At 32.5% G+C, this 144,179-nt stretch overlaps 2 protein-coding genes across 2 annotated transcripts; both read right to left on the bottom strand.

Annotated features, from left to right (window-relative positions):
* Positions 1 to 48,212: 48,212 nt before the first annotated feature.
* On the bottom strand, positions 48,213 to 87,960 carry LOC126885879 (procathepsin L-like). The gene is made up of 4 exons (XM_050652672.1): positions 87,665 to 87,960; positions 79,220 to 79,359; positions 68,980 to 69,199; positions 48,213 to 48,957 (listed from the first exon to the last, which is right to left on the bottom strand). The coding sequence occupies exons 1-4, from the start codon at positions 87,755 to 87,757 to the stop codon at positions 48,367 to 48,369; spliced, it is 1,044 nt and encodes a 347-aa protein (XP_050508629.1). The 5' UTR covers positions 87,758 to 87,960; the 3' UTR covers positions 48,213 to 48,366.
* Positions 87,961 to 113,852: 25,892 nt separating this feature from the next.
* Positions 113,853 to 142,798, bottom strand: LOC126885881 (uncharacterized). The gene is made up of 3 exons (XM_050652675.1): positions 142,444 to 142,798; positions 140,215 to 140,553; positions 113,853 to 114,432 (listed from the first exon to the last, which is right to left on the bottom strand). Exons 1-3 carry the CDS (start codon positions 142,531 to 142,533, stop codon positions 113,890 to 113,892), a joined length of 972 nt encoding a protein of 323 aa, XP_050508632.1. The 5' UTR covers positions 142,534 to 142,798; the 3' UTR covers positions 113,853 to 113,889.
* Between the last annotated feature and the right edge of the window lie 1,381 nt (positions 142,799 to 144,179).

The following is a 144,179-nucleotide window of genomic DNA, read 5'->3' as shown; positions in this document are numbered from 1 at the left end:
TACATTTCAGAATATAATGAACCTAAGATTAAAAAAAAATAATCATTTTCGATAAAAAGTCGACGACGATCAATGTGTTAGAATGTATGTGTAATGTATGTAATTTAAAATAACATTTTATTCCAACAAATAAGTTTTCTATTTTCAGTTTTTTGTTTTTGAAAAAAAAATTTAGGTTAACCTCCAAAAAAGTCTTAATAAAGAACACCAGATTGTAACCTCTTTGCAATAGCGACGGATATCCGGGGAGAGAAAAAGGGGACATTTGCCCCTAAAAAGGTTCAAAATTAAAGAAAAACAATGGTTGAAACATACAAATATATTATCTGACTGAAACTTAAACCACAGACAGACAAAGTCAACCCAATAAACACGCTAGTTAGAAAAATTGAGGGAACTTAATACATATAAGTTATTATTTATGTCTTTTATGTAGTTTGGGTTTATCTTTCTTATGTCTTTTGGTTGGTGTTTCATTGGAAGTCCCCCCTAAAGCAAATTTCCTCTCCCAAGGCAAATGTCTAGATCCGCAACTGCTTTGCATACAATACAGGTACCTATTTGTATTTTGAAAATATTTTCAAAATTTTATTTTGTATTTTGTATTTAAAATACATCGATCGGTATTTTGTATTTAAAATACAAGCGCAAGAGTATTTTTGTACTTCAAATACATACAGTATTTTGCCCAACTCTGTGCACTTTGCAAATTTCATTGTTTTGAAAACACCTGCCGCAACATCAAATAAATCAGTATATTTATTTTTCTTAATTAATTCTGCTTCGCCTAAAGATTTTTTTCTTTTATTTTTGCAGTGGGAATACCTTCAAAATCAGACTCAATTTGTTCTGGTACTTATTCTGTGCCGAAAAATATTCAGGTTTTCACAAACCACACACTTCAACACGAACGTAATAACCAAGCCAAGCATAGACTTCTTAATATGAACTACAAACTAATTTGCGGAGTAGCCGAAGCAGAGTACAGATTCAGACCTACCCAAATAAGTCAAAACAAAAGTCGGTACGCTCTTAATTAGAATTGGAAATATACACGTTGCGCAACGTAATATTCAAACTTCAAACTGTTTGAAGAAGTTTGATTTCAAGTCAAACCTAAAGATGTAAAATTCAAGTCAAGTCAAACTTTTTTGCAAAAAAAAGTTTGGTAGTCAAGTCAAGTCAAGTTTGTTGAGTAAAATCAAACTAGCTTGACTTGATACATCTCTAGTTCTTTCAGAAGACGCTGAAGCACAAGCCCAAATATGTGATGGAAAACGAGCAATGTCATCTATATAATTCTCTGTTAGATAATCCAAGAATGCTGTGAGTCGGTCATCTTCTAATTTCTCCTATAAGAAATCAAATACAAAACAATCTCCTACAGTGTGGGGGTCTAAAAATGTTTTGGTTAAACCAAAAAGCCATTTTAAAAAATGCCCTATATTGGAATTAGGGTCCCTATAGTATGACTTAAGACCTAACTTTTAAATTTTTTGAATCCACAATTGCGACAAGTGAAAACGGCAACCAACTAATGTTATATTTGGTCACATTTGCCTAATCGCAACATGAATTGCTTCTTCAAAGTCAACCACCATTTTGTCAGGTTGAAAAGTGAAATCCATCAATGTACATTTGTCCTTAATTAATTAAAATACTCTTATATAGCTACTTTTACATTTGTTTGGCAACAAACAGAAAACCAGAGGAATGTACTAATTATTTTTTTTAAACCATGTAAAGTAAACATTTGCAAAAAGTATTACTAGATGAGCCGAAATTCCAGTACCAAATAATGATCGTGCTAATAATGACTAAATTTAAACAATTTTGAAAAATTTAATTTCTGTTAGGTACTAATAAACACCCTACCTTTTACTCAACTTTTCTTCTTACTACCTATAATAATAAACAGACTTCCTTCTTTGCGCAATTTACATATTTTCCTAGATGAGGAGAAATTCCAGTAAGTAAATAATGATCGTGCTTTCGTCCCACACCCGGGGATTAAAACTGCCACCGGCGCACTCCTGCCTACAGCTTAAAGTACCATTAATCGAGACTGGATTATACCAGGTAAAATCGGCGCATCCATCCCATCCCCATGGTAAGTACGTTTATTGGGACCGTGCAAGTTCGGCAAAGCGACACCTATTTCTATGCTCTGCAACTTTATTCGCACTTTTAATTATATTGGCCAATTATATTAGTCCTGGTTACTGGATAATTGTCAAGGCCATAGTCCAAAAAAATAATAAGAAGAAAAAATAAGATTCAGGTTATGTTATTAAAACGTAAACAATTGTATGTAGTAAATAAAATTAGGTATTAAAATGCAGTACTGCAAGCAAAATACAATTATTAAATTTACCTTTATATAATAATTGCATAGCACATCAATATTGTGGAGCAACATATAATTTTTCTTCTTCAATGACAATAGATATGAAATGTACGTCAATTTGACAATTTTAACTGACAATATGAATTATTTAAGAAAGTTGCAATATTTTTCCGCTATTCGGACACGATCGTTTCACGTATCCCTTCCAAGTACTTGCACACCGCGAATAGAGACCTGGTAATAATATGTATGAAAATTTATTTATAAATTACGGTTTGAGGTATATTTTGACCCATATTAAAAAAAAGCCACATCTCGATAAAAGTGAAAAAATACTAAAAGGCAAAAAAGTTTTATAAATACCGTATTTAACTAATGGTACCACAATAGTAGTATAATTGGAACGTACACAAACATTTGGGGGTTTTAAAGGCACAAAACCCCCATACAATTTTTATGTAAACATATTAAAAAAGAAGCCGCATCTCGATTAAAACTGGTTTATCGAAAAAATACTAGGAGACAAAAGAGTTTTAAAATCCTTGTGTGTAACTAATGGTACCATAATAATAATTTAATTGGAACGTACATAAAACTTTGGGGGGGGGTGCAAGGGAACAAAACCCCCATACATTTTTTATGGGGTGCACAAATTTTACTGATTTTCTTTTTAAGATGTTCCTGCCATAAGAATGCTGTGGCATTCCATTTTCATTAAAAAATCTCTAATAGTTTTCGATACATTGGAAAAAATCGATTTTAATTTTGTAACTTCAAAGGGCTGTAACTTTTTTGTGTGCATATTTGTACTAAGGTAAGTTAAGTTCAATCGAACTATTATCCAGAATATGAGATTTTATCTATGACCGGTATTTTTGTTACACCCTGTATTAAGAACAGAAAAAGTCCTATTAAAATAGTCCTCCTCAAAAACAGAAATGTAAAAAAGATAATTCCTAAATCAACTATATAATTTATTTTAATTTTTATTTATACACTTTCTACAGAATTTAATAGTATCAATTGCAAGATGAATTTTTGATTCCAATCTTTGCTTTTTAGCAAATAACAGCTTCTTTCTGAGTTTTATTTGATTTGATACCTTCTTCGCATCTTCAAATATTTTTGACACTTCAGCTCCCTCCAGCTTCTTATTTACTGCCTTACCTTTTCCTTTATACTTTTTGTTGACAGCTTTTAATTTCTTGATTATATTTGCAGGTTCTAATTCCTTCGAATCAGTTTTTTTAGACAACTCAGTAAGTTCCTGAAGTTTGCTGTGTAACATTGTTCTGTCTTTTAATAGTTTCTTTACCTCATCTTCGATCAGTTCGCAATATAATTTTACCTCTGAAGGCGAATTTTTTAAATTAAATCTTATATCTGAGACTTCTGTATTTGAAAAATTGGTGGTTGATTTTGATTTAAGGTTCAATCTGCTGCATGATCGTGCTTTCATGCTCATTCTACTAAAGTTTTTCTTGAGTGAAACATCGCTGCTTCTTGAAAGGTTTCGATATATTGATTCTTTTTCTAAAGGTGGTAAAAGGTTTTTACTCTTTGCACTTCTTAACACACGCATTTTTACTGCGTAACAAATTTTGTAAAAATCGGCAAAAACTATAAAACTTTTATATAATTTATAAGTTTAACATCACAACTTTGATTGTCAGCTCATAATGACAAACGTCATTACGTCTAATAGAGAATTATCATTATATATTTGACAGACTTAAAAGTAAGTTAAAATCTACGTATAAAAATTAAATTTGCCTTGTAAAATTATTGATTTGTGAGATGATATTGTAAGATTATTAAAAATTATTCAGGCCCACCTTTGAATTAAGGGGTCTTGAGTTTGAATCTCAGCTGGGTGGGGAATTTTTCATTTTTTTTTTAAATTAATAAATGAAAATAGTTCCCATCCTTGTGGGATAGGTACACACTGGAGGGACCGCTGCCGTTAAGATACAATTAGCATCTCTTCGTAAAGAAATGAAGTCGACTTTCCAAAGTAACAAGATATTTACTCAACACAAACACTATACACTACACTAGGTGTCTGGTTGTAAAATTAAGTGTACTATGCCAATGGCTATTAGTTGTCGAGGCATTAAGCTAAATAAAAAAATATTCAGATATTTTTTTACACAGTATGTAGCTTTTTATTGAAGATTCCTTTAATTGGAGGTAATTGATAAGAATTCTTCTTCTTAAAGTGCCCCTTCCTCAATAGAGGTTGGCTACTCTTGACAGTTTTCTGACTTACAGCGTTGCAAAAAAAATTTATTTGGGATAAAAACCAAGCAAACATAAAAATAATTTGACCAGTATGATTTAAGCACTAGAAGTCTCAGCATTCCGTGTAATAAGAACGTTCTAAGTTAATTTTTACAGAAGTTATAAATATTTATAAAAACTCAAAATTTATGATTTATTTTGCAATTTTCTAAGCAACAAATAAGGATAGACATATTCAGCGAACGCCATATTTAAGATTTTTATACGATTTATGAGTTTCTTACTCCCAAATTTGTTTAAAATTCTTAACTTTTTGGTTATAGACGAAAAAAGCGAAAATTTACCTTTTTTGATCTTTATTTGTTTATAACTATGTATATCATCAAAATCGGCTGCAGGAAACATAATGGTTATAAATATAGATGTCCATACTAAAAAAATTTGGTTTGGGCCTGGAGGGGGATGTGTCACGAGAAAAACCTTATTTCTCTGTACTACAGGTGTATTGGTGCAGGACCAAGACTAAGACCCTCTAAGTCTCGTCTTGTTCTTGCAGTTGGGCAACTTGCGTCTGTTGGTAAATAAATTTAAATATATTTATCTCTAGATACATTAAAATTGTTGGAGACTGTAACACAAATGAAAAAGTTTCAGCGGGTAACAAGATGTGGGTTTGTACCGCAAAATACAAAAAATCCTATATCATGGAGAGTATACAAGATTATTTGAAAGTAAAGTTTCCTGGACATGAACGCTCATGCACATTAATATGAAAATAAAGTTATTGCAACCAACTCGTTTAGAATTACAGCTGATGCAGATCTTCAGGAACAACTATTCGTGCCCCAAACATGGCCTAAAATTATTGAAATCAGTGAGTCCTTTTTTCGTAGAAGGCGCAATTTCTACAAATCTTTTGAGTTTAATTGATCCACTTCACGAAGGCGACACAACTCTTATCGACAGAATTAACGATGTTGTATCCTACAAGTTCCTCGACACCTAATGGTAAAAGAGGCAACCGATTATGTATGTATCCTACAAGTTGTGCAATTTAAATGTACAAAGTTTAGCAAATAAGATACATTTTTTAAATATGTTTTTAGATAACAATTATTGTCCAAATATATTTTGTTGTTCTGAACACTGGGCATCTTCAGATAAATTAGAATCATTAAAGCTGGCAAACTAGCATCTTTTGGGAAGTTACTGCCGTCATCAGAAGTCTCAGAGGGTGTTGCGATATTTATCTGTAATGATTTGTACAGTGCTAGTCAAAAGTCCGTATCCCCCTCGTATCTTTTTGAACGGTTATACTTATAATAGTGAAATTTCATCATCATCATCACTGGCTCGACAGCCCTTTCTGGGTCTTGGCCTGTTCCAGGATTCTTCTCCACTCTGATCTGTTTCGTGCTTTTTTTCTCCAGTTTTTTATTTTTTAAGTTATTATATCATTTTCTATTTGTTCTAAATATCTCAGCTTCGGTCTTCCTCTTGTTCTTTTTCCTACTGGCATCTGTTTGAATATTTTGTTTGGTATTTCGCTTTCTTCCATTCTTTCTACACGTCCCATCCAACGCAGCCGTCCCATTTTAATGAATGTTATGATTTCCGGATCCTGGTATATTTCGTATAGTTCAAAGTTGTACCTTCTTCGCCAAATTCCGTTTTCTTTTGTGCCCTTATATATGTGTCGCAAGATTTTTCTTTCAAAGGTGGCTAGCAATGTTTCCTCTCTTTTAGTGAGTGTCCAGGTTTCTGAGCCGTATGTGAGTACCGGTCTTATTAAGGTTTTGTACATTTTGTTTTCCTTGCGACGTTATCTGATCTTAGTTGCCGAATTAAGCCATGGTAACTTTTATTGGCAATAAATATTCGCCTCTTTACTTCCTCTGCTACGTTATTATCAGATGTGACTAGGGATCCCAAGTATGTAAAGTTTTTTACCCCCTCAATGTTGTATTCTCCTATTGTTATATTTTGTGGCTGCCTTATTTTTGTGTGTTTACTTACCTGCATATATTTGGTTTTGTTCTGGTTGATTTTAAGGCCACTATTTTGTGCAGCTCTTTCTATTTGATTGAATGCCTCTATCATTTCTCTTCTTGATCTTGCGATTATGTCAACATCATCTGCAAATGCTAGTATTTTCACGCTTTTATTAATGATTGTTCCTCGAGTATTGACTGTTGTGTCCCTCATTATTTTCTCGAGTACGATGTTGAACAAGATGCATGATAGAGCGTCTCCCTGGCGTAGTCCCTTTTTCACATCTATTGTTTCCGTTAGTTCGTTTTGTATCCGGACTTTACTTTCTACTTTTAGAGATTCTTTTATCAGTTCTATTAATTGTGTTGCTATATTAAATTCTTTCATAGCTTTTATTAAGAACTCTCGGTTTATATTGTCATATGCGCTTTCGAAGTCTATAAAGAGATGATGTGTGTCGATGTTATGTTCACTTGTTTTTTCGAGGATCTGTCGCAGAACAAATATCTGATCTATTGTTGACTTCTGTCTACAGAAGCCACTTTGGTACCTGCCAACTATTTTTTCAGCGTGTGGTCTAAGTCTTTCATAAATGACGTTGGACATTATTTTGTATGCTGCATTCAGCAGCGTGATTCCACGGTAGTTTCCACATTCTAACTGATTTCCTTTTTTATGTAATGGTACAATAATACCACTATTCCACTCCGCTGGTAGCTGTTTATTTGACCATATCTTTGTTATCAATTCATGTATTGTTTTCTGTAGGGCGTCTCCTCCTTCCTTCAGTAATTACGATGCTACTTGATCCGATCCCGGTGATTTATTGTTCTTTAATTTGTCTAATGCTGTTCTAATCTCGGCTATTGTTGGTAGACTCTTTTCTCTGTTGTCTGCTTGGTCTAATAGTATATCAGGGTTCGTCTCACTCCCATCTCCTTCCAGCATTTCCGTAAAATGTTCTGTCCATCTTCTTAGTGTCTCTTGCTGTTCTGTCAATATATCTTATCTCTACACATCGTTGTTCTCGATTTGAAGTATTTTCTGATTTTGTTCAGTTTCTGATAACATTTTCTTGTCTCTGTCGATCTACTTAGTTCTTGCAGTTCTTGAAGATCTTTGTTCATATATTCTCTCTTTTTTCTTCGTGGGGTTTCTTTTCTTCTTTGCGTAGTTGTTTATATTCTTCCTCTGCATGTCGGGTTCTGTGTCCCTGTTGCATCAGTAAATATGCTCTGTTTTTTCTGTCTATTATAATCTGACATTCTTCGTCAAACCAGTCATTCGTTCTTGTTCTGATTTCTTTACCTTCTATGCCTAATACTTCTTTAGCTGTCTCTTTTTTGATTTCTCTGCACTCTTCCCACATTTGGATTTTCATGTTTTAGTCTGTTTTCTTGTTTGATGCTTATCTTTTTTTTATACTCTTTATTTTTGTTTGTTTCTTTGAGTCCTTCAACCTTGTATCGTTCATGTTTAGAGCCTCTTTCCTTTTTGATGTTTGAAATTCTAGCCCTTACTCTACTTTCGATCATGTAGTGATCAGAATCCGCATTTGCCCCTCTTCTGGTGCGGACGTTTATTATATTCGATTGGTGGAGATAGTGAAATATAGAGGGAGGAAATAAACGGACGTAGGCTTCTTAACTAGTCTTGACAGGTGACGTAGTAGTGACAGATGACGTTACAGAGCCAATATGAGCGATAATTTTAAATGGGACCTTATGGCAAGTGATACCTCGTTTGAAAGGTATTCAAAATACCTATTCAGTCATACTAATTTTTTCTAGTTTTAGTTGATTTTGATTTTGCTGAATAAATTAAATAAATATGTATAATATTGTAGTTTCGCATTTAATTAATAAAAATTCAAATGTCCGCCTATGGTTTTTTGTCAAAAAAGTTGACGTTTTTCAATTCACTATGATTTGACGCATCCATGTTGTCTTTTTTAAAATAGAAAGAATTTAGATGTGAATTTATTAATTATAAGGGGTTTTTATACCCGAGATCCGTGGCTTTGCCCAGTATCTATGTTTTTTAATGTGTTGTTTGGCAATTGCTCTTCTATGAAGGATTTATAATAGGACAAAACTCTGATGATGGCACGTAATGTGTTGAAAGAACTTAGCTGATTAATAAAAAAAATTTTTTACACACTATCAATTTTTTTGAGAATAAAGTTATAGCCACTGGGTGATCACTCTTAAAACATTTTGTTCAACAAAAATGCTTAGTGTTTGCGGTTTGAAAACAACAGATGGCGTTTAAAACAAAAAAAAATAAAGTTCTACCCTGGCCCTTATTTCTCTTGTTTGATCATTTTTTTTTCAGTAGCTACAGTGTCTATATAAATATCTATAAAAACTTACTATTTTAAAATAATTAAGATTTATATTTCCAATGTCATGATAAATTCTACAAAGAATTTATAAAACTGCTTTTTATATAGTAGCAACGTAAAATTGTTTGCAATTATTGATTCAATCCCTTTCATCGCTGCTGTTTATAAATATATCTGATTATTTATGCTCTTTTGTCAAATTTCAGACGAAAATAATAATAAGCGCTTCAGAAATCGTGTGAAACACCAGCTGCGGCTACGATTCCCTCAGATCAAGTCTATTAACGGAAAAATAATAATTCAAAACATGTCTATCATTGTCACAGAACTTTATGCTGACACAAAATATACAATAATTGTTTCCTTCGTATTATTTCCCTATTAACGGCAATGCCATGTCATGTCAATAAATTGATAATCGTCTGTTTTCTTTCTTTTTATTTATTTCCTGATGAGTTCGTTCTTATAATAATTGAAAAAACCGGCAGGAGTCTATTTTTACCATTTTTTATATAATTTGTAAGAGTTTCATGATAGGAATCCAATTGGTCATTTGACAGCGCACTTAAATTTGGATTATAAGTTTGTAGGACACAACAAAACCAAAAATAAAAAAATCTAAAACACTTTATTTTATTGCATGTTTATAGGAAATTGCTCATTAATATATTATGTTGCGTAAAGTTTTGCTAAATTTGGCATTGGAGGCTGAAGAGAAACTTCGTCAGGAAGGTAGACATAGAGTGGCTCATGAGTGTGATATCAAAAATAGATGCCTCAAAAATGAGTAAAGAAGATACGAACAGAGAAATCGAAGAGATAAAAGAAGACAGGATTAAATAAATTGAATTGAAATAATAAGAGGTCTAGTGGAGAAAATATATAAAGTAAGAAAAACTCTTTAAATATCCTCTTAGAAATTTAATACATTAAGTAACTGAGACTTGCATTCTCAGATTAAAAGTTATGTTTCTCCCTAATAATAAAGCCTCCTAAATTTAACGGCGTGACCTCCTAGCCAGTGTACAGGAGAAAATTTTAAGCCGCTGCACAAAATAGCCGATGCGCAAAAGAACAGAAGGCAACAGATCTCATATTAGCAATTCGAGGTAAAACAACTGTCGAAATCCTCCAAAATATCCAAGATGTCGCACAAATGAGCTATGAGATCATCGTGTCGGCTCTAAAGTGCATTTATATAGCAAATTCCCAACTATAGCTTTGATCGCGCAGTACGTCCTGGGTATACCCAGAGGGAGAATGCCTGCGCATTACAAAATTGGGCGTTCGCGGAGTCCAAATCTTTCCCTCTGAACACCCTCCGGATTTTTAATTCGTTGTTCGCGCAGTACAGAAAAAAGATCCTTAACATGTCCGGGACAAGGTCCCTATACCATAGGTTGTATGGTAACTTTGACATTGACAAATGAAATATTGTCATCGTGACGTCACCCAGACGATCAATTTTACGAATTGCTTGTAAACATAATAGGATACGTGGTTTGGAGGCTATATTTTGTTATTAAATATCGTTAGTGTTTTAATTTGTGTTTATATCTTGAGATATAATGTATCTATATATATATCATTAAGCGTTTTTAGTATAATAACTTAAACCCAAAACTCTTTTACAAGTGTTCAGATACATTTTAATGTGGTTGCGTTAAGTACCTACTTACTTACTGGATTGCAGCCATCTGAAGATCGTTTGAATAAACAATTATAAACTAAATGAATATATAAAATGGGGAAAATTCCCTTTATTGCACTGAAATTGTATTTTTTTTATAATTTATTGTTAACGTAAAACTTCACAGGTACCTATTGAATGAAATCATAATGTTTTCATAGTTTTAGGTATTGTAATCAAGTACCTAACGTAATTAGATGCTCTTAAGGGAAAAACTAATAATGTTGATACATAAATCTTTAGTTTAATCTCTTTTTCACCATGTTTTACATGTTAGGAGGAATCTATAATAATGTACTACATGCATTATCCCCAATTCAAAATTATTATATACCTACTCAAAATCATTTAAAAAAGTAAATTGTATTCAACCCATTATTAATATACCTAGGATATTTTAATGATTTAGTCCCATATATACACAAGAAAGAATCTACTTCTGCTTTAATTAAGTATGTAGTAATGCTATTCCACTGCATATATTTAATTGCAATTATATTCTATGATTTTTGTAACTCTACAGGCATCTACCGCATTTTTTAAAGAATATATGAAATAAATAGTCATTAAAAATCCAAACGTATTTTTTTTAATATACATATTTTCAATACATTCCTACTTTCCGAGTTCATTTCAATGAGTGAAGTGAATGAATTTGAATGCAGCATTCTGGGTGACGTCACTCCCGCCATTAGATTCTCGACGCTGATTGGTGGAAAGTTACCATACAACCTGTCTATTTATGAACCTTGTGTCCGGGATACGCTCTCGACGTTCGAGGATTTTGTTTCGGATTTTAAGTTCGCACAGGCGCACAAAATATTTGGGAAGAATTTCGTGACTATGGGTGCGTTCGGACGACCATAGCGGCTGGCTGCGAGCAGAAATCGGCTGAGTGGTTGCATCCAGCCGTGATAGGGAAAGCTTAGTAAATCTCTCAGCGGCTGGCTTCCAGCGGTGACGTCTGACAGCTACTGCTGGCTCAGCTGTCCAGCCGCTGTGGTCGTCCGAACGCACCCATTCTGTTCTTGTTCTTACTGACTCCAATTCTTAACCTAAAATATTGTTTTGTTAAACAACTTGTAGATGTAGATTCTGGTTTTTAAAGTTTTGAAATTATGTAAAGTGTTATATCATTTAAATATTCTTCAAACAAATTTTAATATTTTTATATTAAAGCTTTTTTACTTGTTTTTGTCAATGTTTTCCATTAATAGTATGTTTATAAATAAGTAGGTACCTTTTCTAGTATTATTATCTTATTACTTTTCATTCGATATTCGGTAATTATCTATTACGGTAGTATTACAATAAATTGTACTCTGTTTTTACTTTAGATGAGCTTATTATAAGTAAAAGTGCTTTTTTTAACCAAATATTCTCCTGGTTCATTTTTCAGTTTAATTTATGAGTTAAATTAGTCTCTTACTGAATATAATGAAACATAAACAACACATCAAACTTATTCGGAAACTATTTCTTGTGTCTTGTTATATTTCATTGTTTTTGTGGTGTAATAAACCACAACACAATGCCACAACCTATCAAATTCAATACATAATATATCAAAATTGGAAATGATTGCTTTACTAAATTATTCCTTCCTTCAGATTCAGATAATGTTCAGCCCCCAGGAAGTTAAAGGTAATTTTTATATCTAAATAACAAGCTGAAATTTCCAAGTAACAACAAAAATAGTAAAGACGCTAACAAAATTTCTAACTTCTAAGAAAGGCATTGAATATAAACTTAATCCTTTGCCTGTTGCTGTTATCCTCTTTCTCTTTGTTGACATACAAATTTGTTGCATTTATCTTTTTGTTGACATTGATTTCGAAAATAAGAAAGGGACAACAAAAGGCTTCCTTCTCTAACCTTAATGTATGCAACCCGTCATTACATTACGAATCCGAAAATTGTTCGCGGTGCGAAAAATCCTGAACATATCCAGGATAAGTTTACGTTGACGCCTGCGCCTTGGAAACTACTCCCGAACTTACTCTGGGTATACTCGGGTTGTACTGCGCGAACACTATGTACTTATAAACAAACGCACGTGTTACTATTCGCCCTCTCATTCGTCAAGAGGCTATTAAATGTAATTTATTGCCTTAAACGAGGCGGATTCTCATTTTACAGGTCCAAACTTGTCAGTCCGCAAATTCAAATTTTATGTAAGGTGTTGGTTTTTAAGATAATATTATTTTGTGTTATATGTATGTTACAGTAGTTATTGTTGAGTTATTAATTAATACTGGTCGTTTTTTATAATTTTTTTATAAATTTTATAGTGTTTAGTCTGTTTAATGAACTTTGAATATACATAAACAAGTATTTATTGTTCAAATGTAAAAATAGCTTGTGGTAATCACTTTTGTAAAGGTAAGAAAACCCAAAATTTTAATTTATTGATGTTTCAAAAAGTTTTATTTCCTTTTCTGGACATGAAAAAGTATACAGAATGCAGTTTCATAATAGTCCATTCACTCACGGCAAAATATTATATGATACACCTCAGTTCAGTACGACCCTGTTTAGCTTCCATGTGCGTTTGTTTACAGTTGGGAATCTGTAAAATGAATACAGTTTAGAATCAATATACGGTTAGGTAGGCAATATTTGAAACCAATCTATCAGAGTTCACTGAAAGTGCGTAGGTATTCAATGCTCCAACGGATCTGTACAAGAATACGCAGCACATGTAGAAAAGATGGCACGGCTCGCTTGGCCTGAAACCTCGGAGGAGTTTCGGCACCAATTCCTAGATCCTCAAATTTTTCTGAAATACAGCTTGATATTGTTTCTAAGATTGATCCTTTTCCCATCATTTCACTTGGTAAATTGCATAAAGTGGTAAGTAGTTAAAAAAATAAAGCAACTGGTGACGATATTCTGACAGTGTCACTGTTGAAAGGGATATTTTCAGTGGTTGGTTACCCATTGTTAAACATAGTTAATACCTGGCTGCAAGCAGGAGTTCTGCCGTCAGTATTAAAATGTAGTACCATAATACCTGTACCAAAAATAAGTAAACCACAGGCGTTTGAAGATTTTAAGCCGATTAATTTACTTCCGATAATCGAAAAAATCATTGAATTATTAGTTTATGATCACTTATTTAACTATTTAAATGAATATAATTTGCTGTTTGTAAATCAATCTGGTTTTAGATGTAGGCACTCTACTGAAACTGCATGCCAGTTAGTATGTAACACATGGAAGAAAGATATAGATGACGGTAAAATAGTAATTAGTGTCTTTGTAGATTTAAAAAGGGCTTTTGAAACAATAGACAGGCAGATGTTATTAACGAAATGCAAAAATTATGGAATAACTGGAGTTGTGTTCAAATGGCTAGAAAATTATCTAAACGGTAGATGTCAAAAAACTAAAGTAAGTAATAATATTTCAGACGAAATAGGTACTATATATGGAGTTCCCCAAGGAGGCGTTCTTGGACCATTATTATTTATTTTATATATAAATGATCTACATCTCTATCTTAAAAATTCATTTGTAAATCTGTTTGCAGATGATACATTAATTTCTGTCTCTGGACAAGATTTTATTAATTTAGTTCAAACAATAAATGATGAATTAGATATTCTTAATAATTGGTTGATGGCAAATAAATTGAAACTAAATGCTCAAAAAACTAAGTGTATGATTTTGGGCACTAAGATAAATTGTTCTAAATTTAATCAAGGAAATTTTAGTATTAAAATAGGTGAAGATATAATAAGTTATGTAGATGAAATTAAATATCTTGGAATTTTATTTGATCCACAGTTAAATTTTACCAAACATATAAATTTTTGGTGTAAAAAAATTGGTAAAAAAATCGGTTACTTCTCTAGAATATCTAAAGGGCTTTCCCGATGGTCTAGGAAGGTTGTGTATAATACAATAATATTTCCGCATTTTAATTATTGTGTGTCACTGTTTATTTCATGTTCAAATGAACAAGTATATCGTTTGCAGTTGCTTCAAAATAAAGCTATAAGAATTGTCCTTGGATGTAGCAAGTATACCTCTATAAACTTTATGCTGGAAACATTAAATTTTTTAGATGTTAATCAGCTTAATACTGAGTCATGTTTGGTGTTAATATTTAAAATTATTAACAAGCAAGCTCCTCAATACTTCAATAATTATGTCATTAAAAGATCACTTTTGTTAGGTCAGTATAATTTAAAATTTGATAATTATCATATTGAAAGGTTCAATACAAGTGCCATGGAAAAAACTCTTTTTGTTGAAGGACTAAGAATATTATAACAGTCTACCATCTAGCATAAAAGATTCACCAAATGTTAAAGTCTTCAAAAGTAGGTTAAAAAAATTGTATTTTAAGAATTAGTTGATTTTTCGTTTTTAAGTTATAGTTATTTAAATATATGTAAATGTTTATTTGTAATGTAATAGCTAAAAAGCTAAATAAATCCTATTATTATTAATTCACCATCCAATGTCACTTTGATGACCTGCGCAATGTAGACCTCTAGCAGACATTACGAATAGGGAGAGGATGCTACCAGATATTTAAAAAGTCCATTTTCGCATCCCAGGAGTATAAAGCCGTGAAGAGTGTATCCTACCATTAACGCAAAGTCCAGCAAGTAAGAGGTGTTGACAATGTAGAATACGCTCTAAATATTCTGCTTATCTTTGTGTTTTCCCCCTAATTTGAGAAATATTTCGGTCCAATAGATGGCCACCATGTCAATGGTGGCCAAAAGTGTTACAGTTGTGGATTGGTAGGCCACCAATACCAATACGATGGGGTCTGATCGGCCTATGGGGGAGCTGTACGGCAAGGGATAATCCCCCCCCCCCCCGAAACTCAGAAACCAAGAGCTTCTTCAAAATTTAAAAAATACGTCATATGCCAGTTTCGTTCGAACACACTGTATATAGATATATGTATATAGTGGGGCAAAAAGTAAGTGATAATTAAAGGTTTCCTGAACCAGTCAAACTGGGATATGTCGACATAGAAGTAGTGATCTCTATAACTGAAATGGTTTTTATTAGGATAATATGGAAGAGATACCTGGAAAATTTTCAGATTGCATCAAACACCTACCCAAAAATGTCTAATAGCTCTCCTACTGTATACCTAACTTACGAAATTAAATATTGAGGTGATCGATAGTAGTCGATAGTCAGGGCCCCCGTAAGGGCTACTGACGCCTGTGTGCAAAAATGATTTTGGCGCCCCAAGCCATTTTCGATCATGTTTTTTAAATTTATTTTATTGAAGGTAGTTAGGTAGGTGCTTGAAATAAAGCAAAAAACTGAACTTTAGAAGTAAAATATTAAAATGAAACATCCATAATAAAATCATAACAAAGTAAATTCAAATAAATTAGGTTTCACACAATTTTGAAGCATTTACTTAGCTAATGGGATAGAGACACGTGGTTTATAAAATACTAGAAAATAACCCAAAACTAAAAATAGACCAGTAAGGATCTGTTTTTAGGTGGATGTGAGAGGTGGCATTCAGATTTTTGCGGATAAAGTTAGGTGATAACTTCGTTAATAATAATTGACTTATGCTCCTTCTCAAATATGCCCGGAACATTAATAAAAACAATAAAATATTTAAAAATTTCGTTTTTTTTTCTACTTTTTTGCTTATAACTTAAAAACTATTCATTTTAGAAATTCCAATATAAAAAAAAAACAAAGATAATTAAATTTTCTATCAGATGCGATTGGTTAAAAATGTCTTAATTTATCACCCTTGCTTCAAAATAGCAATAAATATAAAATAAGGGGGCAAAACAAGCCTGTCCTTATTCAATGATTTTCCATCACTTAGGTTGCACTTGGTACATTCCTAATTCGCTTAGAAAATTTTTGTAATGTGCTAAAACCGTACACCAAATTTCATTAAAATTGACTTACTAGATTTTGCATAATAATTTTGCAATCTAAACTTTTTTTTTAAAAATTAAAAATTTTTAAAATCTTGCACAACAAAAACTAGAACATACAAAGATTTGTCAATTTTTTACATATAAAGAAGTACTCCGCCTATCTAATGCACTTTACAGAATTGAAATCGGATTATTTAAGCAGCCTCAGAAATGTTTTAAAGTTATAAACAATTTTTTGGTTTATAAACAAATTAGTGCTGTGACCAGGAGAGGGTGCTACGGGCTCCTTTATTTAGATGGACTTACCCAAGTTTTTATGTACTTTGACCCGTAGAACACGAATTCTTTGGGTAACAGTTGATCCGGATGTCGATAAGATTGTTATAAACAAAGAACTTGAAGAATTACATAAAATCAATTTTTCGCAAAATAAAAACATTTTTTTGTATTTATTGGGTAATTCACATTTGAATTTGAACAATTTGAAAACATTTGAAAGTTTAAGTCAAATTATACCGGTTTTAATTATTTGCATTGCTAAAAATTAATTTTTTTTATTATTAAACAAAGCTATCTGTTTATAAGCCAAAAAATTGTTTATAAATTTAAAACATTGCTGGGGCCCCTTAAATAATCCGATTTTAATTCTGTAAAGTGTATTAGATAGGTAGAGCACCTCTTTATATGTAAAAAAATTAGCCAAGTTCTAAATGGTCTACTTTTTGTTCAGAAAGATTTTAAAAAATTTGAACTTTTTTAAAAACATTTAGATTGCAAATTTATTATGCAAAATTTATTAGGTCGATTTTAATCAAATTTGGTACACGATTTAATTATGTTACAAAGAATTTCCTAAGCGAATTACTAAGGTTCTAAGTGCCACCAAAGTGGTTAAAAAATATTGAATAACAACAGACTTATTTTGCCCCCTTATTTTGTATTTATTGCTATATTGCAGAAAAGATCTATATATATATATATATATATATATATATATATATATATATATATATATATATATATATTACCTTAAGACATTTTTTGCCAGTCGTATATCATACAAAATTCAATTATCTTTATTTTATTTCTCTACGACTTTGTTCCAAAACAAATCGTTTTAAAGTTATAAGCAAAGAAAGCAGAAAAAAATTGATGTTTTTCGAAATTTTTAAATATTTTAATTTTTTTATTAATGTTCCGGGCATATTTGAGAAGGAGTATAAGTCAATTATTATTACTGAAGGTGTCACCTAACTTTATCTGCAAAAATCCGAATGCCACCTCTCACATCCAAAAATAGACGTTTTTTCGCAAATCCTTACTGGTCTAAAATGTCTACATACATAAATATAAGTAGGGGAGAGTTGGACAAAACGGGATACCATTCTTGTTTATTTTTATTACGGAAAAAATGTTAAAGAAATTATCATATTATTATTTTTTATAGGTATAACATTTATTTAAGCACACAAAAAACATATTTTTAGCTATTTGTAATAACTGGAAAATAGTAAAAAAAAATATTTATTAAAGTCCTGCACATCCCGTTTTAGCATACCACGGTTGGATAAAACGGGATAGGTTCACAATATTTAATTTTTTGCATAAAATTGTCTAAAAAGTATATTTAAGTAGATATAAGGCTGCAAAGCAAAATTTACCTTTGAAAAAACAATATTTTTAGTAGTCAGAAACTTAAAAATAGGCCTTTTTTATATTTTATTGCAAAATGGGAAATAAGACCTTTTATTTAGGACTAGGTACGTATATCAGAACAAAAGTCACATAAAAATATGTTGTACTATTCTGTAGTATGAGTACACGCTTTATCGCTATTTAAAAAAATTATAGACCAACAAATAATTAGGTGGATAAAACGGGACATAAAAAACTGTATCCCATTTTATCCAACTTATAAGTGTCCCGTTTTGTCCAACTCAGACATTTTTTAAAACAAAAATGGCTCCTGCCTAAACGTGAAAGTAAAATTAGATAGACTACACATGAGAATATTCGCTAATGAGTGCTTAATTAATTATAATAGTCACCGGAATTATACGTTTAGATATGTAGTCAATATAATGTAGAAAACAACGCACTTAAAAGTACAAAGTAAAAAAAATAGGGTCAAACAATTCTAAACATAACAACTTTTCATAAAATAGTGGCATCGAAGTAAAACAAACTGAGAATGTTTAAATGACGACTGAGAACAAGTTTTCGTCTTTGTCCGATGGATAGCAGCACTAGTTGGATCTCTAGGCCAGGTATCCCGTTTTATCCGACTATCCCGTTTTATCCAACTCTCCCCTACATACTACATGCTACTGATACTTAAATGTTTTAAAAAATATGCAGATACTTCTGATAAAAAATACCTACGTAACTTTGTTATAAAATCAACAGTGACAGCCAGGTACAATAGAAAAATAAAAAATATTATGTCAAAGTATTATTAAATGATTGTGAGTAAGTCTGTGTTTCATTACTATATTTAAAAAATAGCTGTTTAATTGTTGTAGCGATATTTTCCGAGATTATGCTGTTGCAAAGTCATTAATTACATCGCTAAAATTTATACCATCAAAAATTTCTTGTTCAATAATTGCTAATATTGCTATCCCAGACATTCTTTCTTGAAGCATTGTCGATATTAAATAATTTTTAACTTTGAAAAAGATCGCTCGCCAGAAGCTACAGATCCAGGCAATGCCAAAATAATTATTCTTAGTGAAATGCTTATGTTTGGAAGGGTGGAGGTTAAATTTTGTTTTCAAATATATATTGTAGATAAAATACTTAAGGGGTCAGTATCATCAGTTAATGAAAACAACTTATTGCTTTAATTTCATTAAAGAAATCGTTGGAGTATATATCCTTATTATCAATTTTACACAAAAAAATTCGCTAAAGAGTAAAGTACCTTTTTATTTCAGAATATCAAAAATTGTTATTAAGAAAAGTTGTTTGTAATTAAAAAATATGTTACAATATTCAATTACATCCTTATAATTGAAATATTATGAACTATAAACGTACTTAACTCTTAAGCAAAATTCATATTTTTTGATATACCTCGTAATAAATTAAAAAAAAATTGATATCTGATGGTATCGCAGATTTTAGACGAAGATCATTTTATGAAGAATAACTTTTTTTCGTAAAATTGATAATAAAAAAGTTATCATACTTATTATAAAATGATGTTGGGCATCCGTAATTCGAGAAAAATTTGCAGATTTTTCTGGATGTAATTGCATGTTAGATCATAGTTTTTTTAATAAAAATTTTTGATATTCTGAAATATAAAGGTACTTTGCTCTTGAACGAAATTTATATTTTTGACATACCTCGTATAAAATTGATAGAATTTGATATCTGATGGTTGAGTTTTAGATTTTAGACCACGCAGAGTATTTTATGAAGATAAACTTTTTTTCGTAAAATTTATAATAAAAAACTTTTCCATATGATTCCTAGTTACGCAGATATACTGTATAAGAGCTCAATTTTTTTTTAATTTCTCAAATTGAAATGTCAGATTTGGTATCAGCATAATCAAAAAGGAAATAGAAACATTTTTGATCAAAGTAAAATGATGATTTCAACGATATTTTCAAAATCATGTATACAAAACAATTGTTTTAAACAATTTTTAAACAACTTATAAACAATTGATAAACAATTAACTTCCAAATATGTGAGGAAAACTTTTTACGTTCAGGTGTCCACTTATATTTTCCCCCATTTTAACTGCCTATAACTTCTCAATGGCCCAAGAAAGAAATAATATATGGTTTTCGCTGAAATGTTTTATTTTAGTAAAAGTTTTGTTTGAATAGATTGAATTTTTTATATCGCTTTCAATTAAGAAAAAAAAATGGGGAATTTTTGAAAAAATCGTTGTTGACTTTTTTTTTAATGGAACACCCAGTATACTTTTTTGTAAATTGAAAGAACATTAATTCACCTACCCAGCGATACAGAGCTTTTTAAAATCGGTTGTCAAATGACTGAGTAATTAATTTTTAAAATATGAGAGATGCATTAATTATAAACACTATCCTATAAATAAAGGGTCGATGTTGACAGTATAAAGTACGAAACACTTACCATTTTATAAAACATCAAACCCATGAAATTGCAGTCAACAGGACTTGGTAGTCAGCAGTTAATTTTTTAGAAAAAAACGTAAACAAAATATACGACACAACACTTGACAAAATACAAATTACTTAAAACGTAGAAATTAATAGGATTACAGTAATAATACCTCGTTAGGTCACCCTGAGTTAAGTGAAACCTGCAGATATTTTTCAAATATTGTCGACTCGTTATTTGATAGGCGATTTGATTTACAAATCTTGTTGACTTGTCATTTTAGCCCAACACAATCCGAGGCAGTAGAATTACCACCCACACCCTTGCTCATCCAATGTATATTTGGAGTTTTTGCACGAAATCAGCATATCAGCACATAGCTACAATTTATTTTGTATTATTTATAACTACAGTTTTGTCTACGGTCAAGGAAGTGGGTGTTTGTTATTTTTATAGTGAGATTTTTTATTTTATACATATCTAACAAGAATTGAAAGACTAATAATGCCATCAAAAAAAAAAGTAAAACTGAACTATGTATTTAATTTCTCAACTTTTGTTTTAAAATTAATTTTTGGTTTTTGTTTTCCTTTTCAATTTTTTATCTTGGGATTTCGCGCCCCTAAAGGATGGCGCCCGTGTGCATTGCACACTTTGCACATATGGTAGCGGGGGCCCTGTCGATAGTCGACTAGAATAGATTGAATAGATAGAATGATGCTTAATTTTCTCAATATTAATTCCATTAAAAGTAGATACTGTATTGTAGGGAAAAGCTGCTTAATTTCATGATTTTGGTTTCTATAAGTAAAAACGTAATATAAAAAATATTTTGTGTGATATTCTTTTGCTTTTTTACCTTCAATCAAATTTTTATTAACTTTTATTTGTTTAATTTCTTCCAACATGATTCTAATGCATGTTGTATCTTGTTAGTAATTCCTTTCCAATTCTGTATTGCTGTGATTGCTAGGCCCTCCGCAAATAATATTCTAAAAATGAAATGTTCCGAACTTTCTTACATAGTTTCAAGTTTTTTAAATTGCATTTGCTGCCCTTTAGGCAATACAGTAAAATTACACGATTTTACGTTAACGTTTACATGAAACTAAGTAGTAGGGACGGCAGAGAATAATTTACCACTACCATATAAAACAGTATGTATGTACATTATGATCCATACATTTTAATCCTGGCAGATATCCAAGAAGTACAAGAAAAATACAATCTCTAGTTTCAGGCCCGTTATTTTGCACCATCTGCATTTCTTCTCTATCACACCATGAAGTAAAATTTGTTATAATTATATCCATACAAATCTTGGTCTTGGCTCTTATAAGTGGCTAAAGTTGCAAGTGCCGTATCGATAAGCAAATAAATATTGAATTTATGCCTTGAAAGATTTTATCTGATTATTTAAAATATAAAATCAAGATTTGTTTTTTTTTTCAAAAATAAAATATTCCTAATGTTTATCCAACACAATATTTTTAAAATTTTTTAATTTCAAATAGTCTAGTGATTCTCGAGGTACAAATCGGAACGTCAAAATAAAGTATGTTTAATTGTAAATACTATTCAGTGGCGCACCCAGAATATTCCTCTAGGGGTGGTTTGCTTGGGCGGGGTTCAGACAAATAATCCCCGAACAAATAATCCCGGACAAAAAATCCCCATAAATTATCCCTGGACAAAAATTCGCGAGACAAATATCCCCGGACAAATAATCCCCGGGCAAAAAATCCCTACAGAAAATTCCGGACAAATAATCCCCACAATTTTTTCGACAAAAAAATAACCCCCCAAAAAAATCCCCATGAATTATTTGCTACCGAATAGTTCTCTAAAAGTTTTCCCGTGAACGCAATTGACTCAAATGATTTTCAGCCTCAGTGCTTAAGAGTTATATCAATGGCCATGAAACCGCTTTTCGGCACGACAATAATGATTAGTAATTAGGATTAAGCATGAATTATTGTAATTTCGAATTCCAATTACCTGCCGAAAACTTCAAATTATTTTACATGACAAACGAGTAGCTTTTTCAAAAATCGTGGACTATATGGGGAATGAGCTAAGGCTGTGGGAATCACGTTGTAATTACTCGCTTAAATCTTTTGCTCACTCTGCCTTGAATAACTATGTTCAAAACATTGCCTATTATCTGTGCCTATTAAGAATGCTTAGCTTTGTTATGAAAACGCAGAACACAGGTTTTTGACATAGCATTTGAAAGCTTTTGCAGCAGGTTTCTGAAATTTTGCTTACAGTGAATTGAAACTTATGACCAAATATTTTTCTCTTAATTTTTGATCTTTTCGTTTTTCACTGCCACTTAAATGTTTGTAACTCATGATAATAACGAAACGATTACTTAGTAAAGAAAAATAAGTTTTTTAAGAAATTTAATAAAACAACTAAATGATTAATGGATAGATTAATTGAACTAACTTAAAAATCACGGGACTGAAAAATAACACGAGCAAGCAGTATTTTATAAAAATAAAATAAAATTTTTATTTTTAATTCAGTTGCAATGCGAAGGCAAAACAATCTTACTTTTCAATTAGAATATGGAGCGCAGTCCAGTCCCTTGAATCGCGATTTTCGGCTCTTATTGGAGCCTCATCGGAAAGAACGTAGGCTTGTTCTCCATATTCCAACTGATCCGCACTGAGAGGTTTTCCCACCCATTGCAACTGAAGTGAAAATATTAGGTGACTAGCGTCATCTGGAAATTAAAAGATGAATTTTCGATCCTAATAGCATTATTAATAATATTTAGAAAATATTAAAAATCGCGATTTAAGGGACTGGACTGCGCTCCGTATTCTAATTGAAAAGTAAGATTGTTTTGCCTTCGCATTGCAACTGAATTAAAAATAAAATTTTTATTTTATTTTTATATTGGTCTTTACTCCTTCGAGTAAATAGGTCCATTTTCTGTTGGAATTTACCAGCTGAACAGACGGGGTCGTGAATTGTAAGTTTTTTGAATTTCCTCTTGTCTTCTTCGCTTCAGCATCCATTTGGCTTGCAAATTTTAGAAGCCTTGGAGGTGTTACCAAGGAAATGGACCAATAAGTTTTCGATTTAAAAATCTTTTAGTAATATTTTAATATTTTCTAAATATTATTAATAATGCTATTAGGATCGAAAACTTCATCTTTTAATTGCCAGATGACGCTAGTCACTTAATATTTTCACTTCAGTTGCAATGGGTGGGAAAACCTCTCAGTGCGGATCAGTTGGGATATGGAGAACAAGCCTACGTTCTTTACGATGAGGCTCCAATAAGAGCCGAAAATCGCGATTCAAGGGACTGGACTGCGCTCCGTATTCTAATTGAAAAGTAAAATTGTTTTTCCTTCGCATTGCAACTGAACTAAGAATAAAATTTTTATTTTATTTTTATATTGGTCTTTATTCCTTAGAGTAACTAGGTCCATTTTCTGTTGGAATTTACCAGCTGAACAGACGGGGTCGTGAATTGTAAGTTTTTTGAATTCCCTCTTGTCTTCTTCGCTTCAGCATCCATTTGGCTTGCAAATTTTAGAAGCCTTGGAGGTGTTACCAAGGAAATGAACCAATAAGTTTTCGATTTAAAAATCTTTTAGTAATATTTTAATATTTTTTAAATATTATTAATAATGCTATTAGGATCGAAAACTTCATCTTTTAATATTTTATATTTGCAGAAAATGGCATCAAAATCTAACTATTATAAATATTAAATTTAAAAGTTCATTTTGAATCAATACTATGACAAATCGCGGCAATGCCTATTATTAATCTTACCTCTTGTTAATCCTTCGGAGTGGTGTCTAACAAATTTGCTTATTGCCGATATTGCCGACAAGGCAATCTACCTACCCTTATTGCAGTTTTATGATAAGAATGTTTTATGGTTTATGAATATAAGAATATAACTCTTATTGTTCATTTCATGTATATAATTTCCTTTCGTAAAATGAAATAATTTTAAAAATTTATTTTCTTTTTGCAATAAAAATTTTCTTTTGGTGATCTTTTCGGTCCCCATTAAAATGCGGGCCGGAGGAAGGGACCTCAAGGGCCTAGTGGTAAAATAGGCCCTGATTCTTCGTTTTAATTTATAAGTATTGTACCTACACAAAAATAAAAATTTATTAAGCAGTTACATTTTCTAGTGTATACTTGTGTAGGAGACAATTTATGGAGAGCTTATCTTTAAAAAGTTTATGGAGTTTTATTGTTTTTCAATAGTTAAAAATTACCGACTTACTTTTTTCGTCAAATACTGGAACTTATAGAACTCTTAAGTATGTTTAATCATTATGACTTTCTTTGCCTTTCGCCATAAGTCTGTTTCTTTCCAAGGCCAATAATTTCTTAAAAAAATCAGTATTTTCTTTTAAAAAAAGGCAACCTCTTACGGGACGGAATGCAGGGTCTTGAAGGAAGTTAAAAAACTCACTATAGAAGCGTTCGAAATGTTTTGGTGTCGAAGAATGTGGCGAATACCCTGGACCGAAAATAACCAACGAGTCTATGACGAATTTCTGAGAGACATCAAGAATAATGACGAATCTATAAAATTCACCATGGCACAGAGAAGCAAGACTCCACTTCCTTCTCTTGGCGTGCTACTTACAAGAGGATAAATAGGATATGCAATTAAAGTCTACAGAAAACCAACCCACAGTATCAGTTATTTAAATTACGACTCCAACCACAACATAAACATCAAGAAAGGAATTATCAAATCTCTGTATGATAGGGCCCGGATCAACTGCTCCAATGAAGATGCCTTTTAGGAAGAAAAGAAAACCTGCTAAAAAATGTTTGGGCTAAAAATGACTACCTGATTATTTATAAACAAGGAATTCCACACGATTAACGACACGAAACAACAAAACACCACAAGCATTCCAGAGACACTAACAAGAAGAGATTCAAAATTGACAACAATACCATATATATGGAGGACTTATCAGAAAAATTGAAAAGGATGGGAAACAAGTACAACCCCACATCATCATCATCAATGGTGCTACAACCCTATGATCGAGCCTCGACCTTCCCAAGTATATTACGCCAGTCAGTACTATCCATTGCCAACCGTTGCCAGTTTGCTGCACCTATTTTTCTCCTATCCTCATCTACACCATCCTTCCATCTGAGTTTTGGCCTACCCCTATTTCTACTTCCCACAGGTTGTGACATAAGCATTCTTCTAAAAAGGTTGTTCTACTGTGATCTTGCTAGATGTCCTGCCCATGTTAGTCTTCCTATTCTTATAAGAGATACCTACTACGTCTTTACCACCAAATATATGTTTAAATCTGTGCTATACCTATGTACCTCCTCTGCCAAACACCATTTTCACAGATGCCACCGAATATTCCTCTCAGGATCCTTCGTTCAAATATAAGCAGAAGGTTTTCATTTGCCTTGGAGATGGTCCATGTCTCCGATCCATATGTCAACACAGGTTGTATAAGGGTTTTGCATATGGTTATTTTAGTTGTTTGGCTTAAGTTTCTTCTTTTCATATGTCTACTCATTCCAAAATAACATTTGTTTGCTAGGATTATCCTTCGCTCGATTTCTTTCGTCATGACCTTCTGCTTGGTGATCAGGAAGCCTAAGTATGTGAATTTGAAAACCAAACCTAACACACAAGAACGATAGAAAAACGGCTTCTATAAAACATCCTCTAAATGTAACAAATTCTACGTGGTAGAAACTTCAAGATCACTAAGTGTCAGGATAAACGAGCATGAAACATAACTTACTGTGTGTATAACCAGGCCAAATATGTCAATTTTTGAAGAAAATACATACATCTTCTTCTCTTCTTCTTCTTATTACTCTTCAACCTTGGTTCGTCCACTGGTGGACACAGGTCTTTTCCATTTGCTTCCATCGATTTCTACTCTTGGCAATTTTCATTTAGTGCTTGCCTGCGACTTGTTTGATATCATCTGTCTACCTCTTTTGCGGTCTGTCTACTACTCGCCTGTTCTCTCTTGGTCTCCAGTTTGTTAATCTCGGTGTCCATTTTTCGTGATAATCTCGGGCGACATGTCCGACTCGTTGCCGCTTGAGCCTTGCTATATATTTTGCGACATCAGCAACCTTTGTTCTTTCACAAATGCCAATATTTCGAATTCTGTCTCTCAAACTAATCTCTAGCATGGCCCTCTCCATCGCTCGTTGGGTTGTACTGAGCTGCTCTAAGGTTTTCTTTGTAGAGGCCATGGTCTCCAGTCCATATGTGGTTACAGGCAACATACATTTGTCATAGACTCTACGTTTTAGACACTTTGGTATACCTCTATTCTTCAAAATAAAGCTTAACTTGCCAAAGGCTATCCCAGACAATTGTATACGTCTTTTTATTTCGGCTATTTGGTTTTATTTTCCGATTTTAATAGATAGTATGTCCAAGATATATATTTTAGTGGTCTACATTTTCAAGACTGACTAAACAACACTGTTGTCACTGTTGTCAACAACAAGATTAGTTTTTAAATTACTCATTTTTTTTCTGAATGTACATTTTGAGACCTATTTTATTTGACTGCTGGTGTAATTGCTTCAACGTTTGCTCTAGTTCCTAGATATCTGTCCTAAATAAAACTATGTCATTCGCAAACCTCAAATCACTCAATCGTACACCATCATTGTTTAAACCTTTCTCCTCCTAGTAGAGCTGTTTGAATACATTTTCCAATACCAAGGTAAAAAGCTTTGGTGAAATAGTATCTATCACCTTGTCTAATACCTTTATACCAAGGAGCATTTTTTCAGTTTTTTCATCTTCATTGATTTTAACGTGGACCGTGGCCTGTTCATAAATATTTTTAATGAGTGAATTGTACCATGAGTTCTTGTTCCCAGAATTTTTAGAATAATCTTTTTTGAGAAGTATTTACGGAATGAAAACGTCAAAGATTAGTTAATTAAAAATGTAATTTTTATTACGTGAATTAGATTTTAAAGGATCGAAATATTTTGTTTCATATTCTAACACTCTATTATTTTTGTTAATTTAGTTTAAAATTGTATTTTTGCTGTCATATTCAATTTTTTAAACAACTGCATAGGAAATATTTCTACGACAGCCGGAACAATAGTCACTTCCTTTAGTTTATGCTTTTATATCGGTTTAGACGCGCATAAAACATTATGGAAGTGTAAACGCACTATTTATGGAGGTTGTAGTTATTGTAGCCGAGAGCATTTTACAGTCTCAGAGTTATAATTTGATCAGTCGTGCTATGAGACAGGCTTAACCATTGATTAATAGCAATTAGACACCAGCTTGCATTCCATGAGCACACTGCTAAAATAAATTATGCTCTGCGAGGATATTTCTATACGGGGTGAATGAAGTAATGCACAGCAAAGATAATGCTATAAAAATTATTGTCTGGAGATTGTAGGCATTTCGTTATGGGCTGTGTCAGAGTCTTATACACCTTATGTACTTCACTTATATCTTTAACACGACTCAGAATTTTTAGTCGCTTGCATAGAACTTTTGATCAATTACATTAAATGGCATTGATTATAGAATATTTTTTGCAATACATAATATGTATATTATACCATATTTTATTTATACCATCGGAGATAAGGATAAACATAATAGCCACCAAAATAACAAATGAGGAAGTGTTTCTTCTTCTTCTTCTTGTGTGCTGTCTCCTTTAGTGGAGTTTAGCGATTAAACTGGAAAATCTCTCTCTATCCAATGCTCTAAACAAAGATGTTCGATCAAGGTCGGTCCACTTTCTGATGATTCTAAGCCCTGAATTCTGGCTCATAAAGACCTTGCTTTTCTTAGGTTTTTCCTAAGAGGAAAAAAAAATTGTGTACCAATATTTGGATGGTGAAATTGTTGTAAACAGTAATAGTTTTAAGAACCTAGGATCTCTATTAAATAGTATAGGGGAGTGCAATTAGAACGAAAATATGCATTGTTTCGGAAAAATTCAAACAAGCTTATATTTTTCTAAAACTTGTTTTGTTAGTTTATATACTTGTTAAAGTAAAAAGTTCTACTCGCAGATTTAGCCGCTAATTTTTTATTAATTGTTTAAACAATAACAATTTTTTTGTATAAATAATTTTAAAAATATCGTTAAATTCATCATTTAACTTTGATCAAATATGTTTCTATTTTGTTTGTGATTATGCTGAATCCGAATATGGCATTGCAATTTGAAAATTCTTATACATAAGCTCTTATACAGTATGTCTGCGTAGCTAGGAACCACATGGAAAACTTTTTTATTATCAATTTTACGAAAAAAAGTTATTCTCCATAAAATGCTCTGGATAGTCAAACATCTAAAACTCAAGCATCAGATATCAAATTTTATCAATTTTATACGAGTTATGTCAAAAATATGAATTTCGTTAAAGAGTAAAGTACCTTTATATCCCAGAATATCAAAAAATGATATTATGAAAAGTTGTTTGAAATTAAAAACTATGTTTAAATACACAATTACGTCATTCTAATCAAAAAAAAATTTCAATTTTTTCTCAAATTACGGATACTCATCATCATTTTGTTAAAATTATGAGAACTATTTTATAGTTCAGAGAAATAAGGAAAAAAATATCCTGTTGGTGACACAACCCCCTCCAGGCCGAAACCAAATTTTTTGAGTGGTATGGACATCTATTATAATAACCTATATGTTTCCTGCAGCCGATTTTGATGATAAACATAGTTATAAACAAATGAAGATCAAAAAACGGTAAATTTTCGCTTTTTTCGTATATTGCTAAAATATTAGGCATTTTAAACAAATTTGAGAGTAAGAAACTTAGTCGGAAAAATGAAAGAATACCCATGAACGAACATATAAAACACACTGTATTTTCCTGTCACCGTGTCACAAAGAAAATTGTTCAGTGCAAGTACAGTGAAACCCCGACAAGTCGGCCCCCGATAACCCGGAAGTCCGGCTAACCCGGACCGATTTTCATCAGATAAACATTTTGATTTTCAGTACATATTTTGTATTTTGACAATGACATCCGTTCTGGGCGTCAAAATGTTAATAAAATTGTTTTTTCAATTTAATTGTGGCTTATTTCCCATCAAAATAGTTAATTATCAGTAGTAATTGCACAAGAGCTCTAAAATTCTATATTAATTTTAGAGTTTGATTGCAATTTGTTGCGATTATTTCATGAAAAAAACTGTTCAAAACCAAAATTTTATTGTAATTTATTTATGTAAGTACAAATTAGTACAATTAAACACAAAGTTTTTATAAATATTTGACGATTGAAAGTCATCACTTTTATAATTTTTAAAACATTAATTGCCATTAATGTCACTGAATGTATTTTTTCGTAGCAACGAAGAGCATCTGACGTAATATATTTAACGACGGGCAATTATCAAAAATTATCAATTTAATTCAGATTTCTGTAGCTTTATATTGGTCAGAATCTCCTATGAATGAAATAATCAGATAAACATTTTAACAATAAAAATGTATGTATGTATGTATATATAATATTTGAGAGATAATATGTATTTGTGTAATTTGAACTATACGATAGTAAAAATGACTCATGGCATAAGCCGGCAGAAACAACAGGCACCTGTCTGTAGTATTCCTTTATTTTTTATTTCAAACTGTGTTAGCATTGTTTAAGAAAGACTATTTAAAAAATTCTTTTTTAATAAATGGTCTTAGTTTTCACTGTTCTTAATGCATAATAACAAAACATCGTTCCGATTGTGACTGTATGAATACAGTATTGTATTGTTCGCTTCCGTTTGCTTAGGTTTGTGTTTGCGTGTTTTTAGTAATTTAGATGTGTAGGTACTGTGCATATTTATATAGATATATTTCATGTTATTTCAATTCTAACGGAGTTTATCTGTAAGTATACCGTATTTTATTCATTTTTACCATATCCTCCGGCTAATCCGGATTTTCGATAACCCGGATCGGCCGCGGTCCCGATTAATCCGAGTTATCGAGGTTCCACTGTACATGTAACAATAATTATTACATGTATATGCGCTGGCAAATTTTTTGTGTGACACGGTGACAGGAAAATACATCGTGTTTTATATGTTCGTTCATGGGTATTCTTTCATTTTTCCTACTGTATAAACCGTGTAAAAAACTTCAATATGGCGTTCGCTGAATATGTCTATCCTTAGTGGTTCCTTAGAAAATTGCAAAATAAATCATAAATATTGAGTTTTTATAAATATTCTTGTCCTGCTGTGTAGGGATAATCAGATTCCAGATGTATTCCGTGATTGTATATATACTTAGCAGCATACTCTGGTACTCCTCCTTCGCAAGTATCGTTTGAGAAACAATCCACAATGTTTTGTTCACTGAAAGAAATCAACTTTCCTGTTTTTCTAAAATTGTAACTCTCCAAGGCACCCACCTAAAACATCATTCATTATGAAATACAGTGATTAAGGCACGGCTAAATAACTCAAAAGACAAAAGCAAAAAACATAAAGTAAGTTGTGAGATAGTACGAGATAAAGCTAGTTCTTATACGTGGTTAGTTGACTTCAGTCATATTTATACGTATTACGGCGAAAACACTTTATTTTAGTTTAGCAATTTAGAACAAACTGCCAAGAAACCCAAGAACAGCATAAGAAAGATCAACATACAAGATAGAATTACTTAAAGAAGAAAAAACGGCAAACAGATTTGTGGCAGAGATAAATAAAAGACTTAGTTACCCCACCGCAGAAGATATTGATGAAGAATGGAAGAATATACAGATAGCGATGACAGAAGCAACGAAACTATGTCTAGGAAAAGTACAAGCAGAGAAACAAAGAGACTGGTTTGACGAGGATTGTAAAATAGCATTGATACGTAGAAATAAAGCAAAAATAGAAAAAGACAAACATAATACACAGGATACTACAGAAAAATGTAAAATGGCAAGAAGAGAAGTAAAACAAATCTGCAAAAAAAGAAAAGAGAACATCTTAACAAACAGTTGAAAACAATAGAAAAATCATGCATAAACAAGGAAATAAGAAATTTCTAACAAGAAGAAAAAAATGACGAGGAATTGCAAACAGTAAAACAAGTTACTGTAGAGGTAAAGACGGTATGCTTTTAGGAGAAACAACAGAAAAATTGAACAGATGGGCGGAGTATTTTGAAGAACTATTAAATGCAAATAAACAAGCAGAATCCCAGGAAATAAAACAACATTAACAGGATAACACAGAACAACAACGTGAAGAAGAACCTACACTACAAGAAGTAAAAGAAGCAATATTGAAGCAAAAAAATAACAAAAGCGCAGGAGAAAGCGGAATTCCGGCAGAGATTTTTAAAGTAGGAGGAGAAAAGCTGCAAGAAAAAATTTTCCGACTAATATTAACAGTCTGGCAAAAAGAGGAAATGCCGCAACAATGGAACAATGCACTCATCTGTCCAATCTACAAAAAAGGTGATGAAACAAGTTGCGAAAATTATAGAGGAATATCGCTATTAGAAGTGGCCTATAAAATACTTGCAAAAATCATCCGAAATAGATTGCAAAAGGAGGTAAATAAGATCATTGGAGAATACCAAGGAGGTTTTAGACCAGGAAGATCAACAACAGATCAAATATGTTTATTAAAACTAATACAGAACAACAGCTACGAACAAAATTTGGGACTACACATGTTGTTCATTGACTTTAAACAGGCTTACGACTCAGTGGACCGAGATATGCTATATGAAGCAATGAGATCCTTGGGTATTTCAGGAAAGCTGGTTAAATTAGTGAGAATGACGCTCAACAATACAAAAAACAGGATAACACTGGAAGGAAATTTTTCAAAACAATTCACAGTGAATAAAGGACTGAAACAGGGTGACCCTCTATCTACAGACTTATTTAACTTGGTACTAGAACACATAGTAAGAAGGATAAAAATTAATACAAGCGGTACCATATTTAACAACAGACAGCAGTTTATAGCTTACGCTGATGATCTAGTCATCCTAACAAGAACAAAGGAACATCTCCAAAAAATATTCCAAAAGTTCGAAGCGGAAGCAAAAAGGTATGGATTAAGAATCAACCAAGGAAAAACACAATACATGGTAATGAAAGGAGATATAAATAAAGAGGATAACTATATAAAAATGAAAGGAGAAGGAGATGAATATAAATTTAAGGAAGTAGCAGAATTCGAATACCTGGGAGTGACTGTAACCAGTACTGGAAGGGAAGAAAAAGAAATAGATAAAAGATTATTGAAGGGAAGTCGAGTTGTGGGTGCCTTAAACACGATATTAAAAGCAAAAAATGTATCAATAAACGCGAAAATCAGAATGTATGAAACGATAATACGGCCCACAGTGTTGTATGCGAGCGAAACGTGGGTAATGAATCAACAAGAGGAGAAGAAGATACAGATATGGGAAAGGAAGATCCTGAGAAAAATTTTTGGAGGTATACAGATAGCGGAGAAAACCTGGAGGAGACGAACAAATGAAGAAGTAATGAGGATGTATGGGAGACCAAAAATAACGACAAAAATACGAGCCCAAAGAGTTAGATGGCTGGGACATATTACTCGAATGCCAGAAACTAGAAACGTCAAACGAATATTGAATGACAGAGCATTGGGAAAAAGGAGACGAGGTCGACCAAGGAAGAGATGGTTAGAGGCTGCAGAGAGGGATTTGGAAGAAATCGGGGTGAAGGACTGGAGAAAGAGTGCAGAGGACCGAACAGAATGGAGAAATATTATCCAGAATTTAGAAGCCGTAGGCCTATAAGGCCTGTTAGCGCTGTTATATATATATAAATATTCATAACTTATGTACAAATTAACTTAGAACCTTCTTAGTACACAAAATGCTGAGACTTATGGTGCTTAAATCATACCCTAAATTTCAAAGCAATTGGTCAAATGGTTTAAAAGTTATTTAATTTGTTTATCCCAAATTATTTTTTTTTTGCCACACTAAGTCAGAAGATGATGAAGTTACAGTAATACTTTAGATATTTTATGAAAGAATAAAATTTACAGTATTAATTTAATTTAAAAAAATGACAAAAATAATTATAAATATTGCAAAATTATTTTGCAAAAACATGTGAATTAAAAAAGTGGGGGGGCTAACTTTGTCCCTAATTGTCCTAGGACAGTTGTTTTTCTTTCAAAATGTGTATAAAAATTCAGTCTTTCTAAATATTAAAAAATAATTTTTCTATGGGTAATGGTTAAAAAGTTATTCTAATTGTTTCGAAGTAAACAAAAAATCGACATATTTTTTCAAAATAATTTTACACTGTTTAAAATTATTTTTTGTCATTTTTTTTAATTAGGGTAATAGCATAAATGTTCTTCTTTCATAAACTGTCCGAAGTATTATTGTAACCTCATAATTTTCTGACTTATAGTATTGCAAAAAAAATAAATTTGGGAAAAACAAATTAAATAACTTTTAAACTATTTGACCAATTGCTTTGAAATTTAAAATATAATTTAAGTACAAGAAGTCTCAGCATTCCGTGTAATAAGAAGGTTCTAAGTTATTTTTTACAGAAGTTATGAATATTTATAAAAACTCAAAATTTATGATTTATTTTGCAATTTTCTAAGCAACCAATAAGGATGGACATATTCAGCGAACGCCATATTGAAGTTTTTATACGATTTATGAGTTTCTTACTCTCAAATTTGTTTTAAGTGCTTAACTTTTTGGTAATAGACGAAAAATGCGAAAATTTACCGTTTTTTGATGTTCATTTGTTTATAACTATGTATATCATCAAAATCGGCTGCAGGAAACATATAGGTTAATAATATAGATGTCCATACTACTCAAAAAATTTGGTCTCGACCTGGACGGGGATGTGTCACGAGAAAAATCTTATTTCTCTAGACTATTTATTATTACTTTTGCGAAAAAAAAAAGTAATTCTTCATAAAGTGCTCTCCCTGGTCTAAAATACTAGATACAACCATCAGATATCAAAATTTTTTAATTTTATACGAGATATGTAAAAAATATGAAAAATGGAAAATAAGGTAATGAAAGAGACAATTAAAGTCCAAACAGAAAGAATAGAACTGCTAGAAAGAAACATCAGAAAGAAGAACGTAATAGTACACGGAATAGAAGAAGATCAAGGAGAAGATTATGCAGATCTTAAAAGCAAAATACAAAAATTAATACAAACACTAAAAATTGAGGTAGACCCTGAACAAGAAATAACGGATATAAAAAGAATAGGAAAGCAAGACGGCCAAAAAATAAAAACAGACCTATACTGATCAAAATGAGGAGCGAAACTAAGAGAACAGATGTACTGAAAGGGTCCAAGTATCTTAAAGGAACAAAAATATATTGTTATGCTCTACCTTTTCTATTTATTTAGATTAATTAGCAAAATCTTAATTTGATTGATTATCCAATTATTTTATTTATTGCCTATATAAAGACATAACTAAATTCCAATTAAATTTCCCAATCAATTTTATTATCAGGGCTAATTTTGTATTTGATACAATACCTGTAATCTGTGGCTTCTAGTATTTCTAGTTGCTTACTTCTTCCAGGGTTGAAACAGGGAAATTGACAACACTCAAATTCATATAAATGTAATCTATTGTTTTTATCAAATGCCGTGTACATATGATTCAAAAGTATTAAAATTTAACTTTGTTGCAACAATCTCTAACTTAATAAATTAAAACTCTAACTATGATATCTCCTTGTTTTGACAAAATTATTTATTTAATTAATTTCTTATTTACTCATACTAAATTGAATGAATTTTACTTTTCTTCTTTTGAATTGATTTCTCAAATTTGAAATGACTAACTGCGTTACAAAAAAATTGTTCAATAAACAATTAAACAAATATGGTCTTGATATGAATAACTTTTCTCCATTCAGACAAATGATTTGACTAACCTTTTATTCTTCACTCCCTCGTTTTCTGGATTGTGCTGTCCTTGATTCTCTCAACACGTACTCTCTGGTTGTTGCGAAAAAATCCTCCTCGTCAAAACTGCTTCCAAGAAAAGCACACAGGACTTGCTCGAATATATTGTGCACAAACGGATAATAATCAGCTACTCGTTCTAGACAAAACAAAGGAATCTCCCTCGGACCAGGAAAATTAACTCTTCAACCGGTCGACGATTTGGTTTCAACTTGACTCTGCTCACAAAGGCTGATCACACCAACTCTACACTGATTCTACACTTTTGAAAAACTCGGCTGCCTCCTCTCGATGTTCACTACACACTGACTTTTTTTCTCTCAAATCCATACTCTCACATCCATTATCCCTTCTCCCTATATTTTTCGTCCGCTAAACAACAACCTCTCTCAAACCATTTATTTCTTAAGAAACCCAATATTCTTCCACATAACTTTTTCCAATTTGTCAAATTTCAAGGAAAATCATAATTAGTTATTTTCTACTCTCTACTTTTACAACTAAAAATAATACAGTTTGTATAACACATTAAAATACCTTCCCGGAAGGATCTGAAAAACGTTATTGTCCCGTCAACGCTCTCTCCACTTTCTAATCACCGAAATGTTTTGTTAATGTCCCGTCCATTTCGTCGAATATTTATCACTAATCGTTTTAATTTTTCCGAAACACTTGTTTACTAGTAAAATTAAATTCAAACAAATTTGGCCATATACAGGGTGATGAAAAACTATCATTTCATGGTTGTTGATATAAATTTATTTTTTTTTTTGAATTTCCTTAAACAAAACAATTCCACAACAATATATAAGTGAAGACTTCCCAAAGCAAGTAATCGCCAAAAGAAAACAGCTCGCGGAGCATATGAAAAAAGCAAGGGAGGAAGGATACCTGGCACATTTAAGAACTTTAAGATTTAAGAGTTTTAAAAACAATTGAAGAAGACAGTAGAGCACTGGAAAACAAAAATAATGCTAGGAAATTTAGTCAAAGATCTCCCATGGGAAGCCCAAGCATAGAAGATAATATAGCAAAAATAACAAAGCTAAACAATACTCCAAAAAACTAGGGAATAATTCAGCAAATGATAGAAATCAGGAACGAAAATTGGCTATGAATAAGGAAACGGTTGTAAACAGTAAAATGAAAAACAAAAAACAAAAAAATAGAAGTAAAAGAAAAACTAACAGGATAAGAATAGGGACAGGGAACATTAGGACTTTATTAAGAGCAGGGAAAATGGAAGAGCTCGCGAATGAGATGGAAAAGTACAAGATCGAAATTTTAGCGTTACAAGAAATTCGATAGAAAGATCAAGGATCAATAGTAAAAAATAAATACACAATGTTCTATTCCGGAGACACCAAACAAGAACATAATGGTACAGCCTTCCTAATTAGCAGTAAATTAAGGGACAAGGTGATAGATTTCAAAGCAATATGTGGAAGATTATCTATGTCAGAATAAAGAACAAGAGTACCGAAAAAGTTAATGAGCTGTAAACACGTAGTGTCTCGGCGCTTGATATTTTGTCTATTACCAGTGAAACTACCAGTTTTTAATTATAGTTAAAGTGATCAAACTAACTTTAAACTGTAAGTTTTATACTACATACATTATTTAATCGTATATTTGCGTATTTAAACCAGTTTTGTTAGTTTATATTCCTGTATACTACACCAGTTATTGTAAACAGACACAGGTTTATGGATTATAAACAATTTACCAGTTTTGTTTTTTGCGGGAAACGAAAGTAATTAGTTTCGGTAGTACCGTAAATAAATTATCAATATGTCATCAGATGTTACTATACAGGATGTCCCAGCGAATAAATCTTATTCTACCGCAGCTTCACAGCAAAATTTCTTCCCAGGAAAAGAAAACGCAATACTTTTTAGCGCTATTAATAATACACCACTGCAAGATTATCTTATTTCTTTAGGTAATTTAATAAATCCCAAAAATATCTTATTCTCGTCTCGCCTATCTAATAATCGAATATGCATGTATTTAAGTAGCAAGCAAGCTGTTGAGGATTTTATGACAAACTATGGTTCTATACAGGTAAATGGAGAAACAGTCAGGGCCAGAAGGCTCATAACGCCTGCAGAAAGAATAGTGCTATCAAATGTTTGTCCAAGTATCCCACACGAAGTAATCATCCAATAATTAAAACATCTCGGCCTAAACTTAGTTTCTCCAATCACTTTCCTAAAGATCAGTGCCTCTCTTCCAGAATATAGCCATATAAAAAGTTTTAGAAGGCAAGTGTTTATTAGTCCGCATAACACGACGATCCCAGATTCAATTCTTCTGAATTATGATAATACTAATTATAGAATATTCATTTCGCAGGATAGTATGACATGCTATATATGTAAACAAATAAATCACATTGCTAGTAACTGTCCAAGCAATAAAAATTCTTCTTCTCAGCCTTCAGGACCCGTAACTCCCCCTACTGTTCAATCTTCTGACTCTCCTACCAATGCTGGTAATCAAGTAGACCAAACTTCTAATAATGATCAAAATAAAAATACCGAAATATTTCCACAAGTATCCATACCAAACACCTCTAACCCTACATCAGTGGAAATTATACAGCCCGTTTCTGAAGCAACCCAAGATTTAAAAACTAACGAAAATACTCCACTGGAATCTTCTGCTACAGCCGAAAATATAGAGATAATTTCACAGACTTCACTAGCGATCACGAAAGAATCACCCTGTCCCTCCACGAAACGAACCATAGAGGAAACTTTATCTCCACCTGTTGAAAATGTCGTTGATAATCAAACATTTCTTCTTCCTGCTCAGCCTCATAAAACAAAAACTCAAAAGAATAAAAAACCTAAACGCTTTATACCTATCCCCGAATCACTTGAATCATATCTAAGTAAACAATCAACACCGTCCATTTTAAGCTATGACCAATTAATGATGCTTATTGAAAATATTCAAGGCAGCCAATCTCCTATTGAAATTGTTAAAGAATTCACATCTGATTTCCTTGGTCTCGTAAATTTGCTTACCGTCTCTTATCAATATATTCCAGACAGAGCCACAAAATATCGTTTTACAAGGCTAAAAACCGTACTGCTACGTTTTCTCGGTGAAGAAGCTACTACTGAGAGTGAACTCTCTTCAACTGAAACATAACATTCAACTCAATTTTACAGTGGAATGTTGATGGGCTTTTCCATCGCTTACCAATGCTCAATATCATTCAATCAGAACACTGTCCCGAAATTATATGTCTACAGGAAACTAATCCTGTATCTTCTAACCCATATTCGCAAATACATTTTACATGCTTTCGTAAAGACCGAACTAACACAGCTCGCGCAAGTGAGGGAGTTGCAATTTTAGTACCACTTAATTCGACTTTCCCGCAGTCGTTGGAGTTTCACTTATCTCAACAAAATGGTAGAATAGTCAACTTCATTTGGACTCCTTGGAAATGAAGATGCAGACTCAAGTGCGCGTAGTGCAGTGACTGGTGCGGATTCAGAAACGGTATTACAATATGCCCCTAAAGACTTGAAAGTGTTATTAAAACAATATGTGTTAAATGACTGGCTCGATGAATGGCAAAACTCAAATTTAAAACTTAGACCAATTAAAGACACAGTAAAAAGATTCAAAACAGTTTATAAAAGCTGTTATGAGCAAGCAGTTTTCAACCGCCTACGACTAAGCCATACCAGGCTTACTTACTCATATTTGTTCTCAAGATCTGAACCACCTATTTGTGAATCGTGTAACACACAAGTAACTGTCAAACAATGAATGCCAAAATATACACAAGAACGTATTGATTTTAATATCGTATCAAATATGTCTGTTCTGGGTGCCAATAATAAAGAACCAAAAATTTAATTGACTTTTTAAAAACAGTTGGTGTATTCAATAAAATATAACAAGTTTTTGTACATAATGCATGAAACCTTACCATTGTACTATACTTATATTGTACCACATTTTTGTTTAACCTATGTATTGTTCCGTCGCTAATAACCATTAGGTGGATGCGACTTTTTCTTAATAAAAAAAAAAATGAAGAACAAGCAATCTAATTTAACATTCATTAATGAATATGCTCCCACTGAGAATGCGAAAGAAGAAGACAAAAATGATTTTTACGAGAAACTCGAAGAGATATATGAAAATATACCCAAGGATGACATATTAATTTTACTAGGTGATTTCAATGCTAAGATAGGAAAGGAAGATATAAACAAGGACGTCGCTGGTAAGAAAACTCTCCACACAACTACTAATACTAATGGGAGAATGCTTTGTAACCTAGCAGCAGCAACAGACACATTTACAATGAGCACACACTTCAAACACAAAACAGAACATAAGGTAACGTGGCTAATACCAGGATCAACTGAGGGTAATCAAATCGATCATATTTTGATTTCAAAAAAGTGGAGGAGAACAATTCAAGATGTCAGGTCGTAACGTGGTGCAAATGAAGATTCTGACCACTTCTTAGTAATAGGAAATATAGAAATGAAAATAATTAAAGACACAAGGAAATACACGAAAAGAAAAAATTGGAACGTAAGGAAACTAGATTCGGATACTGTTCAGAAAGTTTATTCTTAAGAGTTTGAAGCAAATTTAAAATGTACGAACCCTAATAACATAGAAGAAACGTGGAAAGAAATAAAGGGTCACATTTCGATAGCAGCAGAAATAGTAATAGGATACAAAGAAATAAAAGGCAAAAAGAATGGTATGACGAAGATTGCGAAACAGCAACCAAGGAAAAAATCTAGCTCGAAAGAAATGGCTGAAGACAGGCAGAGAAGAGGATTTGGAAGAGTATAGGAGAAAAAAGAAAGACTCAGACAAATGCTGTACAACCCAAAAAAATAGGGATTGATGAAGTTATAGAAGAGAAAGAAGTAAATAGCAAGAATAACGTAAAGCTTTACAAATATATAAAATCGCAAAATAAGAAGAAACCAAGAGTTAAGATTGATGCAAAAGTATGGGAGAAATACTACGAAGAGTTATTTAAGGCGAGAGAAAGTTCTCTCGAATATACAGAGGATACAGGCCTTGATGATGAAATCGAAATCGAAAAACCGTCATTTGAGGACTTTTTACGTGTGATAAGAAACCTAAAACGAAAGAAAGCAGCAGGCCCAGATGAAATCCTAAACGAGCTAATAAAACTAGGCGGAGAAGAACTACAACGGAAAATATACGAGCTAATACTAAGGATTTGGGAAGAAGAAAGGATGCCCAAAGAATGGAAAACTGGATGGATATTTCCGATTCTAAAGAAAGGGGACACTACAAAATGCAACAACTATAGAGGAGTAACACTGTTAAACAGCTGCTACAAGATATTTACAGCACTAATCGGACAAAAACTCTCAAAATACATTAAAACTAAAATAGGTGACTACCAGCACGGATTTACAGAGGGAAGGTCAACAATAGACGCAGTTCACATAATCACACAGTCAATTGAGAAATGCTACGAACATGATATCGACTTACACATCCTTTTCATAGATTTCAAGCAAGCCTTTGACAGCTTAACAAGACCCGACCTAATAGAAGACATGAAAAACCTAGATATACCAATGAAACTTATAAAACATACGCAAATGACAATGGAAGGATCGACTGCAGCAATAATTACAGATAACGGTATCACCAAAAATATAGAAATAGCAAGTGGAGTACGACAAGGTGACTCTCCATCAACGTCATTATTTAATGTCGCAATAGAGGGAACAATCAGAGCTACAGAAATAAAAGGTACAATTATAACATCGATGTATAACTTACGGCGCATGCTGACGACATAGCATTACTTAGCAGAAACCTGAACAGTTTAAAGGAAGAATTTACGAAGTTATGCAAGAAAGCATCCAAAAGGGGTTTAGAAATAAATCAAAACAAAACAAAATACCTAATATGCTCAAGAAAAAATCCAGATAATGTAACAAGTTTAAATATTGGTGAATATAAGTTTGAAAAGGTAGAACACTTTAAATATCTTGGAGTCTCAGTTAACGGAACTAACGGTAGAAGCATCGTAATCAGTGAAAGAATCCAGGCAGGAAACAGAGCCTACTGGAAATACAATAACTTCGTAAAAGATAAGATGCTTACTCAGAATACTAAGCTGAAGATTTGCAAAGCCGCAATTAGACCAGTAATCACATATGGTGCTGAGGTAATGTGTTTGACCCAGAAAGAGGAAGAAAGATTGAGGATCCTAGAGAGGAAAATAATTTGGAGGATAGTAGGCCCACTAGATTTAGGTAATAATGAATTTAGAAAACTCATGAACCACGAAGTAAGAGGACTTCTGAAAGGAGAAGACATCATCAGATTTATCAAGGCACAGAGACTCAGATGGATGGGACATATAGAAAGGAGAAATCCAGAAGCCGTCATCAAGAAAATTTCCAAATGGAGACCTGTATCAAGCAGACCACGAGGAAGACCCGAAACTAGATGGGAGAACCAGATAGTCGAGGACCTTAAGAAGATGGCAGTCAGAGAATGGGTAAACATAAGCAAAAACAGGAACGAATGGAGAAAAATTGTAGAAGATGCCAAGTCACACAACCAATTGTAAAACCAAAATGTTAATGCGGGTTGATTCACCGCGACAAACGAATCGGAAGAGCCCAAAGAGGGCGGCAATCACTCCGCTAGGAGTGTGGACACCATGATGATGATGAAAAAATATGAATTCTTCTTAAGAGTTAAGTGCCTTTATTATTCACAATATTTTAATTAGAAGAATGTAATTGAACACTTAAACAAATTTTTTAATTCCAAACAACTTTTTTTAATAACAATTTTCGATATTGTGAAATGTAAAGGTACTTTACTCTTGAGTGAAATTCATATTTTTTGATTTATCTCGTATAAAATTAATTAAATTTTATATTATTTGATGATTGCATCTTAGATTATATACGATGCAGAGTATTTTATAAAGAATAAAAAGTATTTTAAAAAGTTATCAATAGGTTCCAAGTTACGCAGACATACTGTATAAGAGCTAAAAAAAATTTTTTTGCTAAACATTTATTATTGTTGAAGCTTATTATTAACTGTATTTTAGGTAAGTTTTACAGAAAAAAGTTTTGATCATTTTGTAGAAACATTTTTTTAGCTGGTAATTTTCGGTTTTTGTATTACATTTTTGTTATCTTTCTTAATTTTCTCAAAAAGAAATAGTGTATTTCATTTCTAAAGTAAAATAATTCAGTGCTTTTTAAAGATTGCATCCTGAGCTTTAAAGAAGCACTTATAAAACTGTAATACATGTGTTTAAACTTGAGTAATACCGTCTTAAAATGGTGGTAATTCTATGAAACTACGAAGATTTCAAAAATTACATTTTATGAGACGTCATATCATTTGAATTAAATTTTTGAGATTTTTTTTAATGAATCATCATTTAGTATATTGCTTGAAAGGTAAGTTGTGCAAAATTGAGAGTTTTATAAGAAAAATTGTATTAGTTACACATTTTTAAATCATTTTTAAACAAAATTCATGTAAGGCTCATTTTCCGCCCACACCGTACTTATGCCCATACATTTTATTTCTTTTTATTATAACCATAAGATAGCATAATTATTCTTCTTTCATGTTCAATTTGTAAAATTTCATTTGATCTATTAGTTAAAGAATAACATTAAAATAACTCAACCGTGCACTTCGCCGTACGCTAGTTTACAGTGCGCCCATTTTAGTGAGAAGGATGACTTTAGCGTTATAAATAAAAAATTATAGAAGATACAGATTTAATTTTAGAAAATTCTTTATAAAATATAGGGTTTTTTTTGTAAAATTTTCTGAATTTTTCAATGGTCAAGTCAGTTTTTTTCTAAAATTTATATTTTCGGAGTTATTTAAAAGAACATCTAATTTCGTAGTTCATTTGTTTAATGGAAAATGAAGCACCCACTTCTCGAGTAGAACTTTTTGATATGTTGTTTATTAAACATTTCTTAATGAAATGACAACTGTCTTGTTTGATTTTTTCCGAAGTGAAAATCTATATGCACTCCCCTAGTAGTGGTATGATAGATGGAGTTTCACCTAATAGTGATTGTTGCACTCATCAAGAAAGATCGACAACAAATGACAACAAAACTGCTTTTCAAAGGCTCTAGACATTATAACTCAAAAACTGCTTGACCAACCCACCAGAAATTTTGTATATATGTTATATAGCCCAGTAAATTAACGGGAAATACGGCGATACCGTGTAATTTTCAGGGGCAACTCCGAATTGCATGAAAATTTGGATTTAGGTTCTACTAACCCTCCACTTCAAAGTTGAAATTGTGCCGTTGGTTGCTTTTACTTGGGGGGTGACAGTCACCCCTTCTCGGGGGTGAAAAAAGATACGTTCAAGATAAGACCAAAAATGGATAAATTGACTGATTTTAAGCAACTTTTGTTCTATACAGTTTTTTACGTAAGTCAATACTTTTCAAGTTATTTGCCATTGACAATGTTGATTTTTCGACAAAAAAACTACGTTTTCAGACGGTCTTTCGTAAATAACGCAAAAAGTAAATATTTTATCGAAAAAAATGTCCTTAGCAAAAATGTAGCTTATAAAAAACCCAAAAAAATGGTTTATCAGTAAAGTCTATCAATCAAACAAAACAAAGTTGTAGCTCATGAAAAATACGTTCTTATTCGTCTAATTCCAAATCGAATATTTCAAGGTGAAATCGCCGAAAAATTAAGCACTTTTCGGGAAAAACCCATTTAAACTTTTTTAAAGTGTTTATTAAAAGCTTTGTTTTAATTACTGGATTAGGAAATGAGTCTATACTCGCAATCTTATAGTTTGTATGTTTATTAGTTGTTACAATCAAGGGGCGACCGGTTTCGAAGCTTACATTTTATGCTTCATCATCAGGCCCAGTACAAATAGTCTTCACGTGTACAAACTACTCGCTAAAATTAACAAAAAAGGCGAAATGTACATATATATAAAAATATAAAAAACAACTGTGTCTAGGTTGTGATCAAAAACACACCATAAAGCAAACCAACTGTGGAGTATTGAACTCAGTGTTCCATAAAGTGTATATTGTGACTTTTTATATTGGGAGTGACCAGTCTGATGTAAATTGCTTGGTATATAAATTTTAATATATACTACCCTCAATCCTCAATTGCTTAAGGGTTGAGGGAGTGTAGACAAAAGTGTATAAATGATCAAAATACACATAAAGTTTTTCTTTTGCAATAGGTATGTACTTACATATCAGTACTTGGAACTGTTCTACAGCCAAGGATAATTTTTTCGGAAGTCACCAGCCCCATCAAAAAGCAGATCAGTTATATCTTTTGGATCTTAAGTTCCAAATGTATAATTTTATGTAAGAACAGTTGGTTTTTGTCTTCAAACTTTTTATGCAGTTGTTTTCTTTAATGTTGTATAATAATGTTTGTATTGGTGTAAAAACATTTAAATATAAAAATTGGACATCACTCACAAATTAACCTTCACAAAATTTTTATTGAAAAGCGGGTTTTTTCTCTCAGGATGCCATGGAGGTATTTTATTTCTTACTTTGTTTTAATTGTTAACAAAAGTTTTAGCAATAAAAATAAGCGAGTTACGCTCAAAATAAAGTTGACCCTCTTTTTTTTTGTAAAAAATCATGAAAATCTCGCCGTGTTTAGCTCCCCAAATGAAATTAATCGCTACCGCTTTATAAACAATTTACTTACCTATCTATTTTTTATATGATTTGTCAGTCTCACTGGTTCAAAGTGTTTATTTTTGAAAGGGTTATAATTGAGAAAGCTTGAATGGGTCACTAATCACGAGTGTATGCAAATTTTGAACAGCCATATCTTAACCAATTTTTGTCTTACGGAGAAACAAAATGAAACTAGCATATTTATAATACCAAAACCTACATTTTTTTATTCTTTAAGATTTTTCTTATCACTAATACTTTTTAAGTTATTCTGAAAAAATGAAATGTTTCAAAAATTTTTAGAAAAATTTTTTTTAATATGAAACCAAATGTTTTCAAAAATAAGCACTTCAAACCAATGAAACTTACAGATCATATAAACAATACACCTACAGTTAAAATAGATGGTAAATCCAAACGATTAATTTCATTTAGGGTGCGAAATAGAGGGAGGTTTTCACGATTTTTTTTACCAAAAAAAAAGGGGCCAACTTTTCACCATGAACAAATTCCCTTCGTTGGCTCAGTGTAGATGGTCTTTAAGTTGTGATGGAAACACCAAATAATAGTAGCAGAGTTTATTGATGAGACTTACACTATGGATGTTGACCCGGGATACTTTGAGTAGAGACTTAAATGATGAGCGTTGAAGACAATCACTCGCGTTAATGAATTAATAATAATTCAAACAAAAGGGGCCAACTTTTTTTTTTCAGTGTAACTTGTTTATTTTTGATGCTGTAAACTTTTGTAAAAAACAAATAATAAGCTTTTTTTCGATACTTTAAAAATGTTAATAAGGTTTTCCCGAAAAACCTTATAATTGAGAAAGCTTGAATGGGTCACTAATCACGAGTGTGTGCAAATTTTGAACAGCCATATCTTAACCAATTTTTGTCTTACGGAGGAACAAAATGAAACTAGCATATTTATAATACCAAAACCTACATTTTTTTATTCTTTAAGGTTTTTCTTATCACTAATACTTTTTAAGTTATTCTGAAAAAATGAAATGTTTCAAAAATTTTTAGAAAAATTTTTTTTACTATGAAACCAAATGTTTTCAAAAATAAGCACTTCAAACCAATGAAACTTACAGATCATATAAACAATACACCTACAGTTAAAATAGATGGTAAAGCCAAACGATTAATTTCATTTAGGGTGCGAAATAGAGGGAGGTTTTCACGATTTTTTTTACCAAAAAAAAAGGGGCCAACTTTTTTTCAGTGTAACTTGTTTATTTTTGATGCTGTAAACTTTTGTAAAAAACAAATAATAAGCTTTTTTTCGATACTTTAAAAATGTTAATAAGGTTTTCCTGAAAAACGCTTCTTTCTTCGGTGATTTCGCGTTGAATTATTCGATTTGGAATTAGACGAATAAGAACGCATTTTTCATGAGCTACAACTTTGCTTCTACTCAATTTGTAGATTTTACTGGTACACCATTTTTTTCGTTTTTTTATAGGCTACACTTTTGCTAAAAATATTTTTTTCGATAAAATATTTACTTTTTGAGTTATTTGGGAAAAACGGTCTGAAAACGTAGTTTTTTTTGTCGAAAAATCAACATTTTAAATCGCGAATAACTCGAAAATTATTGACTTACGTAAAAAACTTTATAGAACAAAAGCTGCTAAAATAAGTCAATTTATCCATTTCCGGCCTTATTTTAAGCACGCGTTTTTCACCCCCCGAGAAGGGGTAAATGTCACCCCCCAAGTAAAAGCAACCAATGGCACAAATTCAACTTTGAACTGGAGGGTAAGTAGAACCTAAATCCAAATTTTCATGCAATTCGGAGTTGCCCCTGGAAATTACACTCCAAAACGGTCATTTATTGGGCTAATAGTCAAAGCCCGAATTTCAGGCACTCCTAGGTTTGACTAGGCAATACTCAGGTCTGACTGACGGTCTTAGTCAAAGCCCGAAATAAATTAGAGTTTCGACCTTAGACTAGTCAAACCTAGGAGAGACTAAGTTGGTCAGGCAAAGGTCGAAATTTAATTTTAAACATCCGTCAAGGAAACATTGGTTTAAAAAGCTACATTAAAATATGGATGTTTAATGTTTAACATATTTAGCTAATCTGCCCTAGGTAACATCTGAGCTGTGAATTTGGCTTGTTTCCATATTGAAAGTACGACTTGCCGTCATACTTTCAACATGTAAACAAGTCAAATCCACAGCTCAGATGTTACCTAGGGCAGATTAGCTAAATATTTTAAACATCCATAATATATAATGTAGCTTTTTATACCAATGTTTCCTTGACGGATTTCTTTTACTGGGCTTTGACCCACATATTTTTGTTAAATACTATCTTGGTGGTTAGCATGTACATTGCACGTAAGCACTGATGATGACTGGTAAACCAGTCGAAAACTAGTTATGCGATTTTGATGTGGCCCTTTTGAGGGTTTTTAAATATACCTTTTATACATGATTATATTAAAAAAAGCTACATCTCGACGAAAAATTACTAAGAGGCGAAAAAGTTTATAAAACATTGTATTTAACTAATGGTATCACATTAATAATTTAATTGAAACGTACACAAAAGTTTGGGGGGTTTAAGGGAACCAAACTCCCATAAAATTTTTATGGGGTGTACAAATTTCGCTGTTATTATTTTTTTTTTGAGACATTGGTAGCATAAGAATACCACATGTCTATTTTCAATAAAAAATCTCTAACGATTTTCGATATATTATTGAATATATTTCTATATATAAAATACATTTTCATTTTGTAACTTCAAAGGGCTGTAACTTTTTTTGTGTTCACATTTCTATTCAGGTAAGTTAGGTTCAATCGAACTATTTTTGGTCCTAGATTATGTGACTTTATTTATGACCTGCATTTTTGTTACACCTTGTATATAGGTTACCGCTCGGTAGAGGATCATAAGACTGCGACTGTTTACATAGATTAAAATTTATGTAATATATTTCTATAATACTTACAAAATGTATGAACATAATTCCACATAAAGAATATTGTTTTATATATTTTATATATTTTATTACGTAACATTTTTAAATATTTATTGTTATTTACATTTGTTATTAATTTTTATATTGAATTCTCGGCGACAGAATCTGGAATACCTTCTGATTTTTGATCTATTAGAAACATTCCATAACCTATTCCGCAGTAGTTCTCATGTTTATTCCTGGCCACTTTAATAAACCCATTTTGGCCCCAGTTTGGACCCCACGAGTTTTTAAATATCCAATAATCGTTCCCTTTCTCTGTACCGTATCCGACCAACAGCACGCAGTGATTTGACTCGTATGAACATTTGTTATGGTACCAAACTCCTCTACCATAAAACCTCCAATTGGCAGTAACGTACAAACAAACAGAAAGGGGACCATGCTCCTTAACCCCTTGTTTAAGGTCCTCATCAGTACCTTTCGTGAAAGAAGTATCGTTAAAATCTATTCTAATAGTTGGTTTTATCAGGATTTTGCAAGCGTCTTGTCCTGCTGTGTAGGGATAATCAGATTCCAGATGTATTCCGTGATTGTATATATACTTAGCAGCATACTCTGGTACTCCTCCTTCGCAAGTATCGTTTGAGAAACAATCCACAATGTTTTGTTCACTGAAAGAAATCAACTTTCCTGTTTTTCTAAAATTGTAACTCTCCAAGGCACCCACCTAAAACATCATTCATTATGAAATACAGTGATTAAGGCACGGCTAAATAACTCAAAAGACAAAAGCAAAAAACATAAAGTAAGTTGTGAGATAGTACGAGATAAAGCTAGTTCTTATACGTGGTTAGTTGACTTCAGTCATATTTATACGTATTACGGCGAAAACACTTTATTTTAGTTTAGCAATTTAGAACAAACTGCCAAGAAACCCAAGAACAGCATAAGAAAGATCAACATACAAGATAGAATTACTTAAAGAAGAAAAAACGGCAAACAGATTTGTGGCAGAGATAAATAAAAGACTTAGTTACCCCACCGCAGAAGATATTGATGAAGAATGGAAGAATATACAGATAGCGATGACAGAAGCAACGAAACTATGTCTAGGAAAAGTACAAGCAGAGAAACAAAGAGACTGGTTTGACGAGGATTGTAAAATAGCATTGATACGTAGAAATAAAGCAAAAATAGAAAAAGACAAACATAATACACAGGATACTACAGAAAAATGTAAAATGGCAAGAAGAGAAGTAAAACAAATCTGCAAAAAAAGAAAAGAGAACATCTTAACAAACAGTTGAAAACAATAGAAAAATCATGCATAAACAAGGAAATAAGAAATTTCTAACAAGAAGAAAAAAATGACGAGGAATTGCAAACAGTAAAACAAGTTACTGTAGAGGTAAAGACGGTATGCTTTTAGGAGAAACAACAGAAAAATTGAACAGATGGGCGGAGTATTTTGAAGAACTATTAAATGCAAATAAACAAGCAGAATCCCAGGAAATAAAACAACATTAACAGGATAACACAGAACAACAACGTGAAGAAGAACCTACACTACAAGAAGCAAAAGAAGCAATATTGAAGCAAAAAAAAAATAACAAAAGCGCAGGAGAAAGCGGAATTCCGGCAGAGATCTGCAGGAGGAGAAAAGCTGCAAGAAAAAATTTTCCGACTAAAGGCAAGCGTCCACAGACCCGCATCGTACGCATCGGACGCATCGTACGCAACGGATTTTAGTTTGCCTTGTACAAAAACTTATGTAACTGCGTCCACTGATCCGCATCGTACGGATCGCATTATCGGCAATGCCGATGGGTTGCTTTGAGAGGAAACTTTTGCGATGCGTGCCGATGAATCATTTGGAATGCCGACCAGTGGACGCACCCCACGTGCTCTGTTCGGAATTTCGCTTGGGCCAGTGGGAACTAATCTACGGCTGTTTGCATTTTGACGATCGTCTTGTCCATAATGAAACAAGTAAACTCAGTGTTTCCTGTTATTTTATATATAGGTATATTCAGAAAAAAATATTACAGGCCATGATAAGTTGATTATGGGGATTAAAATATCATAATTATTACTCATAGTTCATGTCTATTAGTCTTTTTCAAGATATCTTGAGTATCTAACTATGAAAATTATTCTCGTTAAAAAAAAACAACACATTTTTCTATCAAAGCAATGAACTTTTTAAAAAATATTAGACTTGTTAATGATGTTTATGAGAGATAAGTGTAAAATTGATGCGAGACATTTCATTGTACCTCACAAAAGATGAATAAGCAAGCAAAGTGTGTTCCAGTAGTTGAAAACCAAAAAAAGTATTTAACCGATTTCAGAAAGGCAACTTTAAATAATAAAGAAACTTTTACTGATGTAGTTACTATTTTCCATTTAAATCAAATTGTAACGGCTTTGTGTATTCCTTTATATTAAAATGTATAATTACTTAGAAAAATGGTTGCTATTATGCGGTCTGCCGTCGTGTTTCTGCTATAGTTTGTGGTCTACCGAGAGAATTGTTGTGTAAGCTGTAATATTACTATGCCGATAAAAAAATGTTTACAAATAATTTTTGAATCTATTTTTTAAAAACATGTAGAGTTTGTGTAAGGTTTTATAGGTCTAAAGTTAATAATTTTCGAAATATTTAAAATGATTATGAGAGTTTTGTCAGTATAGTGTCATTTTTAAATAACTTAACCCGGGAGCAGTCGCGCTCACTTCTGTAACGTAAACAGTCGCGTGTTAGATTTTATCTCACAATACGAATTTAAATACGAATTTACAACAAATTTTTATTTTATAGTATTTTTGTTTACTTGCTATGTTAGAAATATTATTTCTAACAATTATTAAAGCTAATTGGCTCTCCCCAAAGCCATAAATTCCACAAAAAGAAGAAGAAAAAAATACCTACGCATTACTACACCCTTCTTCGAGGCACTTGCGAATTTTTTCATCAAGTTATCGTGAAAAAGGATAAAATGTTAGATTTTTTCTAACGGCGCGACTGCTCGCGGGTTAATATCTTTGACATAGGTATATCAATATAAAATACAATGTGATCAGTATTTGCAAATACACTTTTTTCATATTTTTAAATGGTACACCCTGTATATTGTATATTAGTATTGCATTTTGTAGTAAATATTACAGGCTTTCTTTTAATATCAGGTTGTATGTACCTAGAATGTTTCGTTTTGTAGATATTTAAAAAAGAACTATAGGTACATTTAACGTTTTTGTAGATTTTTTATTACTAAACAGATACATTATAATATATTAAGGGCCGGTTGTTCGAACGCTAATCAACAATGATCACTATCAAATATTTAATTACTGTCACCAAAACTGTCAATGTCAACTTTTATTGGGTTGCTGAAAAGACAATTGATTAAAATTATGAGATTAGTTAATCAATTAACATTACAATTATTAACATAATTGATTAAGTAATTTCATATTATGTTTTCAGCAACCCAAACAAAGTTGACATTGACAGTTGGCGACAGTAATTAAATATTTGATAATGATCATTGTTGATTAGCTTTCGAACAACCGGCCTTAAATGTTGTTAATATGCATAAATTAATTATTAAATTAAATAAACAACCAATTAATAAATAACCAAATAATAAATAAACAACCAATTTTAAGTCTACCTTAGTAATTTTTCTACCCTAGCAGGTAGTGGCATCGGCAATCCGATCGCTGTCGATACAGTGGACGCAGTATGAAAAATCCGATGCGTACGATGCGGACCTGTGGACGCTTGCCTTAATATTAACAGCCTGGCAAAAAGAGGAAATGCCGCAACAATGGAACAATGCACTCATCTGTCCAATCTACAAAAAAGGTGATAAAACAAGTTGCGAAAATATAGAGGAATATCGCTATTAGAAGTGGCCTTTAAATACTTGCAAAAATCATCCGAAATAGATTGCAAAAGGAAGTAAATAAGATCGTTGGAGAATACCAAGGGGGTTTTAGACCAGGAAGATCAACAACAGATCTTCTTCTTCTTCTTCTTCTTCTTCTATTATATAGGCAGTACTGCCTGTTTTTCTTCAACGGTGCCTTTCATTCTGCCCCTAAGTTGTCATTCCATCTTTTCCTTGGGCATCCTATACTTCTCCTGCCTAACGGTGACTTGTCCCTGGCTATTCTTACTATCCTTGATTCAGACATCCTGCTTATGTGTTCATTCCACTCTTCTTATCTGTTCTTTACCCAGGTATTTATATTGTCTACCCCACATATGCGTGTGATTTCCTCACTGCTTACCCTATCATGTAGTCCTTTTCCAGCAATTCTTCTTAATATCTTCATTTCGTTGGTTTCCAGATGTCTTCGTGTTTGTTCATCTGACAACAGATCAATATGTTTATTAAAACTAATACAGAACAACAACTACTAACAAAATTTGGGACTACACATGTTTTTCATTGACTTTAAACAGGCTTACGACTCAGTAGACCGAGATATGCTATATGAAGCAATGAGATCCTTAGGTATTTCAGGAAAGCTGGTTAAATAAGTGAGAATGACGCTCAACAATACAAAAAACAGGATAGCAATGGAAGGAAATTTTTCAAAACAATCCACAGTGAATAAAGGACTGAAACAGGGTTACCCGCAGACTTATTTAACTTGGTACTAGAGCACATAGTAAGAAGGATAAAAATTAGTAAAAGCGGTATCATATTTAACAACAGACAGCAGTTTATAGCTTACGCTGATGATCTAGTTATCCTAACAAGAACAAAGGAACATCTTCAAAAAATATTCCAAAAGTTCTAAGCGTAAGCAAAAAGGTATGGATTAAGAATCAACCAAGGAAAAAGAAGAATACATGCTAATGTAAAGAAACACAATACATGCTAATGAACGGAAATATAAATAAAGAGGATAACTATATAAAATTGAAAGGAGAAGGAGATGATTATAAATTTCAGGAAGTATCAGAATTCGAATACATGGGAGTGACTGTAACCAATACTGGAAGGGAACAAAAGAAATAGATAAAAGATTATTGAAGGGAAGTCGAGTTGTGGGTGCCTTAAACACGATATTAAAAGCAAAAAATCTATCAAAAAACGCGAAAATCAGAATGTACGAAACAATAATACGGCCCACAGTGTTGCATGCGAGCGAAACGTGGGTAATGAATCAAAAAGAGGAGAAGAAGGTACAGATATGGGAAAGGAAGGTCCTGAGAAAGATTTTTGGAGGTATACAGATAGCAGAGAAAACCTGGAGGAGACGAACAAATGAAGAAGTAATGAGGATGTATGGGAGACCAAAAATAACGACAAAAATACGAGCCCAAAGAGTTAGATGGCTGGGACATATTACTCGAATGCCAGAAAGTAGAAACGTCAAACGAATATTGAAAATATTCCAAAAGTTCTAAGCGTAAGCAAAAAGGTATGGATTAAGAATCAACCAAGGAAAAAGAAGAATACATGCTAATGTAAAGAAACACAATACATGCTAATGAACGGAAATATAAATAAAGAGGATAACTATATAAAATTGAAAGGAGAAGGAGATGATTATAAATTTAAGGAAGTATCATAATTCGAATACATGGGAGTGACTGTAACCAATACTGGAAGGGGACAAAAGAAATAGATAAAAGATTATTGAAGGGAAGTCGAGTTGTGGGTGCCTTAAACACGATATTAAAAGCAAAAAATGTATCAAAAAGCGCGAAAATCAGAATGTACGAAACGATAATACGGCCCACAGTGTTGCATGCGAGAGAAACGTGGGTAATGAAACAAAAAGAGGAGAAGAAGGGACAGATATGGGAAAGGAAGGTCCTGAGAAAGATTTTTGGAGGTATACAGATAGCAGAGAAAACCTGGAGGAGACGAACAAATGAAGAAGTAATGAGGATGTATGGGAGACCAAAAATAACGACAAAAATACGAGCCCTTAAGCTATCTTTTTTAGAATCTATGGAAATTAATAAACTGAAAAATACAGATATAATTCTGAATGACCAACTCGAGACAAACAGCTCCCCACTCCTCAACCTCTTCAGTTGAAGACTTAAAAAGGCAAACACATTGTAAACTATATCACTTGAGAAAGGCACTCCGCCGAAACAGCTGTAGTCACTTAGTTATAATAAATTTTGTGGAAGTTAGAAAACAAACGTTTTCAGTGTTTTACTGTTAGATAAAATGAACTTCCATCAAGTAACGGTCGAATCCATCAATTATTTACAGGAAGCCAAACAGTTAGATGGCTGGGACATATTACTCGAATGCCAGAAAGTAGAAACGTCAAACGAATATTGAATGACAGAGCATTGGGGAAAAGGAGACGAGGTCGCCCAAGGAAGAGATGGTTAGAGGCCGCAGAGAGGGATTTAGAAGAAATCGGGGTGAAGGACTGGAGAAAGAGTGCAGAGTACCGAAAAGATTGGAGAAATATTATCCAGAATTTAGAAGCCGGAGGCCTATAAGGCCTGTTAGCGCTGTTATATATATAATTTAGAACAAAAATTTATTTAATAAAAATTAAGACAGATGCTTGTAAAAACACATTAATTAGTAGCCATTTTAGTTATAAATCAAACTAAAAATAATAATAATAACACAAGTCAATTATTTTACTAAACGTCATACTAAATGGTGACTGAAGTCAACTAGCTCTTAATCTAACATCTAGACGTGGGAAAGTAGTAATGTAATGCAATGTTTTATAGGTTGCTGTCGATGATTTTCTAAAATTCACGAATTCTTTCTTTCAGTTCGTCAATACTATTGAATATGGTAACATATACTTTTGGTTTAATATATTCTCACGCAGCGGAGTAAGATATGGCGACGTAGCTGGCCATTCTATGAAACCTCTACTCCCAATCTATTTATTCGTTCAAATATTTCTTTCGAATAATCACGATCTGCGCATCATAATGGAGAATAGATCCGTCTTGTTGATACCACAAAACTTCATTTGGAAAGTTCGAGTTGTTATCATTAGGAAATAGTGGGATTAATTTCTCGCTAATTGATTAGGATTTGATGTCGTCATAGACATACAATAACACATTTAAAGAATGATATATCCAGACGCATAGTATACTACAGAATTGATACTCTTAGTGGGATAAGGAAATTTCAACTGTCATAATAGTGGAGTCACTGGAGGTGGATATGAGCTATTACCTCCGATTTCGTTGAACCTCCATCGATTTGCATGAAAATTGGTGAGTGGTTAGAGGATATCTCAAGGATCAAAGGTGACATGGTACCAACTTGCTCTTTCACCCTGGGGGTGGATGCCACCCCTTCTCGTGGGTGAAAATTATTTTATTAAAAATAACCCCATAATTTGATAGAGGGACAAATTTCAAGCAAAATTTGTAATATAAAGATATTAAAATAAATCAAAACTTTTGAGTTATTAAAGATCAAAGATTTTAAATTTTCTTGAGAAAAATGCATGTTTTTAACCAATTTTTCATCAATAACTCAAAAAGTGTAAGTTTTTACAAAAAAGTTATAATTATTAAAATTGAAGCTATTAAAAAATCACATAAACCCCCTACTACAAAAACCTTTTAATGTTAACTAAAAGTGAATTATAGGTAATATAATGTATATTTTTTTCGGCGAGTAAAAAACTCTAAGTATTCAATCTGAAATAACGGGAAATTGATGCATTTTATAACATAAACTTATTAAACATTTGTCAAAGTACTTAAAAATATCTATTAAATGAGCCCCGAACATGTTGATAGCGTTAAAATTTATGCTCCAAAATTTTTTCAAAATTTTTCTTTTAAAAATTTTTCCAAAAAATGTTATTGTTTTTTTTAATAACTCCGTTCGTGTTTACGATATCAGGTTCATCTAAAAACTGTTTGAAATTTTTCCAAGTGCTATTTAAGCACGTTGAATCCAATCTTTTAAACCCCTTACTTTTTTAAAAATAAAAGGTTATATGACCCCGGTTGCATGGTTCCCACAGCAAAATTTAAGACTTAAACCTTTCTATCTCGATTATTTTGTACCCTATAGAAATAGTAAAACAGGTAAAATATTTGGCACAGAAAAAACTAAAATTTGGTTATAAAGTATGTCCCTGTAAGTTGTATCCATATGGAAAACATTTTTATTATTAATTTTGCGAAAAAAAGTTATTCTTTATAAAAAGCTCTGCATGGTCCAAAATCTAAGACTTAACCATCAAATATCAAATTTTTTGAATATTATACGAGGTATGTCAAAAAGTTTGAATTTCACTCAAGGGTAAAGTATATCTTTATTTTTCGTAATATTGGAAATTGCTATTATGAAAAGTTGTTTGGAATTAAAAACTATATTCTAATATGCAATTACATCCTTCTAATTGAAAAAAAAAAATTTTTTGAGAAATTCTGGATAACTATCATTATTTTTTCAGTTATTTCAATTCTGATAACTCTTTTATTATTAATTTTACGAAAAAAGTGATTCTTCATAAAAAGTTCTGGATGGTCTAAAACTTAAAATACAACCATCTTATATGAAATTGTATCAATTTTATACGAGGTATGTCAAAAAATATAAATTTAGATCAAAATTAAAGTACCTTTATAGTTCAGAATATTTTAATTAGAAGGATGTAATTACATACTAAAACATAGTTTTTAATTCTAAATAACTTTTCATAATAACAATTTTCGATATTGTGAAAAATAAACGTATTTTACTCTTGAGCGAAATTCATATTTTTTGACATACCTCGTATAAAATTGATAAAATTTGACAAAAGATTGTTGTATTTTAGATTTTAGACCATGCAAAATTTTTTATTAAGAATCACTTTTTTTCGTAAAATTAATAATAAGAGAGTTATCTGAATTAAAATAACTGAAAATAATGTTAGTTATCCATAATTTTTCAAAAAAAAAAAAAAAAAAAATTTAATTGGAAGGATGGAATTGCATACTAAAATACAGTTTTTAATTCCAAACAACTTTTCATTATAGCAATTTTCAATATTGTGAAAAATAAAGCTACTTTACTCTTGAGTGAGATTCAAACTTTTTGACATACCTCGTATATTATTCAAAAAAATTGATATTTGATGGTTAAATCTTAGGTTTTGGACCATGCAGAGCTTTTTATAAAGAATAACTTTTTTTTGTAAAATTAATAATAAAAAAATTTTCCATATGGATACAACTTACAGGGACATACTGTATATAATTTTTTACGTATATTGAGCATGTTTGGGTTATTATCAAAAGAATATGAGAATTACAATAATTTAAAAAATTATGATTTTTTTAAATTATATCTTTTTTCAAAAATATGCATTCTAAACCGGTCAAAATTATCGAACACATTGCTTATGCTAATATAAAGAAGTTCTTGTAAGGATTCCTATAAATTTTAATTTTTGTGGAAATAGCGTATGCTTTATTTTTCACTTTTTCCTAAAAAATTCGAAACGGTTCTTTTATTTTCGTTACAACTTGCCTAATTTTGACGGTATTACCTTGTTCTGAAGCTCATTTGATAGGTATTCCGAAGTACTTTTGCAAATGTTTGACAGGAATATTTTATATATTGCATCGTTTTCCCGTTATTTAAGCTTGAATACTTAGATTTGAGTACTCGTCGAAAAAAAAAATAAACATTAAATTGCCAATTACTCACTTTGAACGAACATTAGTTTAGTTCTTTATGTGAGTAATGTATTTAATTTTTTATTATCTTCAATTTCAGTAATAATAACTATTTTGTAAAAGCTTACAGTTTTTGAGTTATACGTGAAAAACCGATTTAAAACATGCATTTTTTACGAAAAAATTAAATTGTTGGTCTTTAATAACTCAAAAAGTGTTGATTTATTTTAATAACTTTATATAACAAATTTTGCTTATAATTTGTCCATCTATCGACTTATGGTATTATTTTTAATAAAATAATTTTCACCCCCGAGACGGGGTGGCATCCACCCCAAGGGTAAAAGCACAAGTTGGCATCATGTCACCTTCGTTCCTAAAGGTATCCTCTAATTACTCACCAATTTTCATGAAAATCGATTGTCAACGAAATCGGAGGTGAAAACCTTCAGTGACTGCACTATAATAGGTATCTAAAATTTCACGCCTAAATAACTTGAGCAATACAAATTTAAAATCTTCAGTGTATTTAAATCATTTCACACGATCGAAAAAGCGCGCGAACACTTGTGACGTTACCATATTATATTCTGTAATAACATACCTCCTGACTTGTATAAAAGTATAAACAATTTTGTCTACACTGGTATTTGAAAAGTTTTTGAAGAGATATGATTGAATTGTGTGTGTGGTTACTATGGAAAATAAAAAGAGTGATGTTTGGTACCATTGTTTATAAGTATAACCAATTAACCCCCAATAAAATATTTATTATATTACCAGTCGATAAGAAACCCGCATGGCAAGCGTGGTGTTTTAACTGCCATTACCCCCCTCTTTTTATCATGGCGAATAATAAAACAAACGGAAATGGTCCCCAGGTGGGTAAGGAAATTTCTGAATCCCACACCTCAAAGGTCTGCCTCACGGATTCTGGGGGAGGCAATAATTCGCTCTTGATAGATAAAAACAAAAACCCACTAAGACGAACACAGCAGAAACCAAGAAAATCTATCAATCTGTCAATAGGGACCTACAATATTAAATCAATGTCCACGGATGAAAAAGTACATGAACTGGAGGAAGAACTAAAAAAAATATAAAATGGGATATCATAGGCCTATCGGAAACTCGAAGGAAAGAAGAAAACCGAATACAGCTAAACTCCGGGAATCTACTGTATTATAAAGGAAATGAAAAGAATAGTAATTTTGGAGTAGGATTTATAATAAATAAAACCATAAGTAAGCATGTTCAAATAATCAAAGGTATATCAGATCGTGTCGCCTATGTCATACTCAAAATAAGAAGAACATCAATTAAAATTATCCAGGTATATGCCCCCACGACAGCTTATGATGACGAAGACATCGAACTATTTTATGAAGATATTTCAAAGGCTATGGAAGAACATAAAAATCGTCTCACACTAGTAATAGGAGATTTCAATGCTAAACTGGGTAAGAAACTAAACAAAGAAGAAACTAAAATAGGAAATGAATATCGGATACGGCCAGAGAAATGATAGAGGTGCTACTTTGATGAACTACCTAGAAGAAAAGCGTCTATACGCAATGAACTCCTTCTACAAAAAAAAGTCCCAAAGAAAATGGACATGGATCAGCCCTAATATATACATTAGCACTTCGAGCCAAGCAGGCTCATGGCTTGGTTTACAATCTTCCTCCATTCTTGCTTGTTCTTCGCTTTTTCTTTCCAATTGGTTGCATTGAGATACTTCAGGTCATCATTAACTTCATGGCTCCATCTGGTCCTAGGTCTTCCTTTTCTCTTTTTACCACCTATTGTAGCGCTTAACATGATTTTAGGCATTCTAACTTGGTCCATTCTTTGGACATGTCCTAACCATCTAAGTCTTTGTGATCTTACAACTGCAATTATATTAGGCTCCTTATACAATTCTTCTAATTCCTTGTTTGTTCTTCGTGTCCACTGATTGTTGATTATTTTTCCCCCAAATATCCTTCTAAGTATTTTTCTTTCCCATACTTGTAACATTGATTGCTCGGTTTTTGTCATAGTCCAAGTTTCTGAGGCATACGTGACTATTGGTCGTATCACAGTTTTATACGTTCTTAATTTAGCTGCTTTGGATATATTTTTGCTTCTGAGTATTCTATTGAGTGCATACATGCAACGATTCCCTGACATTAGTCTTTTGTGTATTTCATCCCGGATGTTTGGTTTACTAGAAAATAAGGTCCCTAAATATTCAAATCTGTCTACCTTTTCAAATTTATACATTGTTCCTTCATTCGTTGTTATCATTAAATATTGCCCTTGTTCAAATTTTTTGTCGGTCCATTCCATATACTTAGTTTTTGTTTCATTTATATAAAGTCCTTTTTCTCGAGCTGCCTTTTCTAGTCGTTCTACTACCTCTTTTAATTGTTCCTTGCTTCTGGATAGAATTACTACATCATCCGCGAATGCCAAACATTGATGTTTTTTGTGATATATATGTCCTGATCTGTTAATATTAGCCTCTTTTATTATTATTTCCAATACTACATTAAATAGCAGTGATGACAACGGATCCCCTTGTCGTACTCCTTCTTGCACTTCGAAATTTTCTGTTAGTTTGTTATTTACTTTTACTTTATTTTCTGTTTTCGTAAGTGTAAGCTTTATCATTCTTATTATATCATTCTTATTATTTTTGGTGAAACTTCTAGATTTTTTAACGCTTTATATATTTCTTTTCTTTTTATTCTATCAAAAGCTTGCTTAAAATCTAAGAAGAGTGCCATTGTTGGTTTATTATATTCATAGCTCTCAGCTTGTATTTCTCTTAAAGTAAAGATGTTGTCTACAGTACTTCTTCCTTTTCTAAAGCCACACTGGTGTTCACCTATGCTATTGTTAAGACTTCTTGCGAGCTTGTTTTTGATGTGGACTGCTAATATCTTATATATTACATTTAATAGTGCCACGCCCCTATAATTTTGACATTCTGCTTTGTCCCCCTTTTTATAAAGAGGACATATCACTGCTTGCTCCCACTCCATTGGTAGTTCTTCCTTTTCCCATATGTTTTTCAGTAATTTGTGTATTTTGTCTGTCAGCTGCGCTCCTCCATATTTTAACATTTCCGCTGTTATAGAATCACTTTCAGGACATTTATAGTTTTTTAGATTCTTAATAATAATTTCAACTTCATTTAGGGATGGTGCTATATCTTCCGTACTGTCTCTTTGCATATTCATTATTTCGTCTGTGTATCCTTCATTATCGTGATTTATGTGTTCTTCATTTCCATCATCTGTGTCTTCTTCATTGTGATTATTTGTGTACTCCCCGTTTAACAATTCATCAAAATATTGTTTCCATCGTTTTAATATTTCTTGGTCATCAAATATCATTTTTCCTTCTTTATCTTTGTAATAAATGGGCTGTGGTTTATATTCCCTTTTTTGATTTTTAATGCCTTGATATAAATTTCTAATAAGATTATTTTTGTAATTCTCTTCAATGTCTTTCAACTTATCTTCGTAAAATTTTCTCTTTTTATTTCTTAAAATTGCGCTGGTTTTTCTTCTTTGCTCTATGTAAAGTGTTTCCGCTGTTTTTGATTTCAGTCTTAGACTTTCTAATCGTAGCTTGTTCCGTTTCTCTATTTCTAGTTTGCATTCATCGTCGAACCATGCCTTTTGTTGTTTCTTGATTGACTTGTCAGTATCATCTGCTACGGCTTTTAAAGTATTTTTAATTAAGTCCCATGTTTGTTCTACATTGTCATTTTCTGTAATAAGTTCCAGTTTCTTGTTAAGTGTCAACTGGTATACCTTTTTTTCTTCTTCTGTTTGTAACCTGACTAGGTTGTTCATCATGCGTTTTTCTCTGTTTCTGTTTCTATTTATAGGTATTATTTGGTTCATTTTTATTCCCACTAAAAAGTGGTCTGAATCTATATCTGGCCCTCTATATGTACGTATATGCATTATGCTTTTTTCTACATCCTTCTCTATTAAAACATGGTCTATTTGGTTTACCGTTTGACCGTCCGGCGATCTCCAAGTGCCCTTGTGTATTTCCTTTCTCTGGAAGTAGGTACTTTTTATTAAAAGGTTTTTTTCTCTTGCAAAGTCGATGAGCATGTGTACATTTTGATTCGTTGTTGGATGCAAGCTGTATTTTCCTATAGTAGGCTTAAATATGTCCTCTCTACCTATTTTGGCATTGGTATCTCCAAGGACTATTTTGAGATCATATTTGGGGATGCTTTCATATACTTGGTCCAGTAGGTTATAAAACTCTTCCTTTACCTCTATTTCTTTTTCTTCTGAAGGTGCATGAATATTTACAAATGAAATTTTTTGGAATTTTCCCTTTACTCTAAGAACACTAAGTCTATCGGATATTGCTCTGAATTCTACAATTGATGCTCTAAAGTTTTTATGTATTAAAAAGCCTGTACCCAGCATTCTATTTTGCCCTCCACTATTAAAGAATAAGTAATCTTCTATTTCCTGACTGTATTGCCCTAATTGCTTTGTTTCTTGTAATGCGACGATCTGAAAACTGTATATCTTAAGTTCAAGTACCATTTGTTTTAATTTTCCTTCTTTGTGACTTCCTCTTATATTCCATGTCGCCATACGTATTACTTCGTTTGATTTTATTGTTTTCTTTTTTGTTTCGTCTTTTCCCTCTTGTCTCCTTTTTCTTTGCCGTGTCGTCTTTATAGTATGTTCTGTCCGTTATTGCTTATTAGTTTTTTGAGCGGTTATAATTTACTCTTTCCAACTTTTCTCTTTCTCTGTTCCATTTCCATACTTTATTATCCAAAATTAACTTTTGATATCCCACCTTAGCAATTTTCCCTTTGGCCTTCTCTTCTTTAGCAGTTGCTCTAATTTTGGATTGTATTTCTCTTTCACGTTTTGTTAGATCATCATTTATGTATATGCGGTTCGGCAGTTCTTTGAGTTTATATATGTTTTTCATTATTTCCATCTTTTCGTATTTGCTATCCAGTTCGACTAAGTATATTTTATCTCCCAATTTCCTTGCTTCATTTATTTTTACTTCTATACCAATTTCCTTGTCGATAAAATTTTTTACTGAATCTCTTAATACCTTTGGATTATTTGTAGTTATCGGGATGCCTTGTATAACTATATTTTTCCTTCTTTTGTCGCTTTCAAGGTATTGAATTCTCTCGTTGCAACTCATTATTTCTTTCTGCAAATTATTAATTTCTTTTAACATTTTTTCATTATTATTCTTCATTACTGATATTTCGTTTTTATTTTCAATCTGTTCTTTTTTTAGTTCTTTTAGTTCCTTGGAAATCTCCTTCATTTTCTTATCTTGTTCTTTTTGTTGTTTTCTTATTTCTTCTGTGTCCTCTTTAAGATTTTTTAACATAGACATAATTTGCGTTAGCATTTCTTTGTTGGAACCGTCATCTTTCTTTGGAGATCTGGTGGTTTTTTTAGATTGCTGAAAAGCATCCAAGACATCTGTAACTTTTCTTTTTCCTGATTCATCTGCTGTAGTTGAGTCATCGGAATCATACATTTTGATTACACCGCGATAGAAACTGGTATCCAGGTCGACCCTTTAAAAAATTGCCGTTTCTCACAGTGTAGCAATTTCTGTGTATTTTGAGTAATTAAAAAAATTATTATTCTATTTTTAATAATTAATTATATCAATTCTTATTGTAGTTATTTGGTAACTTTTAAAATTATTCGTTCCCACCTCTACAGGTCTACCAATATTTACAAATTTTAACAGTTTTTGTTAACTTTCGTGCTTTTAATTATTGATAATTAGTTTCAACATTAATGGAGTTTATCAAAATATAAAGCTAAATTCAATTTAAAACGGATGCTACTGTAATATTGGTTGCCTAATCTTTAGGAAGTACTCTCACAATTTGTACTTACTATTGTAGTTCCCACGTCACTGGGTTCGGTGTGAATTACTGGTTGCCTACACAGCTTCGCACAGCTAGCGCCAGAAGTTAGTTACAATTCAACCTTGCGGATAACTAACCTCTACCCACTGTTAAAAAATCACGTTATTCGTCGTCGAACAGTTTCTTTTACAACCAATAATAATTCTGAGTCTACCTTACCCGTTAAATACCACTTTCACTACAATTTTTCACCAATTTAGTTCGATATTACCCGATAACGAATTAAATATCGGAACACCTATTTTTGTGTTGTTGTCTGGACAGTGGCGTCATCAGCCCTAATGGGTCCACAAAAAATGAGATCGACTACATACTGTCCACGGAACGATATATCATTAAAGATGTAACAGTTCTTAACAAATTCACAACAGGTAGCGATCACAGGATGGTCAGAGCAAAAATTAATATCGACGGTAACTATGAGATGAAAAGAAAAATAATAAGAAACTCGGATATAGTAGATAGAAACAAACTAGGGCAATATAAAGAGAAATACAAAGACCTGTTAAAAGAACAATTCACCGAAAAATTAGACAGTGATGATAAAGATATAGACGAAATAAACAACATACTTACAGCAACGATGGTTACATCAGGAAAAGAAATAGCAAAAAAGGATGTTAAAAATGACAACTATGTATCAGAAGAAACAAAGAAGCTTATGGATAAAAGAAGAAAGCTTGTCGAAGAAGGCAAAAGGAAATCTATAGAATATGTAGAAATCAATAAGACAATAAGCAAAATGATAAAAGAAACTAAGAGAAAAGAACAAGAAATAAAAATAGAAGAAGTAATACAGAACAACAAGAATATGAAATGCTTAAGACCGAAACTCGGCAGATTTGAAATAAACAAAATAAAAGACGTAAACGGAGTAGAAACAAACATTAAAGACGGCATCATAAATATAATCCAACATTTCTACTCAGAGTTGTATAAAACAAAAAAGGAACCATCAGAAGAAATAAAAACCCAACTTAACTCGAAAATAAAAAATGTCAATTCAGAATTACAGCCAGAAATAAGCAAATCAGAAATAAAGAAGGCATTGAAAGAAATGAAAAACAACAAATCGCCTGGAAAAGATGGAATAACTACAGAGATGCTGAAATATGGTGGAAAAGTGGTAATTAATACTCTCTATTCCCTTTTTAATAAAATATTAAAAGAAAAAAGAATCCCAAACAACTGGAAGGAATCCGTAACCATTATCTTACACAAGAAAGGGGACAAAGCAGATATAAAAAACTACCGTCCTATAACACTCCTCAATGTAATGTATAAACTCCTAACAAAAATGTTAACCAACAGATTGACGACAAAATTCTACGGATACCAATCGAAAGAACAAGCTGGTTTTAGAAAGGGATTTAGCACAAGTGATCATTTATTAAGTATGAAAATCCTTATAGAACGAGCAAATGAATACAACATCCCTCTATATGTAGCGTTCATAGATTTCGAAAAGGCTTTTGACAGTGTCGAACATTGGGCAGTGAAAAGTTCTTTGATTAATAGCAGAATTGACCACAGATATACAGACCTAATAGCCAATATATATAAAGATACCACAACAACAATTAAAGTATACGAAGGAACACAATCAATTCAAATAAATAGAGGCGTAAGACTGGGTGACACAATATCACCGAAACTTTTCAATCAGGTTCTGGAAGATATCTTTAAAAGATTAGAATGGGAAGAAAAAGGTATAACAATTTGTGGACAACGCTTGAACCATCTAAGGTACGCCGATGACATCGTATTGATAACCGATAAAAAAGAAGAATTGTTTGAAATGATGAAAGAACTGGACATAGAAGCCGGAAAGATAGGCCTTAATATGAATTACAGCAAGACCAAAATCATAACAAATACAGATGAGGACATCACAATGAGGATCGGACAAGATGAAATAGAACAAGTTCATGATTATATATATCTGGGTCAAATTATAAAACTTAACAAGGAAAACCAAACAGCAGAGATCAAAAGACGAGTTAGACTGGCATGGGCGGCATTCGGAAAACTAAGCTACATCCTTAAAAACCAAAGATATCCACAACATCTTAAGACCAAGGTATACAATCAATGCGTACTCCCTGTTCTCACTTACGGTTCCCAAACGTGGACGTTTACAAAAGCAAACATGGACAAGATCATAAAGACGCAAAGAGCAATGGAAAGGCAAATGTTGCACATAAAACTATTGGATAAAAAGAGAAACGAGTGGATAAGAGAGAAAACCAAAGTTAGGGATGTTAGACAAGAAGTTGCAAAGTTGAAATGGAGATTTGCCGGACACACTATAAGACAAAAGGAAGACCGATGGAACAAAATTCTCATAAATTGGAGACCGTGGCAATATAAACGAAGCAGAGGAAGACCACAAATGAGATGGGCAGATGATGTCAAGAAGCACGTGGGCTCTAGGTGGATAACTGTAGCGACAGACAGAGAAGAATGGAAAAGGATTGGGGAGGCCTATGTCCAAAGATGGACCGAAGAAGGCTAATTAGATAGATAGATAGAAGAAACGGCATTTACATGTATGTTGAAAGGACATTCACAGTTTGCATGTATGTGAAAATAATTTTAATGTAAGTACTTAATATCTGTTGTCTGCTTAATAGTTTTTGAATAAATCAAGTATATTTTGAACAAGAATAAAATAGAACTTTTGGTATATATTGGTAGATGTACTTTACATATTGAATGATATTTACCTATACAGTATTATTTTCATAATGGGTAAGTTATCAGACTGTCCTGTAGAAAAAGCCTCTTCGATCATATAACAAAATTATCAAAAATTAACAAAAATATTGAAATGTTATGATATATATATATATATATATATATATATATATATATATATATATATATATATATATATATATATATATATATATATATATATATTCCCACTTTTTAATAATAACAGTTTACTTAACAGATTTAAAATTTAAATAAAAATAAACAAATAAATAAAAAATTTCCATAGGATAAAAATTTTGCATTACTGGTATGAATTATAAATTACAAATTGTTGAGCTAATTTATGAATTTTCTTATATTTTTGCAATTTTTTTACGTCTGCACATTGAGCTGCGATATATGGAAGTTATAATATTGTAATATTATATATTTGTTGGTTACTGGATAACCAGTACTAACGTAGGCACTTTTCCATAGAATTATGTGATTTGCCCTCACGTGTTTAAAATATACTGTATTTCTTGTCCACGAGGTATAGGGTACATCCTCTGATTACTTCTTGATATTATTTTCACTTTTTAAACACTTTTCCAACTGTTTTATTACATCAAATTGAATTATAGCGCGCTGCACTGCAGCTGTCAGTCACTCTTTGTTAAAATTTTCAAGGTTGCCTGCCTCTTGGCGAGATGTCAGTTTAGACCTGATATTTCAAACTCCATTTGCTTTTGTGTGCCTGTTGGGCTCAGATATCGACCTGCTGGTAACTATTAAACTTTAAATTTTCAATTTTGCACATTAGCATTAAAATCCTGTAATGATGTTACCTAAAGTTAAAATGAAGTATGCTTAAATACTACTAATTCTGGAAGTGTGAATCTGGTTTTTTCTTGGTTCATCCTTGACATCAAAAAAGCAAGCCGGCTTTTTTCACTTGTTTTTTATATGTGACTGTTACCACATGGTCTTTTCTTTAGCTGTATTAAAGTTTTTAAATATTAACTATACATTTAAATGTTATATACTTTTACATTGCATTGGTTCATGGATAAGATTTTTTACTATGTACAACTTATCTATTGCTACATGTCTTTTTAAGGTAGCTAGTGCTTTTTTACCTCTCCTTTGGATGTTGTTTCTTATAACACTCTTTTTGTAGATGAACTGATGATGTCTACTGAGCAGTAGACGAAACGTCTTCAATAAATAGATGAAGTAGCCGAATTCTTTGTCTCTTTTTTCACCCACTTGACAGATGATTAAACCCTACACTTACGAGTGCTCCTTTTTTATATTGGAATTGACGTTCGTACTCCTTTATGATATATATATATATATATATATATATATATATATATATATATATATATATATATATATATATATATATATATATATATATATATATATATATATATATATATATATATATATTATATACGGTGAGGCAGATAAAGAGCCTATTAGAAATATCTCGAGAACTAAAGGTAAGAGAACCATGAAAATTGGAATACAGGAGTTTTGAGGTGTGAACTATTTAATGAAAATATTTTGGTCTCTTTGCTATTTCCGGTTATACCGGAAGTTGACTGTAACTTCGTTTTCTTAAAATGGGACACCCTGTATATTTTTACAAATTAAGATTTTACTCGATGCCTTCTTTCTCAAAATATGAGGTTTTGTAATATTAAACAGAGTGTCCCAAAAAATGAAGTTACAGTTAACTTCCATTACAGCCGGAAGTAGCAAAGAGACCAAAATATTTTAATTAAATAGTTCACACGTCAAAACCCCTGTATTTTAATTTTCATGATTTTCTTACTTCTGGTAAGAGAATCAGGTTCTCGAGATATTTCTAATGGGCCCTTTATCTGCCTCGCCCTGTATAGTTCACAGCAACTATCTGAAACTTTATAAAACTGAGACACGCCAGTATCTACAAAAATAACTACAAAAAGTAAAGGAATATAATATACGTAATGAATTAATGGATGAATAAAATGAACATTTTTAACTTTATGACCTCACGACCAATGAGAGCGTGTTTTAGACTGGCTGCTATAATTTAAATTTTGCTCGATTTTAATCGCTTTTAGGGACCAACCGAAAGACAAAACAACATTTATTTTTGATATATATTTTACCAACAATTTTCCTTATTACCAACAATTATCAGAAACCATATATTTTTTTTATTTATATTATTTATATTTATATAATAACATCGGTCACCGGAATGGAAGTCGAAACGTCAAAAATACGTAATGTTGAATTACAACAATTTGGTTTATGTAAAAAAATAAAATATCCTACACATAAGGATATTATACTTAATATTAAAATTTTTAGTTCTCACAAAAGAAATTCAGTTATTTCTATTTCTAATAATAGCTTAGAGGTGATTAACCTAATAACTTAATAGCTTAGAAGCTACTTACTGCACTAAATATCCAGCAAGATCCACACGTGCCTTGATCTTTTGCTGGAGTTACAGCCCCAGTTTTACTCCAATCCAAAAATTCATCTTTACTTTGAGAAGTGGATGTGTTTCCAGATTTCTTTTCCTTCGCCTTTGTATCATCGTCATATTTTATAACATTTTCGTTTTCGGCGAGACCATAAATTTCACCAAATTCTTTATCTGTCAAATCCCCAAATCTTAAAAATATTTTTAATAGTTAATATACACAAATATAAGACCATTCGACTGCAAGTCGAAATATTAATTTTGTGGTATACTCCCAAAACATCTTTAAAATTAATTCTCTATAAAGTTTTCCAATCATATCTAATATTCAGTGTGTCAATTTGAAAATGTGCCACCCACTATAATTTTGTCACAAATTTATTTGTGAGAAGGACATTTTGTAGAGCAGTTTTCGACTAAATTACACTAGCGCAGCGGGGGAGGACACAACCCCCAAAAATCTTTAATGGAAAGGGGGTTGAGTGATACCAATTTGTAAAGGTCGTTTGATGATCTCTTCAAAAATACCATATACATTATAATTTCTTTTCATTATTTGGACTCAATACTCAAAAAAAATTGGAGCTTAATATTTAATAAATTTACGGTTTTCTTGATTTTTCAAAAAATACTTAAATCAATTTGGAGTTCAATACTCAAAAAAATCTTTTGGAGTTCCGAAGTCGATACTTAATATCTTTACGGTTTTACCTAATTTTTCCAAAAGTACTGATAAGAAACATAATACATGTGCTATTTTTGAAAATGCAGTTGAACGACTTTTAAAATAAATGAGCTATTACCCAATCCACATTCCACCCTCTAGCGGGGGCGGACACAACCCCCAAAATTTTTAATGGAAAGGGGGGTTTAGTGATACCTATTTTTACAGGTCGTTCAACTACCTTTTTAAAAATACCACAAAATTATATTGTTTTCAGTACTGTTGGAAAAATCTTGGACTCAATAATCCAAAAAAAAAGTCACCGCACACATCTTATGGAAATAGCTATTTGAATAACAAGGGAGGAAAGTGCTACTTTTCCTCCCGAGAATGAAGTAATCATTCAAGGGAGGAACAGGCACTTTACTCCCATGTTATACATATGATTTTTCCACCTTCCTCAAATAACAAGTCATTTTTTCATTTTTACTTAATTTATTTATGTAACTAACCAACAAAATTTAACAACAAAATGTAACAACAAAACTGTCAACTGTCAAATATAAGTCAAAGTATTAATGTAAACATTGTTAAATCAAAATAAAAATTTACTGTTTTTACCGTTCTGCAAAATACAGGGTGTATTATAAATAAACGTTAAAATGTATATATACTTACGTAATAGACAATAGATATTGTACATCGCGTCAATAAGTTGACGTCATGAATGAAATAAAATGACGCCACTTTTATTTTCCTCCCTAGGGAGGAAAAGTACAACATTGCTCCCTACAATCAGGTCCGGAAAAGTATACTATCGCTAGAGGTAGGTGGAAAATAATATATAATGTCACTCAAATGAAATAAAATTTACATGAATAGATTGGTTTCGAAATTTCGATCATTACATATCATTGCGCCAACTCTTAATTTTAATTAATTAGGGCGTTAATTGTAACTAAAATTGATCGAAATCGCATTTTTGAAGTCCCACTATAAGCTTAAGCTGATTAGAGGCAGTACAACTGACCTACAAATTATACCTACTTTATTATCAATAATAATAGGATAAGATAAGAGTAAGCCTCTGGCTTAATCCTTCAGAATGATTTATGAAGTAAACGAATTACAAAATATTTTCTCTCTCATTGATACACGTACATTCCCATTTGATTTTAGATTTCTTTTTATCAATTTACGCTCTTATTATTCAAAATACAGAGTTGGAGCAATGCTATGGAATTAGTGTAATATCAAGACCAATATATTCATGCAAATTTTATTTCATTTGAGTGACATATTTTCCATTAGATATGTGCAGTGTCCTTTGGAGCTCTGAATTCGATACTTAATATCTTTACGGTTTTACCTGATTTTACCAAAAGTATTGAAAAGAAATATAATATATGGGGTATTTTTGAAAAGACAGTTGATCGATTAATTAAAATGAGGTATCACTCAACCCACGTTCCACCCTCTCCACGGTTGTGTCCCTCCACAGCACAACCCCCAAAATCTTTAATGAATTGAATGGGGGTTGTGTACGCCTCGGTAGAATTTTAAAGGTCGTTCAACTGCCTTTTCAAAAATACTGCATACATTATATCTCTTTCCAGAACTTTTGAAAAAAATTAAGTAAAACCCTAAAGGTATTAAATATCGTGTTCAGAACTACAACATTTTTTTTTGAGTATTGAACTCATAATTGATTTTTTAGAACGTTGGAGTATTTTGAGTATTTTTTGAAGTACTTTTGGAAACATTATGTAAAACAGTAAAAGTATTAAATATCGAGTTCAGAACTCCAAATTGTTTTGGAGTATTGAGTCAAACATTATTCCAAAAGTACTGAAAAGAAATTTTAATGTGTGGTATTTTTAAAAATGTAGTTGAACGACCTTTAGAAAGTGGTATCACTAAACCCACCTTCCCATTAAAGCTTTTGCAACCCCCAAAGGGGAAGGGGTATTTTGCTAGAGGGTTGATGTAATTTAGTTGAAAACTGGTCTACAAAATGTCCCCTCAATAAATGAGGTATTTTTGCATATTTTTAGATTTTCATGGACCAAATTATAAAGGCTGGCACATTTTCAAATTGACACAGTTTATATTGCTTTGTTATAATTAAAAAAGGTATTTTCAGATAAAGTCAAAACTGAAGACGAACCTCCTGGTTACGAAATCTAAGGGAGTGGTTTAGTCTGAGCTCTAACCAACAGTTTAGAGCTGCTGTAAGTAAAATAAGAATTGCCATAATGTTGATATCCAACCTTCTATAGAAGATGGAACCTTAAGAAGAAGAATTGTTACTCAGCAAAATTAGAAGTAGACACAAAGTTTAGAGATATATGGAGAAACTATCTGAAGTGATATTATGAGAGAAAAATCTGGTATATTTTTTTAACTAACGTCTCCCCTAAGAAAGGTATTAGTATTTCAGAATCGTATTGCTGAGTGATATATAAATGGAACAAACAGATTCTTAACAATCTTGGGACACTATATCAAGCTATTCATATCCACTATTTGGCAAGATATTGTTAATTCTTATATTTTCAATAATTAATATTTCTTTTGTCTATTAATAACTAACACCAAGAAGCTGTTATGAGTTTGTATCAACCTGTGGAAAATATAAAACTGGATTCAAGTCTACTTGCCTAGCTGAAAACAAGCTATGAAAAATGTAAACCTCGATTAAGGTGATACAGTAGCGATCAACAGGTAGCCAAAACGCGTTCCAAGATTGCGGCTGTAATTTTGAATATCTTTTCGAGATATTTGGCACACGTATTCGTAATATACTAAAGAATGGCGGTACAGAGCCCAATTTAAAAAATATAATAATATGTCGAAATTACTCTGTAATTAAATACAATATTAAAAAAACGAGCCTGTACCGCCATTAAGAAGAACAAAAAAATACACTTTCTTCAAATAAACTTTTTTATCCGATACCTAGATTTTGTGTCATTTTGGAACTACTAATGAAATAAAAAATTTTAGTAGTTCCAAAATGACACAAAATCTAGGCATCGGATAAAAAAGTTTATTTGAAGAAAGTGTATATTTTTGTTCTTCTTAATGGCGGTACAGGCTAGTTTTTTTAATAATGTAATTTAATAAAAAAGAGAATATAGAGAAATGGTAAATAAATTTAAATTAACGGTAATAGAGTCAAAAAATCAAAGCTGGGAAAGAAAATGTCAGGAATTAGATACGTACATCGGCGGCCGCAAATCAAGAGAATCCTGGAGGTTGATAAAAAACATCAGATCCAACAAAACAGAACAAATAGCCATACACTCCATAGAACCTGAAAAATGGGAAAAACACTATAAAACACTGTTAGTAGAAGAAAGACCGGAATACAAAAACATAGAACAACATGAAGTCCTGATTCAAGGGGAGCCATTAGCAATCAACGTAGAAGACACTAAAAAAGCTGTATCACTGCTGAAAAATGGACGTGCTCCTGGTCCAGAGGGGATATATGCAGAGTTAATAAAAAATGGAACCAACAAACTATTCGAGATTCTAACAGAAGTTTTCAATAGGCACTTGCATGGAGAACCAGTGCCACAAAGTTGGAAAGAAGGATGGATTACATCTATCCATAAGAAAGGAAATAAGGAAGATTGCAATAACTATCGGGGTATAACTGTTACGAGTACGCTTAGCAGATTATATGGAAGAATTATAAAAGAACGCATATGCGAAGAATACCGCCCTTTTGAGTCAGAAGAACAAAACGGATTCAGAGCAGGACGATCCACAATAGATAGTATTTTCTGCTTATCCCAAATACTTGAGAAAAGAACACTGAGATCTCGAGAAGTGCATTTACTCTTAGTCGATTTAACAAAAGCATATGACACCGTGCCTGTTGCGAAGTTGTGGAAAGTATTGGAGAAAACCAGTATCAGCGTTACACTAATCGATGCTATTAAAGAGCTTTATAAGAACACAATAGCAAAAGTTAAAATAGGAAAAGAGGTGTCTAATGGTTTTCAGGTAACAAAAGGACTGAAGCAAGGTTGTTGTTTGTCTCCCATACTGTTCAACATATATATCGATGAAGCACTCAGGCACTGGAAGAAGAAGTGTAAAGGGATGGGGCTATCTATTGGGGATGAAACGTTATATACGTTGCACTATGCAGATGACCAGGTAGTTATTGCCCAAGACAAAGAAGACCTGGAGTATATGGCTAGAAAACTAATGGAAGAGTACAAAAAATGGAGCCTCGAAGTAAATGTCCAAAAAACACAATATCTTTGCGTAGGAGGAGAAAATAATCCAGATGACCTCGACTTAGAAGATGAAACTATTAAGAAATGTGACCAATGTACATATTTGGGGGTAAAACTGACAAAGACAGGACGAAGTGATGAAGCCATAAAAGACAGAATAACCAAAGGAAAACAAGTTATAGGTGCGTTGAATTCAGTATTATGGCAAAAAAATATAAGACCGGAAACGAAAAAACGAATATATAATACCATATTAAAACCAGTAATCGTCTATGGCTCAGAAGTGTGGCAGTTATCACAAAAACTTAAAGGTAACCTATTGGCAGTTGAAATGGATTTTTGGAGGAGAGCAGCGGGAAAGTCTAGATTAGAACATGTGAAAAATGAGGACATCAGGAGACAAATGAAAGTACAAAGATCAATTATAGAAGACATCGAAAAACAACAACTAATATGGTACGGACATGTTAGACGTATGGGGGAAGAAAGACTACCCAAAAAGATATTAGAATGGGTACCACCAGAGAAAAGAAAACGAGGACGACCACCAACAACATGGATCCAAGGAATCTCAAAAGCAATGTCAGCAAGAAATCTATCTGAAGAAGACTGGCAGAATAGACAGGCTTGGCGAACGGGAACCCAAAGGCGTATTACGCTGTGAACGGGATATATATATATTTAATTACAGAGTAATTTCCACATATTAATATATTTTTCAAATTGGGCTCTGTACCGCCATTCTTTATTATATTACGAATACGTGTGCCAAATATCTCGAAAAAATATTCAAAATTACATCCGCAATCTTGGAACGCGTTTTCGCTACCTGTTGATTGCTACTGTTTCCTCTTAAGGTCGATACTCCAAATAAGCAAATCAGGAAATAAAAGATAATCTAAAGTATCAGGACAGTGTATTATAGTGTAGTTGATTGGAAAGAAGGTGGAATTATAAAGAGAGCTGTGGAGAACAAATATTAGAAAATGACATGAACTATTTTAATCCTCATGTGATAGTGCTCTATGCGTGTAACAGTTATATTAGAGGAAGTTAACTATACCTTACTAATTGAAATATTGGACTGAGAGCTGCTAGACATTTTTGGGCAGGTATTTGAGGCAATCTGAATTGTTTTCAGATAGCTCTTCCATAAAATTATATTACAAAAATGCCGGTCTGGCTGGAGGGTTGCTGTCATTTTCTCCAAAAATCTCCTCCAAAGTTAAAAAAGGGTAATAATACCAAAAATATCTTTGAGGCGACGCCGACGTGTAATTTTTTAAAAAGTAAATTTAGATATTCAACTATAAAGAAAATAAACAAACCAGGGCCTCGATTTTTGACCCTTCGCTTCGTTATCGAACGTATTCGCTTCGTATACTAAACAGATACGACACGAATACGTTCGATAAGGCCGCGTTCAGAGTGGACGAGCAAAGAGCAAAGAGCAAAGAGCAAAGCGGAGAAATCAAACTCATACTGGGAAATGGAGGTACACAGAGTGCTAGCAAAGAGCAAAGCGGCGAAACCAAACAAGTTTGATTTCTCCGCTCGCACTCTTTGGTCCATGTAATGAGACCGCTCCCGTCTGAAAAAAATTTTGATTCGGTTTCTTTGTCAATTCCTATTCAAAAATGTCCCCTTTAAACAAATCTGAAGAGCACCGGGCGGAATTTTTGGGCAGAAATTGTTTAAACAATTTTATCTACTCTATGTTATATTATGTGTAAGTTTTTAGTTTGTGAAAACTGTCATTCTAGATAGCAGTGCGTGAAGTGTTTAAAGTGAGCGTGAAGTAACAATGTATTTTAAATGGGACTTACTTTTTCGCACTGTTTTTAACACATTTTCATATAATCAAATATCCTTAACTTTGGCGTTGTCATGGTGATGACATAATGAGCAATAAATTACGACAAAAGTTTTTACAGTTTTGTGGTTTGAAAAAAGTTAGACTTTTTAAATGTCAAAGTTCTAAAAATTGTAGAATAGAAATGAATTCCAGTGACGAAGAGTTACAGTTTTTTTATTTGTTTATGGTAGAGTAGATAAAATATTGTATGAAAATGTGCGTGAAGTACTTTTTGCGAACTTACGCGATGTATAGCACTCGCTCCGCTGTCGCTCGTGCTCTAAATATCGCGTGCGTTCGCAAAAAGCATACTTCACGAACTGTTTCATAAATAACTATTTTTAAACAAATACAAAAGATCACGTTTTTTTGCTCCGGAACATATATTTTTAGATTTTTTGGGTTATTCTAAACAAAAAAGGTATCTTGTAATTTTTCCCAAAAATTAATAGTGTTCGAGTTATAGGCGATTTAAAATCTGAAAAATGCGAAAATACGCATTTTCGATGTTTAAAAATTCATATTTCAATTAGTATTTTTGAGGTTGCCAGATACTTAAATTGATGATTAAACATTCAGCTTCGATTCTGAAGAGTAATCGCGTCTAACCTTAATTTATACCCTTGTTTTTTAATTGTTAAATATGCGTGTTTATCCGATTTTTTTGCCGGTGCGGCGCGCTCTATTTCAAAAATCTCCTATTTCCTCTGAAAATTATTTTTTCTAGATTTTTTGGGACATTCTAAATAAAATAAGTTTCTTGACATTTTTCTCAAAAGTTAATAGTTTTAAAGTTATAAGTTAATAAAATACTCATTTTTGGATTTTAAATCGCTTATAACTTTAAAACTGTTAACTTTTGAGAAAAATGTCAAGAAACTTATTTTATTTAGAAAATCCCAAAAAATCTAGAAAAAATAATTTTCGGAGGAAAATAGGAGATTTTTGAAATAGAGCGCGCCGCACCGGCAAAAAAATCGGATAAACACGCATATTTAACAATTAAAAAACAACGGTATAAATTAAGGTTAGACGCGATCACTCTTCAGAGTCCTGAAGCTCAATGTTTAAACTTCAATTTAAGTATCTGGCAACCTCAAAATACTAATTTAAATATGAGTTTTTAGGCCTCGAAAATGCGTATTTTCGTATTTTTCAGATTTTAAATTGCCTATAACTCGAAAACTATCAATTTTTGAGAACATTTACAAGATACCTTTGTTGTTTAGAATGACCCACAAAACTTAAAAATATATAAAAATAAAACGGGATAATACCCGAAGGGTTTGACCGGGATTTGACAGACTAAACGTAGTTCAATGTAGACCTAATAATAAAAAAATCTCTTAATTAATGGAGTAGAGCATCATGTACCTAGTACTAATCCGTTGGCATCCAATGTAAGCCAAATTGTAGATCAGATTTCACCATGTAGTTAGAACATACATCTTGACCAGTGTTTGGCATTGTGGCTATTTAGCAAGGACAGAGAGTTCACGGATGATGGACTGATAAGTCCGAAAACGTTTTGAACGTAATCCGTTTGGATTTTTAAAAATTTTTTAGAATTTTTATTAAATATACCAACTGCACTAGGGAGTTTTACTTCATGTTAATTTTATTTAAAAATATATGTTCCAGAGCAAAAAACGTGATCTTTTGTATTTGTTTAAAAAAATTGTTTTAACAATTTCTGCCCAAAAATTCCGCCCGGCACCCTTCAGATTTGTTTAAAGGAAATTTTAAAATATTTTTAAATAGGAATCCACAAAGAGACCGAATCGGAAATTTTTTCAGACGGGAGCGGTATCACTACATGGACTACTGTGGGAGTAAAGAGCAAATATCCTACCCTGCCGAGTGGAAAAGAACTAAACTCTCGTCTAGCGTAACTAGCCGCTATTAGCACTTCTTTGCTCTTTGCTCTTTGCTCTTTGCTCTTTGCTCTTTGCTCGTCCACTCTGAACGCGGCCTTACGAAGCGAAGGGTCAAAAATCGAGGCCCTGGCGATTTGCGAAAGATTTTAACTCCAATTTAACAATTTTTACCCTTTTTATAACTTTAAGAACATTTTTAGAGAAAATGACTGCTACTCTCTAGCCAGACCGGCATTATTGTATTAGGCCAGCATGGATTATTGTATTACATATTATTATTGTATTATCAGTGAAAAATTTTCCTCATTGGATTGCCTCAAATACATACTCAAAAATGTCTAACAGCTCTCGTGCTATATTCCGATTTGGGTAGAACAGCTATTGAGAAATGTGTCAATATCAGATTGTGCTACCTTATACCGAGTGTTGTACGGGATATGACCAGTTTTATTTAGAAAGAGTATCTATCCCATGCGACATCCTGTAAATATTTACATATATGTTAAAAGGTCATATTTTAGAAAATAACAAACAAATCAAATATACAGTGTGGGCCAAAGAAAACAGTCCAACTCGATATTTGGCAGTATTTTTATTGGGTTTTAAGGAAATGACGAAGCAGGTCGATTTTTGATCTAATGGGGACACATTTTTACGTTTCATACATCTGTTATTTGTCAACCCCCTCCCTTCCACTTCTCACACCCATTATTTTTAAATAGTAAATAGGGGTCGTGTGCTAGCTCATTTGAAAATTTATTTAATTCTCTCTTCAGTAATATAAACATTAACATACTTATTTCGACAAGGTGCAAAAGGAAAACATATTTTATTTAAATTAAATGACACAAAAAGAAGAATGTAGGTAATTTAATTAATTCAAAATACATTCTTCTGCTGTCACAAAACAGAAAAAAAAGTTTTTTTTATAATAAACATTGCTTTTTGCTTAATTTCAATGTTCAAGCTGTCACCCATCTGTCTCTTGATAGGTTAAATATTGAATTTAAGCACAATTTAAAAACAATGTTAATTTACCAAATAAACATTTTTTTTTGTTTTTCGTCAGCAGTAGAATGTATTTTGAGTTAAATAAATTACATACATTCTTCTTTTTGTGTCAATTAATTTATTTCAAAATATTTTTTCTTGGACACCCTGTATAAATAATTATACCAATGTTAATATTACTGAATAAGGAATTGAATGACCTTTCAAATAAGCTAGCACATGCCCCTATTCCCTATTTAAAAATAAGGGGTGGTGGAAGTGCAAGGGAGGGGGTTGACAAATGACAGATGTATGTACCGTAAAAATGTGTCCCCTTAGATCAAAAATCGACCTATTTCTTTAAAATCTAATAAATACTGCCAAATATCGAGGTGGACTCTTTTCTTTGGCCCACACTATATGAGTACATGACTTTGGTTAGTGCGTTCGAAATAGCTATTCAAATGTTTGTTAATTAAAAGGGGAAATTATTTACATATCATCAACTACAATAGTGTTGCATTTATAAATGAAAAATAATAAATCTAAAAAAAAAAGAAAAACAATATTACCTATTCATTTCCTGCAAATACGTCTCCTTCCCTTTCTCAAATCGTTTGTTATGTTTATGAATATTCTTAAGATTTTCTTTAAATACTTTATATCGTTTTAAATCTTCTTTATTAGTTGCGTATGTTTTATTAAACTGTAACTAAAAGTATAAAATAAATTAATAGAGTGTACATAGTTTACATTTTATAGGCCTTGATCCCGCGTACCAAAAAAAGTTTATTAATAGCAAGCTGAAAATTTGTTAATAGCTTAAAAGTGTCTAGTCATGACGTGTCTTCTCTCGTCATACCTAGTCAACAGGAGGTTCAGAGTTCGGATAGGGCCAACCCTGTCCGAAGTTGAGACCATGGAGGCTGGTGTGCCACAGGGGGCAGTGTTGTCGCCATATCTATATACCATAATTACGGCAGACACCCCAACTGAACCCAGATCGTTGCTAAGTCTATACGCAGATGATACAGCGATAGCTTTTAGCAGTACCCACCCAGATTTTGCAACAAGACATCTACAAAGAGCTCTTGACGAACTACAAGAATGGTGTGTAAAGTAGCTGTCAATCCTGACAAAACACAGGCCGTTATGTACCAAAAAAGAAGAGGCAGACCAAATGAGGTACTATCCCTATTCGATACCCAAATTGATACCCAAATCAAGCCAAATACCTAGGCGTAATGTTGGACAAAAGGCTGACCTTTACAGAACACGTAAAACAAACGGTCAACAAAGCTTAAGCCCTTAGGAGTCAACTGTCATCGCTAATAGGTCGAAAGAGTAAACTGAGATTTAAGACAAAGATTAGGATGGCAAATTGTATAATTTTGCTAACACTAACATACGCCTCAGCCGCATGGGGGCACACCTGTAAAACCAACAAGAAAAAAATACAAACCATCCAAAACCACATGATCAGGGAAGCTCTGAATATACCTAGATATGTCCCATTAAGATACGTATTTAGACATACGCAACAAAAGAAAGTCCTGAGAATGATAGACGAAAGAGCACATGAAATATTTAACAATATCAGAAACCATCGTAGCAGATTATTAAGAGAATTGACTAACTACGACGAAAACCAAAGAACGGTACATAGACGGCCTAGACAGCAGTTAGCTGGATATAGAGGAAACCCTTAAGAATGAAAAATTGAGATAGCCACAGAATATCGAAACACAAATGTCGCCCTTCAGGCACTAAGTACCCTTCAGGTAGGTCAAATGGACCATAGCCGCGGAATGTGAGCATCAAGGTCACGTACCGTCAGACGTGGGCTTGATGGCCACACCTTTCGGGCGCTCAGCCGTCGAGGAGAACAAAATTTATTTTTCCAATTCGCCGGCTGAGTGACCGAGCACACACGGTCTGGACAGCAAGACATCGATTTAGATCGGTGCCTTGATGTCCGGAACACATTTTTTTAAGACACAAGTCCAAAGTAAAGTAAAAAAATTAACTTAGTCATTAATAGGGAGAAAAGCTCTTCTAGCTATCCCTAAAACTAGGTGGCTTAACCACATAAAGTAATACAAAGGATGTCCCATTACCCAGGGCATCCAAAGTAACATTAAGATCAACGCCTCCCCATTCGGTATGTCCTTCGATGGGGAGGGGTGGAGGTATAGCTTGGGGGTCAGATAGGTACCACTCCATTACGGAGTGTGAGCGGTTTGATCTTCGGACATGTGGGTTCCACTTTTCCACTGGAACACACATGTCCCCCGGGGCTGGGGTTGATACGAGCATGTGTGTGTGTGTGGTGTCTAGTCGGACAAATTTTGATGTACGGGAACACTGAACCAGGGGAAGTTTTAATTGTGGAACAGGTTGCAGCTTTCGAACGCCAGACCACAAAAACGTCCCATGTATTTTATCGGATAGAACATCCAATTGATTTGTTACCCTTTCATTAAAATCTCATGCAAAAATCAGACTGCTATTTATTACCGGACTGCTATTATGACATAATTCCTGTCATTTGACATGTTCTACATGTCGGGCAAACATTTTTCATATACATATTATAATATATACATATACATGAGAACGCTATATCAAGTATACGACTACACGAAGACACAGAAAAATTCAGCTTAGCTCGAGGAGTAAGACAAGGAGACAATATTTCACCTTAATTGTTCACGCCAGCTCTAGAGTCAATATTTAGAGCTATAGAGAGAGAATAAATCATCTGAGGATTGCGTATGATGTTGTATTAACCGCAGATAACTTACAGGATACAGTTGTTATGATACATTCGCTTAAAACCCCGTCTGAGAGAGCAGGATTAAAAATAAACTTTGAGAAAACTAAACTTATGACAAACCTCGCAATGAGTGGAAAAATAACTATTGACAATAATACCATACAACAAACAGACACTTACAAATATCTGGGACACATAAGATCTGAGCTCAAAATAAGCAGACACAATCAAACAGATGAAATACAGAGGCGAATAGGTCTTAAATGGGCAGCATTTAGCAAACAAAGCCATATTCTAAAAAGTTTAATTCCCATGTGTCTCAAGCGTAAGGTTTATAACCAATGTGTTTTGCCTGTACAAATTTATGGAGCAGATACTTAACACTAACGCAAAAATCCGCGAATAAACTCAGATCTACACAACGAGTCATGGAACGTGCAATGCTGAACGTGATTCTTCGAGACCACATATACGCCAGGGAAATAAGGCAAAAATATACCATGTTCGGAACACTTGAGCAGCCAGGTTGCAAATGGCTTTTTTGGGTAGTATACACCTAATACATTATAAATACAAAAATGCCCGTCAAAGTTTCGACGAGAAATTTAGTTATTAACAAATAAGGGTCAAAAATGGGAGTTTTTTCCTTTATATCACTACAGGTAAAAATAGGGTAACTAAATATGTTATTTATAATATTTTTCTTTTAATAGGTGAGCCAAGGTTTAAAATAGCGCTTTTTGAATTTTGGCCCGATCATTTGTTGCTTCGGATATTGCAAAATAAAACTAAAATTTATAAAATAAAAAATTTGCTATAACTTTTGCGAAAATGAATTTAAGACTTTCATATTGCAAAAGGAGTTGAGTTAAATAGTTCGCAATGTGCACAAAAAATTTTAAGATGATTCGTCAATTAGTTTAAATTTTATTCAGTTTGTTTATCCCAAAGAGCTTTTTTTCGCAATGTTATTGTTCAGAAAATAATAATGATACAGCAGTGCCGGTTTAACCTAACTTCGGGCCCTGGGCGCTGGAGGTTTAGGGGCCCCTTCATTGCTATTCGTTGTCAGTTTTTTAACAAGAAAACAGATGCATTAACTATACTATGCAAATGAAATAACAAGTAGAGCAAAGAAATCAAACAAGTAACAAGTTATACTATGCGTTAGCCCTAATACTGGGACAAAGAGAACTTACAAGAGACACAAAAATAAAAATATATAACACAATAGTGATACCGACTGTGCTCTGTGCAAGTTAAAACTGAACAATTCTGTAAAAACATAAGAGGAAGATAAATACAATGGAGATGAGACATTTAAAAAGGATAGTTGTAAAGACAAAATGGGATAGATTAAGCAACGAGACTATTGGGAGAATGGCCAACCAAGAACCAATAATGAATAAACTAACAAAGAGACAAATGAACTGGTATGGGCATTTAATGCGGATACAGCCCAACAGAATTACAAAATAAGTCTACGAAGCAAAGAACACCGTAAAAAGAAAAAGAGGCAGAACAAGACAAAAATGGATATAGCAAGTAGTAGATGCGGAAAAAATTAAAGAAAAATCACTCGTGGAATTGAAAATAATGGCAGAAAACAGGAAAGAATGGAAAATATGGGTGAATGGAAATTAAAATCTTCTTTGTGTCGTGCTTTTCTTTCAATTCTAAACACTATCTTGTAAACTATACTGTAAACACTGACTATACATTAGCTATTTAAAATATCGACCGAGAAAAACACCTGATTCGTCTGCATGATCTCTATAATAGTGTGTATTAGTGTGTTCTTCCGTGTCTGACAAAAATCCATTTAAAAAAATTGAACAAAATATTCTACAATTTCACTATTAGGTCGTTTTGAAACAGTAGTATGTATTGTTTCGGTGTTTCGTGTAATGTATTCTTTATCTATAATATATTATAAATGATATTTATTGTATTATGTAGGTATAATATCTATCTGACACCGCTCGCTGTTATAACAGAGTTTCTTTGTTTAGCTAATTGTCCATTTACCGTTGGCTGTGTGTGGCCACTGTATAATGCCAAATTGCAGTTTTTGCAATCGCTGTACTTTTGAATATTTGAAATGGTTTGTACAGCTGGTTCCTAAAAAAACTGATACGACTCTTAAAGTGTATTTTGTAGAAAATTGAGCAGTGTATTTTGAAGGATAAATACTTACAGTCGGAAAAATGAAAGAATACCAATGAACGAACATATAAAACACGCTGTATTTTCCTGTCGCCGTGTCACAAAGAAAATTGCCCAGTTCAAGTACATGTAATAATAATTATTACATGTATCTGCGCTGGCCAATTTTTTGTGTGACACGGTGACCGAAAAATACAGCGTGTTTTATATATTCGTTCATGGGTATTCTTTCATTTTTCCTGCTGTATATATTATTTACATACTGTCACTGTCACTGCCAAATCTTAAAATTTGTCCGATAACTTATTCTGTTCCTCAAAAATGGCGGCTTTAATATTCTATTTAGTAAAAATATATTTTATTCTAATTTATGTAAAAACTATCATTTATATAATCTTTATAAAATGCAGGAATTCAAAATAATATCAAAATTTAGACCTATTACAATTTATGAAGTCAGCTGTTTGTTGTTTGTTTGTTTATTTTATTATTTGTCGGTAATAATAAATATAATATAATGTCAGACCAATCAAATACACTGCTCAAAATGATCAAATCTTACTTAGAGTCATATCAGTTTTTTAGGAACCAGCTGTACCTATTGTTTGGGTATTGGCATTTTCGGGTATAATCTATTCTTTATCTATAAATTAGATTTATGTATATTTATTTTTGTCTTTCGTTTAATATCAAATTATAATTCTATTTTAAAATAAACTTATTTTAAAACCCAAAAGTGAGATAAATTACTATTTAAGCCCCACAATTCAAAATGAAATTATTAATTTACTTGGAAGGCACTGCAGTTAGGGAAACAATTGTGTCAGAAACTAAAAAACTCTGTTTAAGCGATTATTTTGGATACAATTCGAGACATGGCTAAATCTGACAACTTTCTGTAGTTTTTGGAAAAGGGCCCCGCCATAACCATTGACACCGGCCCCTATAGGGCTAGGCTAGGCCACTGTGTATAGACGTGAAGCGATGTAACAAGAGAGCATAGGCGTTTGCAGTGTATTAGCGTATCTGTGTATGAGATTATTTTCGGAAAATATGTGGATTATTTAGCGATTTTATTTTTTTATAACTAAAAGGTACGGGCCCCTCCCCAGCCCGGGCCCCTGGGCGCCCTCCCCAGCCCGGGCCCCTGGGCGCCCGCCCCAAGCGCCCAGTGGATAAACCGGCACTGTGATACAGCAATTCTGTGGAAACAACATGAAAGAATAATAGTCTTGTTTTCAACGCATTTAAAAATATCATTAAAAAGTCATTTTCATCACTTTGAAAACATTTTATTAAAATAGAGTCATTTTTGGCTTACAAACAATTTGAATAACTTTGTTAATATTGACTATAGGTTAAAACTACAATAGGATTTGAAAAACTGGTATTTTTATACGAATTTAAAAAAAAAAAAATTTGCCTAGGTTACTTACGGTCAAAGTTAGCCACTTTTTTTTATTTAATTGACGACTACTTTGTTTATCACAATTAAGCAACCTAACTAGAGCCATTTTGAAGTTGAAGGTATATAGTTTATGTGTAAAAGTTTAAGTTAAACTTTGAACCTCAATAGAGTGGTTAATGAAGTTTTAAAAATGGCGTCCTAACGAAACGGATTCGTGGTCGGTGGAGGGGAATTATTAAAATCCGTGCACTCAAAAAATGAAACTGATTCTTTAAACATATGCTACGATTATTATCACCGGTGCTTGTTGATGGATTTTGATCATAATTTTTTAAATTTGTATGTACTCATAGTCTTATAGAGTACGTTATTATATTACAAAATGTTAGAGGGAACTCCGCTTATCACTCAGGGATATGAAAAATAGATTACGACCGATTCTAAGACCTACCGAATTTAATATTAATTTCGTAAAAATCGGTCAAGCGGTCTCGGAGGAGTATGGAAACGAACACTGTGACAAGAGAATTTTATAGATATAAATATATAGATGGCTATTAACAAATAGGGGTAATGATAGAAGAGTGAAAATTAAGTGTTGTATGTATATTTTTGTAGATCAGATTAGCCAAGCGGACTGAGGCGCACGATTGACAAATCTAGAGTGGATATGCGGTCGAGGCGATCGAGGTTAGTGCCCCAGCCCGGCGAATAGAAAAATAAAAAGCTGACGTCGTAGTCTAAAATTCTAAAAAGAATCTACGACTTGGTCTGGAATAAGCTGGTGTCTGATCGGCCTATGGAGGAGCAGTACGGCAAGGGAAAAGGGCTTGCGGCTCGGTGACACTCCTCCATAGATCCCTACCGGAAGGGCGTTGACGCCTAAAAACGGTGTATATATATATATGTATATTTTAATTCTACATCATATAAAATTAGGGTAGATAATTTTGTCCAAAAAAAAAAAATAAAAAAAAATGTCAGGGGGACAACCCCCTTATAAATTATGGGTATAAAAAATAGATTAAAACCTATTCATCCTATAAGATGTTCGTGTAAAATTTCATAAAAATCGGCCAAGCCGTTTCGGATTAGTATGGTAACTAACGCTGTTACAGGAGAATTTGATGTATATAGAAGTAACTGTAAATTAAATAATAAAAGTGGCTAACTTTGACCCTATAACCTAGGCAAAAAGTTTTTTTTTCGAAAATTTGTGTAAAATACCAGCTTTTGAAATCCTAAAGTAGACTTACTCTATAGTCAATATTAAGAGCACACAGGTATCAACACTATCAACAGGTATCACACTATCAACAGGTAGCAACAAACGCGGTCCAAGATTGCGAAAGTTCTGCGAACTTTTAAAAGTGAGGCAACAGTGCTTCGGTAATTCGACACTGACAGTGACGTTTATACTATCAAAAACAATAATTTTTATACACATAGGCGCGAAATGTTGCCAAGTCAGTGACGTTCGATTTCTTATTACAAAAAAATCGATTTTTAGTATTTCCAATGTGACACAAAATCTAGGCACGGGAAAAAAAGTTTATTTGAAGAAAGTGTATTTTTTTGTCTTCCTTAATGGCGGTACAGGCTCCTTTTTCAATATTTTATTTAGTTATAGAGTAATTTCCACATACTAACATATTTCTGAAATTGGGCTATGTACTCGCCATTCTCTATTATATCACGAATATGTGTCCCAAATATCTCGACAAAATATTCAAAATTAGAGCCGCAATCTTGGAACGCGTTTGTTGCTACCTGTTGATCGCTACTGTTTGCTCTTAACAAAGCTATTCAAATTGTTTATAAGCCAAAAAAGCGTCTTTTTTGTGAATTATACGGAATGTTTGACTCAAATTTTCGTGCAATATGAAATTCTTAGGGCCATTTTCGCAAAAGTTATAGCACATTTTTTATTTTTGAAATTTTAGTTTTATTTTGCAATTTCCGAAGCAAAAAATGATCGGACCAAAATTCAAAAAGCGGTATTTTAAACCTTTGCTCATCTGCTAAAAGAAAAATATTATAAATAAGATATCTAATTACCCTATTTTTACCTGTAGCGATTTAAACGAAAAAACTGACATTTTTGAACCTTATTTGTTAATAACTAAGTTTCTCGTCCGAACTGTGACGGGCATTTTTGTATTTATAATGTATTAGGTATATTGTACCCAAAAAATCGATTTGTAACCTAGCTGCTCAAGTGTCCCGACAAAAACCTTATTTCTCTGGACTAATAACAAACCAACAAATCAGGCAAATATCAGGAGTTCAAGACATCATCGAAAGAGCTACGACGCTTAAGTGGAACTGGGCAGGGCACTTAGCTAGAACATAAGATGGAAACGAAGAATCTTAAAATGGAGGCCCAGAAACTAAAAAAGAAGCTAGGACGACCACCGACAAGATGGACCGACGATATAAAAAGAGTAGAGGGAAAGTGGCTACAAGCGGCGCAGTGTACAGAACACTGGAAAGAACTGAGGGAGGCCTATGTCCAGCAGTTGACGATGTTGGCTGATTGATGATGACGATGAATACAGTAAAAAAAAAGAATATGGACTATGCTAGACTTACATGATTACTGTTGTAGATCACTGTACATATTTTCTAATTTGCCAGAAAGTGCTGCTTACTAATTAAAATAGTTACCTTAAAACGTTTCCATTCCTCCTTTGTACTATCATTTCGGCACTCACATACGATTAATAATGCAACCAATAAAATAAATCCGGTATATTTCATTTTGGCAAAAAGGCTACGATAGAAACGTGTGCCGCCGGTTTTTCAAACAGCGCACGAGACACTTTGGAAGTCGCCACAGGATTAGTGTATGTATGTATGTATGTAAGTATGTATGTATGTACGCAATTGTCGCGTCTTGTTTAGTTTAATCGGTTCAAGTAAATTAGGAGGTCATTTTGGTATTCATTTTAATTTCTCTCTAACGAATCATTAATGAGATTGTCTTTATCTCAAGGACAATTACGCCTTAAGCAATTCATTGACAACAGTTTTTACTTGTGTATCTAGGCCAGTATATCGTAAAAATAAATCATAAAAAATTTAAAAATTAACAAGTTATTTTTTACACCGCAGGCGCAGTCTAAATTTACACTACTATACTAGTTTGTTTATTTATGAGAAAGTAGCATCTTATTTTCATTTAATTTGTCCATAACAATAATCATTATTGGAACGATAAGGTATTTTAAAATTTAGTTACGTATTCATCATAGAATCGTAGATATAACTAGACACATTGAAGATAATAAATATAGTCAAGTATAGAAAAATATATGTTGTTCTGAAGCTATTTTCTTGTGGCATTTTTATAATCAATTACTTTTAATGGGAAATAAACCACAATTTTACCAAAAAATAATTTTATTAACGTTTCGAATCCCAAATCGGGTTTCGTTGTCAAAATACAAAATACTACTAAAATAAACAAAAATGTTGTTGCTAAGTAAAAAAAAATTCTTCTAATAATTTATTTATTCTGACTCATTTATATTGGCAATTCAGACGTATATTATACATTTTAAAGTAGAAGAATTTAAAATGATATCGCCAATATTTATGAGTTGCGTTCCTGGGACGACTTTACTAAAAAATAGTTCATTCGATTACATGAAATCAATCCCAACTCAAGAATATCCGTCACAAAAAATCATAGCATGTGATCTGTCTTTAAAAAGACAACCAAATGCAACGATGATAGTAAAATTCCCGCGTTAGAGATTAATAAAATTATTTTTTTGGTAAAATTGTGGTTTATTTCCCATTAAAAGTAATTGATTAGAAAAATATGTTATTATAGTACAACCATTAATTGTGGACACCCTTTTGAACTTTTACCAGTACTATGTCCAGAAAGCCACTGCGCATCCGCTAGGAAAAATATTCTAATCCGGATTTTTTGCACAATCTTACTCAAAAAGGACCCCTTTTAACAAATTTGCATGTTGCCAGGACCAAAAGTTGGTCAAAAATATTTTAAACGTTTTTTTTTGTTTTTTTCCTAAAATTATTTTTTTGCATGGAAAAAATTTTTTGGATCATTCCAAACAGAAAAGGTTTTTAGTGACTTTTCTCTAAAGTTAATAGTTTTTGACATATAAGCGATTAAAAATTGAAAAATTGCGAAATCGGCCATTTTTAACCCTCAAAAACTATGTGAAAAGCTGAAAATTTGAATGTTGCCAAGGTAGGTAGATATTCTTTAAACATCAATTGATGAAATCCCGAAGAGTTTTTTGCAATAAAATATCAAAAACCCCTTTGTTTTTTAATTGCCAATCAAGTGTTCGCGACACTATTTTCCACCGTTGCATGTGTAAATGTGTATACAGTATGGTGCAAATGAAAGGAATAAATTCGTTATTTCGTAAAGCGGTGACTTTAAGGAAAAATCCCAAAACAGGTCGGTTTTTATTGAAGTTATACTTCTTTAGGCGCGATTGAGAGTAAAATTTCATAATATTGCGCGCATGCTCACACAGGCAGTATGGCGTTTAGTTGCTAAATCTTTCAAGTTATGTATAGTTCGTCTAATTTACTTACCGTTGCACGTCATTATCTACGCCAGAGATCTAAGTTGACATAGTTGCTAAAGTATAAAAAAATCCTGAATCCATTTTAAATTCAAATAGATCACATAACTATTATTGTAAACATGGATTATACAACAAAACAAATTAATATTCAATGTAAATAAATAAAAACTTAAGAAACAGAGAACAAGAATTAAGTTATAATCATTTAAGATTTGCAGTGCAAGCGTTTTTGCACTGCATTGTTAATAATTATTAAAAAACGGCTCCGAACCCTTGGGAGAAGCCGATAGGTTTTCTGTATGTCTACAATAACAACTAAAAAAGTTGTCAGATACCTCGATTATTCCAAGTCGTGATAAAATAAGGTAAAATTTATATTTTTATAGTAGAGGGTCTTTTCATAGAAAAGTAAATAACAAAAAGAGTAAATATAATAGAACAGATAATTATACTAAAGAATATAAACAAATATGAAGTGTCATCACCGCAACAGTCAAATAAATGTTACCAATTTATTCTAAAATGTCGCCTTCGTTCGATTACAGTTACAGTGTGTTCCGAACAAATGTGCTTCATAAAAACGCTTTATAATCCATTTATACAAATTAAATGAAACATATTATTGTGTATTTCTTTAGGCTAACATTAATAGAAATCTTCAAATATTATTTCTACGCCTATATAATAAAATATGTCTAGTGGCTCTAATTCCAGTGTACTCGGCAAAATAATTCTAAAAAAGAACACACCTACCGCCAAATATTTCGTGTTGGTGTCATGCGACGTCACAGGGTATGACGCGGATGACGTGCAACGGTTAGTAAATTAGACGAAGCATATAAATATATAAGTGCAAGAAAAGTGTGAAAAGAATATTTTAGTGTTTTTAGTAAATATATTTATTATAATTTTTGTGTCTTTGGATTTGTCTTCCTCAGAAGTAAGATGAGTATTATTAAAACATTTTATTGTATATTTATTCTTCACTGTATACTTCACTTTGTCTGTTTGTTACCGTGAATTGTCAGTAGGTACGTCCGAACCGATACAGACACAGTCCTCGTAACGTATTTGGTATAGCATTCGGCCAGAGATCGAAAGTCTTGAGTTCAAATCCGGAGCAATCCTAAATTTTTTTTTGAAAGCAATAAGAACAAAATTAGCGTGGTGTTTAAAAAAAATTAAAACAAACTGTTTAAAGTATATTTATTTTTAAGAAATCATATAATAGAAGTATAACTTCTTACGTGCGTACAAAGTACACACACATTCTCTTTTTTTTAAGTTATGATATTGTGGCTTATATAGTATACTAGTGACGTCATCCATCTGGACGTGATGACGTAATCGATGATTTTTTTAAATGAGAATACGGGTCGTGCGCTGGCTCATTTGAAAGGTTCTTCAATTATCTATTCAGTAATATAAACATGTACATAATTATTTATACAGGCTGTCCAAAAAATTTTAATTAATATAAATCATTTGGCAAATTGACAAAAAAATTAAATTATTGGACACTCTGTATAAATAATTATGTAAATGTTTATATTACTGAATAGAGAATTGAAGAATCTTTCAAATGAGCTAGTACACGACCCCTATTCTCATTTAAAAAAATTATCGATTACGTCATCACGCCCAGATGGATGACGTCACTAGTATACCATATATGTCGCAATATCATAACTTAAAAATAAAAATCGACCTGTTTCGGGATTTTTCCTTAAAGTAGCCGGTTTACGAAATAACGAATTTATTCCTTTCATTTGCACCATACTGCATACATGCAAAACGGTGGAAAATAGTGTCGCGCACGCTTGATTGGCAATTAAAAAACAAAGGGGTTTTTGACATTGTATTGCAAAAACTCTTCGGTATTTCATCAATCGCTGTTTAAAGAATATCTACCTACCTTGGCAACATTCAAATTTTCAGTTTTTCACATAGTTTTTGAGGGTTAAAAATGGCCGATTTCGCAATTTTTCAATTTGTAATCGCTTATATGTCAAAAACTATCAACTTTAGAGAAAAGTTACTAAAGACCTTTTCTGTTTGGATTAATCCAAAAAACCTAAAAAAAATTTTTCCATGCAAAAAAAAAGTAATTTTAGGAAAAAACCAAAAAAAAACGTTTAAAAAATTTTTGACCAACTTTTGGTCCTGGCAACATGCAATTTTGTTAAAAGGGGTCCTTTTTCAGTAAGAGTGTGCAAAAAATCCGAATTAGAATATTTTTCCTAGCGGATGCGCAGTGGCTTTCTGGACTACACTATAAATGATACGATGTTTGTCTTTTAGTTTTAAATATAGCCGCTTAGAGGGCGCCACCAATAAACTTTCAAACACAAATGTAATCTCACTCTCTTGTTGATATAACTCGAGAGTTTTATTGCGCTACAAAAAGTCGTGTAGATACAGTGAATTTTTGAAATTAGAAAGTCGGTGGAAAAATGAATCTTAGCCGGGAACATTTTCCAGCAAAAATTTTTTACAATTTTCGGCGAGGATTATCCCAAGAGCAATGTCTCGCTGAAATGGTTTTTGTTTTTGGGAAGAAAGAATCACACCAGTCAACTATTTCCCGCTGCTATTGTCCCATCATAGTTTCGTGTATCCTCACCATGGTCACGCACGGAGTGAATAGCCAAAAGAAAAATCCAGAAGGCATCAATCAACAATAGAAAACTCAAAAACAACGATAAAAGAGCAGAAACATGGAGAAAGCATAATTTATAGACTCTCTATTATGAAAACTGTGGATGATGTTGAAAAGTCATGAACCACCATAAAAGAATTATATTTTAATGATGTGAACAGCACTTTTTTTCTCCAAAATAAAACAACTACCAAGAATGAGTGTTTAGACAGAACAGAAGAGGGTGACGAAGTACACTGACCGGCATGAAAAACGGGCACCTCTGGAATTTATGTATCTTTGATCTATGACTGGCATGCTCTGGCAGAGGGTTATAACGTACAATTTAGAAAGGAAATGCGTACAGAAACCTTTTATTAAATGAAAACTGTACAAATTTATAAATTAATACAAAACAAAAATAAAATAACAAATTGATACCTATTCAATTATCTTCAGCAACAAAATAAAAATAACAAGGAAACCTATAAAAAGACTACTTCTCGATTTAATTATTACCTCGTATTACCTCAACGTTCTTATAAAACGGCATTAATTCTGCTGGAATTGTTTCCCATTTCTCTATAAGGGCCATTTTAAGCAGACACTCGAATGAACTATCTTTCAATAAAGTCATCACAGAAACGCAACTCATAAATATTGGCAATATCCATTTTAAAATCTTCTATTTTAAAATGTATAATGTATGTCTGAATTTCTAATATAAATGAGTCAGATTAAATTAAAATATTAGAAGAATTTTTTTACTACTAAGCAACAACATTTTTCTTTAATTTATTAAAATAGTGTTGTTCTGAAGCTATTTTCTTGTGGCATTTTTACAATTTTAACTATTTATAATGGGAAATAAGCCACAATATTATTAAATAATGATTTTTATTAACGTTTCGACGCCCAAATTGGGTGCCGTTATCAAAATACAAAATACTATTAACATAAACAAAAATGTTGTTGCTTAGTAAAAAAAGTTCTTGTAATTTATTTAATTTGACTCATGTATATCGGCAATTCAGATATATAGTATGATACATTTTAAAGTAGAAGACTTTAAAATGATATTGCCAATATTTATGAGTTGCGTTCCTGGGACGACTTTACTGAAAGATAGTTCATTCGATTACATGAAATCAACCCCAACTCAAGAATATCCTTCACAAAAAAATCATAGCATGTGATCTGTCTTTAAAAAGACAACCACATGCAACGGTGACATTAAAATTCTCGCGTTGGAGATCTCATAGTAAATCACGAGGGAAAACCAGGAAAAAACCTCGTGATACTATCCCGATATTATTTATAATTTAAACAAAATTATAGTAAAGTCAGAATTTGGTATTAATTTTGAGAGTAAATTCAATGTAAGACCAAATACTTACGATATAGGGATAGTATCACGAGGTTTTTTCCTGGTTTTCCCTCGTGATTTACTATGAGATCTCTAACGCGAGAATTTTAATGTCACCGTTGCATGTGGTTGTCTTTTTAAAGACAGATCACATGCTATGATTTTTTTGTGACGGATATTCTTGAGTTGAGGTTGATTTCATGTAATCGAATGAACTATCTTTCAGTAAAGTCATCCCAGGAATGCAGCTCATAAATATTGGCAATATCATTTTAAAGTCTTCTACTTTAAAATGTATCATATTATATATCTGAATTGCCGATATAAATAAGTCAAATTAAATAAATTAGAAGATTTTTTTTTACTAAGCAACAACATTTTTGTTTATGTTAATAGTATTTTGTATTTTGACAACGGCACCCGATTTGGGCGTCGAAACGTTAATAAAAATAATTTTTTAATAATATTGTGGCTTATTTCCCATTATAAATAGTTAAAATATTAAAATAGTGGGTAAAATAGTAAAATAGTAAAATATTAAAATATTAAAATAATTAAAATAGTATTTTGGTAACGACGCGATGTTCGAGGTGGAAGTCGAAACGTCAATAAAATAATTTTGTAAGTTAAATTGTGGCTTATTAGTGTAGGAAACAGAGGTTGAATCTCACAAAATGGACACAAGTCCGGTTATATCTTTTTTCTGGTATATCAAGGGGCCCTTATTATAAGATTAACCATTTCTTAAAAAATTTCGCCCCGGAACCCCCCTTTTCATCCCTATAAAGGGGGTAATTTGTGGTTTTTGCGAAACGTAGCCCTTCCTGTACGTTTTGCCAAAAAATTACTTAATAGTAAAATGAAGAGGACTATATTTCCTACTATTTATTTTCCTAAGGCATATGTCTATCACCCACCGTTTAGTGGGGGTGGCGCCCCAAAGTTGACAAATTTTTAAAAAAGATGTTTTTAAAAAGTTTATTTTTCCCTAACTGTAATGAAAATTAAGAAGAAGTCCTGCGGCAATTAATCACAAATAACTGGCTGATCTTTTGGTATAGGTTTAATTTAAGGGCAATTGCAAATTTGGTAATTACAGGCTGTTACATTTTAAAAAACCCGTTTTTATACCCTCTGAACCGCCTATGCTAGAGCAAAAATAATTTCAGCGATTATCCATGTACTAGTTTTATTTACAAATTTGTATAATGCGCACCCATATTTTCCCCGGAACCACCCCAAAAAAAAAGGAGAATTAATAAAGAAAATAACCAAAAATTGATTTTGGGCCACCACTGTGGCTTTAGGGTGCAAAGAAAATAAAATATGCATAGGTCATAATGTGCAGCAGACAGTGTGTTCTTTTTGTTGTTCTGAAGCTATTTTCTTGTGGCATTTTTATAATCAAGTATACTCAAATGGGAAATAAGCGACAATTTTACCTAAAAATGATTTTATTAACGTTTCGATGCTGAAGTCGGGTGTCGTTGTCAAAATATAAAATAATACTAAATAAACAAAAATGTTGTTGCTTAGTAAAAAATTCTTCTAATAATTTATTTAATCTGACTCATTTATATCGGCAATTAAATATCTTGTGGCAAAAATTTCGACAATTAATGTTCAGACATCATTTGTGGCTTGTTTAATGTGTTTGTGTGTGTTTTATTCTTTTATTATTTTAATTTTTGGCACTGTTCTAATAAAAATGTTTGAGAAGTAGTAAGTATAAATTAGTTTAATATTTAAACAAAATATAAATAAAAAGTATATTAATTTCGTTTAAATCATATAATAGAAGTATAACTTCTTACGTGCGTACAAAGTACACACACATTCTTTTTTTTTTAAATAACTTTGTTAATTTTTACGATATTAGGTTCAGCTAAAAACGGTGTGAAAGGTAATTCCAAAAGATATTAAAATGCGTTGAATTTGATCTTTCAAATCCGTTACTTTTTTAAAAATCAAAGATTAAATGTCCACGGTTACATGGTTCTGGCAGCAAAATTTAAGATTTAAACGTTTCTACCTCGGTTATTTTTCACCCTAAAGAAATTGTAAAAAGGGTATAATATTTGATATAAAAAATTCTAAAATTTGGTAATTTACAATTTTTTTTGTGTATTGAGTATTTTTATAGTTATTATCAAAAGAAAATGAAAATGACGATAATTTTTAAAATTCTGATTTTTTTAAATTATATCTTATTTTCAAAAATATGCATTCTAAACCAGTGAAAATTGTTAAAAGCATTACCTATACTAATACAAAGACATTTTTGTAAGGATTACTAAAAATTTAAATTTTTGTGGAAATGGCGTATGTTTCATTTTTCACTTTTTCCTAAAAAATTCGAAAGGGTTCTCTTAGTTTCATCATAATTTGCTTAATTTTGATGCTATTATTTTCTCATGTAGCTCATTTGTTAGGTATTCTGAACTTGTACTTTGATAAGTGTTTGACAGATATATTTTATAAAATGCATCGTTTTCCCGTTATTTAAGCTTGAATAATTAGATTTGAGTACTAATCGAAAAAAATATACATTCAATTACCTATAACTCACTTTGAGCTAACATTCGTTTAGTACTTTCAGTGAATGATGTATTCAATTTTTTATTGCCTTCAATTTTGGTAAGAATAACTTTTTTGTAAAATCTAATAGTTTTTGAGTTATACGTGAAAAGCGGCTTTAAAACATGCATTTTTTACGAAAAAATAAAATTTTTGATCTTTAGTAACTCAAAAAGTATTGATTTATGTTAATAACTTAATATAACAAACTTTACTAAGAATTTATCCGTCTATCGATTTAGGGTATTATTTTTAATAAAATAATTTTTACCCGAGAAAAGGGGTGGCATCCACCCCCCGGGTAAAGGCGCAAGTTGGCATCATGTCGCCTTTGTTCCTTGAGGTATCCTTTAACTGCTCACCAATTTTCATGAAAATCGATGGAGGTTCAACGAAATCAGAGGTGAAAACCTTCAGTGACTGCACTACTTATAAAGAAGTAAAGACCACTATTTTCCCTACAAATAAGGTTCTATGCATTTTTTTTTGTAAAAGCAACCGTTACGGCAGAGTGGCGCCGAAAACCTCATAAATGCCTTGGCGGGCTCCAGTTGTTGTTTTTTTTTCGTCACCTATTCATTTTATGGATAACGTACTTATGGAAAATAACAAAGGTATACAGCCAACTACAGGGTTTACCCTTTTAATGTTAAATTTTTTTATCTTTAATAACTCAAAAAGCTTTGATTTATTTTAATAACTTTATATAACAAATTTTGCTTAGAATTTGTCTCCCTTTCTAATTATGGGGTTATTTTTAATAAAATAATTTTCACGAGAACAAGGAGGAAACAAATTGGAACCAAAAAAGAAATACAACCTAGAAAGCTTACAACAAACAAGCATTAGAACGTTATACGAAAAGCGACTGGACGAGAAACTGAAAGGACAATATACATTTATAAATACGGAACATCTTCATACACATATAACACAATGTATACACGAAGTTGCATATGAGGCATTGGGGGAGTACAAAGACAACATAAGAAATAAACCATACTGGTGGGACTTAGAAATAGCCACCGAAATAGACGATAAGAGAGAAAAGTACCGGAAATATATGAGTACACAGAAAGATTCCGATAAGGTTTTATACAAAGAAGCACAAGCAAGAGTGCGGAAAAAATCACACAGAAGAAAAACGAAACGTGGACAAAAAAATGCAATCAACTTAACGCCTATATAGGGGGGACAAGAAACACAGAGAGCTGGAAATTCCTTAAAACGTTGAGAACAGATACCAAAAGGGATATAATAACACCGATTACTCTGGAAAAGTGGGATGGCTATTTCAAGCAGTTACTAGTAGAAAATAGAGAAGATTTTGTTAAAAACGAAGATCACGAAAGTTTCAATATATTTGTCAGTGGCTCACCGATTCGGTTAAGACTGGAAGAAGTACGAAATGCATGCAAATCCCTAAAAAATAGAAAAGCGTCAGGGCCTGGCGACATAGCACCAGAACTGCTCAAATACGGTAGCAACACCCTGTATGAATTCCTAAGAGATCTATTTAATAGATGTATGAATGGCGAAGTCATACCACAAGAATGGCAATTGTCTGTAATTTTTACAATACACAAGAAAGGCAGTAAAAATACATGCGATAATTACCGGGGAATATCTGTCACAAGCACTATCAGCAGAGTTTACGGAAATGTTATCAAAAATAAAATAGAAGAAGAATACAAGGACTTAGAGGCCGAAGAGCAAGCCGGTTTCCGCGCTGGCAGATCCACCACTGACCACCTATATTGTGTAACACAGTTAATAGACAAACAAATAGCCTACAATCAAGAACTGCATTTAGTGTACATAGACTTAAAAAAAGCATACGATACTGTACCACAAAGTAAACTTTGGGAAGCCCTCGAAAAAACTAACATCAGTCTGAACCTCATTAAAGCTGTAAAGAATCTATACCAACATAATATAGCAAAAGTTAAGCTAGGCAAGGAAATTTCGTCAGGATTTGAAGTGAATAAGGGTCTTAAACAGGGCTGCTGTCTATCGCCGAAACTATTTAAAATATATTTAGAGCAAGTTTTGAAATCATGGAAAAGGAAATGTAAGAATATGGGTATACCGCTAAATGATGATAACATGCTATACACTCTATGTTTTGCGGATGATCAGATTCTTATGGCCCAGGATTATCACGATATTGAATATATGACCAGAAAAATCATAGAAGAGTACCGGAACTGGGGTTTAGAAGTGAATACCAAGAAAACGGAATAAATGTGCGTTGGAGGTATACAGCAGGATCTAGCGTTGGAAAATGAAATAACTATTAATCACTGTCAGGAATATAAATACTTGGGTCTTAAAATTACACAAGATGGAACGTTGGACAAGAATATCCAAGAAAGTTGCACACAAGGAAGGAAAGCTATCGCATTATTGAACAAAATGCTATGGGACCAAAGTATCTCCAAAGAAAATTAACGTAACATCTATAACAGCATTGTTAAGAGCATTATAACATACAGCAGCGAAGTTTGGCCACTTAAAGAAATATCCGAAAATATGCTCAGAACAACTGAAATGGACTTCTGGAGAAGATCTGCTGGTATATCAAGAATACAAAAAATCAGAAATACAACAATATTGGAGATAATGGATGTAAAGCATACAATAATGGACGATATAAAAACAAAGCAACTAAGATGGTTTGGCCACGTACAACGTATGGAAGAAGACAGATTACCCAAGCAAGTGCTACGATGGGCACCAAAAGGACGGCGGAAAAGAGTAAGACCTAGGAAAAGCTGGATAGAAGGAATCCATAGGGAAATCAGAGAAAGAGGCTTGAACGAAGACATGTGCTACGATCGAGAGCAATGGCGATTGGGAATCGGAAGACGTCGTAGAACGTTATGAACCGAGTATATATATATTTTCACCCCGATAAGGGGTGGCATTCACCCCTAGGGTAAAAGCGCAAGTTGGCATCATGTTACCATTGATTCTTGAGATATCCTCTAACCACTCAGAAATTTTCATGTAAATCGATGGAGGTTGAACGAAATCGGAGATAATAGACCATATCCACCTTCAGTGACCCCACTAAAGGTTTGTTTTAAGAAAATGCATAGGTTATGAGAAAATTGTCAAAACATGCTCTCCAAGGGATAGGGGTAGTTTCTGCAGTTGATTTTTAAGGATAGGGGTAGGTTCTGCAGGGATGTTGCAATAATCATATATATTTATGAAAAACCCTATTGATGGAGAATATGTCCATATGGGTCAAAAAGTAAAAAAAAAATATTTTTTTCAACCCCCCCACCTTATTTATTTTTTTGGCTACAAGGGTTGCATTAAGAAATCGCTTTTGGTGTACGGACATGGCACGGCATGGGTAATAAGAACGTACATAAAATGGTATATGAAGAATTTTAATAAAGGGCATGGTGTGTGAAGGATTCCAAGAAAATCACTTTCTTTATTAATTCTACTTTTTTGGGGTGGTTCCGGAAAAAGAATTGGGGTGCATTATAGAAATATATAAATAACACCAGTACATGGAGAATCGTTGAAAGTTTTTTTACTCTAGCATAGGCGGTTCAGATGGTATAAAAAGGGGTTTTTTAAAATGTAACACCCTGTAATTAAAAAATGGGCAATTGCCCTTAAATAAAACCTATACCAAAAAATCAAACACTTATTTGTAATTAATCTCCCCAGATATTCTTCTTAATTTGTATTACAGTTAGGGAAAAATAATTTTTTTAAAACATCTTTTTTAAACACTTGTCAATTTTGGGGCGCCATCCCCGCTAAACGGTTTGTTATAGACATATGCTGTCGAGAAATAGTAGGAAATATCCTCTTTATTTTACTATTAAGTAAATTTTTTGCAAGACGTACAGGAAGGGCTACGTTTCGCAAAAACCACAAATTACCCCCTTTAAAGGGATGAAAAGGGGGGTTCCGGGGCGAAACTTTTTAAGAAATGGTTAATCTTATAATAAGCACTTCTTGATATACCAGAAAAAAAATAAAACCTGACTTGTGTCCATTTTGCTAGGTTCAACCTCTGTTTCCTACACTATAGAATAGGAAAATACATAATGTATGATAGGGTCGCGGAAAGAAGTAAATACAACTATTAGCAATTTTACAAGAAAGTAGGCATGGGTATACATTTATTAGTACCAACCATGCAAGACGGAGATCAATTGGATGTAGTAGTGAAAATCAATATGTATTAACGGACGTGGTACCCAGGGAAAAAGAAGAATTTATATGTGATAAATATGATCTGGAAAAGAAATACATGACGATTAAAATACTTCATTTAAACCGGACCGAAAAGAAAAATAAACCTAATCCAAATTTAAATTATTGATTTTAATTTAGTTAGAACTGGCCTAAAACTTATGTTGTTTGTTATTATAGAATTTACAGTTAATTCGCAATCTAGTCTTAATTTATAGAAATTGATACTGCGTTACTAGTATTTATTGGCATTTACGATTTTTATATCTTACAAAATATAAACAATAATTTTATCTTATCGATTCCTACTAAGTATTTAAACAAGTAAAAAATACCCGTAACTTACAGCTCATATTTTACTAATAAGGATCCAATACTACCAGAACAACACAATAAAAGTAAAAGTACAAGATGAACTAACTGACCTGACTGAAGCCGGCAATGGGATAAGACAGGGGGATTCCTTGAGTCCTCTATTGTTCAACCTGATCATGGATGAAATAATAAAAAAAGTAAGAACTAAAAAGGATACCAAATGAGAGAAAAACAACTTAAAATAATCTGCTATGCAGACGATGCAATACTAATCTCTCAAATTGAAGATGATTTACAACTTATGCTGCACCAATTTAACATAACCGCCAGAAAATTTAACATGCTAATTTCCCCAAAAAAGACAAAATGCATGGTTGTACATAACAGCAAATCTAATATTAAGATGTAAATTGGAGCTGGAGGGACAAATAGTAGAACAAGTGATGGAGTTTAAATATCTAGCCATCACACTATCTAGCTACGGAAAGCTCGAAACAGAAGTGGAAGATCAAGTGCAAGTAAATAGAGCAAACACAGCCGCAGGTGACCTGAATGACACAATATGGAGAAATAAAAATATCGAAAAAGAAACGAAAGGCAGAATTGCCAAAACAGTCATCAGACCAATATTGGCATACGCGGCAGAAACACGACCCAACACAGAGAGGACAAAAAGATTGCTCCCTCCGGAAACAAGAGGAGAGGAACCTTCCCAAAAATTGATGGCAAGACTCTAGAGGGCAATAATAACCGGGTAAGAAACAGAAGAATAAAATGGATGACCACATAAGCCGAATGCCAACAAATAGAGTAGTAAGGACGGCGAGAGACGGTTCCCCAATATGAAGACGATCAGTGGGAAGAACACGAAAACGATGGAACGACAACTTACTTGAGGCACATTGAAGGAACAGACAGTGTCACGTCTATACAAATGGAGAAGAAGAAGAAGAAGAAGGATACACTAAAAGGTAATAATTTATTGCTATTACCATAGACGTACGTCTTGATGGAAAATAATTTTATTTTAGTAAACCCTTCTTTAACCAAATCTTTATTCTAATGGGGAACTTGCACATTTCTTTTTTATTACATAATAATGTTCAGTTTTGTATAAAAATGAGATTTCCAAAATTTCCCGCTTCAAAAACTCATAATAACTTAGAAATACAAATTTAAAGTCTTCTTTATTTTAAAGTAGTTCAGACGGCCCGTGACGTCACATAGTTTTACATTAGTTTTTTATATGGTTATATCAGTGATGTGGGAGGGTTATATGTAAGTATATTCTTCTTCTTCTTCTTTAGTTTATTGGCCTCCACCTACTTGGGTATTTGGCCACAGCATCGTCGCGAAATATGGGAAAACATTTATATTGTAATGACATTTTTTGATCACTATACTTAATAGGAAGTGTGTACCTACTAAGTTTTATCGTTAAATAATTATGAGAATATTAATCAGAATAAAATCACAGTATAAAATTAGTAGGTATAATGGGAGTATAATATACATAATATATGTACTTACTTATCTGCTTTAACTCCCCGAACTTCTCCGACGGAAAAATGTTCACTCTTTTGAAAATATGTAGCCACCATACACATATCAACTATAGGTAAGTTATCAGACTGCCCTTTACACAAACCCTCTTCGGTCATTTTAAAAAATATCTCTTAAAAACACTCAAATATATCAGAAATAGAAATTATCAAATATATTTATAAAACTTAGTGTCAGTGTCAAAACGAATGCCAAACCTATGAGGGAACTTACACATTTTTTTATTACGTAATATTATTCAGTTTCCTTTAAAAATAATATTTCCAAACTTTCACGCGGTAAAACCTCATAATAACTTAGAAGATAATTTAAAATCTATATATTTTTTTCTGTTTTCTGGCCTTGGTTTAGAAGAACCCTTAGCCAATGTAAAATAGTTCAAACGATCAAAAACGCTTGTGACATTACATAACTGTATTTTCTACTGACGTTTATAGTGTCTAATTTAAAATTATATACAATTTTGTTTACTTTGTTGGTGCAGAATGTACATGCACAACTATATGACGTCACTATGCGTTTTGGACCACCTGTTTTAATTTGAATTTTTAATCCTGTTTAGGGGCCAAACGAAAGACAAACAAAACTTTTTTTATCTTTGATACATGTTTTAAATTATGTTCTGTTGTGATTTATAACATTTTTTTCGAATTTAAAAATTTATGCAAGTTCCCTATTGATTTTATCATGTATTTCACATCACATTAAAAATATAGAGCACATTCTACTGTCGTTTGATTAGTAGCCCAGTAAATGAACGGGAAATACAGCGATACCGTGTAATTTTCAGGGTTAACCCCGAACTGCATGAAAATTTGGATTTAGGTTTCACTTACCCTTGACTTCAAAGTTGAACGTGTGACGTTGGTTGCTTTTACTTGAGGTGTGACAGTCTCGGGGTGAAAAAACGCGCGTTTAAAATCCGGAAACCAATAGGTTTCACTTAACCTTCACTTTAAAGTTGTAGTTGTGACGTTGGATACTTTTACTTGAGGGGTGACAGTCACCCCTTCTCAGGGTGAAAAAACGCGCGTTTAAAATGTGGAAACCAATAAATTGACTAATTTATAGTACAGGTCAGTAAAGTGCCTGACTTATTCGATTTCTTGTCCAGCGATATAATATATCTTTGCGTTTGAGTAATTATTTCTAAGCATAATTATTTTTTTTGTCTTAATGTTGTTGATGTTATTTGCCACTTTCGCATTGTCAACGCCATACCTAATGCTGTTAATAAATATGCCTTTTTCTTTAATACCCTTATTAGAGTCTGCCATTTCTTTTGCTAAAGTTTTTTCTACATGTAAGCTAAACAAGATTGGAGAAAGTATACAAGTTTGCCGTATTCATTTGGCGATAACACTTGGCATCCTTGGCATCCAATTCCAACTCTTGTAGGTATTTAATCATTAGTTTGTGTTTTACACTATCAAACGCTTCCTCATAACGGATAAAACAAAAAAACATCCCTTCTTTGATCTAAACAGTTCTCTATTAATGTTTGCATAGGTACTAAAGATCTCTCTCGTACCAAGCCTATTCTCGTAACAAACTGACTCCAGACATTGACCTCTTCACATTTCTTAAATATTCTTGTGTGTAATATTCTTAAGAAAAGTTTTACAAGTGGTTGATTAAGGCTTATTAGCCGGTGGTTCTTGTATTATTTTAAACGTGGTGTCTTGGGTAGAGCGATAAATGTAGAATGAAGCCAGTAGGGATCTGGCCTGTATAGTAGATATTGTTAAAGAGCTTCACATAATATCTGGTTTTATTTATTAAGTAACTTGTTTGTTTCTGCATACGTATCATCTGGTCCTGGTGCTACATTACCTTTTAATAGTTTGATACTGATAGCATGTACAAACTCAGCTTTTAAAATACATACTTCAAATGGTCTCCCAGTTGTGGTGGCGTTTTTATTCTGTGATCGTCGAACCAATTACCTAGCTGTGTATATTTTCCTAGTTTTAAGTATATCGCGAGGGTTCATTATTAGTTCATAATTTTTTTGTGGGTTTAATTTTCTTGATCTTCTCAGCTGTCGCTGAGTTTATATAGGTTTTTAGCTTCGGTGCAAAGTGTAACCATCCATAGCTCCTTTACCGCTATAATTTCTTTACCAATTTTGCTCTGTATATTTCGGTACTCTACTTGGTCTGGCCAGATTTTACACAACCTACATTATTCATCATCTCTAATATTTCTTCTGTCATCCACTCATTATTGGTAGTTGTTTTATTTTGGAGAAGTAAAGTGTTGTTCACATCATCATATGATTCTATTATGGTGGTCCATAACTTTTCAACTTGCCATATCAGATAATTTTTGTTTATTTCTTCTGAATACGCTTCCGTTGAATCATTAATTTTGAGTTTTTAATGTTTAATGATAATTTTTGGATTTTTTTGGCATAAAAGCATGGGCGACAAGGGCATTGAAATGTTAACAAAAGTGTGTAATAGGGCATGGAGTGAGAGCCAAATACCAAAAGATTGGGAAGTGGGAGTTATTTTACCCATTTTCAAAAAAGAAGACAGACGCGAATGTAGCAACTAGAGAGGAATAACACTACTGAGCATCCCATCCAAAGTATATGAGAGAATACTAGAAAAACGTCTTTTACAAGAAGTTGATTCTAAAATGGAACAATCACAGAGTGGATTTAGAAAAGGCAGAAGCATCCAAGATCACATTTTTAATATCAAGAAATTAATACAAAATGCAACTGAAATAAGTTCCAGAATAGAAAGTGCTGCTCGGATGTACCACGCAATCAAAAGTACGTTTCTGTCAAAAAAAAAGTATCCCAAAAAGCCAAAGTGTCCATATACAAGACGGTGTTTGTACCGATTTTAACTTTTGGTAGTGAAAGTTGGACGCTTACTGATAAGTTAAAATCGAAAATACAGAGCATAGAAATGAAATTTCTTAGAAGAATAATGGGTATAACCAGGTTAGACAGGATTAGAAATGAGGCAGTCAGAGAACATCTTAAGGTCCAACCAATTATTAAAAAAATTGAAGAGGCCCAATTGAGATGGTATGGACACATGGTTAGAATGAACCAAGAAAGACCAGTTAAAAAAGTATGGGAAGCCAGAAGACAAACCAAGAGACCAAGGGGCAGGCCAATGAAGACATGGGACGATAATGTATCCTCAATCCTAGAAACACGAGGAATCAGCAAAGAACAAGCAAGAAACCAAGCAACGAATAAGAAGCAATGGAGAAAAATTGTGCATGCAACTAACTAAAGGCATTACACCCGACACCTTAGGGTAAATGGGTTTAGGATTATATATATATATATATATATATATATATATATATATATATATATATATATATATTGTTAAGATATGTAAAATTTGAATTAATATGGTTTCGATCTTAATATTTTAGAAAAGTTAAAACATATAATAAAAATATACCAAAATTCATTTCGAAGAAATGAAAGTCAATTATCTTTGGATGGCCGTAGGTAAACAAAATTTAAATAGGGATTAAGTATTTTCTTTGTACAGTTAGTATGATAAGGAAGTGGTTATGTGTTTGGACAATGAGACCGGGTTAGGGAACAATTGTATTTAGAAATTTAAATGAATGTAATCTCCTTAAAAACCGATTGGCATGTAATTAGTTTTAGGAAATTTCTAATGGTAGGAAAAGTTGGTGTTGAATCTGACATTGACAATTTTGAATTTAATTTTTTGGAATCGTTGTCAGTGGACTTTTCATAATTTTTTACATAATTTAATTTTACGGTAGAATAATTTTTTCAACGTTACTGTTTAGTGCTGGCCTTTAAACGAATGTGATTCTAGACGATAGTTGTTAAATGATCGTCAAGTCGAATAGTGGTGATCTCTGAGAGTCTCCTGAAGTAGTAAGGCAGATAAATGAATAGCTGTGAGTTTGTTGAAATAAGTGTCCTGACGGAGGCTCATCACGTAAAGCATTGTAAGTTATATTGTTCTACTTATATTCCAAGAGTCACCGTTGCATGCCGGAACGAGAAATAGATTCAGTTTATTGAGAGGAGAAAAGGCTAGCATTGTTTTTTGAAAGATATGTGCATCTGTAGGGGGTCATTGATGACAATAGGCTTGCAATAGTTTGTTGCGAGATTGCTGACTACATAGGGGGCTGCTAAGAGTAAATTGTAGGCGACCAGAGACAAGAATTTGGACAACTCATCATCCGAGAGACAGTTTTATTTTTTTTTTGTAGAATTATTCATAACGCAAATTTCAATAAGTACTTTAGATAGTGGTAGGAGTATTTCAATAATCAGAATAGGAGATATTATTTTTAGAGGATATTTTGAGGGTGAATTTATTTCAATAGATGTTTTTGTACCATATATGTGTTTTATTCCGTTAGTCTTTGACCTTATTTATCATATGTAAAGCAAAGGAGATATTGAAGCACGAGAATATAAAACCCTGAGATTAGAGCATTAAATAGTGTGATTAAATCATAAGTGCATCATTAAAATTAAATTTAATTAATTAATTAATTATCTAATCAATTGCTTTGAGCACACCGATCTTTGAATATCACATTAATATATATATATATATATATATATATATATATATATATATATATATATATATATATATATATATATATATATATATATATATATATATATATATATTTCGGTACTCTACTTGGTCTGGCCAGATTTTACACAACCTACATTATTCATCATCTCTAATATTTCTTCTGTCATCCACTCATTATTGGTAGTTGTTTTATTTTGGAGAAGTAAAGTGTTGTTCACATCATCATATGATTCTATTATGGTGGTCCATAACTTTTCAACTTGCCATATCAGATAATTTTTGTTTATTTCTTCTGAATACGCTTCCGTTGAATCATTAATTTTGAGTTTTTTAATGTTTAATGATAATTTCTGGATTTTTTTGGCTGTAGCGAGCCTCAGTTTGGATCCTATGTCTGCAACAGGTAATGTAGAAATCTCAGAAATAGCGTTCTTGTACCTTCTGTTAATTGTCACGTAATCTATTTGATTCTTTATAATGCCCTTATATCCACCTAAAGGCAACCTTTATAATATGTAAATACTCCTGAGAGGTAACTTATACAAACTATTCATCGTTATAACTAAATCTTTGTCTTGGCAGTACTGTATTAATCTATCCCCTCTGTCGTTTTTCTGATCAAGATGTTTGTGATGAAAGGCTACAGGCATGTGTCGTCTGATTGTGAAGATAGTTCCCGTTTGTGCTTCTTTGATATTCTTGTGAATTTATTTTTTAGTGATCTGGTGGTTAGGTGTGGATAAATTTCATACATGCCAGATAAAATGACTTAATGTTAGAAGTAAGGCTAAGCTTCTATTGTGAGATTAGTACTTCCTGGTGCATTCTCAACAAAGGCTATGAGATTATTTAGTGGAATAGAGAAGCTTTGTGGGTTATTGGTGTAGAGATCCCTCTACACATATATATCATACTCACATACATATCATCTGGTCCTGGTGCTTTGTTATTTTGTACAACCTCAGCTTTTAAAATACATACTTCGAGTAGTCTTCCAGCTGTGGTGGCTTTTGTATCCTGTCATCGTCGAACCAATTAGTTATGTTTATTTTCCAAGTATTACGTATATCGTGAGGGTCCATTATTAGTTCATCTTGCTCGTTATGTATACCAGTGACTAGTTTTTTGTAGAAGATACCAGAAATTTTCTTAATTTTCTTGTAAGTTTAATTTTCTTTGTCTTCTTAGCTATCGCTGAGTTTATATAAGATTTTGGCTTCGGTGCAAAGTGTAATCACCCATATCTCCTTAGCCTTTGTACTTTGTTTACGAATTTTGCTATGGATATTTCGGTACTCTACTTAGTCTGGCCGATTTTACACTAGCTGCCTTATTCATCATCTCTAATGTTTCTTCTGTCACCCACTCATCCTTGGTAGTTGTTTTATTTTGGAGAAGAAAAGTGTTGTTCACATCATGAAGTGATTCTATTATGGTGGTCCATAACTTTTCAACTTGCCAAATCAGAGACATTTTGTTTGTTTCTTCTGCATATGCTTCCCTTGAATCGCTGTTTTTGAGTTTTCTAATGTTTAATGATGCTTTCTGGTTTTTCTTTTGGCTGTAGCGAGCCTCAGTTTAATATTTGCAAGTAAGGGGTTGTGGACGGATCCTATGTCGGCTACACAGGTAATGCAGAAACCTCAGAAATAGCATTTCTGTACCTTCTGTTAATTGTCACGTAATCTATTTGATTCCTTATAATGCCATTATATCCGACTAAAGGCAACCTCCATAATATGTAAATACTCCTGAGGGGTAACTTATACCAAGTAATTGTCGTTATGACTAAATCATTGTCTTGTTAGTACTATATTAACCTATCCCCTCTGTCGTTTGTCTGATCAAGACCATATTTTCCAACTACGTGATCTCCGGCTCCTGTTTCAACTTACGCGTTAAAATCTCCTAATACGATGTTAATTTCTTGATTCTTAGTCACCTTTATGGCTTCTGCTAGCTGTTGATAAAATCGCTCTAGTTCTTCTTCTGGCTTGTTTGCTGTAGAGGCGCAAGCTTGTGTAATATTTATATTAACTTTTCCAAGCTACTGAATAAGTATGAATCATTCAGTTGAGACCAGAACAAAGTTCTTCACGGAGACGCGCAAATATTCGCCTCTCAAAACTCCAATCTCATATCTGTTTAAGATATATGCTCTCATTGCATAAGTAGTAAAAGATTTTGCGCTACTAGTACTCATTATTACTGCTTATCATGCCTTTGCTTTCTCATCGCAACCCGCTTTTGCTTAGAATATAGATGTTAATCTTTAATAAATTCATTTCCTGAATTAGATTTAGAAGCTCGCCTGCTGAAAATAAGCTTTTGACATTCCACGTAGCAATTTTGTATACCTTGCTTAAAGGGACTTACGAATAATAACAAACCTACACTAGAATCAAAGAGCACAAATTGTAATAGATAACGAACCCAATATATTCCTCCTCCTCCTTTATCTTTGCTCCTTCGTAAGGATGTAGTGACGTCATGTAAGTCTTTTGTCTATTTCTGTCCAATTCTCTCTCTCCTGCGCGTGTTGTTTTACTTCGAAAAATGAGTAACCAGCCATGTCCTTTATTTGGCCCTACCATCGTAATGAAGATCTTTCTCTGGATCTTCTGCCCTCTACGTTGCCTTCAACTATCATTCGTTCCATGCCTTCTCTTCTTCTAGTTATATGTTCAAAAGATCTCAGTATATTTTAGTTGATAGTTGTGGTGAGTCTAGTTTTTATGTTAAGTTCGGCTAATATTGAATTATTTGTGCGATGTCCATGGTATGCGCAACATTCTCCGGTAGACCCACATTTCAAATGCCATTATACGTTTTTAATCTGCTTTTTTCATAGTCCAAATCTCTGAAGCCTAGGTGGCGATATGAAACATTAACGCTCGAACAAGGCGTAATTTTGTGTTTTTTGTACTGTCAGTATTCTTCCATATTTTTGTGAGTTTGGCTATTGCCGATCTGGCCAATATGATGCGTCTACGGATCTCGTCTTTAAATCCTCCACTGTTAGTAATAACGGAGCCTAAGTAATTAAATTGTCTGACTACTTCGTAACCTGCCAAGTTTCTTATCTCCGTTTGGTTGTTTCTGATTCTATCGATGATCCTTACTTTGGTTTTCTGTATATTTATTTTCAAACGATATTCCGTACTCACCGTTCCTAGCACATTCACAATTTCTTCCAGTTCTTCTTATGAAGACGCCAATATAACAGTATCATCAGCATAACGTAGGTTTTAGATTTTTCTTCCTCCTATACTTACTCCACATTGCCATTCCTCAAAAACTTAACGCATAATGTGTTCACTATATAAATTGAATAGAATGGGGGATATTATATATCCCTGTCGCACTCCAGATTTTAATTTGAAGTTTATCGAAACCATATTATTACCTTTTAGATTAGCGGTGTTATTTACATAAAGTTCTTGTAATAAATAGATTAGATGTTCTGGCGTACTTATTTCTCTATGCCACATTTTATCCCATTTTACGATATCGAAGGCTTTGGAGTAGTCAACAAAGCCCAAATATGTTTCTATGTTAAACTCCCGAGATTTTTCGATAATTTGACGAATATTAAGGATTTCTTCTCTTGTTCCTCTACCTGGGATGAATCCGCATTGTTCTTGGGGAATTTGCGGTAAGAGAATTGATTTTAATCTTTCATTGATGATTGTTATAGCCACTTTACACGATGCAAGTAATTGCGAAATTTATTGCACAAGTTCTTGCAGCAAGAACTTCTGCAATAAGTTGCAACTAGCTTTCTACAATAAAGTGATTACACGGTGCAAGTAATTGCATAAACTGACATGAAATGGACAGAAACATTGACATCCATACATTTTAGGTTATGTTGTTTTTATAAATTAAAAATGTAATTTTTTGAGTAGAGTTATCAGATACCTCTATGGTTATCAGACATATTAGATTAAAAATGTTAGATTATAATTTGAGAAAATTATAATATGTGTTATGTATAACAAAATCAATTAATACCTAATGCAAGTATATGTACCTATAATACATTATTCATTTACAAAAGGAAACAAGTTGTTAAACAAACAGTGTAGCCTTAAAAGTTACTAAAAATATAACCAAATTGCAGAAAAGATTGCATGAAAAATAGGACATGTTCTATTTAGCTGCAACTTCTTGCAGCAAGAAATTGCTGCAAGGATTGTAGCTTTTCTGTGCAATTTGCGTATGACACGATACAATTTCTATTGCTGCAAAAAATTGTGCAATTAATTGCGCAATTAGTTGTATCGTGTAAAGTGACTTTTAGAAGTACCTTGCTCTCGTGAGATATCAACGCTACAGTACGGTAATTACTGCAATCTGTCGGAGAACTTTTTTTTATATATGGGAATAAACGTGAGTTTGCCCCAGTCATTTGGCCACTTTCCGGTATGCATATTTACAAAGGCTCCTTCCTATACAACAGCACCAGAGTGCTGAAATTGGTTAGCCTTTGAAATAAACTATTACGCTACAAACCCTCATTGATTTACGCACCTATTAAATTATAAGACATCTATTAAATTATGGTGCCTAAGTTTTTATTGCAATTAATATTATTGTAAGTATTGTATATTTTTCAATTTATTGTAATCAAATAGAAATGTCGAAACTGCAATAAACCTAGCAAACTTAAAAATGTTTTTTGACCCTCACCCGAGAAACAAATAAAACAAAATTAAAACAAAAACGCCAATCAATAAAAAACAAATAAATATTTTTTATTTTTTTTTTATTTCTAAGTACAGATATAATTACTCGTATACAATGCGTCCATAAAGTAACGCATAAATTCATTATTAACTAAATAATAGTTATTTACGTACCAAGTCAGTAAAGTTACTCTTTATCGAACGAGTCTGATATTATGAGCAGAGCGAGCATAGCGAGCGAGGCGAATAACAGACGAGTTCGATAAAGAGTCTTTACTGACTTGGTGCATACAAAATTTTATCGCCAACAATTTGATATTGGTTTTAACACTTACAATTTACAATTTAAGAATTTTTTAAATTTTTGACGTAAGTAATAAAAATTTCATGACAGTGATGACAGGACAGACGACTTTTGCACGATCGCCGCTTTCGATTTTTAATCGATATTTATCAGTATTGAATAATTACTAAATCGGAAAAATTTTGATTTATTTTATATGAATAAAAGTACAAAATACTACAGAATTTCACTTTTTGACATAAATTTAATTAACAATGTCGTAAATTTTGTACGATATTTTTAATAATTAAAGTAAATAAATTGTAAGTTGACTCAAATAAATAATCGATTACTGCCATCGACCACTTACATTCAATTTCGATTAATCGCGGCAGGTAAAGTAAAATTCTTCTTTTAGTACAATAAAGTGTTACTTTACTGCCGCAAGCGAGGATAAATGAGTACAATAATGAATGACTTTAGTGACGGCTGGCGATAAACAACATTATTAGAAATTACTGAAACAAGTCGATTTTTTATTTTAATTTAAGGTTTTGTGGCACATATATCAGACTAGTGGCGTCATCCGTCTGGACGTCATGACGTAATCGATGATTTTTTCAATAATAGTCTTTCTGTCTGGGCACAGAATACGAAATAATAAACGTAATAAAAATTAGAAAGTTACAACATTTGAGACACATAATGAAGAGACAGCTATATTTAATGATAAGATTAATAATACATACAGGGAAAAATATGAGAAGGACGTAGTACATGAAGAAAGAGAATGCCATGATTGAAAAATTTAAGGAACTGATTTACATGCAGTTCTATTTTCTATTGAACTCTTCAAAGCGTAGGTAAAGATAGTTATAATTCTGATGATGATGTTCTACCTCTGATTGAGAGACGATACTCAAAAAAGAAGAAGAATGGATGTTCTGATTTTTATATAACTTATCTTCATTTACATACTTACATTACTTACGTATATTGGTAAGTGGAAATATTTCGGGTGTATTTTCTTTTTAACTTTTAGGGTTTATAGAAGCTAGAGATCGTTTAGACGTTTTATAGGAAAATGTGTGGGTCCTAATTTTTCTAGACCAAGGTTGCCTGAGTCCTATTAGCTTTTCATCTGTGGTCTCATATAGTACTTATTACACGAAATGATTTTTGGCATTGAGAAAATTTAACAACGATAATTCAAAATCCACAAAGAAAAGAAAGAATTTTTCCTGTTGTTGGCAGTATAATCACAAAAATTTAATAAAAAATGCTTTTTAAAACGTATAAAATGTTTTTGTTAAAATCCATTTAAGGGCTATATCAGAACGTTTTCGATCTTTAACAAAATCATCATCAGTGTTAACAACAGTAATTTCAAGCTGAGCCACCAAATAAATGCTAGGGTGAGAACTTTTTAAATGGTACAAAATTATGTTATATTGGCATATTTGCTTAAAATTCCATAGAATGGATAATATTTATAAAGAATTAGGCCCTTGGGCACAGTATGACTCTCCCATCACGTGCGTGGTGAAGCGAGTTGATGTGCCTCTACATGACGACTCTTAGATGGCAACTTAATGATGATGAGTCGTCCTGTAGAAACACATCAACTCGCTTTGCAACCCAGTGATGGGAGAGTCATACAGTGTCCAAGGGCCTAATCCTTGATAAATATTATTCATCCTATAATTGTATACCATATTTAAAGGGTTCTCGCCCTGGTATTTCTTTGGTGGATCAGCTTACAACTAACCTGTCATTAACACTGATGATGATTTTGTTAAAAATCGAAAACGTTATGTGCTGTAGCCCTTAAAGAGATTTTAATAAAAAAATTATACCTTTTACAAAGGATTGTTCATTAAATTTTACAGAGAATTCAATATGCCACAGAAGAAATTGAATTCAACTTAGATTTATTATTGGACCCAAGTTTTAATGAGGCACATGTGTAGCACTTGCTTTTAACTATACGGTCAACAATTTTATCGATTTTTATTATTTTTATTTCTTTAAGAACATAAGATAAAACAATGCATAAGACTGAAACATTTATTTAATTATTTACAAAACAATTATGTTAAATAAATAGAACTACCAGTGAGACCACAATAATTATCATGTCTACCTCTAGCTACTTTCATGTAGCCATCTTCTCCCCAAGATGTGCCCCATGAATTTTTAATAAGCCAATAATCCACCCCGTTCTCTGTACCATAACCCACGAGAACCATTGCGTGGTTCTCCGTGTCTGAACATTTTTTGTTATACCATACTCCTTCTGAGTAAAGCCTCAATCTACCGTCCACGTACATACCAACTGATACGGGCCCATTCTCCTTTACGGCATTTTTTAACTCTTCTTCTTTCTCATTTATATACTGATAAGATTTAAAATCGATGCGTGTTTTATTAGATGAAGGTTTACAAGCCATCTGTTTATCTTTATAGGGATATTCAGCTTCCGTACTTACACCATTTTTTTGTATGAAAGTAAGGGCGTCTTCTGGAAGTCCTCCCAAACACGAGTTGCTAGAAAAACAATCGACGACATTTTGTTCGCTGAGGGATATTAGCTTTCCGGTTTTTCTGAAGTGGTAGCTCTCTAAAACGCCGACCTAAAAAAGTGTTACATAAGTTACATAATCTTGGGATAAACGGTTGTTACATTAAGTAATATTGATCCTTTTTGTCTTGAAGACAGTTAGGTTAAACTGCATTCTCTTAATGATTCTTGTAAACTTTTAAGATATAATATGTTCATATAGAAAACTTTATAGTGGACGATCCACGATCCGATAAAAGGTGGATCTCGAGCGATATATTTATTGGAAAAAAGTTATTGGATATATAATTTAGTATGTTAACAATAAAAAAAAACAAGGGGCGCCCGATCTGATTTTGTTCTGACAATAATTAATTATTAGTTAATAAAACATGACTTTTTTAATAAAAAAAAATTTTCGGCTCAGACAGATACTATTTCAGATTTTTTGGATCGTTGTAAACAAAAAGAAATCTTTTGTAATTTTTCTGTTAAGTTGATCGTTTTCGAGTTATAAACAAATTAAAACTGAAAACAGAACGAAAGATGACGATTTTCAAGACTCAAAAATATTATGTTTGTAATCATCAAGTACCTGAATTCAAATTCAAAACTTCTTTTATCAGATCACGATAACAATTTTTGCCATGTTTAATTCTAAAATATATTTTTTTAACTGTTAATGAGGAAGGTTCCTTATAAAGACGCGCGATCGGGCTGCATTAACAACTGAAAAACAATGTTTTATAATAAAATAAATCCAAAACACTTATTAGTCCAGGGTAATAAGGTTTTTTTCATGACACTTCAGCAACCAGGGTACTGAAGCGTTTTTTCACCCGTGTTGAGCTGCCCCCCCCCCACTTGCAAAAATCAAAAAACAAATAGACCTGATTTATGAGCTACTTATGAGCTCTCATATTCCGCAAACTAAAAATTTTGAGCTCGTTCCACTGAGCAGGAATTTGATACTTTAGCTATTTGATACTGAGTCCCCCCCTACTTAAAAATAGGAATATTGAATCGATTTTTGCTGCAGAATTACGAGCTATTTATGAGCTCTTGAAATTATATAGTTTCGATCTTTGAGCTCATCCCCTTCACCCCCAAACAACCCTTCAATTGATTTAACTTAAGAGAAAAATGCTGAGAAAACTTAAAATATATCGTATTGCGGATATAATTTCTATAGCGTATATACTCTAAGAATAAACTATTAAATCACGTGCATTTCGATTATTGAGCTACAACCCCTTCGCAAGAAAACCACCCTATCTTCCCGGCTTAAGAGAAAGTTGTGCTTAAAATGCATTAAACTAATTATTTGGCGACTACATATCATTGAATAATTTATAAGCTTCCAAATTACGCGCATTTAGATCAGTAAATTGCAATTTATTTTGTATAGTGCAGTCACTGAAGGTAAAAATCAACGATTACCTTCAATTTCAGTGAACCTTCATCGATTTTCACGAAAATTGGTCAGTGGTTAGAGGATACGTCAAGAAATAAAGGTGACATGGTACCACCTTGCGCCTTTACCCTGAGGGTGGATACCGCCCCTTCTCGGGGGTGAAAATTATTTTATTAAAAATAACTGCACAAATCAATAAAAGAACAAATTAAAAGCAAAATTTATTATATAAAGTTAATAACATAAGTCAATACTTTTTAAGTTATTAAAGATCAAAGATTTTAATTATTCGTGAAAAAAATGCATGTTATGAAGCGGTTTTTCATAAATCACTGAAAAACTGTAAGTTTTTACAAAAAAGTTAATAGTAGTTTAATTCGTATAGCTTATATTCTAAGAATAAACTCTTAAATCACGCGCCTTTCGATTATAGAGCTACAACCCCTTCGCAAGAAAACCATCCCATATTCCCGGCTTAAGAGAGAATTGTACTTAAAATAATTTAAATTAATTATTTGGCGACTACATATCGTTTAATAATTTATGAGCTTGTAAAATATAAGCATCTCAATTATTGAATTGTCATTTTCTTTCTATAGTGTAGTCACTGAAGGTAAACTCTACTATGACCTTCGATTTCGGTAAATCTCCATTCATTTTCACGAATTAACAATAACAACTTGGGGTTTTAACCTGGGGTATATGTCACCCCTTCTCGGGGGTGAAAATTACTTTAGTAAAAATAACCCCACAAATCGAGAGAGGGACAAATTGTAATCAAAATTTGTTATATAATGTGATTAAAATAAATCAATACTTTTTGAGTTATTAAAGATCAAATATTTTAATTTTTGTGAAAGAAAATGCATGCTTTAAAGCGATTTTTCATAAATAACTCAAAAACTGTAAGTTTTTACAAAAAAGTGTTCATTACTAAAATTGAAGCTAATAAGAAATATAATAAATTGCTTACTTGAAAAACCCTTTAATGTTAATTTAAAGTAAGTTATTGGTAATTAAATGTATTTTTTTTCTGCGACTGTTCAAATCTAAGGATTCAAGCTTAAATAACCGGAAAGACACTTAGGTACTAAATACTTGTCAAAGTACTTAGAAATACCTATCGAAAATGAGCTCCAGAAAAAGCTGATAGCATCACAATCCGCTCACCAATTTTCGTGAAAACGAATGGCGATTTACCAAAATCGAAGGTCACAGTTGATTTTTACCTTTAGTGACTGCACTATAGAAAGAAAATGGCAATTCAATAATTGAGATGCGTATATTTTGCGAGATCATAAATTATTAAATGATATATAGTCGCCAAATAATTAATTTAAATTATTTTAAGTACAACTCTCTCTTAAGCCGGGAATATGGGATGGTTTTCTTGCGAAGGGGTTGTAGCTCAATAATCGAAAGGCGCGTGATTGAAGAGTTTATTCTTAGAATATAAGCTATACGAATAAAACTACTATTAATTTTTTTGTAAAAACTTAGTTTTTCAGTGATTTACAAAAAACCGCTTCAAAACATGCATTTTTTTCACGAATAATTAAAATTTTTATCTTTAATAACTTAAAATGTATTGACTTATTTTAATAACTTTATATAATAAATTTTGCTTATAATTTTCTCTTTTATAAATTTGTGCAGTTATTTTTTATAAAATAATTTTCACCCACGAAAAGCGGCGGTATACACCCTCAGGGTAAAGGCGCAAGGTGGTACCATGTCACCTTTATTTCTTGAGGTATCCTCTAACCACTGACCAATTTTCGTGAAAATCGATGAAGATTCACCGAAATTGAAGGTAATCGTTGATTTTTACTTTCAGTGACTGCACTATACAAAATAAATTGCAATTTACTGATCTAAATGCGCGTAATTTTGAAGCTTATAAATTATTCAATGATATGTAGTCGCCAAATAATTAGTTTAATGCATTTTAAGCACAACTTTCTCTTAAGCTGGGAAGATAGGGTGGTTTTCTTGCGAAGGGGTTGTAGCTCAATAATCGAAATGCACGTGATTTAATAGTTTATTCTTAGAGTATATACGCTACAGGAATTATATCCGCAATACGATATATTTTAAGTTTTCTCAGCATTTTTCTCTTAAGTTAAATCAATTAAAGGGTTGTTTGGGGGTGAAGGGGATGAGCTCAAAAATCGAAACCATATAATTTCAAGAGCTCATAAATAGCTCGTAATTCTGCAGCAAAAACCGATTCAATATTCCTATTTTTAAGTAGTGGGGGGGCTGACTCAGCCCCCCCCCCCCCACTAAAGTATCAAATTCCTGCTCAGTGGAGCGAGCTCAAAATTTTTAGTTTGCGGAATATGAGAGCTCATAAACAGCTCATAAATCAGGGCTATTTGTTTTTTGATTTTTGCAAGTGGGGGGGGGGCAGCTCAACACGGGTCGTTTTTTCGACTGATAATCCCTATAAGAACAAATTGTAACTATTTCCTGCGTAGGATCTGGCGGCCATTTTTATTTATAACTAATTTAGTGTCCAAACACGGCTTCTTTTAATTTTTTTTTAAATCAATGTAAAACATTGAGACTTATGGTTTTCTAAGTACAAATATCTTCGACAGAATGAAGAAAGCTTAAATGGCGTATAACAAAGTTTAATATCGAAATTTAAAAAAAAAATTCTAAAAATGTCGAAATTAAAAAAAAATTAATTTTGCACTAACCATTGTAAAATTTTTTGGGTTATTTGGTGATTAATATGTGACAAAAATGTCAAAGCGATTCATTCAATTGTTCAAATTTTATTCAAATTATTTATCCTAGAGAGCTTTTTTTGCAGTAACATAAGTCAGAAATAAATAATGTTAGAACCATTCTACATGTATCAAATGAAAGAACATGAGCTATACTTTCAAATTGGTTAAAAAAAAGTGAATATAATAATGCATTTATTAGCAATAAATAATTATGCATGGTATTTATGTATGGTAAAATTTTCCTTACCTATATATTTTTATTTTTTTATTTAATAAATTATATTTATATTTATTACATTTACGAATGTTGGTACGATATTCAAAACTCGATTTTAGAGGACGTAAGGGAATCTTTAAAAACACCTACAATGTTGGCAAAAAATGACTGGATGAACCAAGAAATTCTAGACCTGATGGAAGTTCGACGAAAATACAAAAATAGAAATATTATCAAATACAGTGAAATCAACAAACTCATAAAAAGAAAAATGAAACAGGCCAAAGAATCCTGGCTCGAGAATTCATGTAAAGAAATAGAAGACTTCCAAAGAAAGCATGACAGTTTCAACCTCCACAAGAAACTTAAATATACCTCCGGAATTAGAAAACAGAAAAATGCCCACGTACTTAAAACCGCAGACGGAAAAATTTGTGATCACGAACAACAGTGCAAAGAATGGGAGAGACACATCAGTGACTTTTTGACGATGCTTTTTGAGAAAATACTCCAAATACAAAGCACTATTTTGTATGCGCGTTCTATTACAAAAAAGTTGTGAATTCCGAAAGAACATTTATGTTTGTTTCATCGACTTCGAGAAGGCATTCGACCGAGTACAACATGATACACTTTTCGGTTGCCTGCAGGCAGCAGGACTTGACCACTACGATATAAGACTGCTGAAATACTTATATTACAATCAAGTAGCCTCTATCCAAATTGGAGACAGTCGTACTGAAAAACTGCCGATAAAACGTGGAGTACGACAAGGTTGTGTTTTATCACCCACCCTTTTTAATCTGTACTCTGAAGAAATCTTTAGGGAGGCTTTGGATGACAGACAAGAGGGAGTAAGGCTAGGCGGAGAAGTAATCAACAATATTAGATATGCTGACGATACAGCCATTCTTGCTGAAAATTTACAAGATCTTCAGACACTACTAAATCTAGTCAGTGAAGAAAGTTATCGGAGAGGCCTTAAAATCAATATTTCAAAGACAAAGTGGATGGCAGTTAGAAAGATTAATATAGATCAAGGTCAGCTTTCTCTTGATGGAGAGGAGTTAGAAGGGGTAAATCATTTTAAGTACCTTGGCAGCTGGTTAAATGTAAATTGTGACTCTGATGAAGAGATAATAACTAGGATCTAAATATCACGGAAGGCTTTTATGACCTGGAAACCAGTTTTATGTAACAGAAACCTGTCGATGAATATTCGAAAGAAGGTGCTGAAATGTTATGTGTGGTCTATCCTATTGTATGGTTGTGAGACATGGACGTTAAAAACCACAATGCTAAACAAAATAGAAGCATTCGAATTGTGGTGCTATCGACGAATCCTAAAGATATCGTGGGTTTCGCACACTTCTAATGAAGGTGTTCTTCAAATGCTGAATTCAAAACATCTGCTCATAAGCATCATAAAGAGGAGAAAAACAGAATACTTCGGCCATATAATTAGAGGACCTAAATACCATCTGTTTGGCCTTAAAATACAAGGAAAAGTGGAGGGAAAGAGATGGATTGGTCGAAAGAAACTTTCATGGCTGCGTAATATTAGACAATGGTGTGACTGCACAGTAGAAGAATTATTTCGCGCAGCAGCCGATAGAGAGACGTTTCAAGAAATTGTAAACATGATGACGGCCAACGTCTGAATACAGACATGGCACCTAAAGAAGAAGAAGATTACAATTTTTCATCAATTATCAAATATACATAGAATTACTTGGTAGTTGTGCACTTAAAACACGGTAAAAAATAGATCTTTTTGAAAAAAGTAATTAAAAAAGTTTATAGGGAAAAATTAACGATATTTTTTCATAATTATTTATTACTAATAAATGCATTTTTTATTCACTTTTTTTTAACCAGTTTGAAAGTATAGCTTATGGTCTTTTATTTGACATCTGTAGAATGGTTCTAAAATAATTTTTTTCTGACTTATGTTATTGCAAAAAAAAGCTCTCTAGGATAAAAAATGTGAAAAAAATTTAAACAATTTAATGAACCGCTTTGAAATTTTTATTACGTTTTAAGTACCAAAGAATCCTCATTTGACAAAAATTTCAAAGCTGTATACCTATTTTTATAATAGTTATTGCGAAATTATTTTTTTTTGCAGTTGCGACATTTTTTTGCAATTATATTAACAATAAATGAGTATATCAAACTTTGTAATATGCCATTTTAAACTTTTTCCATTCTGTCGAAGATGTTTGTACTAAGAAAACCATAAGTCTTAATGTTTTCCATTGATTTGAAAAACAAAATTAAAAAAAGCCGTTTTTTGACAATAAATTGTTTATAAATAAAAATGACCGCCATATCCTACGTAGGAAATAGTTAAAATTTGTTCTTATAGGTATTACCTATCGAAAAAACGCTTTAGTATCCTGGCTGTTGAAGTGTCACGAACAGGGTATATTTTTGTCTTATTGCCCTGGTATATGTCAAAAACTGATAGAATAAGGTTTAAACTTGAATTTAGGTACTTCGTAATTTTAAAAATTATATTTTCTACCTATGTTTTGTGCCTTTAAAATCCTATTCTTTTGTTCTTTTTCCAACTTTAAATTGTTTATAACTCAAAAACGACAACTTAAAAGAAACATTCCAAAGGGCCTTTACAGTTTTACATAATATTTCCAAACGTATTAAAAATAAATATAATGTATGTGGTTTTTTGAAATGGTGGTTGAACGAACTTCAGTTGAGGTGTCACTCAACTACCTTTTCTATTAAACATTTTGGGAGTTGTCTCTGCCCTCGCTAAAGGGTTAATGTCATTTAATTGAAAAGTGGTCTACAAAATGTCCTCCTCACAGATAAACTTGATTTTTTGCTTATTTTTAGTTTTCTATAGGGACCAAATTATAGTTACATTTTCAAATTGACACACTGAATAATATAGGTACTATATTATAGTAACAAATATTCGGGTATTATTAAAAAAAACATACAAGAATAAAAAACCGCTAAACGCGGTAAAAATGAGTGAAGCACACAACACACAATATTCCAACTACAAAAGAGCTAATATGAGTATTACGTGGCGCGAAATTTTTTTTTATTTTAATGAAAAATAAAATCATAGTTTTATTCTGATAGATTTGTCCATATTATTTTCTAAATTTGAAGTAAAAAGCGCCACAAAAGAGTACCTTTGATAAAGTTTGCTGTTTGAGACTCTTTTGTGGCGCGGTTTACTTCAAAATTAACAAATACTCTGGGCTAATTAGCAAAATACAAGGAAAAGTTATTTATAATACCAGCAATTTTATTGCTGGAATCAAGTCTTATGATTGTATATATTTATAATTTTGGTGTGCAAAATCCGCAGATAGTGTGCTACTTTTTTTATAAACAAAATGGCGCCCGAAAATCGTGTTTTTTTAATTTTTGCTCTATAACTCCAAAGATTTTAACTTTACACCAAAAACAACCAAATAAAAATTCACCGTAAGTATATTCTGCATAGAGACGTCTTTTCCCTATTTACTTCGACGAAAATTTTCCCCGGCAAATGCGATTTTTTCCAACAAAATCTTTAATTTTTAACTAAAATTTTAGGTAAGTAATTGTTTATCAATAATTAAAGAGCTTGGTAATATAAAAGCTGTTTTCGTATAGATTATAATTCCAGAAGCCGATGGAAATTAAATTGACAGTTTAACAACAATTGAATTGTTAATTAAAAACTTATGCCGCTCTAAGAACCGCAATAATTATGATGCATATGAATAACTATGATTTTTTTATAAAATGACACTATGTCTATCTAATGTACTTTACAGAATTGAAATTGGATTATTTAAGCAGCCTCAAGAATATTTTAAAATTATAAACAATTTTTTGTCTTATAAAAAAATAGAATATCACGGAAAATATTAAATTAAATTAAAAAATAAAATCGGTATTGGAAAAAAAGCGTCAGAATTCTTCTAAAAGAACAAACGTTTAATCGTGATGAGCGGTTACTGAGATACAACCCGTCAAAGTTGACCGGCATTTACGGGAAAGATATAAACAATTGGTTCATAATTTTCGAACCATCACTTTTTTATTTCGGTCCTCTTTCTGTACACCAATTTTGGTATCTTTAAAATACTCATAACATATCGTCGCCTCAAAGCAACACTAGGATATGTAAAAAAATGACTTTTGGAATAACCATTTCAAATGATTGGAAATAAACCCTTCTGTTGAGTGTAACACTAAGATAAATAAAAAGTGGAATACTTTTTTCACAATATTACATATCCTTGTGTAGCTGAATTTTTTTTAACTCATATGCTATAATGTAACACTAAGACAACATACATATCCTACTGTTGTATTTTGTCGTTTACTAATTTTGGTCACAAAATATTAATGCAACACTAAGTTATCTTACGCACATCCTACTGTTAATGTAGTAATTGCCGAATTGCGAATATTTGTCTTTGTTTATACAGGGTGAAACAAAAATACAGGTCATAAATTTAACCACATATTCTGGGACCAAAAATAATTCGATTGAACCTAACTTACCTTAGTACAAATGTGCACATAAAAAAGTTACAGCCCTTTTAAGTTACAAAATGAAAATCGATTTTTTCGAATGTATCGAAAACTGTTGGAGATTTTTTACTGAAAATGGACATGTGGCATTCTTATGGCGATAGCATCTTAACAAAAAATTATAGTGAAATTTATACACTCCATAAAAATTTTATGGGGGTTTGGTTACTTTAAACCCCCCCAAACTTTTGTGGACGTTCCAATTAAATTGTTCTTGTAGTACCATTAGTTAAACACAATGTTTTTAAAACTTTTTTGCCTCTTAATACTTTTTAGTCCTGTCGCCAGGGGGGGTACAACGGCCTCGTTAATTCAGATGGACTTACTCAAGTTTTTTTTATGTATTTTGACCCGTAGAACACGAATTTTTTGGGTAACAGTTGATCCGGATGTCGATAAGATTGTTATAGACCAAGAACTTGAGGAATCAAATAACAGCGATTTTTGGCAAAACAAAACAATATTTTGTATTTTTTGGGCCATTTTAAGTAAAAAATATTTCTACAAGTTTTTTCGTAGGATGCACAGTTTTCGAGATAAACGCGGTTGAACTTTAAAAAAATCGAAAAATTGCAATTTTTGAACCCGAATAACTTTTGATTAAAAAATGAAATAGCAAGTCTGCTTACCGCATTTGAAAGTTTAAGTCAAATTTTATCGGTTTTGATTATTTGCATTGGTAAAAATTTATTTTTTTATTGTTTAACAAAGCTATAAACACGTAGGGTTTCCCGTGCTTTTACATGCGTTTTAACGCATGTAACGTAGAAATAGTCTTGATTGCACTAGTACCTATTCTACCTACTCGTTCGATTTTAAATGAGAAATCATAGAAACATCACTCACGCACTAGTTGTTTGTAGCTAAATCATCTTGGAGGAGATTACTAACTCAGTGAGCTTTATTAGTGGACTGTTTAGCATAGGGTGAATTTAAAATAGAATAAAAAAAAATAACAGTAAAAAAACCAGACCTTAAAGTAAATTGTAATAAAAATATTTCCTACCTTGTCATTTCTCGTTGCACAAGCTGGAGCAGGCCTGCTATTTTTCGTACTGCTATTGCTGAGTAGTATAAAGTATAAATCACTCGCGAGGACTATATTGAGTTTCTATACACTTTTCGGAATGATTGTAAGTGACTGTTAACCAAGAGAGTTGGTTGGCGAATTGTCTTTTTAAAATGAGGCGAGTAGGCAGGTAATTACATACAAAAAACTTTAAGGTTTTTACTTGAAAATAATGATAAAAATTAATACATACTCACTGAATTAGGTATTGGCCTACTCGTATATACGGGGTGTCCCATAATATTGAAAAGAAAATGAATTAAAATATTCTTTACAAAAACAAGAAAATTAAAAATTGTTATTCCTACTTATGTGGACGAACCACAACCGCCCACCACAATACGCAGTATTGTTACGGCTCAAAAGGCAGAGGACATAATTTTACTATAGAGCGTTTATATATACCACTATTAGTTTTCACTGTGGCCACTCTAACTATACCATCAGATCCAGGATGAACCTCAATTATACGGCCCAAAGGCCATTGTAGCGGGGGAATATTATTTTGGCGGATTACCACTAAGGTACCTAGTTGGACGTTTGGAGACGGAGAATTCCATTTAGCCCTTTGATGAAGAGTTTGGAGGTACTCCTTAGACCACCGTTCCCAAATCTGTTGGTGCAACTTATTTAATAATTGCCAACGATTCAACCGATTGTGCGGAACATCGAGCAACGTTTCTTCGGGCGGAGCACTCAAAGGCTCCATGGTCAAAAAATGTCCTGGAGTTAACGCACTAAGATCGTTTGGGTCTGAACTTAACGGGCATATTGGCCTCGAATTCATGATGGCCTCAATTTGAGAAAAAATAGTATATAACTCTTCAAAAGTTAGTACTTGTTCTCCAATTGTGCGAATTAAATGACCCTTTACCGTCTTAATATTAGATTCCCATAAACCTCCAAAGTGTGGAGAAGAAGGGGGAATGAGATGCCATTGAATAGATTCATGAGAAGCAGCTTGTGATGCCAATCTGTTAAGTTCTGCTCTGGCTCCAACAAAGTTAGTGCCATTGTCACTATAAACATGTTGACATCGGCCTCTACGACTGACAAATCGCTTAAACGCAGCTAAAAACGCGTCAGTGGATAAATCAGATACGAGCTCTAAATGAAGAGCTTTTGTTGAGAAACAAATAAAAAGCGACAAATACGCTTTAAGAGTTTGAGACTTTCGAAGTTTGGAAGCTCTTATAGGAAAAGGGCCCGCAAAATCAACTCCAACATTACTGAAAGGTTTTAGTTGAGATATTCGAGCTAGCGGTAGATTTCCCATTAACGGAACTGGAGACAAAGGATTCACCTTAAAACATTTAACACATTTAGACAGTACTCTACGAATGGCTCGTTTGGAAGATATAATCCAAAAACGCTGAGAAATTAGGTATTGAACAGTTTGAAGCCCGGCGTGTAGATATTGCAGATGAGTAGATTCAATAATCATATCAGTTAATTTACAACTGTTAGGAAGTAATGCCGGAAATTTGCGATCATACGAAATGGGCGCATTAGCTAGGCGACTACCTACACGTAGAATTCCCTTTGCATCGATAAAAGGTGAAAGCTTTCTTAAATTTTTTGGAAGCAGCTGTTTATCTTGGATAAAATTTATTAAAGTATTAAAAAAGATCTGCTGTGTTCGTTTAACAAAAACCAGTAAGGAGTTATGTTGCTCCAATAAACTTAAACAACCTATTTCCAGATTACCATATCGGTTTTTGGTTACATAATGGAAAAAACGAATAATGTAACACAAACATCGAACACACCTATTTAAAGACGAATGACGATCCAATAAAATATCTAAAAAATTATTGGGAATTTCAGCAATCAATGCGACAGTCCGCACTTCCAAATTTACATTAGTAGACTCCTTTGAATTAAGTTCAAAGAACGTTAGCGGATCAGATTGTAAGAAGGTTGGCCCCGCCCACCATTTGGAATAGTTAATTAACTCAGAGGGTAAGCAACCCCTTGAACCAATGTCAGCAGGATTCTCTTCAGAAGGAACATAGTGCCAACATGAAGAAGTTACTCGTTCCTGCACATAAGCTACTCTATTGCTCACAAAAGTTTTCCACTGATGAGGGGAAGATTGTAACCAACGTAATGTAACAGCAGAATCAGAATAACAGTATATTTCCTTGATTTCTACTTTATCTTTAATAACAGAAGAAACAAAGGAGACTAGTCGAGCCACTAAAACCGCAGCAGACAATTCTAATCTTGGAATAGTAAGTCCCTTATTAATGGGTGCGACCTTAGATTTAGCTATAACAAAAGAAACAAAAGGTTGGCCTGAAGGTGATAAGCATCGAAAGTACAAGACAGCGCAGTAACCTTTCTCGCTAGCGTCACCAAAACAGTGAACTTCTAAGCGTAAAATATCGTCAATTAATAAACGACGAGGTAAATTTAATTTACTCAAATATGCTACATCATCAATGTATTTTTTCCACAAACGGATAATTTCTTTTGATGGAGCATCATCCCAACCAATCTTTTGAGTCCATATTCTTTGAATAAGGTGTTTAATTAGAAATGTTATTGGAGATAAAAATCCAAGAGGATCAAATATTTTTGCTAAATTGGACAAAAGATGACGTTTTGTACAAGAAGAGTCTAAAACTTGAACTTTAAAAGCAAATGTATCCGAAGAAGCGTCCCATTCCAACCCTAATACTTTAAGTGTTTTGGACGAAATACCATCATTAAATGTAAGAGGTTTTATTGCTAAATCTGATACAGCTAATCCTTTCAATAAATCGGGTACATTACTGGACCATTTTTTCAACTCAAAACCTCCTTTGGCAAGTAAGGCAATAAGTTCGTCTCTTAGTGCTAAGGCATTTTCGAAACTAGGACAGGAAGAAACGATATCATCAACGTAGGTTCCAGTTTTAAGTGCCTCGGCTGCTAGAGGAAACGAATCCCCGTCATCATTAGCCAACTGATGTAGACATCTAATAGCAAGATAAGGAGAACAAGAGAGACCATAAACAACTCTGTTGATACGAAGATCTCGAACAGGTTCAGAATTATTAGAACGCCAAAGTACTCTTTGATAATCTGTTTGAGTAGGATTAATTAAAATTTGCCTATACATTTTAGAAATATCGGCCGTAATTACATAACCATGCAATCGAAAATTAATCAAAATTGTACAGATGTCAGTCTGAAGCTTAGGACCAGTGAATAATTTGTCATTGAGTGAGGGTTGATTTGGAAGATGCCCGGAACCATTAAAAACGACCCTTAATTTACTTGTTAGACTTTCAGGTCTTAAAACACAATGATGCGATAAATAGTAAACATAAGGTGAATCGAAGTTATTCAATGGGACAGGTTCCATGTGACCGAGCTCAACAAATTCCTTCATAAAGGTGCGGTATTGGTCATAAAGTTCAGGAGATTTTTGAAGCCTTCTTTCTAATGAATAAAACCTACTAAGAGCAAGTGATCTAATATTAGGAAAGACAGGATTTTCTTCCTTAAAAGGTAGATCTACTACAAAGCGTCCTGAATGTTCACGCGTATAAGTATTCATAAACATATTTTCCACTTTAGCGTCATCAGGAGCTAAGCAAAAAACTTCAGGGACTGCTTCTAATTCCCAGAATTTCTTTATTTGCTGATCCAAAGAAACCGTATCTTTAACTTGGCAAAATAAAGACGTAAGAGTAGGTGCCTTTGAAATATTTACTTTTCCCATAAGCACATAGCCAAATATAGTATTAATTGCATCAGGTTCATCTTGATTGCCGTAAATACGTCCATCCAAAAGAATTGTAGAGAATACATCAGCTCCTAAAAGAATGTCTATGGATCCTCTACGAAAGAAGTTATCATCTGCTAACTTTAAATTAGCAATATGGGGCCAAGTATTAACTTCTAAATTACATAAAGGCTGATCCTCACATATTTTTGTCAAGACTAACGCATCGGTTGTCAAAATAGGAGAAGATTTACGTACTGGTTTAAAAGAAATGGTAACCCCACCTAAATTAGTGTTCGACTGCATAGAACCTAATCCTTGGATGTTAGCTGAAGTTTTCATGGGACGTAAACCTAAACGCCTAAGGGTCTTTTGACAGATGAAGGACGTCATGCTTCCCGAATCTAACAGACACCTAACAGGTTGGTAGTTACCGTGACAATCAAGCACCTCAATACATGCAGTGGAAAGCAAAGTACTTTTATCAGCGGAAGAAAAACACACAGAAACGGATGATCCAGTCGTTGAATTTAAAGTGGATGCCGCCGAATCTTGAACATTCTCTTCTTTCTTAGAAGAGGAGAAGCAAAGTAGTGTATGATGTTTTTTATGGCACGAGTGACAAGTCCATGTAGATTTGCATAGGCTAGAACGATGTGATCCAAGACAGTTAATACACATCTTGTTCTTTTTTATTAATTGAAATCGATCTACAGGAGATTTTGCCAAAAAAACGGAGCATTTATAAATGGCATGGGTATCATTAGTTTTACAGATAGAACATTTTGGTTCAGGTTCTGTTGGAGCAAGCAATGATGTAGATTTGGAAGAATTAGGTTTTTTAGAAAAGTTAGATTTTGGTTTAGTGTGAAAATCAATATTATCTAAAGCGAGACAACTTTGATTTAAAAAATCAATCAGTTTTTTATAGCTTGGGATGGTTGAATTATTATGAAAAAGCTCAAAACGTGTTACTAAAGAAACAGTTAATCGTTTTAAAATCATTTGAACAAGTATAAAATCCCAATGTACTGTGGGTAGTCCTAGCTTATTTAGAGATGCCACATTTTTCGAAAATGTATTTAACAACTTGCGTAGTTCTTTTGGATCTTCTGAAGTCAGTTGTGATGAACTTTCAAGGTTATTCCATAAATTGGCAGCGATCACCCTAACATTATTAAACCTTTCACAAAGCAGATCATAGGCAATTGGATAATTGTTTGCTGTGATGTCAATATGATCCACAGCATCGCGCGCTGCACCCTTTAAACACGATAGTAACAAATTAAATTTGTCAATTGGTTGTAAGTAAGTAAGAGTATGAACGCGAGCATCAAACTGATCTATAAAACTTCTAAATTCAGTTATTTTTCCACTGAAAGATGGCAATTCCGGTTTCGGTAAATTAAAATAATTTATAGGTAAAGGATTTTGAGACTGTGAAGTTGATGTAGTTTGCTGACTTGATGTTGAAGATTTTCTAAAGGCTTGCACGTATGTTAATTTAATTTTATAATATAATTTGTCAAAATTACTACGGCAATCATCTTCAACTTTAAATAGCGCGTCCTCATTATCTTGCTCAGAAACTAACATAATTATTTTATTATGAAGATCATAAAAATTGTCACGAATTTTTTCCAATCCTTCATACATAACTTCCAAAACCGGGTAAAAATTCTTATCGTCAGCAGCTACCTTTAAAGCAACAGCATGAATTTCAGTCATTTGTTGCACTTCAACTTGTCTCAAAGATTGATATTTTTTAATTTTATCTGCCATTTTGTAAATTTAAATGTAGAATTAATAAATTTAGAAAAATATGAAATTAGCGTTAGGAAATAAAATAGGTTCACCACACTAAAATTAATAAAATACAACCGAACTTTGTGCTAATAAAATAGAAAACTATGTCCTCTGCTATTTGAATATTTATAGACAAAAAATAATTATAAAACATAAACCCTTTAAATAAAAATTACTGTGTAAAATAAACACACAGTTTCATCTATAATAGAGTCAACCTGTATAATAATTATTATAACAAAATTTGTCTATTGGCCGACGTTGACAATTTAATAATAATTACTTTTACATTAATGTGTTCCTTTTTTACTTAAAAAACAACATTAACTGAGGTATAGGTACCACTAACGATCGGCACAAACAAAAAACCAATTTACTAATTGATACGTGATTTTAATTTTGTAAAGAATATTTTATCGCCTTATGTTAAAGAATAACAAAAAAATAAAGTCAAAGGAAATGCGGTTAAATAACCTGAATTTGATTCTGATCTTTGTAAATTAGCAAAGTATGACAATAAAATCAAACAATTTAATTCAGGTTTAAAAGAAACTTTCCCCGACTATATTACCCTCTTAGAAAAATGAAAAATGCAAGAAAAAAATATAGAAAATGGATCTATCCGGCTCGTAACGGATCAATAAATCGTCTTGGAGGAGATTACTAACTCAGTGAGCTTTATTAGTGGACTGTTTAGCATAGGGTGAATTTAAAATAGAATAAAAAAAAATAACAGTAAAAAAACCAGACCTTAAAGTAAATTGTAATAAAAATATTTCCTACCTTGTCATTTCTCGTTGCACAAGCTGGAGCAGGCCTGCTATTTTTCGTACTGCTATTGCTGAGTAGTATAAAGTATAAATCACTCGCGAGGACTATATTGAGTTTCTATACACTTTTCGGAATGATTGTAAGTGACTGTTAACCAAGAGAGTTGGTTGGCGAATTGTCTTTTTAAAATGAGGCGAGTAGGCAGGTAATTACATACAAAAAACTTTAAGGTTTTTACTTGAAAATAATGATAAAAATTAATACATACTCACTGAATTAGGTATTGGCCTACTCGTATATACGGGGTGTCCCATAATATTGAAAAGAAAATGAATTAAAATATTCTTTACAAAAACAAGAAAATTAAAAATTGTTATTCCTACTTATGTGGACGAACCAGTAGCTTTGTTTAACAATAACACAATAAATTTTTAGCAATGCAAATAATCAAAACCGACATAATTTGACTTGAACTTTCAAAGGCACTAAGCAGAATTGCTATTTTATTTTTTAATCAAAAGTTATTCGGGTTTAAAAATTGCAGTTTTTCGATTTTTTGAAAGTTCAACCGCGTTTATCTCGAAAACTGTGCATCCTACTAAAAAACTTGTAGAAATATTTTTTGCTTAAAATGACTCAAAAAATACAAAATATTGTTTTGTTTTGCCAAAAATCGCTGTTATTTGATTCCTCAAGTTCTTGGTCTATAACAATCTTATCGACATCCGGATCAACTGTTACCCAAAAAATTCGTGTTCTACGGGTCAAAATACATAAAAAAAACTTGGGTAAGTCCATCTGAATTAACGAGGCCGTTGTACCCCCCCTGGCGACAGGACTATTTCCGAAAAGTCCGTTTTTATCGAGATATTTCGAATATTTGTCAAATCCACCATATATTGTATATGGTTAAGTACGATTATGGAGACAGTAATAATATGAACATTTATTTATGATTTACATTTTTAGGGATATTTTGAACCATATTAAAAAAGAAGTCACATCTCGATAAAAGGTGCCTTTTTGAAAAAATACAAGGAGGCAAAAAAGTTTTAAAAACATTGTGTTTAACTAATGGTACCGCAGTAATATTTTAATTGGAACGTACACAAACATTTGGGGGGTTTAAAAGAACAACACCCCCATAAAATTTTTATGTAAGCATATTGAAAAATAAGCCTCAATTCGATAAAAACTGCCCTATCGAAAAAATACTAAGAGGCAAAAAAGTTTTAATAATATTGAATTTAACTAATGGTACCACAATAATAATTTAATTGAGACGTACACAAAAGTTTGGGGGGGTTTAAGGCAACAAAATCCCCATACAATTTTTATGGGGTGCACAAATTTCACTAAAATTTTTCTTTAAGATACTCCTGCCATAAGAATGCCACATGTCCATTTTCAATAAAAAATCTCAAATAGTTTTCGATATATTCGAAAAAATCGATTTTCATTTTGTAACTTCAAAGGGCTGTAACTTTTTTTATGTGCATATTTGTACTAAGGTAAGTTAGGTTCATTCAAACTATTTTTAGTCCGAGAATATGTGATTTAATTTATGACCTGTATTTTTGTTACACCCTGTATTAAACGGCTTGCACCCACAATATTTATTATCTTCAGAAATCTTACCACAATTCTACTATTTTCATATTAAAATATGTATTGTGAGAATAAAAATGAAGAATTCAGCCTCAGACAATTTAAGTTATAAAAAATCTAAAATATCCAGTGTAAGTCAAAATTTAGTCTGCATCCGATGTAACCACAACTAATTCTGATTAATTTTCCATTCTCTTTTGTTTGTCATTTTCGTTGTCGAGTTTTAAAATTGTCGGAAAACATGTATATTGAGTTTATAATTTATCTAATAAAATGTTTGAACAAAATGTTTGAACAAAATTGTTTTGTTTTTTATAATAAAATGTGTAAAATTTTAAACAAAACTTCAGTTCAAATATAAGTTTATACAGTGAGGACGTTTGAAATGGAATAAATTAATTATCTCGAGAAGGGGTGAATTTGGAGAGAAGTCCTAAGACAGTTCGATTTTTAATTTGAAATTATTTTTTTTTTGCCATATTCATATAGACTTTTTGCCATATACGTCATACTACTGACGTCATCCATCTGGTTGTGATGACGTAATCGATGATTTTTTAAATGAGAGTAGGAGTTGTGTTATAGCTCATTTGAAAGGTTATTTAATTCTCTATTCAGTAATGTAAATATTAATATAATTATTTATACAGTGTGTTCAACAAATAATTTTTTATTAAATTATTTGACACAAAAAGAAGAATGTAAGTAATTTATTTAATTAAAAATACATTTTACTGCTGTAAGAAAAAGAGGTGATAATGTTTATCTCAAAAATAAACATTACTTTTCGCTTAAATTCAATGCTCAAGCTGCTAAGCGACAGGTGGGTGGCAGATTTAACATTGAATTTAAGCTAAAAACAATGTTTATTTATGAAATAAACATTTCTTTTTGTTTTCTGACAGCACTCAAATGTATTTTAAAGTAAATGAATTACATACACTCTTCTTTTTGTCTCAATTATTTTAATAAACAAAAAAATTTTTTGGGCACCCTGTATAAATAATTATGTTAACGTTTATATTAATGAATAGAGAATTAATGCCCGGTTGCAACAACATATCTTAAGCTTAAGTCGAGAATATCATAAAAATTAATATAATATAATTATAATATATTACAATAAGAATACCATAATATAATACTAGATCTAATTGATAATAATGCAAGAATCTAAAATTATGGTGCAACGTAAGTGATACTCAAGGAGGCCCTATCTGTAAGTAGAGCTTAGCTAAGCTGGAGCTTAAGATCTGTTGGTGCAACCAGACATAAATAACCTTTCAAATGAGCTATCGCACCACCCCTACTCTCATTAAAAAAATCATCGATTACGTCATCACGACCAGATGGATGACGTCATTAGTATGATATATATGGTAAAAAGTTATAATTTAAAAATAAAAATCGACCTGTCTCAGCATTTCTCTCCAAATGCTCCCATTCTAGAGATAATGAATTTATTCCAACTCAAACGTCCTCACTTTATAACACATATTTACGGATATCGTTAAAAAAACCGATTAACTGTTAGAGCAACAGTAGGACAAGTAACTTTTTTTCTAATTATTTTTCACTTTTGTATGAATTAATATAAATATTTATGTAAGGCCTGTAAAGTTATATACTCAAACAAAATTCCATGTAAATCCATTCAGATATAAAAAAGTTATTAGGTAATGAAAAATTCGTAAAAATTTCAATTGCGTTTTTCTCGAAACTACAATATTTTACGTATCCTACTGTTGCTTTGAGGCGACGATATATTATTATAATAAAAACTATCGATATTACGAGTGAAAATTGCCAAAAATGGCAAAATTCCAATCAAAAATTAGGTTGGAGAAAATGGAATCTCAAAGTTCTAAATCGGTATACGTTAAAAATAACGCATTTTCCCGGCTTCCCATGGAGCAATTTTCTTCATTCTTTTTTGTTCTCAAGTAACTCGAGTAGAGCCATTTAACTAACGCAATATTAAATGTCAAAGTTGCTTTTGCTTTGTTTTAATAAATTAATTTATTTATTATAACAAAAAATTTTAATTTGTTTAAATAAATATTGATGGGAATTTTGCTATTTTTGGCAATTTTCAGTCGTAATATCGATAGTTTTTATTATAATAATATATGTTATGAATATTTGAAAGATATGAAAATTTGTGTGGAGAAAGAGGACCGAAATAAAAAGGTGATGGTTTGAAAATTATGATCCTATTTTTTATATCTTTGCCGTAAACGCCGTCCAACTTTGACCGGTTGTATCTCTGGAAACACTTATCAAAATTAAAGGTTTTTTCTTCTAAAAGAAGCGTTCTGCCGCTTTTTTCCAATACCTTTTTATGATTTAACTTAATTTAATATTTCCCGAGATATTCTATTTCTTTATAAGCCAAAAAAATTGTTTATTATTTTAAAATATTCCCGAGGCCGCTTAAATAGTCCAATTTCAATTCTGTAAAGAACAGTAGATAGATATTGTGCCTTTTTATATAAAAGTCATAGTATTCTTATGCATCATAATTATTGTGGTTATCATAGCGACCGTTAATTTTTAATAAACAATTCAATTGTTGCTAAACTGTGAGCTCAATTTCCATCGGCTTCTGAAATTATAATCTATAGGAAGACAGCTTTTATATTTCCAAGTTATTTAATTATTGATAAACAATCACTTACCTAAAATTTTAGTTGAAAATTAAAGATTTTGTTGGAGAAACCCGCATTTCCGGGAAAAATTTCCGTCCAAATAAACCGGAAAAACACGTCTATATGCAGAATTTAACTACGGTGAATTTTTATTTAAGTGTTTTTGGCGTAAAGTTAAAATCTTTGGAGTTATAGAGCAAAAATTAAAAAAGATTTTCGAGCTCCATTTTGTTTATAAAAAAAGTAGCACACTATCTGAGGACTTTGCATACCTATATTATTAATAAATAGAATCATAAGATTCGATTCCAGCAATAAAATTTCTGGTAAATAACCTTTCCCAAAAATGGCCTATTCTCCGATAATCTGCCCAGACTAAAATATTATGGAAAAATCTATCAAAATAAAACTATAGTTTTATTTTTCATCAAAATTAAAATTCATTTTTGCGCCACGTAATATTCATATTAATCTCTTTTGTAGTTGGAACGTCTTCTGATAGACGAGGGCATTTAGCACAAAATAAATAAATTTTTAAATACAGCACATAGAGACTTGCAGTTTTTTGTATTATGTTCAGGATGATGTCAGGAAAAAAGTCTACTATTTAAAAATGGGTGGAAATGCATAATTGCACTGTAAAGTGCATAAAATGCATCCAAAATTGCATAAATATAAAATGAAGTCAAAATCAGAATACTAAGGAACAAAATTTATTATTTGGGGGGTTTTGGGGTCACTGAATACGATTACGCAATCAGAATTGACCCCCGGATCACCTGGTGCCCAAGGTCAGTGCAAGAAACGTCATCTTCAGGAGTTTTGATGGTTTTCGTCATTAAATCGATGCAAACGGATTACTCACGGCTTTTAGGGGTCACTAAGGACTAATATGCCATCAGAATTGACCTCTGGAGTACCTGGTGCCCAGGGTCGCTACTAAGGCACGTCATCTTATGGAGTTTCGAGGGATTTCGGCACTAAATTGATGCAACTGGACTGTTCGGGGGGTTTTTGAGGTGGTTTAACACGAATATGCCATCACAACAGGCCTCTGGATCACCTGATGCCCACGGTCACTGCAAGGGACGTCATCTTCTGGACTTTCGAGGGCTTTCGGTATTAAATTGGTTTAAACGGATTACTCGAGGGTTTTTGAGGTCGCCATTCACGAATATGCCATCAGAATAGACCACCGGATTACCTGGTGCCCAATATCACAGCAAGGCACGTCATCTTCTGGAGTTTCGAGAGCTTTCGGTATTAAATTGATAAAAACGGATTCCTTAGGGGTTTCTGGGGTCGGTAAACACGAATATGTCATCAAAACTGAATTCCGGAGTACTTGGTGCCCAGGATCGCTACTAAAGCACGTAATCTTCTGGAATTTCGAGTGTTTTCGACATTAAATTGATATAAACGGATTACTCACGGGTTCAGCACTACTGGGTAAATATCCTCAGAACCTGATTCAGCACTACATATATGCAGCTTTTCCGTGCTGCTGTAGATAAAATAAAGATTGCCATGATAATCGCCAACACTCGTCACGGATAGGCACATCAAGAAGAAGAAGATTCATGAAAACATGATAATTCTGATGTCGCTTTAGCAACACATTTTCTATCTCAAATTCTTCATTTTCTGAGGACTTTTCGGAGGTTTTCTGAAGACTAAAATACAATACGTCCATTTTTGACCACGAATTCATATGCAATACGCAAATATGCATGAAGAAAGTGAGTTTCAAAATATTTCTTCTTTCAGTAATAAATAATTTCGTTCACATGACCGTGAATTAATGCATTTAACGTAAACCGAGCACCTGAATCCAATTATTTCAGAAGGCCGTAGCTTCAGAATAATACTTTTTCAGACCTGAGCCTCATGGACTTTTTTAACCCATACACTTAGAACTATCATTGGCCAAACTTTCGTTAAATTTGACCAGGACCATTTTTCCATAAGGAGTGTTGCAGGGTCCTTTCTGAGCTCGATACCTTTTGAATGGTATAACCGACAAGAATAAAAAAACCGCTAAACGCCTTAAAAATCAGTGGCGCATACAATATTCCAGCTACAAAAGATCTGATATGAATATTACGTGTCGCGAAAATGTATTTTCATTTTGATGTAAAACAAAATTCTAGTTTTATTTTAAAAGATTTTTCCATAATATTTCCTAAATTTGAAGTAAACGCGCCACAAAAGAGTAGCTTTGATACAGTTTGAATTTTGAAACTCTTTTGTGGCGCGTTTACTTCAAATTTAGCAAATATTATGGAAAAATCTTTTAAAATAAAACTAGAATTTTGTTTTACATCAAAATGAAAATACATTTTCGCGTCACGTAATATTCATATCAGATGTTTTGTAGCTGGAATATCGTATGCGCCACTCATTTTTAAGGCGTTTAGCGGTTTTTTATTCTTGTATCAGGAGATTTTCAAAGTTATTTATAAATTAAATGTATGAAGTTGAATGCAATGTTCCTCTATTACTCGTTAACCTTTATAAATGGTCACCTTTGTTGCGTTATCTCCCAAATGATCTAGTGTCCATCGAGTGTACACTAGATTTTTTTTCTATTCGAAATAGATTGAAAAAAAAATATTGAGATGACCGGCAAATGAAGTCGGATTGCCCGTTGCCAGATCAAATTTAGCGCCGTAATCACTACAACTACATAAACCATTTCGGGAATAATCGTTAATTGGATTATACTTTTGTAGCTTAATAACGTCTAAAAGGCTTAACCGATTTTGATCAGTAAAAATGAGTTTGAAACGTATTTACCAGTAGTATCTGATGGATGTAAGGTCCAGTATGATAACTGAAGCTATTACAGGAATTATTGAGCTTGAGAAACCGTTTTTCCCGTAGGAAAGAGATTTGATCATACTTATGAAGCCTATAACTTAAAAATTCGAATTGTCCCGGATATGATGTATACACCGTTAGATTTGTCTAGAGTCCTTCTACAAACGCTCAGTTATTGGCGCAATTCGTAGGTTGAAATATTGAGTAATTGTTGAAAAACCAAAATTTTCAAAGTATAGTTTTTTAGTTTTTCGGCTATACTGAGCCGTGTGTATGTCTGATCCTGACAGCTTAAACACAATTTGAAAGCTTAACTCAACGCTATTGATTTGGTGTATTTGCGGTTCTCCTGTTTCTTCTTGATCCGAAGATATATACCCCCAAAAAATATGCCGTTTTGTACCTATCAAGTCCTCTAGCTGGCTTATGGGTAGTCGAAAGTCACAAACTACACCGGTTCTAAATCGGCCCAGAGCCCCTCTTCAAACACAGAAAAAAAATTCAAATCCCTTTTTTAAATAAAAATTGAGTCATATTTCTGAGCTCGGTAACTTTTGAATGGTATAACCGATTTTCAAAATTAGACATGCGTTGGAAAGGTAATAATCAGTACTATTAGAAGCCGCAAAGGTCGGACTTACATTTTTGAAGTTTTTGGGAGTTTTTTGGACAAGAACAAAAAACAGACCCTAAATAGAAAGGGCCGTAAAATCCACACCCTTAGACTAAAATGGATGGTTGACATATGAATGGGTGAGTTTTTTCCTGAACTTTAAGATGGGACGTGGCCCATCTTTCAGATCAGTCAGATTTAGAAAATCGAAAATTTCGTGTATATATAGTGTCGCGTGTAGGGGTACTAAATGGGCAGAGCCGTAAAATTCACACCCTTGGATCAAAATGGATGGTTGATATATAGATGGCCGAGTTTTTTCCTAAAATTTTAAGATAGGAGTTGTCCAATTTTTCAATTCAGTCAGATTTTGAAAAACGAAAATTTCGTGTAAACAGGGTGATTCATTAAGGATGTCCAATCTCCGAGTTATATATTCTAGACCTTAAAATATTAAGATTTAACCCAAATCACTTAAGTAAAATGTGGCTCGTTACATTACTTTAAAACTATTTCGCGTATCCTTATCATACTAGGCAGAAAATATAGGTATGTACTGACCACCATACGAAATTATGATAAACACACGTTTCTGCCTACTATCAGAGGCGTACGACAGGGGATAGTGAATGGTTGACCCTTCCCAAATTCTACTCCACTGACGGAATTGCTATTTTAGTGCAATATTTAGATTCTCCATTACTTTCTATGTAAATAATATACTCTTCATTAGTAGCGATAAAGCTATTAGTTTTCGAAATATTTGAAATTGAAAATGAAACGGCATAGCTATTTTGGTTTAATGTGTTGAGCCCGTTCATTTTTAACTTCAAATATCTCTAAAGCTAAGGATGCTATCGTTACGAATAAAGAGTATATTATTTACATTGAAAGTATTGGAGAATCTAAAAATTATGCTAAAATAGCAATTTCATCAGTGGCGTAGATTTTAGTAAGGGTCAACCGTACATTTTCCCCTGTCGTACGCCTCTGGTAGTAAGTAGCGAGAAACGTTTATTTAACATAATTTAGCAGGATACACAGTGACTACAGTTATTGGCAAATATTATAATGATATTATGTCAAATACTTTTAAAGTACTGGGTACAAATAAGTAATTTTTAAATTGTTAATTCAAATATCCTGCAACTCAATGAGGAGCAACATTTTATTTAAGTGATTTGGGTGAAATATTAACTATTTGTGTACACAATGCAACATTATGTTAAATAATCGTTCCTGACTACTCCCACAGGCGTACGACAGGGAACATTGAATGGTTGACCCTTTCCACATTCTACACCACTGGCGGAATTACTTTTTTAGCGCAATTTTTCGATTCTCCAATACTTCCTATGTAAATAATGTACTCTTTATTCGTAACGATAAAGTCATTAGTTTTCGAGATATTTGAAGTTAAAAGTGAATGGGCACAATGCATAGCACAAAATTGCTGTGCCGCTTCATTTTCAACTTCAAATATCTCGAAAAATAAGGACTTTATCGTTACTAATGAAGAGTTCGTTATTTACATATAAAGTGTGGAAGAATCCAAATATTGCACAAAAATAGAATTCCGCCAGTGGCGTAGAATTTATGAAGGGTCATCCTTTCATTATCCCCTGTCGTACGCCTCTGGTAGTATGTAGAAACGTTTATTTATCACAATTTCGTAGCGTGTACAGTGCCTACACTTTATGCCAAGTATGACAAGGATACGTGAAATAGTTTTAACGTACTGGGTAAAAATAATTAATAAATTTGTAAATAAAACACCCTGTAACTCAGTAACCAGCCATATTTTATTTAGGTGATTCAAGTTAAAAATAAGTTTAAAACTTCAAACTATTTTGAACTAAAATAAACTTACCGCACTAAATATCCAACATGAACCACATATTCCTTGATTCTTCACTGGAGTAACCGCACCTTCTTTTCTCCAATCTACATCTACCTTGGTTAAATTTTTATCTATATAACGATTTTTCCAGCTTTGTGAATATCTAGTCATCATCATAGGTCTATCCAGCTGATATTTGCTCTCAAACTCTATTCTACTTAAATCTGCAAACACAGTAATGCCTTTCTTGTACGATTCTAAACCCTTCTCATAGCGATTGTTGTGATGGCGGATTTCCTTTAAGTTATCTTTGAAGTCGCTAAATCTCTTCTTTTCTTCTTTATACTCATAGGTTTTTTTGTACTTGATCTGCAATAGAAATAAATTAAGTTGGGATAATTAGATATAAGAACAGAGAAGTTAGTGCTATTACAAAAAGAAAGAAATGGGCAATGAGAAAGGTCATGTAGAAGTATAGAGCAGAATATGGGAGGAACATGAAGCTCAGAAGCCTAAAAAATTGCAAAATCATTACGAACTAATAGGAAAGAGAAAACTTGTATACAATACATACAGGATGACGAGTGGTTCAGCATTGTTGGAGAGAAACAAAAACAATGATCACAGAGGAAGAAAAAATAGTCATAACAGACAAAAATATGAGATAAGCAATAAATTCCATGAAGAACTATAAAGCTGGATGACCAGGAGGAGTGATACGCCGAATCATAGAAAGAGCAATAAATCGAGCCTTAAACAATGGCAGGAAGACTACATAATATCTATATATAAAAAAGGGAACAGAAAAGATTGCGAAAACTACAGGGAAATAAGCGTCATCGCTACAATGAGAAAGCTGTATGGCAGGATCCTCAGACAAAATAGAGAAAAGTATATAAGATAAAACCGGTGAAGAGCAAGCAGACAACACAACAGACAATAGGGAAGAAAAGACCTAAGAACAGAGCTGTACACATGGAGATTGTAGACCATCGGTTTGGCATACGATACCGTGCCAAGGAAAGAACTATAGAAAGCAATGACAAAAATAGGGATACCACCTAACACAAGCCATAAATATCATATACAGTGGAAATGAAGTGAATATAAAAATCGGAAACAAGGCAGTTGTTAACTTCAAAACAAACAAACAAAAAAATTACTACAAAGATGCCCAACGTCACCAAGTCTCTTTAAAATATTTTTAGAAAATTGTACAATTTTATAGACAAAGCTCGAACAGTCGAAAAACAAAACAATAACAAACACAGTTTACTAAAATTACATAAATAGTCAATATGAATGAAAAAAAAAACAAATAAGTAACACAAAAACAATATATTACAAAATTTAAATAAATTGCAACTAATCAACCCTAAGAACTAATAAGTTTAATAATAAGTAGGATACCGGATACCCAAATATACATAGATAAAAATGCTAATTTTACGCAAGGGTACTGTGTAATTTTTTAGTTATTGATTAAGAAATTCTTCCACTGAACAATACGGTCCTTTCAGATAGGTTTTTGTCATTTTACGGAACTTGGGGAAAGATGTTGCAGATTTAAGTTGCAGAGAGCGATGATTGTATAGTTTTTTGAAGAATATAGTATAGATTTCTTTAGTAACTCGGTAGACGGGATCGGTAAATAGATGTCAAAAGAAGGATTTCTGGTGGAGTAGTCATTCTTAGATCTTTCTGGAAAGACATGTAGATGTTTACGAATTAAGCAAACAGTTTTTAAAATATATAAAGAAGGAAGTGTTAAAATCCCGTGACCTCTGAAGTAGCCTCTGCAATGTGTTTATCTTCTGAGGCCAAACAGATATCTTATTTCTTTTTTTTGTAATTTAAACATAACATAGGATTGAGCAGTTGTACCAGAACTCCAGATATGAAGAGGCTAAATTTATTTCCTTTAAAACAGATCTTATCGCATAGCAAGCTGAGGATAGTTTCTTACTTCAGATGATCGATACCAAGGGACCATTAGGGTTGCTATCTAAAAAAATACCAGGAAATTGTATAGAATGAACGGTACTGATCTGGCTGTTATTAATAGGTAAGGGCTGAAGAGCTCCTTTACAGGATAATGCTACTGTTTCATCTACATTAAAAGAGAGTAAATTAGAATCTGACCAGGTTTTTATTGTGAGTAGATCAACTTATAGTAGCATGAAGAGTTGCAATATTTGTGTTACTACCAAGTAATAACTAATAGTTTCTTAAATCTGTTAAAGAATGTGTTATACTTACTTTAAAATCATTCCAATCATCTTCAACTCCACATAAAGCCTCATTAAAAAGCCAACAACAGATTACTATTGCGATTAATACTGTTTTCATGGTGACCTCTGGTTTAAATTCAACTAAAACGTAGAATTTCGTTCATGAAGTGAAATGTCAACTTGCGAATTTTTAAAGATTCGATAAAACGTTACAATCACGAAGAGCAACGAATCATCCACCCCATCGGTACAGTAGTTATAAAACACAAAAAGGTCATTGATTAATTATTATTGTATGAAACGATGTACAAACTATCGATAATATGTCAAAGAATGTACTAAGAACTACTTAGTCCTATCACGAATAGCGACTGTATAAAAGTGAAAGATTAGCGAAAATTTTACAAATCAATGTTTATGGTTGCTTAATTGATATAGATAATCGCTAAAATGCGTAATTTATGGAAAATACGTTTTAAGAAAATAATATTTTTTTATACGTTTATCAAAATAGTCTTTTCAACAAATAAATAAATCGTTCCGTTTGTAGAATTGTAGTAACCTCGTAAATACCCAAGTAGCACCGAACGGGTTTATTATAGTAGGGGAGAAAAGTATGCTAAATTTGCAGTTACTCGAGCGTTATGGATACCTATTGGGTTGTGAAGATTGGGTTCTAAAACCAAAAAAAGTTAAGTAAAGTTTTCCATTTAAGTGGAGACTTTCCATTTTTTAATTTAATTTTCCATTTCCAACAATCGTTTTTGTTCCAATTATCCATAATTCGAAAAAATGTTTCAAATAAAGGTTACTTATTTTTACGTAAGGAATCCGAATCAGCAACAAAAAATGGGGCTCTTATTTAAGATTTTAGAGTTACCCCCCCCCCCCCCACCTACGTGGTGGTCGTGTTTGGTGTCATTCAATAGTTTATTTCACGAGATATCGCGGGATTCCCTATTTAAAATTTTAAATTTACACCCGCACTCTCCGTGGGGGGGGGGGGGGTCGTGTTTGGTATTATTCGAAGTTTGCCAATCTGACGTTCACTTCCCGTAATATTCGATTTTTTTGTGAAACTTTGTGACACCCATTTTCTTAGCCCCGCTCAAATTGTCAGATTTTTGAAATACACTGTTCTGCATGTACTTAATTTACCTTATCGTAATCTGACAATTTCGAGTTTTTCTAAGAATAGATTTTTTTCGGACCCCCCTTAACGAACTCCCCTGTATTAAGAGCCAATATGGTAGGAGTACATTTACAGGGTACAAGGTTTCTCTCCATTTACGTGATTTAATATTTATGTTGTCAGAACCCCACTTCATCTGCCAAAACGTTAGAACGTAAATAAAACAGAGGTAGATTCCAAATGTCAAGTGGGCATACCAGTACTAGAAAATATATTACATTCACTACATTATAATCTGATGACCAAGTAATTCTTGTAGAAGACAAGGAGGACATAGAATATATGATAAGAAAATTAAAGGAAGTGTATGAGCTATGGGAATTCGAGCAAAATATCTTTTAAGACCTAATATTGATGCATACCTATATGTATTGGATCCCAGTTTTCAGTTTTGAACGTAAGTTTAGAAGAGAATATTAAAAGTTTAAGAGTTTTAAGTACATATACTAAATTTAAATTCAACATGCAGTAAAAATAAACAAGCCAAGACACCTTAAATGCTACTAGGAGCACTCCCGAATCATAATTTACAATGTAATACATTGTAAATCCCAAATCATGATTTCCAAAGT

This window comes from Diabrotica virgifera, chromosome 6 (assembly GCF_917563875.1).
Source record: "Diabrotica virgifera virgifera chromosome 6, PGI_DIABVI_V3a".
Classification (NCBI taxonomy): domain Eukaryota; kingdom Metazoa; phylum Arthropoda; class Insecta; order Coleoptera; family Chrysomelidae; genus Diabrotica; species Diabrotica virgifera.
This window is presented reverse-complemented; position numbering and strand designations above follow the sequence as displayed.

Excerpts from the sequence above, each read along its gene's own strand:
- LOC126885879 (XM_050652672.1), bottom strand. The coding sequence starts at position 87,757 with ATGAAATATACCGGATTTATTTTATTGGTTGCATTATTAATCGTATGT. Across the intron at positions 79,360-87,664 it reads AGGAATGGAAACGTTTTAAG|TTACAGTTTAATAAAACATA; the intron begins GTAACTATTTTA and ends TTATACTTTTAG. Across the intron at positions 69,200-79,219 it reads TATTTGCAGGAAATGAATAG|ATTTGGGGATTTGACAGATA; the intron begins GTAATATTGTTT and ends AATATTTTTAAG.
- LOC126885881 (XM_050652675.1), bottom strand. The coding sequence starts at position 142,533 with ATGAAAACAGTATTAATCGCAATAGTAATCTGTTGTTGGCTTTTTAAT. Across the intron at positions 140,554-142,443 it reads ATGATTGGAATGATTTTAAA|ATCAAGTACAAAAAAACCTA; the intron begins GTAAGTATAACA and ends TTTCTATTGCAG. Across the intron at positions 114,433-140,214 it reads CATGTTGGATATTTAGTGCG|GTCGGCGTTTTAGAGAGCTA; the intron begins GTAAGTTTATTT and ends ACACTTTTTTAG.